The 141997-nt window shown below is 38.6% G+C and overlaps 12 protein-coding genes and 1 long non-coding RNA gene across 16 annotated transcripts in view; 5 read left to right on the top strand and 8 right to left on the bottom strand.

The window, feature by feature from the left end:
* Nucleotides 1-4688, top strand: part of cpxm2 (carboxypeptidase X (M14 family), member 2) — a 7994-nt gene extending 3306 nt beyond the window's left edge. Inside the window, exons 5-14 of the mRNA XM_065272813.2 lie at nt 29-113; nt 232-382; nt 492-580; nt 717-840; nt 915-1111; nt 1684-1863; nt 2859-3156; nt 3231-3370; nt 3459-3558; nt 3712-4688. Of these exons, the coding sequence (XP_065128885.2) occupies nt 29-113; nt 232-382; nt 492-580; nt 717-840; nt 915-1111; nt 1684-1863; nt 2859-3156; nt 3231-3370; nt 3459-3558; nt 3712-3944 (1597 nt within the window). The 3' untranslated portion in view covers nt 3945-4688. The remainder of the gene's footprint in view (nt 1-28; nt 114-231; nt 383-491; nt 581-716; nt 841-914; nt 1112-1683; nt 1864-2858; nt 3157-3230; nt 3371-3458; nt 3559-3711) is intronic.
* A 10101-nt stretch (nt 4689-14789) lies between these two features.
* On the top strand, nt 14790-20300 carry LOC135758013 (uncharacterized). Its single transcript, XM_065272807.2, has 7 exons — nt 14790-14924; nt 15121-15256; nt 15499-15599; nt 15692-15843; nt 15944-16172; nt 16364-16584; nt 19666-20300. The coding sequence occupies exons 2-7, from the start codon at nt 15129-15131 to the stop codon at nt 19831-19833; spliced, it is 999 nt and encodes a 332-aa protein (XP_065128879.2). The 5' UTR covers nt 14790-14924; nt 15121-15128; the 3' UTR covers nt 19834-20300.
* A 5425-nt stretch (nt 20301-25725) lies between these two features.
* Nucleotides 25726-33433, bottom strand: bub3 (BUB3 mitotic checkpoint protein). The gene is made up of 8 exons (XM_065272258.2): nt 33051-33433; nt 32451-32645; nt 32298-32367; nt 31037-31188; nt 27773-27931; nt 27295-27472; nt 26429-26645; nt 25726-25845 (listed from the first exon to the last, which is right to left on the bottom strand). The coding sequence occupies exons 2-8, from the start codon at nt 32643-32645 to the stop codon at nt 25836-25838; spliced, it is 981 nt and encodes a 326-aa protein (XP_065128330.1). The 5' UTR covers nt 33051-33433; the 3' UTR covers nt 25726-25835.
* A 2104-nt stretch (nt 33434-35537) lies between these two features.
* On the bottom strand, nt 35538-37042 carry hmx3b (H6 family homeobox 3b). Its single transcript, XM_065272860.2, has 2 exons — nt 36749-37042; nt 35538-36618 (listed from the first exon to the last, which is right to left on the bottom strand). The coding sequence occupies exons 1-2, from the start codon at nt 36933-36935 to the stop codon at nt 36143-36145; spliced, it is 663 nt and encodes a 220-aa protein (XP_065128932.2). The 5' UTR covers nt 36936-37042; the 3' UTR covers nt 35538-36142.
* Nucleotides 37043-38125: 1083 nt separating this feature from the next.
* acadsb (acyl-CoA dehydrogenase short/branched chain) lies at nt 38126-41900 on the bottom strand. Its single transcript, XM_065272857.2, has 11 exons — nt 41786-41900; nt 41352-41478; nt 41174-41274; nt 40879-41085; nt 40629-40799; nt 39792-39917; nt 39611-39703; nt 39225-39314; nt 39016-39153; nt 38711-38810; nt 38126-38641 (listed from the first exon to the last, which is right to left on the bottom strand). Exons 1-11 carry the CDS (start codon nt 41816-41818, stop codon nt 38565-38567), a joined length of 1263 nt encoding a protein of 420 aa, XP_065128929.2. The 5' UTR covers nt 41819-41900; the 3' UTR covers nt 38126-38564.
* A 1021-nt stretch (nt 41901-42921) lies between these two features.
* LOC135757721 (L-seryl-tRNA(Sec) kinase) lies at nt 42922-44952 on the bottom strand. The gene is made up of 6 exons (XM_065272390.2): nt 44783-44952; nt 44346-44583; nt 44050-44251; nt 43892-43967; nt 43242-43335; nt 42922-43149 (listed from the first exon to the last, which is right to left on the bottom strand). The coding sequence occupies exons 1-6, from the start codon at nt 44939-44941 to the stop codon at nt 42935-42937; spliced, it is 984 nt and encodes a 327-aa protein (XP_065128462.1). The 5' UTR covers nt 44942-44952; the 3' UTR covers nt 42922-42934.
* Nucleotides 44953-45325: 373 nt separating this feature from the next.
* Nucleotides 45326-62072, top strand: LOC135758039 (poly(ADP-ribose) glycohydrolase-like). Of its 2 annotated transcripts, XM_065272854.2 has the most exons (17): nt 45326-45460; nt 45547-45870; nt 46763-46910; nt 48045-48176; nt 48261-48335; nt 48645-48716; nt 52308-52400; nt 52809-52963; nt 54239-54318; nt 54941-55001; nt 55083-55158; nt 55323-55470; nt 59241-59319; nt 59415-59523; nt 60076-60181; nt 61372-61500; nt 61801-62072. In XM_065272854.2, the coding sequence occupies exons 2-17, from the start codon at nt 45557-45559 to the stop codon at nt 61905-61907; spliced, it is 1884 nt and encodes a 627-aa protein (XP_065128926.2). In that variant the 5' UTR covers nt 45326-45460; nt 45547-45556; the 3' UTR covers nt 61908-62072. The 2 variants fall into 2 exon arrangements, with proteins under 2 accessions (XP_065128926.2, XP_065128928.2); XM_065272856.2 differs by lacking the exon at nt 45326-45460 and having other exon boundaries at nt 45551-45870; nt 48264-48335.
* Nucleotides 62073-67737: 5665 nt separating this feature from the next.
* LOC141282252 (uncharacterized) lies at nt 67738-75236 on the bottom strand. The gene is made up of 2 exons (XM_073814864.1): nt 68211-75236; nt 67738-68067 (listed from the first exon to the last, which is right to left on the bottom strand). The coding sequence occupies exon 1, from the start codon at nt 73621-73623 to the stop codon at nt 68578-68580; it is 5046 nt and encodes a 1681-aa protein (XP_073670965.1). The 5' UTR covers nt 73624-75236; the 3' UTR covers nt 67738-68067; nt 68211-68577.
* Nucleotides 75237-83965: 8729 nt separating this feature from the next.
* Nucleotides 83966-91821, bottom strand: LOC135758031 (choline O-acetyltransferase-like). The gene is made up of 15 exons (XM_065272839.2): nt 91783-91821; nt 91164-91227; nt 90565-90756; nt 90297-90415; nt 89606-89659; nt 89349-89523; nt 88358-88535; nt 87921-88090; nt 87464-87564; nt 86720-86842; nt 86120-86242; nt 85908-86049; nt 85720-85782; nt 85510-85647; nt 83966-84889 (listed from the first exon to the last, which is right to left on the bottom strand). The coding sequence occupies exons 1-15, from the start codon at nt 91788-91790 to the stop codon at nt 84674-84676; spliced, it is 1866 nt and encodes a 621-aa protein (XP_065128911.2). The 5' UTR covers nt 91791-91821; the 3' UTR covers nt 83966-84673.
* Nucleotides 91822-92236: 415 nt separating this feature from the next.
* slc18a3b (solute carrier family 18 member 3b) lies at nt 92237-94339 on the bottom strand. Its single transcript, XM_065272859.2, has one exon. It carries the CDS (start codon nt 94022-94024, stop codon nt 92480-92482), a length of 1545 nt encoding a protein of 514 aa, XP_065128931.2. The 5' UTR covers nt 94025-94339; the 3' UTR covers nt 92237-92479.
* Nucleotides 94340-104638: 10299 nt separating this feature from the next.
* On the bottom strand, nt 104639-107514 carry chst3b (carbohydrate (chondroitin 6) sulfotransferase 3b). Of its 3 annotated transcripts, none has more exons than XM_073816177.1 (4): nt 107212-107514; nt 106379-106456; nt 106104-106237; nt 104639-105910 (listed from the first exon to the last, which is right to left on the bottom strand). In XM_073816177.1, the coding sequence occupies exons 3-4, from the start codon at nt 106181-106183 to the stop codon at nt 104671-104673; spliced, it is 1320 nt and encodes a 439-aa protein (XP_073672278.1). In that variant the 5' UTR covers nt 106184-106237; nt 106379-106456; nt 107212-107514; the 3' UTR covers nt 104639-104670. The 3 variants fall into 3 exon arrangements, with proteins under 3 accessions (XP_073672278.1, XP_065128916.2, XP_073672280.1); XM_065272844.2 differs by having other exon boundaries at nt 106379-106452; XM_073816179.1 differs by lacking the exon at nt 107212-107514 and having other exon boundaries at nt 106379-106901.
* A 1349-nt stretch (nt 107515-108863) lies between these two features.
* ghitm (growth hormone inducible transmembrane protein) lies at nt 108864-134644 on the top strand. The gene is made up of 9 exons (XM_065272778.2): nt 108864-108987; nt 109260-109385; nt 109577-109679; nt 109975-110086; nt 118703-118844; nt 118948-119056; nt 133589-133777; nt 133861-134032; nt 134194-134644. Exons 2-9 carry the CDS (start codon nt 109287-109289, stop codon nt 134279-134281), a joined length of 1014 nt encoding a protein of 337 aa, XP_065128850.1. The 5' UTR covers nt 108864-108987; nt 109260-109286; the 3' UTR covers nt 134282-134644.
* LOC135757579 (uncharacterized) lies at nt 110093-113319 on the top strand. Its single transcript, XR_010536299.1, has 2 exons — nt 110093-111414; nt 113143-113319. It is a non-coding gene; the product is annotated as an uncharacterized lncRNA (long non-coding RNA).
* Nucleotides 134645-141997: the final 7353 nt, after the last annotated feature.

Here is a 141997-nt window from a genome sequence, read left to right as displayed (position 1 = left end):
GTGTGTTTTATAACCGTGTGTGCTGCAGGAGCGATTGGGTCAGCTCTTATAAAGTTTTGCTCAGTAATGATTCTCACAGCTGGGTGACGCTGAAGAACGGCTCACGAGATCTGGTGAGACACAAAACACTCAAACTGAAAGAATAAATAAACACAGAGATGCTTTTATTTCCCGGCTCTATACCGTCAGTGAAATGATCCGATGATGGGACGTTTCTGCTCATCTCAGTAGATTTTCATGGGTAATCGGGAGAAGGAGATTCCCATCCTCAACAACTTCCCCAAACCCGTGGTCGCTCGATACATCCGTGTGAACCCGCGCTCCTGGTACCCCGGCGGAAGCATCTGTATGCGTCTGGAGATCCTTGGTTGCCCGTTGCCAGGTGATGCCATTCACACGATGCCTGCCACTTTAACATCATCGCTCCTAAAGTCCTGTTCTGAGATCAGTGGTTTATAAACTGATTGCAAATGTTTTCCTTTTTCCAAAAGATCCTAACAATTATTACAGAAGACGAAATGAAATCACCACCACGGACAACCTGGACTTCAAACATCACAACTATAAAGAGATGAGACAGGTGGAGTAGAGATGTTTGTGTCCAGCAGGGATTAAATCGCTCGGTCTCTCTGGTCATTGACTCTAATGGCTGATATATATAAAACATTGGAGTTGTGTTTTTCAGCCCCGCTGTGACTTGCGTTTCACCTCTGCAGCTCATGAAGGTGGTCAATGAAATGTGTCCGAACATCACTCGCATCTACAACATCGGTAAAAGCTTCAACGGGCAGAAACTTTACGCAGTCGAGATCTCGGACAACCCGGGAGAACACGAGATTGGTAGGGGTCAGGCCTGAGTGCTAGTTGGTGGCCGTCTAAGAGGAAGATGACGGTTTGTGCGTCTGTTTTCGCAGGTGAACCCGAGTTTCGTTACACGGCCGGTTCCCACGGTAACGAGGTGCTGGGCCGAGAGCTGCTGTTACTGCTCATGCAGTTCATGTGTCAGGAGTATCTGTCCGGTAACCCGCGGATACGGCACCTGGTGGACGAGACTCGCATCCACCTGCTGCCATCTGTGAACCCCGACGGGTACGAGAAAGCCTTTGAGGCGGTACGTCTGCAGCTTTAATGTTTGTGGCCCATTTTAGATCTTTAACTCATCTCTCTGTATTAGTGAAGTCATTCGATTGTTTAAGACAGAAAGGTTCATGGATGAGTGCTGTCACGACCCGCTTAAAGCAAATAATGATTAATAGCAACTAATTGTTTTCAGAATAAAAGTTTTTGTTTACATCATAAATATTTGTGTACTGTGTTTAATAATTCTATATATATATATAAATTGACACACATACATGTATATATTTAAGAAATATTTACTTGTCTATGTACATTTTTATATGTATTATTTATATTATATATAAACATAAATACTTGGTATATAATATTTTTTTTTTAATATACATGCATGCGTGTGTATTTATATATAAATAATTAGTATACACAGTACACACACATATATCATGCAAACAAAAACTTTTATTCTAAACGATTATTTAGATTAATCGTTATGCAGCCCTAGATGAGTGATCATCTGACTCAGCGCTGGTGGTTCAACATAAACTGATCAAATCAGATGCATTATTGAAATATCATTTATTTATTTATCTCATTGTGTGTTAGGGATCGGAGCTCAGCGGCTGGTCTCTGGGTCGCTGGAGTCGAGACGGCTTAGACATCCATCACAACTTCCCCGATCTTAACTCGATTCTCTGGGAAGCTGAGGCTCGTAAATGGGTACCTCGCAAATTCCACAACCACCACGTGCCCATTCCAGACTGGTACCAGTCAAAAAATGCTACAGTGAGTCCCTAAAGACTGATGTGATGATACGATACAGTCGCACACACGTGATTATTAATAATCCAGTCCCTTCAGAAAAACATGATTATGCGATCGCATGATTTAACGCATAATCAGCCAAAGTCCGCATATTTATCCGGGGGACGCATTTTTTCAAATACGCCGCACTTTCACAGCATAAATTTCAGATTTCCATGCTCAAAATATGAGGGGCTTGCATGTTTCATAATCCCCAGATTTTCGTTGCAAAAATCATATTTGTCTTCGCAGAAAGTTGAAAAATGTTGCATTTACCTTACACAAGCCCAGCCATGCCACCTGTTGCCATGGGAACATTATTAAGTGACGTGATTATGTAACGTGTACATCACTGAAAAGCTGCAAAAGATGCAAACAGTTTTTGCAAGTTCCCGCAATTTCATCGCATAAAATTAGGCAAGGCAAGTTTATTTGTATAGCACTTTTCATACACAGAGGTCATTCAAAGTGCTTTACACAGAAATGAGAAAACAATATATAAAAAAGAAAAAGAAAATGTAAAAATAAGATTTACACGATAAGATCACAATAAAGACAAAGATACATGAGAATTTAAAATAACAATTAAAGAAAATAAATGTGATTTTAATAAAACAGTTTAAAATGTTAAAAAGAATAAAACAGGAGTAAAAGTGACTTGAGTTAAAGGTGCAGTCAGTGTGAAGCAGCACAGTGCTCATTCAGTAAATGCAGAGTTAAACAGATGTGTTTTTAATCTAGATTTAAAAGTAACATAATTACATAAATATCCCACATATTCCATCGCATTTTTAAGAAAACGTGCCGCAAGATCAAGGATTTTTGATTGATAATCTGAACAATTGTTTTAGAAAAGGCTTTGTGTTTGTTGCACACACTCGGTAGAATCTCGAGGATGTTTTTTTTAGTTTTCATGTGATTGGGCATTCTGATGGTCTACTGCCCTGACCTTTGACCCCTGACCCTCTGACCTGTAGGTGGCTGTAGAGACTCGTGCTCTGGTGTCGTGGATGGAAAAGATTCCGTTCGTCTTGGGGGGAAACCTGCAGGGCGGCGAGCTCGTGGTGACGTTCCCGTACGACCGCACGCGCTCCGTTTCGGCCGTGCGCGAGCAGACGGCCACACCTGACGACCAGGTGTTCCGCTGGCTGGCGTTCTCGTACGCGTCCACGCACCGACTCATGACCGACGTCAGCCACAGGGTCTGCCACACGGACGACTTTGCCAAGGAGGACGGGACCATCAACGGGGCGTCTTGGCACACGGCCGCAGGAAGTGAGCATCACACGTGTCAGTGTGTTGTGTGCTGCTGTGAGTTAAAGTTAAAGCAGCTTGTTTTCTGTTCACAGGTATGAATGATTTCAGTTACCTGCACACAAACTGTTTTGAGCTGTCCATGTATGTGGGATGTGACAAATACCCGCATGAATCTGAATTACCAGAGGAATGGGAGAATAACCGTGAATCTCTGCTCGTCTTTATGGAACAGGTGAACACACAAACACCAACAGACAAAACACACAAACAAACACACACAGAGTTCATAAGAGACAACATGTGTTGATTTGCATGCACAGGTCCATCGTGGGATTAAAGGTGTGGTCAGAGACGTTCAGGGTAAAGGAATCGCTAATGCTATTATCTCTGTGGATGGAATCAATCACGACATTCGCACAGGTATAACAGACACAGACAAACCAACAGACCGGCACACGCGCACACACACACACACACACACACACACACACACACACACACACACACACACACACACACACACACACACACACACACACACACACACGCTTATGTTTGTTTGCTTGTATGTAGGGGCTGATGGAGATTTCTGGCGCTTGCTGAACCCTGGAGAATATAACGTGAGGGCGAGAGCTGAGGGTCACAGCGTCAGCAGTAAAGTGTGTGAGGTGGGATATAAGATGGGGGCCAGCAGGTGCGATTTTGTGCTCAGCCGCTCCAATCTGTCACGAATTAAAGAAATCATGAAGAAATTCAACAAGCAGCCAATCAGCATGCGGCTACCACGTCAGAGACAGAACACATAGAGTGTGTGAGTCTGTGTTTCTGAGTTTGTGTGTGTGTGTCTGTATGTGTTTGTGTATCTGTGTTTCTGTGTGTCTCTCTTTCTCTCTCTCTGTGTGTGTGTCTGTGTGTGTGTGTGTGTGTGTGTGTGTATATCTGTGTTTCTGTGTCTGTCTCTCTCTCTGTGTGTGTCTGTGTGTGCGTGTGTTTGTCTGTGTGTGTGTATTAAATGAAGATGAATATTGTATGGATTTGTGGATCGTGTGTAACTCTAAGATCAGAATCACAGCTGTTGTGTCTTTGTGTCATATAAACTGACTTGTGTTCCAGAAGCTGTTTTATTGTGATATTGCATCTTTTTGGTTGATGTGTATTTGCTTTGGTAATATTTCTGGCAGATTTGTTAATCTGCTCTGTGTTTGTTAATTATGAATAAAAGGTTTTATTATCATACTTTCATTTTTATGGAAAGCTCATAGGATAAACAAACCATAACGCAGCATGTGGAGTAACATAAATGTATAAAATCTTAGATTTACTAAATGTAGCTGTTGTGATTTCCTCATTTGTAAGTCTTAAATTAAAAACAAATTCCTGCATGCAATACACCGTTACTGTAATCATTTCTGCTCATTGTCTATATCGTAATTCATCTTTTGACTTTTTGTAACACAATCTTCATCCCAAATCCATTTACTGGCCGCTATTATAATGTTTATTCTGAATATTATTACATAAAGTGGAAATAAAAGTCATTTCACCTGTGATATATATTCTGTGTGTGTGTGTATCTTGTAATTATCAAATTGTGGGGACCAATTTTCCTGGTGTTACCTGGTTAGTAGTACAACATAAACACACTTTCAGCGTCCTCATGAGTTGTGTATACGTGATACGCAGCTACCCTGCTGAAAGAAAACAGCATACCAGCAAGTGAACACCAGCTAAACCAGCACTAGCACCAACATCCCATACTGGTCATACTAGCAAATGTTGTGTTTTGGTGCTGGTATGCTGGTATAATTCCCATGCTGGTTTGATGCTGTGTTTTTCAGCAGGGTATACAGGACAGGTGGAGGATTTCTGTATACTTACTTAAGAAGCGTGAGGATGCATAACAGCATTTTGGGTCACAGTTCTCACTTTCATTCATAAATTTAGATGTGAAGCACAGACCATTATATCTGACCGGGTTGAACCTCATATACAGTAGGCTTTATATTTGGTGTGTTTGACTTCATGCAGAACTGTGCGATCCGATCGCCGTATGAAATCAAAGTGACTGGAGAGCAGACTGGTGTGGCAGCACAAGAACTGACAGGCGAATGACATCAAAGTACCGCGAGAGCGATTCTAGAAATCACATGGAGAAGTCTGCTTCTCGCGGTACTTTGACATCACCAAGCGATCTGCGTAGCACAACGTTGTACCACTACACTGTAAACCAGGGGTGGGGAACCCTGGTCCTGGAGGGCCACTGTCCTGCAGAGTTTTGTTCCAACCCTAATTAAACACATCTGAAAAATCTAATGAAAGTCTTCAGGATTACTTGGAAATTAAGTTCAGGTGTGTTTGGTTAGGGTTGGAACTAAACTCTACAGGACAGTGGCCCTCCAGAAACCCAGGGTTCCACAACCCTGCTGTAAACAAACACAAACAGTTCATGTGGAGAAGTGAACGAGTGGAGCCGTGCTCGTAAATCAAATCCGGAGAGTTAACAACGCACATGTGACTAAATAACATTTAACTCATCAGTCCAGTTTATAACTTTATCTAGAGGTAAGGATCTTCATGCACTAAAATAAGGCCATTGATGTCCTGATGTTTTTTCATATAATCCACTAGCTGCCGTCAGTTCAGCAAGTTTGGTTGTGCTTCTAGGTGTAAAACTTCCCTTCTGTGTTCATTTTTATATCTACGTTCAAGATTTTAATGTATAGGATTTTAAACTTCTGTGAGATAATTCATGTCTGCTTTGATGTTCATATTAAATGAATCATCTTCTCCACTTTTTGGGTTTATTCTTTTTTTGTGTGTCTAATATTAGGCTACATGGTAGTAAAACCCTATTTTCATTCTTAGACACTATTTATATTATATTTTACGAGTTCTCATTAACATGTAATCGATAGGGAATGAGATAAAGCATATTTGGCGTGCTGTCTGAGGAGAGGGCTCCGAGCTTGGAATTTTATACCGAACCCAGAGTCCTCCTCCCTCTTTGACTGGGATAAATGATGAGAGTGAGGTGATGGGGTGGAGATGAGATGCTGCAAAAAATCTGTCACAGGACAGAAGTGAGGGACTGATATTTAAAGGCACCTCTTAGTTTGCACTGATTGGTTGGATCACATGACCATGCTCCTCCCGAATTTCATACAAAAAAGGTTTTTATATTTTTAATAGTTTAATAGGTTAAAAGTTAATTCATGGTCATCTCAAATGCGTATTAGTTATATTTTAGAGTGGATTATTTTTCCAATGATCAAATGTTGGCCCTTAGTTAAATGTTAAACCAGTCGAAAAATCTGTCCAGTTTCCTCAGCTGTAAATGCCATTGGCTGTTAAAGTCATTTCTTGCTTATAATAAACTGACACGATGATAACACATAACAGTCTTTCCGAATGCTCTCAATTACATGAAGATGCTCTAGTCTAGTCTATACTGTATGCATCTGTGAGTGTGGTGGTCATTATGGGATGTCACACTGGAGCATAAAGTTGAGAGGAAAAAATCAAAGTATACTCACTACGAAAAGACTAGACTACACTACACTACTGAATATCAGAGCCAAGAATCAGTCCTTGATCATTTTTCTCACACATTTTTAAGTATTTACATCACACAGATGATTGTAAACACCTGTTTTTATTCTCAGCACCCTAAACCGCATCAGAAAAACATCATTCATCTCATCTGTGGTTTGCCTCAGTTCTCAGAAATGAATTTTTCTGCAGCAGATGTTCGACAGACAAAGACACACAAACACACAGCTTCTTTCTTATAGTAAACATGTGAAAAAACATCAAATAAAAGAATACACAACAGACAGTAATAATTGTAAAAACATACTTAACTTCTGTGTGTCATCATCTGTATATCTGCGTCATTTCTTTGTGATGTTTATGTCCTCGGGTTTGATCGAAGATGAAGCTGTGCGTCTGATATATCTGATCAGTCTACAGAGCTATCAGCTTAAACTGATGATGGCTGATGTTGAGTTTGAGTCTGGTCAGGTTAAACTGGTGTTTAGTTTTAGTCCTGTCAGGTTAAATTGATGATGACCGATGTTAAGTTTGAGTTCTGTCAGGTTAAACTGCAGCGCCACTCAGTGACCAAATACAGCAGACGAGATTAACTGAAGACTGCAATCATCTGATAGACCAGCAGGTGGAGCCGTCATCAACCAGTTCACATGCACAAAATAAGCGGATAATCGATCAAAATTCAGTTCAAAATGAGTTTATATGCAAATCAACAATCCGTCTACTACACAGAAAACTGCGTTTACAGGAGATTAGGAGATTTGTCACCACCGCCTGCATTTCCCGGTGAGAAATCCTTTAAAATGTCTCTTTTCATGTCTGCACAACATGTAAAAACAACCAGAGTTTGTAATTTTGAGGTTTCTCCATTAACAGCTTGACTTGCGAGCAGACTTTACGCGTTAGTTTACTCTTACTTTCCTTTGTGACGTTTATCTTTATATGCTTACATCATGACAATAAGCAGAAGTTGTTTACGGGTAATGATGATGATGATGATGATGATGATGATGAAGACTCACGTCTGTTGCAGTACAATTGCTTTAACCTTTTGTCTGTTGCTGTAAATCTGACAGTATGAAGAGACGCATGAATGAGCTCAGATCTCAAGGCCATCACCAGTCTGGAGAGAACTTAACTTGCGGTTTGTTTAATGGTCTGGCTAGTGAATGAACTGAACTCTGGAAAAAATACCTCATGTAAAAATTACAAATGTTTTGGTTTCCTAAAGACGAAGGAAGACGACGATCATGGATCAGTGATGTGTAAAGGGAGGTTTGGCAGCTGATTTGTGTTGTAGTTCGAGAGGAGCCTAAACATTCAGGCCTGTCAATCATCATTATGGGCGTATATAAGGCAGCCTTCAGGCCTCCTGGTCCAGCTGCAATTTTCCGGCATCCTTCCTCCTCCTCTCCATCTCCTCCTTCACTGCTTTCTTTCTTCCTCCGTGCAGTTCTGTTGCAGGGGGGTTAAACTTGAGTCTTGAGTCCCGGCCTCAGGTTCGCTCTCTTTGAAGATTCAGAGCTCCTTTCGAGGACAGCAAGCCAATATCGTTTAGATTTGAATGCGCAGGTGAACTACTGAAGTTCAGATTGTATAGATTATAAAGTAGACATTTAACACAGCAATATTAGCTCATTGTAGTTTTTGATAGGCTTTGGCTATTTGAACTAAGGGAGGTAATCTACTTGTTGTTTATTTTGCTTTTTCTCAGAAATAAACTAAGGACCCTGTTGTTATTGATGCTTTGCAGAGTTTACTGGAAGTTACGTTTGATTCAGATACACAAAAGCTCAGTAAACGCCTCTCAGTTTTCACTCATCATCATCATCATCATGATCATCATCATCATCATCATCATCATCATCATCATGGATTTAGTCCTGATTATAGACAATCAAGTTTTTTTTTCCATTTACAAAGATAAAGATCACAGAACTGTAAGAAGCAGCTCTGCCAAACTGGATTTTTGTCAGATCAAACAGTTTTAAGATCTAATGTGGTTAACATAGATGTGGTTTAATGTAGATGATCAGTAAAGTTGACAATAAAGTGAATTAAACAGATGTATAATAATAAACCTGCAGTTATTGAATTGTTGAGTAGGTTTGGCTTTAGAATAACTGTGAGACATGTTGAAATCAATAAATCACCATTTAATTACAACACACAGGAAATGGGTCGGTGAGCGATCAAACCAACCGGCCACAACAAAGATCCACTTCCAACTGGACGCTTGACCATCCGATTGTAATGCCAACACGTAATGTTCATTAATATATTTATCAAATAAATTACTGAAAAACTCTTCCTGTCCCCCTGCCTGAAACAGTGGCCAGATTCATGGTGAGCCGGCTCAACTTTCTGTTAATGACATCACTGTCAGAATAATGGCAGGAGCCTCAGGGCCCTTGACAGACAAATTGCTCGCCTGTGCAAAAATGATATTGAGGAATTTCGAGAGAAAAGAAATATGTCATTGTTTGGTCATAATCACAATTGCAGCTTTGTTTGTGTAATCGTTGTATCTCGTGAGATGAAAGAAGAATTTTCCTCTTCTAGACAAGAGACCAGAAGCAGAGAGACACCTGAGATTCATTCACCTGCTGGTAAAAACGCTTTGATTGAATTTATGTTCCCTCAGAGGTTTGGTCAGCGCCCCTCACCTTCACTTTACCAGTTTGTGTATTAAATAAAAGGCAGGATACAGTACAGTCACAATTCATTCAAAAAGTGCACACATTTAAGTGTTCCCGTCTTAGATGTAACTTAAAGCAGACGTGTGGAGTGTAAGTAAAGGGTTAAATGTGACACAGAGGGGCGCTGAGCAAACACCAATATGTATGGAGTTGGGAGTGAGAATTTGTGGTTTTCTTCAAAAGTTACTAGAGTTCACATCCATAGTGTGCCATTGTTTCTCTAGTGAATTATTTATTTACAATCATTTGGATGTGAATTTCTTTTGGAGTAAGAATTTAATTTAATTTAAACTACTGCTTCTCTCTCATGACTCGTGCCTGATTCTTCAACAGGTCCCTTCACACCAACAGCTCAAATAATTTTATTCAACTAAGATTCAGTACAACGCACGCTCTCTCTCTCTCAATTTCAATTCAATTTTTTTTTTCAATTTAAATAACTTTATTGGCATGATTGTGTCACTTACAATATTGCCAAAGCATTATACATAAAACGAGAAACATACAATAACACAATATTAACAAACATTAAGGTGCAATTAAGCTAAGGTGCTGGGTGATGGATGAAGTACTACTGCAAAATAAAATAAAATAGAATCAGAGGATATTTACAATATAAAGTAGACTTTGAAATATAAACATATGAAGTATACAAATGTACATTTATGGAGGCACATGAGAGGTAAAATAAAAGTACTGTACAAGATCAGGGCTGTGGATTATTTCTGATGGTGTGTAACTGATAAATGAATTTAGCAGCAGCTGATGGGTGTCTGTCTTCCCCCAGTAACATCTTCATTTGATCTGAATCTGAAGAGCTATGAAACTCTGGTATGAGCTTTGAGATTTTGTCAAAGTGTTTTTCTCTAAGCTCTTTATATTTACCACAGTAAAGGAGAAAGTGTGTCTCTGTTTCGATCTCACCACTGTCACAATGGACACAGATTCGCTCTTCTTTTGGGAGCCATGTTTGTCTATGTCGGCCTTTCTCTATTGCCAGACTGTGATCACTGAGTCTGTATTTAGTGAGGATTCGTCTCTGCTTTACATCTCTAACAGTGGAGAGATATTCTGACAGACTGTATTTTCTGTTTAGTGCCCGATAACATTCTAGTTTACTTTGGTTTTTACTTTCATTATCCCAATGATCCAAATATAAAGTTTGACTTTCTTTAATGATTTGGTTTATTGTGGTTTGTTTGCGTTCATTAGTGCTGGTCTGGAGTTTTAGAGCTAGTTGACAGATGGGACTGGTTTTAGGTCTCTTCTCTTGAGTTTTAAGGGCTTCATATTGAAGTGTGTTCGGGGGACTTGAGTTTAAGTGTGACCAGAATTTAAGGGAGCGTTTTTGGATGTGTATTATTAGGGGATATCTGCCTAATTCAGCCCTGCATGCATTAGTAGGTGTTCTTCTCTGAACTCTTAAAATATTTCTACAGAATTCAGCATGCAGGGATTCCATTGGATGTTTGTCCCATTTGGAGTAATCTGTTAGGCATTGTGGACCCCAAACCTCACAACCGTACAGAGCTATGGGCATTATTACACTATCAAATATTTTACACCAAACTGTAGCAGGAATGTCTGTTTGTTTAAATTTGCCTTTGATGACATAGAATGCTCGTCTAGCTTTCTCTTTAAGTGCATTTACCGCGAGACTAAAACCACCTGATGCGCTGATTTTTAACCCGAGATAGTCGTAGTGTAAGGTGTGTTCTAGTGCAGTGTTTCCCAGAGTAAATGTGTCTGTTATCCTGTAATCTTGCTTTTTTCTGGAAAATCATAATATTAGTTTTTTTTTCAGATTGACCGTCAGGGCCCAGTTTTGACAGTATTTCTCCAGCAGGTCCAGGTGTTGCTGTAAACCTTGTGCAGTGTCTGACAATAGCACCAGATCATCTGCATACAGAAGAGCTTTAATCTCTGAGTTGTTTAGGATGAGACCGGGTGTGCTGGATTGTTCAATTAACACTGCTAACTCATTAATATATAAGTTAAATAGAGTTGGACTCAAGTTACAGCCCTGTCTCACCCCACGCCCTTGACTGAAAAATTCTGTTCTTTTGTCACCGATTTTAACTCCGCACTTGTTTTCTGAGTACATGGATTTAATGATGTCATATACTTTTCCTCCTATGCCTGATTGTAGAATTTTATAATATAAGCCGTCGTGCCATATCGAGTCGAATGCTTTTTTAAAGTCAACGAAACATGCATAAACTTTGCCTTTGTTTTTATGATGAACGTGTTGATTGACTAGCGTCTGTAGTGTATAAATGTGGTCAGTGGTGCGGTGGTTTGGTAAAAATCCAATCTGACTTTTACTTAAGACATTGTGTTTGGTAAGGAAGGCCTGAATCCGAGCATTTAAGATACCACAGAAAGTCTTCCCTAGATTACTATTTACACAAATGCCTCTGTAGTTATTGGGGTCAAATTTGTCTCCGCTTTTATATAGCGGGTGTATTAAACCTGTACTCCAGGTTTCAGGAAAGTGTCCAGTTTGTAGGATTAAATTAAACATTTTTAGAAGTGCCTCTTGCATTGCTGCAGGACTGTGTTTCAACATTTCTGTTCTGATGTTGTCTAAACCGCATGCCTTTCTGGGTTTTAATTTCTTTAGTGCATCTTTTAGTTCTTCTAAGCTAATCGGGTAATCTAAGGGGTTTTGGTTGTTTTTAATGATGGATTCCAATTGTTTTAGTTTAGTTTGTACATTTTTTTGATCAGGTGTAAGACTATCTGAGGAGATTTCCCTGAATAGGTTTTTAAAATAGTCTTTCCATAATTCTCCATTTTGTATGGGTATGTCCTGGTTTTGTTTTTTGTTTAGGCTATTCCATTTTTCCCAGAATTGATTATTATGAATTGAGTCTTGGATTTCTTTGAGAGTATAATTGAGGTGTTGTTGTTTTTTTGTAGTGAATTGTATTTTTGTAATCCCTAAGTGCTTCGCAATAGTTTTGTCTTATTTCTTGTTTGTGTGGATCTCTGTGTTTTTGGTTGGAGAGTTGTCGAAGACGTTGTCTTTTACTTTTACATTCATTATCGAACCAGATTTCATCTCCAGATTTTACTTTAGTTTTTTTGTTTGTACGGAGTAGGTTTGCTTTGATTGCGCATCTTTCATAAATATGATTTATTTGTTGTACTGCAGCATTTACCTCGGTTTTACTAGTCATAAACTTTGTTGTTTTAAATCTATTAATTAAGTTGGAAATGTCTTTGGAGCTAACTGCACTAATAAATTCGGTTTCAGAGTTTGGGGACCATTTAAATGTTGGGTTCAATTTGGTCAAATTGCAGGGCTTTTGTTCGCTTCTATGAGTTTGTTGTGTTCTCTTTATAAACACGTTTATTTGACAGTGGTCTGATAAGGTAGACTGTGGTCTGACTGTAAATGCTCGTAATAGGGAGGGGTCTAGGTCTGTAATGGCATAGTCAACAACACTAGCACCAAGAGATGAGCAGTATGTGAATCGACCTAAAGAGTCACCTCGGATCCTACCATTAAGCATATATAAGCCCAAACCTCGACAGAGACACACCAACTCCCTACCATTTTTGTTAACTGTACTGTCAGGGTTGTTTCGTGTTGTAGTGGTGGGAATGAGATGCATGTTTGTTTTCAGTATATGATTATTCCCATGAGTGTCTATAATGTCCGGTTCTGAGCCTGTTCGGGCGTTAAAGTCTCCACATAACAGTACGTTTCCTTCAGCCTGAAAATGGCTGGTTTCCATCTGAAGCTGATCAAAGAGATTGTCCTTGTAGTATGGTGATTCTGATGGAGGTATGTAGGCTGCACAGATATAAAGGTCCTTATCGCAGTCTATGATGCCTCTTTTGAGTTTAAGCCAGATGTGTGTTGAATCCTTTTTCTGTACAAATAAGTCATTTTTGAAAGTCTCTTTGTACCAAATGATAATGCCGCCAGAGTCTCTTCCACGTTTCACGTTGCAGTTCTTAAGTGATGACAATATAATTTCTATGTATCCGGAAGGGCAGCGGGGTCAGTGTCCGATCTGCACCATGTTTCTTGTAGAATAATGATGTCCTGATTATTAATATTTTTTAGGAACTCTGTTTTTAGAGTTTTGGCCCCTAAGGTTGAGGAGTAGAGGCCTTGAATATTCCAAGAGCTTATAGTAAAAGATACCATTGTGAGGTAGAGATAGGTGTTTTGGTAGTCCAGTTGCCTTATGCTAGCATTTTACAGATGAGGTGTAGGAGATTTCTCACTTCTGTAATGTCTGAGGAGCCAGTATGTTGTTTGCCCTTTGTAATCTCAGCATATGTGGACTGCTGTGATGGTGAGATGGGCTGTGTTGCTCTGTTGGTAGCTTCTGACTGATGGGTAGAAGTGTCCATATTTGTAGATTGACTGAGGCTGAGCGGAGAAGTACTTGGTTGGCCTTCAGTCTGTTTTGATGTTGTTTGCTCTTCTCTGATGGGAGAGGTTTTTGTTTGTAGATGCCTCGTTGGGGTCGTATGCTGGTTACTGTCATGGCTGTTGGGTCTTGGGCGATGATGTTGCCCAAGACCCAACAAGACCCCCCCCTCTCTCTCTCTCTCTCTCTCTCTCTCTCTCTCTCTCTCTCTCTCTCTCTCTCTCGCGCACACACACACGCACACACACGCACACGCGCACACACACACCCCAGTGCTCACACATAAAGAGAAGGATATTGAAGGATATTGAAGGATATTAGTTTGAGATGAAGAATGTTTAATTTCAGTGTAAATACACACAAAGCGTTTCAGTGAAGCGATAAGGATCAGAAGCGACACAAACGGGCTCAAACAGACTCATATGAAACGCGTCTGAACTCAATAACGCGTCGCGTCTCTCTCCGCTGACCTGCACTTCAGCGGCAGATCGCGCCGATAAACGCATCGCGCAATAAAGAGCTGAAAGAAATACAAATGAAAGTGCAGCCAAAGCGATATCAGACACAAAAGATCCGAAAAGGATTTAATATGACTGCAATCAAGAACCGAGTCAATTATTATGAGTCTTTATTGCCGCGATGCTTCTGATGATAAAAACAAAATGACAAATTTTATAGAAATAAACATTTAATCCCGCCACAGCAACACAACAGAGGATCATTTAGATCATCTCACTTTATAATTATTAGTATTGTGTTTAAATTAACAACAATCAAGACAATTATTACTATAAAAAGATGACACTCATTAAAGACAAAACAATGATCATTCACATTGTTCTTGTGTGCGTGCGTGCGTGCGTGCGCGCGCGCGTGTGTTATATTATTATTATTATTATAATTTTTTAAAGCTGCTTTTAAAAGCATGTAGAGTTGGAGAAGTTTTACAGAAATATGATTGAATATACTGATGGTGAGGATGGTGGTGGTTTCTGAGTCCTCTTCAGATGACTTGTCTATGTGTCCGCTTGTTTACCAGTGAGAGAGTGAGCAGAGGTGATTGTGAAACTCTTTCTGGATTAAGTTTCAGTGTTTTCCCTCTTTAGTTTGTGCGAATCTTCAGGATCAGTGAAACTCTCCACGACCGGTGAGTAAACATCAACAGCTTCTAATCATGAGGACTAACTGCTTTGTTAAACATTCATCATTAATGAAGTCTGTGGTAACTGCTGAGATCATAAACAACTCATAACTCATCTGTGTATTAGCTGTTACTAGTATTTCTTTCCACTGTGGTTTTGTTTGGTATCTTCTATCGTCTTGTTGTTTGTGTTTACTCTCAGTTACAGATATGTTTCAGACAGTTCAGTTCCTCTTCTCATCTGGACTCGACGACAGACCCAGTAAAACCAGCAAACCTCCCACCACCAGTGTAACAGACTGGACTCACGGTTCACATGAGTTTCTCAGACGTGTTCGGTGAGATCTTCTAATAACTCGCTTGTTTGAATGATAGTTTTAAAGTTCGGGTTTGTCTGATGTGAGATCTGCGTTACTCTGTGCAGGGGTCACATCACAGTTTTCTGTGTCATTTATTCTCCAGCAGATTAAGCAACTTGGGCGAGTTACCAAGGCAAAATATTAGGCAACGCATCATGGGGTTATTTTTTTAGGTTCACGTTCGATGACATACAGTATGTTCTTCTTATACGTTCACACAGGCAACTGAGTGGTCTGAGAAAAGATGAGGTGTTTTATAACCTGCGAGTACCAAACCAGTCCCAGGCCGTCGGAGACGAGATCAACCTGGTGTTGATCACAGGTATCTTCTCAAACATCATAGAGGCCTTTTAATATCACAATTCAGACAGCAGATCTTCATCGTCACAGAAAATGGCGTGTCGTCTTCTTCAGGTCACGGCCTGTTTTGTATCGATCTGAAGACGTGGAGCGGTTCTGTTTCGGTTGAGAGTAAGATCCACTGGCATCTGCGGGTCAAAACAAAGGAGCAGAACTTTAACAACATCTCGATTGAGCAGGTTCCTGATGCTCTTCAGACCATCACAGTAAGATCGTCCTGTGCTCCTCTGATAGGTGACATTAGATTCAGTATGTATACAAACATCTGTCAGCTCGTGTTGGTCCAGAAAGTTCTCCTCTCTGCAGGTGAAGGCTCGTAATCTCCAAGCTCACATGAAGCGCTGTGGGCTGAACATTCATCCGGATCTGTTTTTTCCCAGAATCCTCTTCTTGTCTCCAGACTGTGTGCTCAGTGAAGAGTTGAGAAATCGAAGTGAGCTTGTGTCCTGCCGTGATGTTGAAGCGCTCTTCTGCTCTCTTAGAGAAGGATTTACATCCTGGCTGTCAGATGTCTTCACCCCATCCTGGATTACAGGTGGATGTCATTATCATCTCACATTTGTGTCATATGAACCCTTTTTACTGTTATTTCATATATACTGTATAGATATAATCTCTCTTCAGGCACAGACATCATGAATACTTTTACAACATCCACAGATGTGTCTTATGATTTTATTTCACGAATGGGCAGAATGAAATCTAATGAGAGATTGTTTTGCTCAGGACATTTGTCCTTCAGACAGATAAAAGGTGCACGAGAGCGACTGCGTGTGATGAGGACGTGGGATCTTCTGCAGCTGTCCAGCGGTGAGGAGCTGAAGGGAGATTATCAGGGCTGCCAACACCTCGCCGTCGACCGTCAGGAGACCGACACACTGGAGTTCAGCAAAGATCAAGCTCTTCTTACTGAGACACTGTGGAGTCTGCTGGGGATCACATCACAGGTTACACATGCACACACACGCACGCACGCACGCACACACACACACCTAACTCTAACATGCGCGTGTGTGTGTGTTGCATTTCTAAAGACTGTTCCATATTCAATCATTTAATCTAAGCGTTCTGTGTTTAAGTGTCTTAATATTCTGAATAAGCTCTCAAACTGAAATTACCTGCGTTTATCAGAGTTGTGTCATCATGAGCTCTTACTGAGTTAATTTAAACATCAGGGGTCTGTGGCAAATACAACAATAGATCCCCACCACCAGCCGCAGGTGTGAGATGAGGCCTCTCTGAATACATTCAGTCTTTCAACAGCTCTTCATACACACTTCATAAAAATCAGGATGAAGATTTACATAAATTCTTGTTTTTATGACACTAAGGTGAATTTGAAGATCATTATTATCAATTCTTGTATAATGTGGGTCAGATTATGTTCTGAATATTTTGAATATATTGTATGAAGGAAACTTCTTATATCTTCCATACTTTTTAATGTTTATTATTGTATGAAGCAGTATATTCTGTGCCCAAGTACAAGTTTGTCAAATGTTTTGTTGGGTCACTTGTGAAGGAAAGTTATCCTGGCTGACTGTGTCCACGTCTCCTTTCTGACTCCAGCAATGCCATTGTTTGTGAGGATCAGTGTTGGATGTTTTAAAACATTGGCAGTAATGAAACACTTCACTTTTTATTAATGTGTCAATGAAGGGATTCCTGTTAGTGTCCTTTAATTCAATGACTTGTTAAACTTTGCTGTAAAATGCGATCGGTGAGCTTTTATCTCCTGAACTTGTTTTTGTAATTGTCTGAAATATGATTGACTCTTATCTGCTGCTTCTGCGGTTCAGCTCGGCCATCTGCTCTGTGAATTGACACATAAACCAGTTAGTGGACACTTTGGTCCATTGTCTGTTGTTTTGATAATCACCCTTAATAACTCACAGCATCTTTACGCTCTTTAAAACTCAATTAGCTGCTAAATAGAGTTAGACGTCCGCAGTCGTGTGTGTACAGTCTTAATGTCATTACAAATGTTTTTGAAGGCCAAATGAAATCAGAAATTGTGGCCTAAGAACTTTGAGTTGTCTATTACAGTTAACCAGAGCTTGAATTAAATCAAGGTCCCCAGCACGACAAAGCAGCCAACACAAAATGACAACACAATACTACCTTTAAACACAACTGGATTTGTGTAATTCTTCCTAAAATATTTGGGTTTGAAGACTGAAAATAGGTTATTAATCATTTCAAAATATAAAGTTTATAGTCTGCATTGTGGTGTTGTTAAGTGCAGGTTATATAATCTTAGGTTGCTTAGTAGTCCGTTTATCTAATTGTAACCATTTCACTCCAAACATCTACTGCATTCATCAAAAAAAAAACAAAAAAAAAAACAATAAGGCTTAACTTCATACATAGAGATCATTATTTGTAACGTTTTTGCTCACAATATAATAACTTTCGTTGTCACGACTCAATGTGTCAATGACTTTGCAATAATCTATTCTAGATGTTTAATATTAAGGGTCCCGCTGTCACTTCTTACTATTCGCTTTGTAGTTTTTAATGTAAAATCAAACTTTAACAGTTGTCCTCCATATGAACAAACATGCAATGCGGATTCTCTTTTACCCAGCACCAAACCCTGTCAGAATTCACTTTCTTTTTATATGCAAGAATAAAGAAAGAGAAAAATACGTAATTGAAATATTGTGAAAAGCTACAGTAAAAGAAAATGATGCTGTGAAAAGACAACAAGACATTTTAATCCAGCGACATGACTTTGGAGGAGATAGACGTCTATTATCTGTCAATATGAATCTCATTTAAAAACCTTTGTGTGTTTGTGTGCTGGATGAGATGAATCTTCAGAGAAATCCCACTGTAATCCCATACATCTGCTTTGAAGTCAGCATGTTTCTTTGATGCAAGAGTGCTTTATTACCTGATGCTCAATAAGATTTAAAAGAAAAATCGAGTTTTCGGTGGAATTCATTTAAACGAACATCTTTCCAATTGAACCACATTGAGTGTGAAGCATTCGCCAGAGAAGCTTATAAATCGGGGGTCTTCAACGACCAGATTAAAAAAAATGTAAATATGATACGGGCCAAACTTTTTAACCCTATTTTTACCTTTTATATATTTTTTACATTTACCTATTATATATTATTATTATTATATATGTTATAACTTATGTTGTTTTTTACTTTTTGTTAAAGGTCGTATATAAAAAAACATGCACTTTCAAAAAAGATGCACACATAATCTTGTATCCAGTTACAAGAGCCAAATGTAAGATGTTTAACTATGAACACTGCACAAAAAAGTGCAAGTTTAAATAATCAACAAATGTATTTTGTATAGCACTAACTGTAATGAAGAGCTCTTAAACTTCTTTTGTTTGTAACTGTTTAACTTTCATAAATTTAGTCTTTTCCTAATGATTAAAGTTACACTTTATGTTTTCTATTTTTAATACTGTATAGGCTAAACCGCCTTTCCATCGTACGCTTAATTCTGACACGACTGTCTGAGTTCGCCCCCTAGTGGCAGTCGTAATGAAATTTTAGTTTAATTGTAAATCCATGTCAACATGGAAGAGCAGCTCATTCCAGCGCTAGAGCCTTTCATTTATAAATATATTTTTAGTTAATAATTAAGTTAGAGTAATCAATGGTTGCTTAAAGGATTCAAGTGTTACTGATAAAGTTAAACAGGAAATTATTAAAAATTTTCACCTTGCACACAGTGTTTTGATTGAAACACACTGAAATACATCACTTCCGGTCGGCGTGTCACATGCTGTGTTGTCGCACAAAGTTTATTTTTTTAAAAGCTTGATCGTCAGCTAGTCTGTTTTACTGCACAGCATGAACTGTTAATCTCAGTTTACATGTCACGCTTGATACTTTTTAATTTCAACATTAAAGAATGGTTAATGATAGCGTTTGATGCAAATATTTTGATCATTTTTAAAAAGACATTTATATTGTAAGCTCTCAACCTCTCTTGTATATTATTGTGTAAATATGTGGTTGGATGTTTGAAAGAATGTTCATGTTTTCCTGCTGTAGGTGACCGTCCGGATGTATAAGCGCGGAGCTGAAGGATGGCTGGGTAAACCGCTCATCGCCACGGCAACCATCCCTTCCACCACACACGTGATGTTCAGAATCAGTGGAGAAGAAACAGACGCTCAGTTTCCAGCTAAAACCATCAGCTGTATCACACTGAGTATTTGAAGAGTTTGGTTCCAAACCCAGATAACTCGGTTCACTTTTTTAATTGGTCAAAAATCTTGTTGTTTTTAATGTGCATTCCAGTTAATATCAATCAAACTGCAGTTGGTTTGTTTTGATTTAAGCCTTCATAACTAAAAAATACAGGCATAAAGTAGCACAATAAAAACATAATAACATAATAATAAACTTAATATAAAAACAAACTTTTCATTCGATCAGGACATTCTACTTTAGCCTGAAGAAATAGACATCCAGACTTCAGACTAACATTTGTTAGCTCTTATAACATCATAAACACTCTCCTTAATGTGTGAAAATCTCTACAAAACTCGGATTGTGTTTGTTTATTATTCATTATTTGTTTATTATTCACTCTTGCTTTATTGTTTTCTAATCTTTGTAAGTCGCTTTGGATTAAAGCATCTACTAAATGCCTAAATGTAAATAAAATATTTATATAAACATTATTTTCTGCTTTCAGTAAAAGTGTTTTCATTGCCCGACTTTTCTGCAGTCAGATCTGTGTGTCTGTATAGATGTCTGGGTGAGGTTGGATGTTTTGACGACAGATAAATGAACTCATGGACAAAGGCAACACTGGGAATGAGACACAAATTTAACCTGAATGCAGCGCTACAAATACTTCAGGTAAAATGATCCGGACAGGAACTCCTTGGATGAATCTGATCCGAGCCAAATGTCAACACACTGCCGCACCTTTAAAGAGTCTTCTAACTGAATATGCAAAATACATTTAGTATCAGATTTATTGAATATGATGCATGCTTTTAATCATTTCATTGTATTTGCTACCAAAAGTAAACACTGTGGTTTATGTTGAGTCCTGTATTATGAGCACAGTATTATAATCCATATTTCCCTCAATATCTCATTATTGTATATCATTTGCTGTTTCACATTTTCTGGAATTACACGCAGCAGTAAACAATATACCTGCTAAACAGTCACGTGCATTGCTTCATCGATACGAACATTTTAATCTTTATCGAACATTTTAATCGTTTTTCTTGTGTACCGGTGTTGTGTCGAAGTCTGTTCCCCCTATGTTCCCCCTATTTTTCCCTTCAGTGTAGTGTTTTTATGGCGTTTTTATCACGTTATAGGTTTTATTATTTATATATTTAAAGTTTTAATGGCTACTGAGATGTATATGTGTGCATTTCTGTAATGTATCTGCATTGTTCTTAATGGTAAGTCAATTATTTTTACAGTATGAATCATATTATATGTATAATATTTATTTAATTATGTATGCAAACATTACATTTTTAAAACAACCAGTAAAGGGAAAAAAAAGAAAAAGACAGGCTATATTTTAAAAGAAATACCCTAATAGAAAACTGTCAAATGTATGAAATATTTAATAAATTGTATTATAAAATACATGATATTATGCCTTTTTAGTATAACCAATGAAAATCTTTAATCTTTCTAAATGTAACGTGATGAAAACGCTATAAAAGCACTACACGTAAGGGAAACATAGGGGGAACTGAGTTCGACACAACACCGGTCCTTTGCCTCTTGCCTCTCCACGTCACGCGTGAATGTGTGATAATGACATCACACTACAGGGAGGGGGCACTAAGTGAATGATCTGATTTATCTATCATCTCGATAAATCGCGTGAATAAAATCCGTACGATCGGAAGATTTCTTTTCTAATTTGAATACCCAGTGATGATAACTTCAAAGCTTCACTCAGATAAAGTAAACGCTATCCGTGAGTAAACCAGCACCTGTGGTTCAGTCACAGCAGCTCACACGATCGAGAACCTGCGGCGGCACTGCAGCTGTAGCGATCATTCCCGCCGCTTTACTTCAGATCGGGATGTTAATGTGAGTAACCAAGTACAGCTGACCCAATACCTGTTTCATGAGGTAAACAACTTCTGATCTTAGAAAGTTTAGAGTTTAGATTTTTTCGTTTGACCATTTAATGTGATATTCTGGCAAAATGTTTTCCCAAACTGCTAAGTATCCTCTACCTCTTGACCGCACGCGCACACGCGTTGTTTAACGGAACTTTTCCACACTTCAAGCACGTGTAATATAATTTATAGGAATCTTTGTCTTACATGAATGGAAACAGACACAATTTTCTACAATACACGAAAGTCAAACTAAGACACGTAGGGTTAAATATGCATCGGAAACCACACAACTCATTTGATACAAAACCAAACCAATCAAGATCAAGAGTGGACACGTGTACGTGTTTTATGGTGTAACTTAAGAAGCATGAGATCTAAATGTCACATCATCCTCGAGGCGTCTGTCAAATCTTTAAAGTCATTAATGAACTGAACTGGTGTGTAATGATGTTTGTCAGTAAATAAATACCTAGATGATCGTCATGTGAACTAAAATACTTGAGGATTAAATATTTGACTCTCAGGACTTTGGCACGTGTTCGTTTATATGTGATATTCAAGACTCATCTCGTGCCCTGCAGTCATGATGAACTACTGAATGAGACTAAACCCTAACCCAGCGGCTTGTATTTAAATCTGATCACATTTGAAAGGACAAGCGATCAGTTTAATGAGTAATTGAGTTTCCTTTTTTGTTTTTAAACAGTTGTGAGTCAGGTTTTATGTGCCAAGAGCAACTCGTGAACATCCCGCTTCAGTCTGCTCTTTAGACCTCAAAAAATGTAAAAGTCCATCAGAGATCTCGGTGCTGTTACTACAGGAACCTCACATAACAATAAAACACTGCTGTGGGGTTAAGTGTTTGAGTTTTCAGCTTGGATCAGAAAATAATTATTGTTTAACGTTAACTGAGCACGACATTAACACAATCTGGTGCTTTACTACTTATAATTAGAATATCATTAAAAAGTTGATTTATTTCACTAATTCCTTTCAAAAAGTGAAACTTGTATATTATATTCATTCATTACAGACAGAGGGATAAATTTCAAAGGTTTATTTCTTTTCATTTTGATGATTATAACTAAGGAAAATCCCAAATTCAGTATCTTAGAAAATTAGAATATTGTGAAAAGGTTCAATTTTGAAAAAACTTGGTGCCACACTATAATTAGCTAAATAACTAAAAAACATGCAAAGGCCTTTAAATGGTCTCTCAATCTAGTTCTGTAGGCTACACAATCATGGGGAAGACTGCTGACTTGACAGTTGTCCAAAAGACGACCATTGACACCTTGCACAAGGAGGGCAAGACACAAAAGGTCATTGCAAAAGAGTCTGGCTGTTCACAGAGCTCTATGTCCAAGCACATTAGGACAGAGAGGCGAAGGGAAGGAAAAGATATGGTAGCAAAAAGTGTACAAGCAATAGGGATAACCGCACCCTGGAGAGGATTGTGAAACAAAAGCCATTCACAAAGAGTGGACTACAACTGGAATCAGTGCTTCAAGAACCGCTATGCACAGACGTACACAAGACCTAGGTTTCAGCTGTCGCATTCCTTGTGTCAAGCCACTCTTGAACAAAAGACAGCATCAGAAGCATCTCAAAGACAAAAAGGACTGGACTGCTGCTGAGTGGTCGAAAGTTATGTTCTCTGATGAAAGTAAATTTTGCATTTCCTTTGGAAATCAGGTTCCAAGAGTCTGGAGGAAGAGAGGAGTGGCACACAATCCACCTTACTTGAGGTCCAGTGTAAAGTTTCCACAGTCAGTGATGGTTTGGGGTCATCTGCTGGTGTTGGTCCACTGTGTTTTCTGAGGTCCAAGGTCAATGCGGCTCTATACCAGGAAGTTTTATAGCACTTCATGCTTCCTGCTGCTGACCAACTTTATGGAGATGCAGATTTCATTTTCTAACAGGACTTGGCACCTGCACACAGTGCCAATTTACCAGAACCTGGTTTAAGGACCATGGTATCCAAGTTCTTAACTGGCCAGCAAACTCGCCAGACCCAACAATGCAGAAGAGCTAAAGGCCACCATCAGAGCAACCTTAGCTCTCATAACACCTGAGCAGTGCCACAGACTGATCCACTCCATGCCACGCCGCATTGCTGCAGTAATTCAGGCAAAAGGAGCCCCAACTAAGTAGTGAGTGCTGTACATGCTCATACTTTTCAGTTGGCCAAGATTTCTAAAAATCCTTTCTTTGTATTGGTGTTAAGTAATATTCAAATTTTCTGAAATACTGAATTTGGGATTTTCCTTACTTACAATCATCACAATTAAAGAAATAAACATTTAAAAAATATAACAATCTGTGTGTAATGAATGAATATAATATACAAGTTTCACTTTTTAAAATGGAATTAGTGAAATAAAAAAACTTTTTTCTGATATTCTAATTATATGACCAGCACATGTATATCTTTGGTTTATTTGATGTATATACACATCTTTTGTGCCCTTACTGAAAAATCCATCTAAGACCAGCAAATGCTGATAGTTTAAGGTGGCAGTAGCTGGTTTAAACTGGTCCTCCCAGCCTGGCAAAGCTGGTGGGTCTGCTGGTCTTCCAGCCTGACCAGCTAAGTCCCACTAGTCCAGCTTAAAAAGTGACCAAAACACAGCTAGACCAGCTAAAACCAAGCTGGGAGACCAGCTAAAACCAGCTCACCAGCTTATGCAGTTCTTAGCTGGATTTTTCAGTAGTGACATTACATTCATAAAAATGGCCCAATTAATACTTTACTTTAGTATTATTATTATATTATTACTTTATACCACGGGTCTGTTGATTTTGATTGGTTGAGAAATGTTTTTCAATAAACGCACACCTGATCTGTCAGATGTATTAAAATAACCACCAGCGCAATGTTTGTGGTAATCGTGGTATAAGAAGAATAATTGACTCTGGTCCTTTGAAATAATGCACACCTGCAGTGTAACTCAAGCTTCACATCGTACCGCATTACCACCTTGGGTGTGCATTATTTTTGAATAATTCAATGGCCCGGCATCAATTATTCCTTACGTATACATCATTCTATTAGTAACAAAATTGAATACCTCAATGAACTTCATCATCCTTAACTATGTTCATAATATAGTTTGCATATGAGGACTTATTACATTATTCATATAAGGAAATTAAGTTAAACATTCGATCATTAACATTCTTAAATATATTGAAAAACTGCCATGCTTTTGTTGTTCTTTGCTTTTCTATGTTTTTATTTCGAGTGAAGTTGTTTTAAAACAATGAACAATTGTGAAAATTTAATATTAGGCTTGAAACTAGGGAAATACAAATTTTAGAAATCATCGTATTTACCAGACCCTCTTTACGCAAAATATTTGTGTTGCGTAAGTTCTCTCTAAAATCATCGAAACATCAAATTACAGAAATTAATATCAGACATCACTGACCTGAATCTACATCTGAAAAACCTGCATTAACTTAACTACTAAATATTACAGCGTGTCAAGATTAAAAGATAACAAAGCACTTTTCTGCAGTTACTCCTGACTCCAACTAAAGCTCATATGTGTACACATATTAATATTTATGATCTTTTTGTAAACAATGTGCCAAAATGCAAACAAAAGAAATCTAACACTGTAAAATAACACCCGTCTCTTATTTCATCATTGTTGTGTGTCGTCAGATGTCAAAGCAGGACTGAGATTCATCTAACCGCTACAAAAGCATGACAATAAACTCAATTTTCCAATTTAACAAACGTGAAGATTACAGGAAATGTCACCGTTTATTGCAGATGAAGGATAATTACCCTCCCTGTAAAACTGCACGTTCATAATGAGCAATTATAGTTCATTTATTCATTAACAAACACACAAATAATGTTTAGGATATTGAAGCAGCAGCCCAACCCATTAGCTAACAGCAAAGGTTTATAAATTTAATAACGGACAACACAGCGGCTCTAAACCACTGCATCTACTATGAACATGACAGAAATACAATACAAAGATGAAAATATATACATTTATTGAATTTCTTTTGTTGACAGAAAAGAATTAAAAGAATGAAGACAAAAAAAAGCATAGAGAGCAGAAAGTGACGTTAAGATCATGGCAGGATTCACGTGGATCTGTGAACACAAGAATACAAACATGATCACATGATCTGACGGCACTTCATATAAGATACAGACGAGCCATCACGAGTCAATGCGTCACGGTGGATCTAACAGTTAAACAGATTTCCATCACAGCTGCAGTGTTAATGTGAAAAACCTCCAGTATATCTGTCAATGCACTGAAACAAGAGCTTTAAATTGCCCAATCTATGCACACATTCAAAGAAAATCACAATATTTAATATTCACAGGGCCAGACGGTAGGGATCTGCTTTCAGACACACACGGTAAACTTGTTCTGTAAATTTAACCAAAACTTTTCTGACACCAAACGGATCAGCCGGGATCACAATGGATTATTGATCACTGCAGGACATTCAATCAGAGCTCTTCTGCTCAGTTTCTGATCATATTATCCTGACAGCTTGGCACAATAACAGCTGAATGTTGCTGACTTTATCAGATGATTATTATGAATGATCTCATCATTATTTGGCTTTAGCGGTTCTTATACATTTTTGCATACAAGTCCCTCACACAGTGAGCTAACAGAAGTGCAAGCATCAGCAGCACGCATAGAGCCAGATGCACTCACTTGGGTTTGGTCTCTGCGTCTGTGACCTGACGGATATAAACGGCATCAGCGGGATGTGAAATATCACCCTGTTCCTGCATGTAGGACGAAGCGATGGCCAGCAGAGATCCGTCCACACTGAATGCCAGAGACGCAATGCTGGTCGGGTATCGGTGGAACTGACACAAACGCTTCTTGTTGAACGGATCCCAGATGTTCACAAAGCCATCCGATCCCCCTGAAAACAAACACACAGTCACGTCTGATGAGTTTGTTTCTCAATGGCTTTAAATGTGGACATGTTTGCTTGCTGTCAGCCACTTTAATCTGGCAGAAGGATTTTCATAAGTGTCTGATTTAAAATTGATATGAATGAAAGGAATGATCCAACCTAAAATGAAAACTCTCATCATTTACTCACTCAGCTGAAGAAAGTCATAAACATGTAGGGTTAGGGTTAATGAGGAGTGAATTTTTTTGGTGCTATAAACTGAAGTTTAAATTTCTTCATTTTTACACATAATCAGAAGTAATTAATCCGATTCTCTTTTCACATTCAATTAAAAGTGCAGTGCACTAACACTGTGTCCCACAAACCCTTCAACCAGCCCATCATTGGTCAGACAAACAGCTGTGAGTTGAAGCAAAAATATTCTTTGTGTTTAAAATACGAATCGTGTTCCGCCGGACCAATGTGTTTAAAGGCACTTCTGAAGGTGCTACTGCGTGTAGCCTTCTGCAACAACACTAAACAAATGCATTGAGTTGTGTGTGTCCACGTGTTTACAGTCATTAAGTAATTGTGTTAAATAATTGGGATTAAGATTTTTCCCATAATTGAGCAGCCCTACGCATGCGCACACAGACACTCGTGGCAGCAGAAGTACCTGTGGCGAATGTGTTGTGGATGCTGTGGAAGGAGATGGCGTTGACAGGATAAACCTGCTCAATGCCGTTCTCCTTCAGTCGGTGACATTTGAAAGCATATTTCTTCTTCTGCACCTCCAGACTCGGGTCCAGATACTCAACTGCAACTCTGCCCTCAATGGAGCTCAACACATAACCCTGAGAAAATACAAGATCAGCTTTATAATACATCCAACTTTACACAAGAGCTCAAGTTCAACACACAACTGAAGTGTATAACTACACACACCTCATTCTATTAATACTCTATAAAGCAACAGGTTTGTGCTGCATCATAGACTAAATATAATAACAAACTAACAAAGATGAAACGATTCAGTTCCTAACATTACTGTGTGTATTTGACAACACTTTGTGTTACTGCATATATTTTACTTGACTTTAAGAAACGGAGTTAGAGTTTAAAAAAAATTTTGACATGAGGATACAGCTTTTTACCTGTTTGTTGGGAAACGCTCGTATACAGCGTGTCTGGTATTTGAGACTGGACTCTCGTCTCTGCTGCACGTATCCCATGTTCCTTAAATCCCACACCAACACGCGGCGCCCCGCCGTCCCCACAATCAAGCGGTCTCCAGCCACAGACAGCGTGTACACCTGAAACACATTCGCTGCCATCAAACGCCGCTCGTCCGTCAGAACAAAACCAGGGCTCGCAAAATTTTTTAATCCCTGATAGCCCTTCGGGCAGGAACTCTTTCATTTTTGGTAGCCCGAAATGAATTCAAGTAGCCCGAATAAAAAATACACTGTTTAATGTAGAATATTGATAAATCCTGGATTTCCATGTAAGCCAACTATTTCTGCCCATCCCCAGCTAACAATTTGGTACCCAAAACGGTCCCCTAACATTAGTTTTTGGTTTCTAGAATGTTATTTTCCAAGGATTTTGTTAAATAGCAAGGAATGTTTTCTTAAAGAAAATAAACATTCCCCTAATGTTATTTTTAGGTTATTTTAACGTTCCCCTAACGTTAGAATAATTGAATGTTATATTACTGAATGTTATATTATATGAATGTATTATAACACAGGTTATTTTTAATTTAATTTAATATAATAAAATACCTCAACACATATTTAGATAACATGGTATTTTATAAAATATATAAACAACCAGTGACTTTAACACAATATAGAAGACTTAAAACAGATATTTATTAAAAAGGAATAAACATTGAATTCCCTTTAGGTTAACAGATCTTACCATAGCCGTTTATTTTCGCTAGAATAATGTTAGACTCTGAGGTAAAACGAAATGACACACATTCTATTCGCTTTAGGTAAACGTAATATCTTACCACTGCTGTTTAGTCACCTATCAAAAGCTTCTAACATCATATTCTCTTAAAGGAATAGTCTACTCATTTTCAATATTAAAATATGTTATTACCTTAACTAAGAAGAGTTGATACATCCCTCTATCATCTTAGTGCGTGCACGTAAGCGCTGGAGCGCGCTGCGACTAGGGGTGTGCCGGTTTCAGAATTGGTGATGACGGTTATGACGTGAGTCAAATGTGACGGTTCATCACATAACCGTCTGTGGGGGGCGTTTTGCTCGTTTAAATGCTCGTGGATTGACGGGAAAGTGTCATTTTACCATAAAATCATGAATGTGATGCCAAGTGTGTTTTAAACAGTAATAACTTTGAACATTTTAACAGAAAGCAATGAAATATTAAAAAAACACACTGTTGCCAGAAGACTGCGCTGTCACTCTCTGCCCAGCATAAATTAATCCTCTATCTATCATCTATTTTAATAATCTTCAGAGAAACAGATTTGTGCATTGGGCTTTTTATGTCTGTAATTGTGTCTATATCTGTCATTACATGGACCAGAACAGCACGAAAACAATGTGGATTAAAAGCGTATTGAAGAGGTTTTGCTCATAAATGCAGGTAAAAGAAAGTATGAACTTGAGATTGTTATTAAACGCAGCCGGTGTAAAAGCACAATGGCCACGCGCAGCAAACACTCTCCGCAGACGCGCTGCACAGTGCTCACCCGGCGTTTGAATAAACTAGACACTGATTAGCTACTTGCTCTACGTTTCTTTAAAATTAACAGCAAGACAACTAGCAGTGAATGTGCGTTCAAGAGAGTTAGTAGATTAGCATGGGAGGATTTGAACTTGAAAAGCGGAGTGTACTGACGCCTTTCCGCGGTTAAAACAACATTCCTTCTCATGGTCATTCATGTTTATTTGATGCTATAAATTAACTAGAAGGAAGAGATGATTGGAAAGGTGAGACTTTGTTTAATATGTTAAATCTCAAAAGTAACCGAAAAGTAACCTGGTCTGTCCTGTATGTCAGCGCGTTGTCAGTGTCTGCTCCGCTCTGTATTTTTCACTGCGTGAGAACGTGAGGGGGCGTGTAACACAGACTGTTAACAATTGTTTTAAATAGTATTTAAAAAATCTTTATGATAAAAAATGTTTTAATAAATATTTTAATAACACGGTTTTGGCGGTTATAGAGTTCTAATGACGGTGTTCAACTATAACCGTCGGTCTCACGGTTATATAATGACCGTCACACCACTAGCTGCGACACTTCGATAGCATTTAGCTTAGCCCCATTCATTCAATGGTACCACTCAGAGATCAAGTTAGAAGTGACCAAACACATCAACGTTTTTCCTATTTAAGACGAGTAGTTATACGAGCAAGTTTGGTGGTACAAAATAAAACGTAGCGCTTTTCTAAGCGGATTTAAAAGAGGAACTATATTGTATGGCGTAATAGCACTTTTGGGAGTACTTCGACTCGCCTGAAAAATCCGCTCCCCTTCTCCCTCTCATAATGGGAGAGAGAGAGTGTTACTGCGCCGAGTCGAAGTACTCCCAAAAGTGCTGTTCCGCCATACAATATAGTTCCTCTTTTAAATCCGCTTAGAAAAGCCCTACGTTTTATTTTGTACCACCAAACTTGCTCGTATAACTACTCGTCTTAAATAGGAAAAATGTTGATGTGTTAGGTCACTTCTAACTTGATCTCTGAGTGGTACCATTGAATGAATGGGGCTAAGCTAAATGCTATCGAAGTGTCGCAGCGCGCTCCAGCGCTTACGTGCACGCACTAAGATGATAGAGGGATGTATCAACTCTTCTTAGTTAAGGTAATAACATATTTTAATATTGAAAATGAGTAGACTATTCCTTTAATAGCGTAGACGTGTCAAATCGATCGGAAATCACTCAAATCTATTTTCCTTCTCATATATTTAAGTTACTACCTGAAGAAAGAAAAAAGAAACGCTAAAACAATGTTAGTCTATGAAGTATTTTTTTTTTTAAATGACTTGAGTTCACACTGAGCACAAGAGCAGGCAGGTGCTTGTGAAGAGCGAAGCCGGCAGAAGTGCGTCCAGAGGGTCGCGTGCAGAGGGTCGTGCGCATTTCAGAAGTGCACATTAAAGGATGGGTTTATTTATGCTTTCACTTCATTTCCTGACAGTTTCACTTGTTACGTGAGGATAATGACTGACAAGAGGACACCGAAATACGTACAATACAATTACCTAACTAAATCTGAGACAAAGCAAAAACATTAAAATATTATTTCCTTCCCAAGATAGCACAACGGGCAGGGCAAAGATACATTTTGGTAGCCCGACAGGAATTAACAATAGCCCCGGGACGTCGGGCTAGCGATTTTGCGAGCCCTGAAGACAGAACGGCGTCAGGGTGCATTTACCTTCTCCGGTTGGGTGAACGTTCCGGCGTTACAGGGGGTTCTGGGGTCCCACAGTCGCACAGACATATCCCAGCTGCCCGTGACCATAACGTTGACCTCCGGACAGTATTCCACGCAGCGAATGGGAGCGTCGTGCGTCCCGACGATTGTATCTGAGAGAGACAGCAGAAGAACATAAAGTAGCTGATGGGTAAACAACTGACTGATCCGTTGAATTAGCCACTGTTAGTATAGCAGCTGATGAAATACATACAGTAACTTACAATCCACCATAAGTCGCTTCGGATAAAAGTGTCTGCCAACACTTACAGACATTTACATTTCTGTGTTTAACAGACACTTTCATCTAAAGTGACCTAAGGTGCACATTAGACACAGTTGCTTTGAACCGTGCCACGAGCACGATTGCCGTTGGCCCTTCCCCACAGGGAATAATCAAGGGCTTTGCTGCTGTAACATGGCTGCAGCAGGCGTAGTGATATTATGCACTGCCGAAAATAGTCCCCTTGGTTACATTTAATAGCAGGGGACTATTTTCGGGCAGTGCGTAAATATCACTACGCCTGCTGCAGCCATGTTACAGCAGCAAAGTCCTTGATTATTACGCCAGAACGGGAGTATAGTATATAGCCATATCTGCCTAGAAAATCACAACTTTTAATTTTCTGTCGGTCTTCATACACGATGTAACTACAAAAGAGTCAAGTTTTAATTAGGAAAAATATCGAAACACTTTGGTTATTTTTTAGCGCAATGCTAATGGTCTAATAAGATTCAATCGATTATGCTAAGCTATGCTAAAAGTGGTACCGCCAGACCCGGAGATCAGCTGAATGGATTTCAAAACGGTAAGAATCAAATGTTTAACTCTAGGGGAGCTGGAAAATGAGCCTTTTTTTCCAAAAAAAAGTGGAGTATCCCTTTAAAATAAAGTTTACAAAATGATGACATTTGTATAAATTTATAATGAGAACGTATAGAGCAGGGGTGCCCAGCGGTGGATAGTGCAAGTACGCTCTTACACTGTGTTCAAATTAATGATCATTTAACCAGTTAATGTGCATTCCCTGGGACTCGAACCTATAACCATCTCTGTGTAAACTGGATAAACACTGATCCATCTCTACCTAACAAACACACAACTCGATGTGCTGTTTATTAGTTTCTGTGAAACTCCACACCACCTGAAATCCACTTCTGATACTGTGACGTATTGTGTTTTATATAAAACAATGATAAGCGTGTCGTATTTAAACTGCACCTTGATCTGTGTTCAAATCATGCGTCTTCAACTGATTGTCCAGACCTCCGCTCCAAGCGTGAGTCGGATCCTAAAAGAGCAAAGCAAAGATTAAAACATGATAAAAAATTAATGATGATTCTACAGCGTTTGTTTAGTGAAGTGAATCCTCACATAGAAAGCGCAGTCCAACACAGGAGCGAGGTGCTGATATTTCATCCTCATGCTGTTGGCGCTGACATCATACAGACGAACCGTAGAGTCCCATGAAGACACCAGCAGGAACTGAGCTGAAGTGGGACTGAACTTAACAGCTGAGATGCTGTCCTCCGGACCCTGGGTCAGCTTAAACTCATTGGCTCCGGTCATCTGAAGACACAAAAACACATCATTATAAACAACACGTCCTCCCTTCCCCTCATTCAATCCTCTATGTTTGTCATTATCAGACTTATTTCATTGTCCGTCGAGTTGATTTCAGATTATTAGTATTTCTACAGACATCAATCACGTGTCTTGTTTACTTTTCTAAACGATGAAATGAGCGACTGATGGAGAAACACATTCACTGAAGATCTTTAGGAACCACACAAAACATCCTAACAACCCTTTCAGCTTTCCAGTCAAACGCGTCAGATTTCTGTCTAATTCAAACACACGAGCTCGCACGATTTACAGCACTGCTTCGTTCACTATCTTTAATCTGTAATATTTAAAGTGAAATCTGATTTATGATCAGTTTAGTAAAAACATCAGAATATCAGAAACTCTCACCGTGTCGCTTTGCTGCTGCTCTGCCGCTCAACAACGATCGATGTACTCTGATTGGCTCGTTCACACCAGCACTCCACTCTGATTGGTCAGTTTCAAAATTCTTTTTCTCGCAGTCCATGTAGACAATTGGTTAAAATGATCAACTACCGGGTAACAATCTCAATGTTTCCGCTTCCGCTATCACGACGACACTGAAACGTGAACAGCAGCTCTGATCAAATAAAATAAAAAAACAGCACATTTATTCGTATTTCATCGGTATTTTGTATGCCTTTATTATCCTTCAGTCCGGCGTATGACTTCTTTTAATCCGTGTATTCCGGAAACAGATGAACACAATGCGGGGCGAGACAGGAACTCGAGTGAATGGAACAATCCACGACACAGAAATCAAATCTCTTCTGTATGAAGATGAGCTGGTGTTGATGTCAGATACTGCACGAGAGCTCCATCTGCACGTGCTGGAGTATTGCGGAGTGACAACATTTAAAAATAAATCTAAATCCAGATAAAAGTCAGAATACAGAATAACAGAAACACATTTATAACACTGCTCTACATTATATATAACCCGAAGAATCAGTGCATCAGGAGCATTCAAAAATTCAGACGAACTTGCAATGCTCAATGTTCCCCCAAAACAATGTTTTCCCCTAAAATCTGTACACATATTCATTTAATTTCACTCACCACCGACAACTGCTGCCTGAAACTCAAGGAAAATCTAATTCATGCAAGCCCTACTCAACAGAACCAAATCACAAATTATTAAGTCAAAATTCTTATGTTTTTCCAGTTTAGATGATTATTTATTTTATTAGAGTCTTAAATGAATCCCACTTTTATTTTTGTTATTATTATTATTATATTGTATAATTTCTGCCATCACTTGTTTTAAGAAATAGAAAAATAAATTATATATTAATTATTTTGCTGAAAGTTGCTTTTATTCCATACATACTCACGTATAATGTATAACTGTAATAGTATATTTCAGTGCCATACAAAGTAAAAAGTACATTTGTCAAAGGAAGACAAAATAATGATACTGGATGACATGAAATTAAAGAGAAATTAAATAAAATAGAATAATAATAAAAAAAACAGGGCTGAGCAATACCAAGACTGTGGTAGTGTAGACACATAACTATATAACTACTGTAGCAGTCAGTACACTCTTTTATTTGAGCAGGGACGGACTGCCTCACGGATCTCTGAATAAGTTCACCATTGCGTCTTTAAGAAACACAATAAAATCCTCAAGAAATGACCTGAGATTAATCTAACGGTTACATAAGCAGACTTCTTTATGATGAAAATATAAAGAGCGATCCGTAAGCAATGATGCATATCCTATAATGCGATTTTAGAGAAGTCCCTTTACATAAATCTTAGAAATTACTCTATTGCCACCCAAAGAACGCAGAACCCAAAACCAACCACGATCTAAAGAACAGCAAAGTAGGTCCTTAATACACAACACCGATTAATTAAACACATAGATACAAAATCCAGGACGTAATTTGTGCCAATGAATTCATTTAAAATAATGACATTAAATTTCCTACTGGATTGTGTTAGCACCACCAAATTTATTGTTTTGTCCGAGTGTACACACTGAAGACGATAGGCTTTATGCCTTAAATGCACTTTGGATAAAAGCGTCTGCTAAATGCAAAGATATATTGAAGATGTTTTAGTTTGCAGATTTCTGTGCTGTTATGTCTGCTAGGTACCACACACCTTTACATCAGAAAAGAGATGTCCAAATACAATTGAAATGTCTAAGATGATTGTGTCCGCAGGTAAGGATTGACATTGTAAAAGCGCACGAGCACAAAGGCTCATAGTTCTACAGTTATTTAAAATGAAGACCATTTAATATTTTCAGTAGGCTAAAGTGTTTTCTATGTCATGAAATCAGTTGATTGTGTTGCCAGAAGTTAATATAAAAATAAAATTCCGTGGTTAAATTTGCAACTGTACCAGCATTAAAGGTATTTTAAATAAATTAGCGCTTCAAAATTACTCAACAGTTCTAATGATAGAAAAACATTTATTGATAAAATAATAATTTAGTTTATATGATTTAAATTTTACGGTTAATCACAACAAAATTTTAGAATTAAATCTAATCAGCATAATAAATCTGATTCGTCCTACCGAAATGTATAATATATCAACATTTATTTAACCTCATCATGTGAAATTAGCATAGTCCTTAAAAACATACTAGCGCTTTTATTATCAATAATCGTTTTACTACAATTACTATCATTGTTTCAGATGACGATAAATAGAAAATAACGGATAACATAATAAGGCTGCTTCAGGAAGCAGTGATGGTTTTTATATTTACTGTAAACCTGATCTGATTCAAATCCTCAGACCGGAAGCCACATTCACATACGACAGATGTTTAATCCGATAATAAATAAATGTCTATGGAATGTAAAACACAAAATTACCAGAAGTGCTCAGTCGGTACTTTATTAGAAATTTCATCCATAATTCATCATTTCAGACAACAGAACCTTTATTATGTAAACATTTAAACTGAGAAATGATTTCAGTAGTACAATATTAAATTCTCTACATAAACCTTACAATTGCCCACATTGTTTTAAAAACATTTTTACAAGCATATGAAAGAAAACAGACGAAACCACAGACCAACAAACAATATCAATAATTTACATTTACACAATAAACTGTTTATAAAATATACATAGAAATTGGGTGATTTTGGGGAAACTTACTTAAATTATAAGAATTAATAAAAATAATATAAATAGTTGACAATTTAACAAAAAACATATATATATTTTTTTTCATGAAAAACACATGGGGTCTGTGCTGCTCGTGGAGGTCAACTGAAACGGGAAGTAAATGTCTGTGGGTTCAGGTTTGACTGAAGCTAGTTAAAAGTTATCCAAAGTGATTTATAACTAATAGTTGCTTTTGGAGCATTCAAAAGAATTAAACTTCACAACAGCGACTGTCAAAATCTGAACCCAGAAGCTTTGATCGGCCAGCCCAGCCCAGATCTTCAAGTACCCAGAACTCCATAAGCAGGATCGAGTCCTCACTCATCAGACCGGTCTGATCAACGGATGCTGCGGGTAATAAAGTGCGTGCGTGAGCCCGAGACCCGCAGCTCGCGAGGTCTCCACGTGCTCGTGATATAAGATGGGCACGCGCACGATCCTCTGCGTGTGAGTGAGGTTCGCGGCCTCGAGCTCCGCGGCGATCTGTCTCTTCCATTTATTCCGCCGGTTCTGGAACCAGATTTTCACCTGAGTCTCGGTAAGATGGAGCGACGAGGCGAGCCCGGCCCGTTCCGAACTGCTCAGGTACCGTTTCATGTCAAACGTGGACTCGAGCTGAAACACCTGAGAGCGCGAGAACACGGTTCTGGTCTTTTTCTTTCGACAAAGTTTCTTCTCTGAGATGATTTCTTCTCTCTTCTGCTCGTCTGTATCGCTCTCCTCCTCCTCATCTTCATCCTCTTTAGGGTCCGGATCTTCCGGTTCTGATTTCAGGGCTTCTGTCTGGTATCTGATCCGATCTGCATATGACAAAGCAAAGACGTGTTATTAAAACGAAATGAAATGTGCTAGGAACACATAGATTGCAGGTATTAAATGATTATTAAAAACATAAAACTACACCGATAATCTTCAGGGTTTATTCCGCACCTGAGGGTGTGTTCGGGTGTCCCGGCGGGCGACACCAGGAGCCGAACCTCAGGAAACTGAGATCGGGAACTCTGGAGAGAGACAGATTCATGTGAACGCTCCGGACGGGTTTGGGTTTGTCCGGCGTGTTCAGTAAATTCTTGATGGAAAACGGAGAATCTTTAAGTTCTTGCTTTTTCCCCTCCATCGGTAAGAAACAACGAAAAGTCCGAATAAATGAATCCAGTGTGAACACAAAACAAATCAATACAGCAATGAATCATAAATGATCTCTGTGAGAGTAAAGGACGGACTACAAGTAAATGATGAGAGAGAGAGAGAGAGAGAGAGAGAGAGAGAGAGAGAGAGAGAGAGAGAGAGAGAGACAGTGAGAGAGAAAGAGAGAGAGAAAGAGAGAGAGTGTGTGTGCGTCAGGGTGTATGTGCTTCTTTTATCAGTTGATTTTGTCACAACTACATCATTTTATATATATATATATATATGTTTATCTGTAACTATATAAATATATATTTTAAGGTGCAGCTTAACGCAGATAAAGTTTCAGATAAAGTCAACAAGAATCTGGATATTTCCAAATATGGTAAACCTACATATTAAAAACCTAAAAGATTTATTTTGCATATCGTTTACTGCCATCAGTTCTTCCTTTATTTGTTTTTGGTCATAAAATAATACGTTCAATAATTTTTGGTAAAAATGCACAACAGACTGTATGCTATATCTAAAAACCTTCAGATGTCACAGTTTAACACCCTAAGACGTGAATCTTTGCGTTAACACGAAATATCAGGTTTATCTTTAAATAATGGGATTATTTTCTCATTATGTCTCTTAGCTCTTCTGTAAAACACTGATCTTCATTCAGCAGCACAAAAACTCAATTCTGATGATTATTACTTGGATGTCTTCTGAAAGACTTTCTTGACACAACAGTAAATTTGTTCTTTTATTTCTTTATTTACAAACAAACAGCACAATGAAAATAACAAACTTAAATCTTTTATATTATACAGTGCATTTAGAGAGTATTTTGTAGCCTGATACTACACTGGTTTAAATTCATTTTTTTGCAGTAATCTACACTAGACTTAAGCTGTAGAAACATCGATCAAGACCTGAGTCTGTTTCAAAGGGTCTGAATACTAATGTAACATTTATTTTTATTTTTTTTATAAAAAAAACTCTGTTTTCACTTTGTCATTATAGGTTACTGAGTGCAAGTGCAAGATCAATGAGAGAAAACTACCCAGATTTAAACGGCTGTACCATTAGATCACAAATTTTTTTAAAGCTTTCTGAATGAACACTGAGAGAAAGAATGATACATTAAAGAATGGTACATTAACAATATTAGGTGAACACTGTAAGCTCTGCATAATGATGTAGTCTGTCTTTAACATTATTTTACTATATAATTTTATATTAGTTAATTTCTCATTGATATCACATTCACTGACTTTATTCAGACATTTCAATTATACACTACACATTTGGTCTTCTACATTTATCTTGACTGATGTGCAGTTTCAGTGGAGTTAAATGAATTTACTGGAGCTCTACTGACACCTGCTGCTCAAAACATCACAGCACATTTATTTTGCTATTGTACACAACATCTCATCAGTTTCTCACACCTATTCTTAGCAATAAGGCACAAACTGGATCAAGAATCAAGACGTTAATATCAGTTTAATTATTATTTTATTTTAAAATGGAAACCTAAGGGTGAGTGCATCATCTGAGGTGTGTTTAGTTTTGAGTAACGTGTATATCTACTAGCCAACGGTCTTTCACAAACCGTCGATTCATGGTGAATTTATGTGTCGTACTCCCGATCAATCATCTTAGCCATTGTGCTCAGCTGTATGTTTGTCGTTCCCTCATAAATGGTTCCTAAAGAATAAACATCATGTCAGTGTGTGTGTACATTACACAGCAACCCAACTCATTTCATTCACTCACCTATTTTACAGTCTCTGTAATACTTCTCGATGGGATAATCCTTAGTGAAACCCACTCCGCCCATCCACTCGATGCATTTTGACGTGGTGAGCGTGGCCACCTGAAATAATCAAGGTTTGAGAATCACATTTTTGTTCTCAAATGACAGGCGATAGGGGTCATGCGCCAAGCGTTGCCAGGGTCGTGGTTTGCCCGCACAATCTTGGCAGTACGGGTTAAATTTGTTGGGCTTTATCCATAATGTATTGCAGCTGCCAAAATGTGTAGGACATAAGGAAAATAAACTTGGATTTCTCGTCACTGACCTCAGAGGCAAAGTATTTGGCCATGCAGGCCTCTTTGATGAACGGGCGTCCCGCCTCCTTCAGCCGAGCCGCGTTATAGGTTAAGAGTCGAGCGGCTTCCAGCTGAGTGGCCACGTGAGCGATCTGATGCTGCATTCCCTGCGATCAGACAGCAGAAATCAGACCAAGTAACTTAGACACGACAACAAGAACAACAACAACAACAATACCTGAAAGTCAAAGATCCGTTTGCCAAACTGAACCCGCTGTCTGGTGTATGAAACCGCGTGATCGAAACAGCCTTCAGCCAGACCGAGCATCTACAACAAACCAACACATTTTTTATACACAATTTTTATTTGCACACTCTTAAAACGAATGTGTTTAAAATAACACATCTAGTGTCTAGTTAAGGACAACACATCTAATGAGTTGTCCTTAACTTAACACATCTTGTGTTGTCCCTTTTATTTATTTGAACACAGAATCAACAGGAAATGACACATAACATGTTAAAATAACACAAAAGGGATAACACAAAACAATGTGTTAAAATGAACACATCCTTTCTTAGAGTCCAGTAAATGAGAAATTAAAATCAATGCAGGACACACACCTGTGCTGCGATACCGATCCTGCCTCCATTTAGCATTCCAATAGCGTATTTATAACCGTGACCAATCTTTCCCAAAACGTTCTTCTCGTGAACCTGCATCACATCAAATCAGATCAGATGTGCTTAATATTTAACTTAAAATAAATATCACTCAATCATAACAGCTGCTGCAGGTTTGCACCTTCATATTGTCGAAATTCAGAGGACACGTAGATGAAGCTCGCAGACCCAACTTATTTTCCTTCTTCCCGATGTGAAGACCATCAGTATCTCTGTCCACTATGAAACAGCTGATGCCCCTGTAACCCTGTTTAATAAAGACATGCCGCATCAGAGCCGCTTGCCATGACATTGAGCGCATGTCTTCATTTCTCTGGGATGTGCGTGAGGATCAGCATGTTTTTGTTGTGTATTCACTGTGAGGTCTTTGCTTCTGGGTAGATTTTAAATGCATAACAGCCAGCGGGACATTTCCTCAAGACTATATAAAGTATAAACACCATATGCAAGTCACATAAGTCTGGCATCATCTACAAGATATTTGAATGAAGCTTAAACATTAAGGAGTTTGAGAGCTGTGAAACTATTGGCAGAGGATTAAAATCTATACTTGTAAGAATATTCTGATTCTCTAATTAAAACAGATAACATGCAGTTGGTGCACATACTTTACTAGTATCTTATTCTCACAGGTTAGGGTGCAAAGAGGTTTGATTGGTTGTGGTGAACTGGTTGATTGTTTAGGTGTTTTTAAACGAAGAGAAACCATTCACAAGTAGATTTTCCATCATTATCTGAAGTGAGTGCTCACTACCCTACAGGTTACATCATTACTACAACAAAGGAACTGGAGTTCCCAACATAATGTGCCGTACTATCAGCGGTTAACCCAAAAACCCAAATATAATAAGGAGAGAGTGGCACGCCACCAGCAAGAAGAGCACTGACACAACATGGCATCAGTACTGGCAGATGATATCGTCCAGTCAATAACATGAGTTAACTCTTGTCTACTAACAGCTGCAGGGTCCGCGTTGGCCATGACCAGAAACACTCCGGCATGTTCTGCGTTACTGATCCACATCTTAGAGCCGTTAATGACGTAATAGTCTTTGTGTTTATCCGCTTTAGTCTTCAGAGAGAAGGCGTCACTGCCTGACTCGGCCTCTGACAAGCAAAAGCTGCCCACCTGTAAAAGGAAACAAAGAAATAAAGATCAAGATCATTCTACAGCGACGATGCAACATCAGATGTAACGGCTCGAGCACCGTGTCGCTGGCGAGTCGAGTGAGATATCGCTCCTTCTGCTCCTCGGTGCCCAGGTTTGTCAGCAGCGTGTTTATGAGGGTGTTCTGAATGTCACACAGCACAGCCACAGACGGATCCACCTTCGCCAGCTCCTCAATCACCAGGATGGACGTGAAGAAGGAGGAACCCGTGCCGCCGTATTCTGTACCGATCTCAATTCCCATTAACTGCAAAACACCAAGAACAACCACCTCATGAAGTGTCTATGAAAGACTACAAAGTAAGAGAGGTTGTGTCACGACAGCCGATACTCACGCCCTGCTCAAACAGAGACCCGATCAGTTCTGCGTCCATGGCGGAGTTTTCATCCATCTTGGACACGAGCGGTGCGATGCGTTCCTGAGAGAATTTCTTCACTGATAAAAAGAAGAGCACATGAATGCAATGCTTCAGTGTTTGTGTGTTGGTTGGCCACTGACGGGTTGAACTTCACCTGCATCTCTCATCATGGCCTCCTCTTCTGAGAAGCTTTGCAGTGGAGCAAATGCGCCTGCGCAGCTGTTTGCATGTGAACACAAGAGTCTCATAGCTGCACGCGAGCGAGACAGCTGACTGCTCACCTGCACACACAAACAACATCTGATCTGAATCAGAAATCAAACCACGAGTATGATACTACACTTAAAAAGATGAGTATTAGCAGAAAGAAATGCTCTTTCTGAAACATTTATCAGTCTGTTTCATGACTGTAAGTAATATATAAACAATCATCTCTCCACTTCATATAAGAGATTGTTATTAAGAAGGCAAACTTCTGTTTGTGCTGTACATTTGTTCACGTCGCCCATCCTGCGCTAAATATCACATTCATGTTGTTACGGCTGTAAAGATGTGTCCGTCTCGTTATTTTGTTCATTTATTTCTTACCTGTCGCAGCATTCTAAAAGCGGACGCCGCCATTACGCCTTTGCGTCACCTTGATAAGCGTGATGACGCCATTACGCCCTTACGTCACCGTCATAACGCGTCCTGGTTTTTACTGTTTTCTAAACGAACGTGTTCACACATATCCATAAAAATATACTAGTCATTAACAATTTTATGAACATGTAATGTAATATAAAATGTTTTTTAGTTAATTTATACTAGCAACAACAACAACGTCAAACAGTTTTAGCGCTTCATGCAGTCAAATACACAATGGTTAAAACCTGGCCTAGAATTTATAATAATGTTACCGACTAACTGGTGATTTGTTTTATATGCTCGAGTTTTATACGCATTTGGCGCGTGTTTAATTTTGACCCAGCTGATACTACATCATTTTAAATCTTTCCCATGTGTGCATGAATGCCATGTTTCAAATATTATTATAAATCCACTTCATTAGAGAGGGTTAGAAAGACTGCTGTAGTCAACAGATATACATCAAATGTTCATAATCAATGTAATGAACTTTGTTTGTGGTATTAATATAGATTATAGTGTGCATATTTGTATATAATCATGTTGCTGTAGATGACATCTGATGAAAAACTTTTTATTTAATTCACATCAAAGACTATGAGTTGCATTACAAAGCAGTTTCTGTTTTTAAAGAAAATCTTACGCACAATAGAATAGACCCCTTCACAGTTCACATCACAGGCGCTTCCCACTGCGCATGTCGGGGTCAGAAAAGTCATTAGAGCAGATTGAGTTGCGTATTTTTCAGTATCGTCAAAAATGCCTACTTGTGTCGTGGGCTGTGAAAATCGCACCATGTCTGCCATTAAGTTTTTCGGGATTCCTGTGTAGAATCTCAAAAACAAAAAAATACAACATCTGTGGCTGCAAGCAATTAAACGTGCAGACTGTCTGGGACAATGCAAAGATCAAAGAGGCTTGTGTTTGTAGTGCTCACTTCATTTCAGGTAAGTCATCATTTTTCAGCCCTGTAAGATTAAACTAGAAAGCCTGGATGGTATGAACAGTTTGACCCCTTGCTGCGCGCGCACCCGATAGTCATTCAATGTTTACAAACCTTGAAGGGGTCTATAACAAATGAAGACCACAAGTCAACAATCTGTACAAACTCTAGTGTTCATTTATTTGTGTTTGTATGCAGTTTTGTGTGTCCCGCTTAAATGCTCTCTCCGCTGTCATCAGAAGTTTCTCTATATCTATTGGCTCTTCTGGGCTGAGAGAAACTTGATGATGGAGCTCCGTCTTCAGCTCTTGAAGGAAACGAGTCTTCAACACATTCAGCTCCTTAGCAAGAACCTTAAGAACATCGGAAGATGCCTGATTCTCTGCAAACATACAACAGAAGAGAATTAATATCTGGAGGAACTTCAGGACCTCGAGACTTATGTATGACATTTGATTTCTGTGAACCCTGTACCCCGAGCTGACGTCATCGCTTGAGAAATGAGCCGCCTGCACATCTGATCAGCTTGGTGGAGAACGTTAGCTGCACAAATCTGTCTGTCTGCCTCCTGAAACAAAGAGACAGACAGAGTCAGAGCTGAAGACAGTTTCACATAGTCATGTTCACAAACACACACACACACACGTTTCCATGTTTTGTGGGCACATTCCAAAGAGGTAATTGTTTTTATCATGTACAAAGTTGTTGTTATAGACCCTTTTACAGCCCACATGATCAAATAGCCTGCACGCGCATCTTGGCAACAGAAGTGGTGTTGTTCCCCATTGGTTCTAATGTGTTAGCAACTCAAAAAGTTTATCAAAACGGTTTCCAAGCATCAAAATGTCTGGTTGTTGCGTTTGGTTGCACTAAAATAATATACGTATATATGTATCTGGCAACTTTATTTTTGGCCATCTGCTAATGTCTTCTATCCACTCCACTATAGTACACAGATCTGGAGCTGTGTTGAAAAAGTTGATAAAGTCAAGGTATTAAAATAACTTTCTCTGTCTGTGTTGCTTCACTGCTGACTCTTGCCACAGGCCTACTTCCATTGCCAGTATGCCGCGCTTAAGTTGCGTACAAACATTCAAAGGGTCTATAGTCAAGATGTGAGAGACCTTGAGCTGAGAGTCATCCTGGAAGGGACTTAACGGGTTTTCCATTGTAGATTCCAACAAGTTCATCAGCTTCTGACTTCAGGAGATTAAGAGACATAAATTGAGTAACAGCAAGATTCAAACATCTTTCTAGAGGAGCGTTTGTGTGTTTGACCTACACATCTTCATCTGTGACTTCATCTGTGCTGTCCACCGTCAGGCTCTGTTGCTCCCAAGAGTTTCGGCTCTCGTCTGGAGGCTCCATCCGTTCAGACATCTGTACCAGCACTTCATCAGGAACACGCAGGGATCTCCGCTGGTTTCTCTGGAGACAAACGTCCAGCGAACACCGCAGGAACACCTGACAGAAGCCTGTTGAATCTGTCCTCAGGAACACATGATGTTAAAAACATGCAGTCAAATTTAATGTGGTTTCTTTGCGATGATTTGTCTCGGAAACAGAAACTGCACGTACACTTTCTGGCGAGCTGGTAGATTTGATATCTCATGCTCTGATAATAGAAGTTATCATCCAGCAGTACGAGGAGAGGCTGAGTTTGTGTCTGGGATTCGCTCTGCTTGTGTATCTGCTGAAAGTGCATCCAGACGTCATCGTCTGTGTGTTTGTGTGTCTGATCAGATAGGGTGTGTGTCTGATGCAGGAATCTCTCCAGACACGTCAGAACTGTCTTCCTTTGCTGCTTCCATTCAGCCTGATGGAGAAACATAAGAATGACACAAAATATAATAAATCCACACAGTTGTATAGATCATAATGATGATCAGTTCAAAAAGAACATCTCCACTTTCTCGTCAGGACGCCATTCAGCAGTTAGGTTCGTGCTTTTACATTAAGCATAAATTAATGATTTACTCCACATTCACAGATTTCATTAATGATGATGAAGTCACCTCGCGCCAGTTCCGTGCAGGGATCAATTCGTCATACGTCACCAGGAGCGTGTCCCAGCCACGGCTCCGCGCGCGACCCCGCAGCACCTCAGCAAGGCTGGATTTTCCCGCTGCCGGTAAACCGCACAGGACACAGAAACAGGTGCCGGTGCGAGACATCCCGAGAAGAAAACACACGCGGACACGAAACTGAACACAAACAGAGTTGACGCACGTCACGTGCTGCTGTTACGCATATGTTTATGTCATTTGAGCATGCGCCGCTCATCATAAACACAGGAAGTCAATATTGCATCTCGTAAATCCCAAAAACTGCGAGTTTGGTTCGATATAGAACAGAGAATAAAAGCGTGTCTTTTTCTCTGAACTGTATAGACATGTAAAGAAAGAAACGGAGCTGAACACGCAGCGCTGGTTACGGCAGGAGTGTTTCAATAGATGGCAGTAATGCAGCGTTCAGCGCGAACAGACAATGAAAGAAGAAGAAACATCGAGCAGACCTTTTCAAATAACAAACGCAAGTGTCATTGAACAGATAATAATGGTCGTACGTGATTCATCAGTATAATGTGTAGATCAGACAGAGATGTCAGACTGTGAGCCGCTGAGTAAACGCCAGAGAGTGAAGTAGTCTGATCCCTCACAGTCCGATCAGTGCCACTCATTACATACAGGAAGGTAAAATTAGTCACATTAATGTCCTCGAATCATACTAAAGTGTGCCAAATGAGATAACATCGACTCGCATCAAACATCTGATTCAGACAGATTCAAATGAGAAACTCCAAAGGTAAACGAGCGCAGAAGTCTCTGGATCACTGGCTGGTAAAGAAACCCAACGTGACCCAGACAGACCCTCAACCTGAGCCTGAAGAGCCAGAGGAAAGTCGAGAAAGGTCCGATGATCTTCACAGAACTGAAAGCAGAGCAACAGAAAGACCGCGCACATCCCAGCTGGAACCAGCGAGTAATCCCGGACGAGCTGCTGCTGCTGCTACTGATCTGTTGTCAGCTGAAGATGCTCAAATAAAGACGAACACAATCACAGACTTCTTCACAAGAACATCAATGAAGTACAGCTGTAGAACGTGAGTAACGCATGCTATTATACATATTATTTTGTTTTATTAGAAACATGATATTTAATCGAAGTTTAATTTTCTTGCAAGAATAGTAGCGTTAAACTGGTGCTTTGATGAACTTTCAGGGACCCCGTTGCTCAGCCAATCAGATCAGCCAAACAAATCTAATGAATATTCATAAGTCAAGCCGTTACGTCAAACATTAAATTAAATACTCTGCTGCTGTATGTGATGTACCGTAAAATCAGTACAGTTATAGATGGACAGTGTTTGGGTGACGATGTTAGGGTTTGTTAAAGTGGATTGTGGGGTCGTGTAGCTCATTTCACTTCTACAGTAACTACTGTGATAAAATATGCATGCTTATATTGATAGTTGATATGGGAGCACTTTATTATTTTATTTCTTACAGATTTCGTCTTTGTCGAACGTGATTATAAGTATCCGTAATTTGCAAATCACTCTCTATTGAAGAATCCAGCTAAGGCCAGCAAATAATGGGCAGGTGGTTTAAGCTGGTCTCCCAGCTTGATTTTAGTTGGTATTGATGGTGTAGCAAGCTGTTTTAGGAATAATTAGGAAATAAAAATTTTAGGAAAATTTTAGAGGTGTTGTGAGAAATCACGTCAATGTAAACAGCAAACATGTCGGGAGAAACGGGGACGGTCTAATTCGGTGGTCTCTTGGAAGTTCTGACCCATCAGCTTTGCCAGGCTGGGAGGACCAGCTTATACCAGCTACTGCCACCTAAAACCAGCTACCAGCTTATGCTGATCTTAACTGGATTTTTAGTAGGGAGTGATAAAATAAAAGGACCTTTAAAGCCTCTCTGATGATGTATATTATTTTTATCTGATAATATTTAAAGTCTTCCTCACTGCTAACAATGTCATCACAGGGCACGAGCTCCGGTACTGGCTGGGCAGCCTGTCAGCAGTGACGTCACCTGGCTGGGCGTTCCTCTCGGTGAGCTGCAGAGGGCGCCGGCGTGCAGCAATCCGTTACGCCGCCTGAAAGCCACAGACACACACACGGTGATGATCAGGGTGAGAAGATTTCTTATAACACCACCAATCAGAAAACCAATCATGTTATATAATTAACAGACACGATGTTTAAAGAGTGACGCATGCGACTTTCTGTTAAAGACATTAAAATCTTCCTTTTAGAGGAGTGCACTTCTAGCTTTGTTTTTATGCTCATTCAGCAACATTACACACTGACCGAAGCTGAGAAGTGAAAAAGCATAACAGGATTCTTTTAATAAACTCACACACCAAATAACACAACATTTAGATCATTTTAACCCTGCAGAACCCACGAGAATCCAAGAAGGCATTTCTTCTATTGAACAAATTTGACCCTGTGGGTTCTCCAGGGTTAAACTGAGCCTGCCAGTCATTGATATATTTACAGTTTAAAACGGTGTTGTGTATCACTGGACATTGCTGTGATAAAACAGTTGTGAAATGTACAATGTTCAGGTACTTACATTTTTCACCCTTAAAGTCGAAATGATAAACTGTTATTTGTTTTGTAATATTGTGGTATTTTTTTTACATATGTGTTATCTGTGAGCTTCATTATTTTTTTTTAAAATTATTGTGCCCTCATAATCTTTAATTATGAAAGCAAATCTCATCCGCTCCTCAAAACGTTCACTCTTTACTTCCGGTCATATTGTACGGAAGGTGGGCGGGGTCCAGAAAAAGATTGCAGCGATTAGCAAATAGCAACATGATCCAATCAATTCTCTATGGACGAATTCAAGTCCAGCCTAACCTTTTTTTCTTATCAGAAGCCGCTTCACTCGAATATACGTCACCATGGGGAAAATAAGACAATCGCTACTTCCATTTCATGGCGACTTTAAAACTGAAGCGAAGAGCTGCACTGAATTTGCCTTCGTCAATTAGATGTAAAATCAGTCCTTTAATTTGATTGATCAGCAAATATGCATTCTTTCATTGGATTGGCCACTTAAATGATTTTGATACTGTTAGACTGGTGCTGAGGCAAAGCCCATCTGAGATCAGTTATCTACTAGGTGTAATATAATGTTGACAGCACTGAAATACCACAGCTTTAATTTCGCACAACGATAGAAATACAGAGGTCCAGACAGCCCTTTGTGCACTGTATGTTTAATGGTATTTATCAGAAATGTCTTTCTTTATCAGACTGACCTGTTGCATCCTGGGAAAATTCCAGTACCGTATCCCTCTCCAGACAAAACCTCAGACTGCTGGGATGCAGCACATGTGAAGATGCCCTGCTCCAAACACAACCTGTTCCCGGCCGGACACAGTACGGTCAGAGAAACACACGCTCGCTCGTGCTCCTCAAATCATGATTAATCTGATGTTTAATTGACAGTTTCTTCCTTATTTCTCCAGCAGACCCTTGAGAGCCGTTGGGTTTTAATCAATGAAGCCTTGAGGAGGCCGTTCAGCTCATCTGAAGATGTGAAGGTGAACTTACCGATGAAATCTCTCACGTGTTGTTTGGTTCAGAATCAGTCAATGTGTTGTTTATTAGCTATGGGTTTGGTTATGAAAATGATTTATTAATAATACATAGTCTACAGTAGGATGAGATTTTTTGCTCTTGCTGTTTTTAAAAGCATTCATATAAAAACAATAAAGCTTCACACATTTTTAGGAAACACACATGTTGTACTGGCTGTTTTTCTCCATCTGATGGCAGCAAAACTTCAGGACTGATAACAGCTGACAACACCTGCACTTTAATCCGATCTGTTTCTGTTTGTTACTGTGTAGGACGCTATATTGAAATATAACGCAGCTCAGGCAAAGGGCTGGGACTTCACAGCGCTGAATATTTACTGTCAGGTAAAGCACACAGACACAACAATACTGTACACTCTTTTATTATTAAACCGGTTCAAATGGTTATTGGCTTCAGTCAGACCGCCTCTTAACCTCACCAATCATGAATCACTAAACATGAGCACTTCCTTATTGATCTGATGTTATTTATGGCACCAGGTGTCATAAAACATTTTGTTTTCTTTTGAATTGTTACAACCCATTAATCAATACTTGTAATGAATGAACTCAAAAAAGCCAAAGCCCTGAGAGATCAATACTGTAAGGAGCAAGAATCAGATATTTGTGATTAAGACTATAATTTCATCTGCATTCATCTGTAATAAATTTAATCAAGGATTTTGACCTTAACACAGAAATGTAGTTGAGATGATAGAAAGTGTGAATGCGTTTAGACACTGTTGGTTACTTCAGTTGTTTTTTAGATCAGGGCTGGACAAACCAGGTTGACTTGAGGGCCAGATGAAGGGCTGTTCGCGACACGTGTGACAAATCAAGCCATTTAATTTATTCTGTAGGGGAACCCATAGATCGGTCATGATGAGTGAAAACCAGTCAGATATGCAGTTAATAGAGGAAGAAATCTTTGCAGTTTAATCAGCAGACGTCATCACTCAGCTTTAACGCACAGCAAAGACTTCATAAAGACTCATTTAATACAACAAGAATGAAACCCTAACAGAGATCAGCACACTAACCCATAACTCTAAACCTCCTGATTCTGACTGGTTAAGCTATAGATAAACCTCATGGACATCCAGCTCATAACATGCCAGTTGTTCACCTCTCCATAACAAAGACACTGATGCTGCGTCCTTTACTATGGGAAATATGAAAAAAGGATGTGAAGATTTTAGATTATGGGAAATACAGGGCATAACCAAAATAAATGGTGCTCTCTGGAAACAACACTGTGATTTTTATTTATAGCAACTTTTTCTTGCATTTCATTCATTATTTCTTATGTTATGTTTACTATATCACTTAATTTATTAAAGCAGAGAAATCTTATTGATTTGATTTATTAATTCAGTGCAGCATCTCTAAACTCCTCCCTGCGCATTAGTAACAGTAGACCATCTGTGTGCTTTAAAGATACTCATTTTAACGTACTAAGATTTGGGATGCACTAATTCTTATTTACAATATTAAGTTGAATTTTGAAAGGAATAAACATAGTGTCTTGCATTTCTACACTTGAGCATATCACTATATATATATACACACACACACACACACACACACACACACACACACACACACACACACACACACACACGCACGCACACACAAACAAACACTGTATATAAACTAATATGAAAACTGATGCATCTCTCTATGCATTCTTACTTAAATGTGCAACAATTGGAGTCATTAAACATCTATTGGAATATGGATTTTGATTGTAGTCTTTAAAAGATTGACAGCTGTGTGTAGGGTTTGACAGAGGGTCCTTGCTGTTTATTGACACTGTCGGTTTGTTGCTTTATCTGCTTTTGTTTTCTTATCAATTTGAACAAATGGGTTTTCATTCTGAGATGAAGTTAGACACATTCAGCAGGATAATGTGACATGAAGAGATGTGTCAGTTGAATCAGAGGTGTGTTTTATCTCCGTCAGTGTAACTAGTTGCTAAGTAGTTCCTTGGAAAAGTAAAGTAAGGGATTCCTCAGTAATTTAATGACAGTAACTTCTGATGTAATTGAAGTAAATCCTGTGTATGGATGTAGATCAATGATATAAAATACAATAGTGAATTTAACATCAACATTTAAAGTCTAAAGTTAAAATGCATGTTTTTTATTATCTTTCTTACTTTAAATACTTTACTGAGTTAATAAGATTAATGGTAACACTTGTGTGTAGTTTACAATTATCACTATTAACTAGTTGGTTAGTAGCATTAATATTAGCAAAGATATTGGCTGTTTATTAATACTTAAAAAGCACATATTAATGCAAAACCTTATTCTACATCTTTAAAGTTGCCATGAAACTGAAGTATCGTTTGGCTTATTTTCCCTGTGGTGACGTATATCCGAGTGAAACCGGCTTCTGAAATGAAATAAGGCAGGGCTAGATTTGAATTTGTCCATCGAGATCTGATTGGATAATTTGAAGTTGGGTCGTGTTGCTAATTGCTGCGATCTTGTCCTGGACTCTGCCCACCTGCCGTATCATATGACTGAAGTAAAGAGAGATCGCTTTGAGGAGGGGAGGAGATTTGCGGTTTTGATTAAAGATTATGAGGCAACATGAATTTTTAAAAAACAATGAAGTTCACAGATAAGTCATTTGTAAAAAATACCACAATATTACAAAACAAATGACAGTTTTTTCATGATGACTTTAATCCTAATTCCTACCAATACTTAAATTTAACATCTACTTTACTAAGTAGTAATAAGCAGTAATTAGGACTTTATGCAAAAGTAGTTAATAGTGAGAATGTGACTTTTTGGAGATATGTAATAAGTAACTAGTAATTAATTAATTTGTTTTGAGTAACTTACCCAACACTGGTCTCAGCTGGCTGCTGTCTTGCTCAATCATTTCTTTAAAAAATAAGTAAGGAATAATTAATGATGGGTTGTTGAATTATTTGAAAATAATGCACACCCAAGGTGGTAATGTGGCACAACGTGAAGCGGGTGTGCTTTATATTCAAATAATTGACAATCACTCCACTTTCACTTTACACCTCAACAATTACATTTCTGTTTAAAATACAATAGGTAAATTATTCCTCTTATGCCAGGGTTATCACAAACATTGCTCTTGTGCAAAAATGCAAGACCTTTAAAAGGTTAAGTGTGTGGTTTAGAGAAAATAATCAACAGCCATGGACCATTTCTCAGCCAATCAGAATAAAGCATTCAACAGACCCGTGGTATAAATAATAATAATAGATGTTAGTAACTTATTATTAAAAGGTAATACCACTACTACTATTTCTACTACTAATAACTATAACTATATAACTAATATATATATATATATATATATATAACATGGTGATGGCGCAGTGGATAAGACACACGCCTTTGGTGTGAGAGACCTGTGTTCGAATCCACTGTGACACACAATTGAGTCCCTGAGCAAGACAATTAACCCCTAGTTGCTCCAGAGGCGTGCGACCTCTTACATACATAGCAATCGTAAGTTGCTTTGGATAAAAGTCAACTAAATGAAATAAATAAATAAAAAATATATAAATAATACACTAAGGATTAATGAGCTGCTGGGTTAATAAATATTCATCACCCTCCACTAATATGAGAAACAAAAGTGATGGGGCATTTATTGAGAGAGAAACTCTCAAGCGCTCAGTCAGAGTGCTAAACTTACACCGCTGCTAAACGTATACTTAGTCTCAGTCTAACACACACAATGGCCAGTAATATCCAATCATGTATTAGAGAGTTTTAGTCACCCAGAGTGAACATTTAGTGGCTTTTTAGACTGGAGCAGAGAGTAAAGAGTAAGAAAGATGTTGAGATGTTTCTCTGTAACTTCGATATCCTTAACCAAAGTTTGTCTGTTGAAGATGAATAGTTGCAAATTGACTCTCTCTCTCTCTCTGTCTGTTTGTAGGGTCTAGAGAAGGCTGAATGTGAGCAGATGTTTAGAGATCTGATTCCAGCTATGGTGGAGTTGGCGTTAAGGGTTGACAGTCTTTGCACGCAGGTAACAGAAGCACCGAGTAAATCCACAGTGACAAACACAGGCTGACTCGTGAATATATTAATGCAGTGAAGGTTTTTTTTTCATTTTTATCTTCGTTGAACTTCATACATTTTATGTTGTTTGGCAAATTTGTTAAAGTGACTGTCAAACTGAACACACGGAGAGTCAGAGGAGAGCTGATGCTACTGGTTGACTCGGGTTTCTCTTTACTTTTCTTTTGGATTAAATGATTCAATTAAATTGGATGTCATATCAAAGGAGACCTGCAGCATGCTCTCGTTTAACTGGTGATGATGTGTATTCTCTACTTAAACATTTAAAGTAAATTGTACATTTGTAAATCATTAGTTGTAAGCTCACCTTATAGTTGCATTTGTATAAAATTCATATTCTCTCTTTCTGTCGTAGCCCATTCCTCTTCTGCAGTCACAGCAGTGCCGTTCGGTCACGATGTCTCAGGAGCAGGTGTCATGTCTGCTGGCGAATGCCTTCTTCTGTACATTTCCCAGACGGAGCTCTCGCAGGACAGAGTTCAGTAACTATCCTGACATCAACTTCAACAGGTGACACAAACATCAGAGACAGTCAGCACATGACTTCAATACAGTGATGTGCAACACATTTGTGTTAAAGCTTCAGAAAGCACAATACAAACACACTGACTGAAAAGAGTGTAAACAGTGAATCAATTTAATGTAAGTTATTATTCAAATATCAAATAATATATTGTTTGGAAGGGATATCAGCTTATTAATATATCCACAATTATTTTGCAGCTCATTTGACTTTGACAGTATGTGATTTTAGTGTAAGTTTGGGTTAATATTTAGTATAACATATTTAATTCTGGCAATTTGGTATTTAGTTTTGTGTTGCATTAACTTAATAGTAGTATTTTAAACAGTAAAATTGATTTATATAGCACATTTAAAACACAGCTCGCGCTGACCAAAGTGCTGTGCATAGTGCACAAAATAAAATAAAATAATTAAAAGAAGTACTCAGAAATTTAAGACAGAATCAAGAAAAGAGAATCTACAATAGACAAATGAGATGGGACATTTAAAACACAGGAAAGGCCACTTTAAATAGGTGGGATTTTAGCCTGGCTTTGAAAATGGTAATTGAAGAAACATTTCTGATGTCAGGTGGCAGTTAATTCCACCGTTGGGAGTTAGCAATAGAAAAGACCCCATCACCTTTTTGTTTAAGCTGGGACATGGATGAGACCTTAACTTGAGGATCTGAGTGAACTGGGAGCTATAGCTAGGGGCCAGGCCATGAAGAGATTTATAAACCATCAAATGCACTTTAAATTGTAAATGTAATTGTTGAGATGTGAATGTGAGGTGGTGTAGCGGTGTGTTACCTTTGTGTGGTTGTACTTGTGGTTAAGGTTGGGCTAAGATTGGTGAAGTGAAAGTGGAGTGATTGTCAAACTTCAGGCCACAACTGACTAAGTTTGTGAACATGTCAAACTAGAGATCAAAGAAGGCAGATTTTTGGATTTCATGAATCTTTAAGAATTTCAAAATTTGGTCTCAAACAATCATAAATCATGTCTAAAATCTCACCGTGTGCACCGGGCTTAAGATGGCAGCAGAAATGATCAGAACATCGACTCTTTTCTTTAGTTGCATGAAGTCATGAGAGAGTATAAAAACATTCGTTCAGTTCAACCCGTGTTTTATTATCGGTCATAATCATAAGTGTCATTGATTGTCAAGAATAGACTAAGCACATATGTTTCATAATATGTTGATCTTTGATTATACTTGAGAAATATTTAAAGCGGCGTGAATGAAACTGTTTGTATTTTCTGTTTTGTGCTTCTGTAGGTTATTTGAAGGCTCTTCACAAAAGAAACTGGAGAAACTCAAAACTGTTCTGTGGTACTTTAGACGAATCACACAAAACAGTGAGTTACATTGTGTCTGCATGTCTCTCTCTCTGTCTCTCACTTCGATTAGTTTTGATAGGGTCGCACCTATTGTGGTAACGAAGTCAAATCACTAGCCAGTTTGGTGGGTTATGTTTTACAATTTATAGTCACCTTATTTGCTGCCAACGTTTAAGCAGTTTGTGCGCACACACTTAACTCGTAGTAACATCATTCTCATATTTAAACACCGCAGTTCTGATTTTAAGTTATTTTAAGCCGTTGAAACACAAACAAAAGTGCTATATGCTCGCTGTTTCTGTGTGAGAGGAGCGTTCAAGCCGCGCATCCGCTTCTCATTGAGCTTGTGAGTGTTTTTGGCGCTGTATTTGCCTTAACCTTCACGAAATCATAGGGTATTGCATAATTTCCTCTGGGCGTACAAGAAGGACATTCTCAAATATCGAATCTGTACAAACCACATTATATATGTGTACATACTCCACCAACGTGTACAAAATCATACTAAAGATTGCATGGACGTACACCTACAGACAACAACAACACTTAAATGATCTTTCTTTATTGAGCATCATTATAGCTGGTTGATTTCTGCCTAACTCTGTCCCTTCTCTCTCACTCACTGTATTTTGTTTTTGAGGGCCCACTGGTGTTGTAACGTACATGAGACGATGTCTGCAGAGTTTCCCGTCGTGGTGGAGGTGAGGATGATGATCATCAAACACTAAAGACACTTTGAGTTCCTTCAGTTCCTCTCAAACTCTCTTCATTCATCTCTATAGTTCAGAACAGACGTTCAGCAAACTACACATCACCTGTGATGGAACCATAGAAGAGCACGGATACGGCCTGTTGCAGGTCTGTGTGTGTGTGTTTGTGTGTGTATATGCATGCGTGTGTGTGTGTGCCCCTGTGTGTGAATGCTCTCTATTATTGTGTGTGTGTGTGTGTGTGTGTGTGTGCGTGCGCGACCCTGTGTGTGTGAATGCACTGTATTATTGTGTGTGTGTGTGTGTCTGCAGGTAGACTTTGCTAACAGGTTTGTTGGAGGAGGAGTGACTGGTTCTGGTCTGGTTCAGGAAGAAATTCGTTTTCTGATTAACCCAGAACTCATTGTGGCCCGACTCTTTACTGAGGCCCTCGATGACAACGAGTGTCTGATCATTACAGGTGAAGCAAACAAAACACATCAAACACATGCTGACACTCAGACAGTAATCAGCACTCCAAACTCTCTCTTTTTTCTCCCTCATCTCTCTCTCTCTCTCTCTCTCTCTTTTTCTCTCTCTCTCTCTCTCTCTCTCTCTCTCTCTCTCTCTCTCTCTGATTGCTGTATGTCACTTCTGTTTACGATCACTGCTGTATTTGGTCTAAAGTGAACATTTTGGGGGGTACAGTATGGGCTCCTGCTGTGGAATTTGGCCTCTTCATCAACCCCCCACAATTCTCTCTCTCTCTCTCTCTCTTTCTTTGTTTCTCTCTCTCTCTCTCTCTCTCTCTCTCTCTCTCGCTCTCTCTCTCTCATTGCTATTGAGAGTGAGGAGTTGTCGTCATGGTACAGAGCTCCTCCCCCTTTACGCCATGTTGGCAGGATTCCGGCGGCAGAACATGATTGTTTACGTGTGTTTTTAACTCGGTAATAGATGAGGTTTTTCGCAATTCTACACTGTTTTACCATGCCTGGCAGTAACTGCTGCGTTAAAAACTACTCCAGCACATCACACGATACATATGGAAAACATTGGAACAGTGGAATACAGTTTTTGGGTTACCGAAATTGAGACACCATTATGCATAACAAAGACATCTCAAACAATGGCATATTTGCATTAAAAATGTCAAAATTGAACGAATGACACTTAATAACAGTTGTCATAAACATGCATAAAACCTCCTTTGTATTCATCATGACATGTGTCATGTAATAAATAATTATGAAGGTTTTACACACTCTTTCAAGTAAAGTGTTGGAAACGTTTGTATATATTGAACATCTCGTTACAACCTAGTGTTTAAAAACCGTCGCAGTTAATTACTTTGTCATTTTGGTCAAGAAGTGTCTGCTTAATGCAATGTAACTTAATTAAAATACACTAAACGCAAGTGAAGAAACGTAAGTTACCTTTGCCAGTACAATGCTGTTTGTGAGCTTGTTCCTGTAAGGTCTGTTTTCTTTCGCCTTTTTTTGCATTGCTTTATTCATTTTCTTTATCGTATTTGTAGATCGTCTGTCTCTGTCCTGCCGGAATAATAAATTAAAAGAGCTCTGGAAGTCGCGTCTCTGTGAAGTTGCCCCTGGCAACAGATAGCGTCACCTACCATCATGGCGGACCGGCGCAGACCCCGCCCAAATCGGCACGTGACTCCTCACTCTTAATAATGGGTCTTGTTGAAGTGGCTTTGGTTAATTGAATTGTGCTTGATCGCTGACCGCTGTCAGTGTGGCATTAGTGTAGATTTAGAAATGTTATATCACAATAACTCACTGATATGAATCTGTAGCCAGGAAACCCAACATGCGTTCTGTCCTCTACTCAGCAGTGCATTAAACATTAATGCTGCCATTTTATATGCAACGCTGTCAGGTGCAGATAACTCAACTAAGAACGCTTGTGGATGATGAATAAATGAAAGTAGCTGAATAAAGTTTTAAATCAAAGTTCAATAACAAGTTATGTAAATTATCTGTTTAAAAGGATAGTTCACACAAAAATGAAAGTAATGTCATCATTTCATTTAATTCAATTCAATTTTATTTATATAGCGCTTTTCACAATTGTTAAGTTGTTTTAAAGCAGCTTTACATGAATAAAAGCAGGAGAAAATACAGAAAAATCGGTGGACAAAATGAGTAACAGAGTACAGCGGCTAAGATTAAACTCCCGACTATGAAGAAAAAAAAAACCCTTAAGAAAGAGCCAGACATAGCTGATTCTATAGAGGATATATATTTACATTTGAGTGTGGACTTCACAGCAAACAAAATGGGAAAATGCACGTTTTCTGAGGGCTGGCTTGCCAATCCTAAATATAAAGCCTGGTTAGCCAAAGACTTAACATTTTTGAGGATAAAAATAAGGCAATAGTTGAGTTCTTAAAGGAATAATACACCCAAAATGAAAATGTGTCATTTATTCACCCCCATAGCTTTTAAAACCATAAGACTTTATTATATTAACATAAATTACTATATTTTTCAAATGAAGGATAGATTTCATTCCCTTTATTAAAGTACTAGTTCATCCAAAAATGAAAATGTCCTAATCATTTATGCTATCCAAGATATCCATGTCTTTCTTTCTTCAATGAAAAATACATTAAAGTTTTTGAGCAACCAGTTGCCATCTTGGATTGCATTGGGGTAAATAAATGATTAGGACATCTTCATTTTGAGGTGAACTAATCCTTTAAATATCTTCAAGATTTACAAAAGTCTTATTAGTTTAGAATGACATGAGGGTAAGTAAATGATGATAGAAATTTCATTTTTGGGTAAATGAATAACCCTTTAAAAAACGTGACTGATTTAGCATTTTGTTTGTTAAGGTCACAAAAGGCAATATTTTAATGTAGAATTTCTAAATATTTTATCTATAATTACGTATTATTTAAACAGTCTTTTCAAGTTTGCTGAACCTAACAGCCAATTAAGCTTTGACTTTAGCTCTATTTTCAAAATGTTCATGGTAAATTGTACATGAACATCCCTTCTGTTTCTGTAGGGGTTTACAGTTATTTAAATGAACAAAATTACAAATATAAGGTAACATTGCACTGTTTTAGCATTGTAGTTTTAATAAAATGCTTTGAACTTGACTGGATTTGGTGTTAATAGACGCACCCTAAACCTAAGTATTTTTAAATAACGTATACAAAAATGTGTGTAAAAAAAATGCAGCATTTTTGTCAAATCAACATACATTTTAATGTTACTTATTCAACTTGTTTTTGTAAGTTATGACAACTTATTGCAGGAAAAAACTTCAAATAGTATGTTGAATTGACTTGCAAACTCAAGTTGTTTTTACTTTATGCTGCATAAGAACAAACAGTCCTTATGGTAAACAGTAGTTCAGTCTACTTAAGTATTAAAAAACATAAAATCTAAACTTTTAAATGAGTAAATATTTTTTACTTTATTATTTTGAGTAGGTTTACTTAACTTTAAATGTTTGAGTACTCATTTTTGTAAACTGCAGGTTTATCTTTGTTGCTTTTGGTTTGTGTTTTTGAAACTTTACAAAGTCATTTTCATAATTTCTGTCAAAGCTTTAGTTTATAAAAGCAGTTTTTGTTTGAGACAATGGCTTGACATTAAGCCTGTGATAATATAATTCTCCAGGAGGGACCGAAGCTCATTTAGCAGAACAGAGATGAGATGCAGTCGGTGACCTTTAAACTGTATTTTTAAACCCGTCAGGTTGTCCAGACGTCTACTGTAGCTTCATTCTTGGTTTCTTCTGAAGGTCAGATGATGAGGAATTCTTCCCAGTAGGAACGTTTTTATCTTATTTTGTTATTGTGTTAATCTATAGAGGAGATTTGGGTCGATGGCGGTCGATTTGGTTGCCTTGCAGATGATGGGACTCGTGGTAGCGTCGCAATTGATTCCTCTCTACAGAAACGAACTAACAAACATATTTACTTTCAGTCTGTTAATATTTCTGCCTGAAAAGTCTCTGTCTGTTACAATATCTTGTTATATGATATGAAAATGAGATAAAAATCAGATTCATGTTTTTCATGTCTCTTCAAAGTCTCTCTTTATTTCCTTTCATGTTGTTTCTGTGTTTCCTGGACATTCAGCTTACAGCTACAGACCAGAAAGGATTTAGATTGAAGCAATAACACACAGCAGCTTTAACATTAACTTCATTGTTTTCTGTCATGTGGAGATGATCTACTGCATTAAAATACTTAAAATGATGTTTTTATCACAGGTACGGAGCAGTTCAGCAGATACTCTGGATACTCGGACACATTTAAATGGGATGGTAACCATGATGACCAGACACCAAGGTGACGTCAGTGCCTCAAAGTCAAAGACAAAGACACAGTAAAGTTGTTGTTGCTACTGTTTGTCAACTTGTGTGTGTGTGTGTGTGTGTGTGTAGGGATGAGTGGCATCGCAGATACACTGAGATCGTTGCCATTGATGCCCTACATTACAGAAACTTCCTGCAACAGTTTCACCCAGACAACATGAGGAGAGAGCTTAACAAGGTCATTTACATGCTTCAAGTGAAACTTACTTTTCATTTAAGGGTTAATTTATAAACTATTAACTGTTGTAATCTTCAGGTTTACTGCTCAGGTTGATCTGGTTCAGTTAAGAGGTTGGTAAATACGGTCAGCAGTGGTTAAACTAGTCTGGCTGAGGGTTTGATGAAGACATTTAGCTTGATAGTGCAGCACGTATAATAAAATAATTAAACAGAGATGAATAGCAGACGAATGGAACGCTTCATATTTTTCAGCAGTCTAATGGTTTAATGGTTAGAGAGTTGAATAGGTGTTAAATACGATGAAATGTTTGTGTGAGATGTTTGATAAGTTTATTAAATGAAATAAATTAGATGTTTAGTATCAGATTAATTGATAATCAGTAAATCTGAGATTGTGACTGAGTCTGTGCACTTATTTTTGATCACTTACTTTCTATTAAAGTTTTGAACTCAGTCTTTTGTAAACACAACAGTGTCATTTATCAACAAACCTCATTAAATCGCTCTCTGTCTGTCTCTTTGTCTGTCTGTCTGTCTGTTTCTCTCTCAGGCCTACTGTGGTTTTGCTCGTCCTGAAGTCAAAACTAAGCACCTTTCAGCTGTCGCTACGGGTAACTGGGGCTGTGGAGCATTTGGCGGAGACACACGTTTAAAAGGTTAACTGCAAACCTTTAAATTGTGACAAATCAACCAATAACTTTTACATAAACCCAGAAAATAAGAGCAAGTAAATCTAAATCGTAGCCTTAATTTAATTCTATATTTCATGTGATCTTATATTTAAAGAAATAAATATTTCTGAATAAATCAGGCTTTCACTTGAATCTGTTGTACTACCAGTTCTCTGCTGTAAAGGAGTTGAGTCTTTTACAATCACAGAGAAAGTTCAGGGGTCTCATTTATCAACCGAGCTTATGAACAGATGTGTGCGTAATGAGTTCAGAAGAAGAGTTTTACACAAAGTGTGGAATTGATCAACTTTGCACTTATAAGTAGAAATGTGTGTAAATATATATACACCTGTCTGAGAGCATGCTTACACAGAGTATAGTTATACTACACTGGACCATCCCCAGTATTAAAGAGCACATATTTATTATCCACACCCAGGTGTTAAAACCAATTAGGGTTAATAAATTAACAGCAAATCAGTGTTGAAGTGAATGATTTGTGGCCAAATTAATGTCTAAAAGAAAGCTGCGACAAATTGGAAGACTTGGCTTTCCGCAGGGAGCGCGTTTTGAAAGATTGCGCTGATGATGCTGCTGCTGCCTTTATGCAGCTATCTAAGGTGGAAAGTTCTGTCGTTGTCTCTCCTTCTTCAGTTGCACTGATTTCACGTCGGTGTGCTGTCACACGTTTTTTGATATTTTAATGTCAAAGCACTTTTTTAATTACTGGACGTGTTCTCTCCTCAGACCCAATGGACTTATCATCATTAAAATGGTTCATTTGGAGGAATTTTGGAATGCAAATGACCATGAATGTGCACGAGCATGGTGCTAAAGAACACGTTGGATTTATTTACACAAGGATTACTTACTGATGTGTGTGAGAACCACGCTTGATAAATACTGATTTATTTTTATATGCGCGCATACTACATTTAATTTGTAGATTAATATAAAGAAACATAACTGATAAATGAGCCTCCTGGTGTTTGTGTTTGACTGATTGGTTGATCTGATGGAGATTACTGATGTGACAGGAGGTTTACTGGCCAGTTGCAGGAGAGATCGAGTAGATCTTCACATGTATTTTCTTGATGAAAAGCACATTTGAGGGTGTCACAAGCTTGTTTTAAGTGTGTGATGTTTAGCTTGTGTATGTTTGTGTGTTTATATAGCTGTGTTGCAGATGATGGCCGCAGCCGAGGCTCGACGTGATTTGATTTACTTCACGTTTGGAGACGTAGAGCTGCTCCGAGACATCCACAACATCCACACTCTCATTACACACAAACAAATTACTGTAGGTAAGACACACACTCTTTATTTTGTGTGTGTATGTGTGTGTGTGTGTGTATCATCACATCATTAAAATATACTTTTTGTCAAAGTTGACACGAAACAGCCTTAGCAACTTTTTGACTTCTATAATGTGGCACATTTTTGTAAATCAGTGAGGAAATGTTGTGATTTTTTTTATACATTAGAGAATTAATGGTAATTTTTTTAAATCTGTTTTTTTAAGTATGACCTTAGCTTAAAACTTTAATATATACAGAATGTAGTGCAGTAATTTCTGAGTGTGTGTTTTTTGTGTCCATGTGTAGGATCCGTGTTTGGTGCGTTACAGAAGTACTACGAGCGGGTTTGTTCAACAGCATCCAGCACGAAACCGCAGGAATCGCTTTACTGCTTCCTCTCTGAACATCTTTGACGTCTGCTTGCATCTCATTCAGATTTCGCTCTGTCATCTCTCGGCTGAGGTTTGTGTAATCGAATCAGCGGTAACGTGAAGGAATCATCAGAGCAGATGTTTTAGATTCAGTCGAGTTTATTCTGAACCTGTAATCGCCCCAATAAAGGTGAAAGAAATGTTTGTTGTTTAATTTTCAAGTGTCCTGATTAGATAAATGTGTGTGTGTGTTTGGAGATGCCCGATCCAATGATTGGTTAAGAGCAGATAAAAGCAGCTGAACCTGCTGGGCTTCATATCGACGGGCCGCTCGCTGGCAGTGCCGTGATCTGAACAGAGTCTTTGTAGCGTACGGATTTCAAACGAGCGTCGGCAGTCGGGTGTGTCGTGATAATCTCAAAGATCATTGAGTTTTCCTCTCTTGTTCTGCCCCTGAATGAGAGTTTGACCTTTAAAGTGGCATCTGCCACCCATCGCATGTCAGACCCACCATCACCTCAGTTAGCAAACAAACATATTCAGTAATGTTAATAAAAATGTCTTTGTTGCTATTTGTTACTTAAACAAAATAAAAAATAAACAGCTTATAGAAAAACGTCAAAATAGAAAGCAAACACAGCAGGAGAATGCGAGTAATGGTCACCCATTAACAAAACTTTATTTGAAATAAGAGTGTAAGTCATGTTTTTATTGTTGGTCTTTGTGATTGGATAACATTTGTTGATATGAATCAGGATCGTGTGCTACAGCTGCTTTGTAGATCTGAAGCCTTTCACACAAGACCATCAGCAGCGTCTCAGGAAAAGGAGAAGAAAGCGAGACTTCCCAGTGACACGCCAGCTGTTTGTGGTCTTTCAGTCCTGTAAAAGTTTATTTAGATTAGATCTGCACACATGTGTGAGGACCATGACCTGCAAAATTGAAGCTCTCTTAGTAGAAAGACGGCAGTAAAGGCATCTGATCGTCACTGACACGTCCCACTGCTCCTAAACAAGCTGTCAGTCTGCGAAAGCGAAACAACCTCACGTTCACAACCAAGCAGGGTGGCAGTGGGACACATTTTCAGCCATGGAGTTTCATGCCTTAGATCGGCCCACTTTAGTTCATGACTGACTATATTAAAATAATATCATTAAATCCTCAGGAGCCTAGTTTTGATTTCTTTTGCATTTTTAAAATGTATCATTTCCAATTCAGTACAAATACAGCCTAAACATTTATGCTTTTTGCCATGATCGTGCAGCCCTAGCGTAAGATATTTTAATATTATGCAATTAAACTGATTTAAAAACTACTGAAAGGGAACAAGTGGGTTTGTGTTTGCCCCTGTATTTCTATTTTAAAACACGGTGGGTGTTAAGATTACCTGTTGGGTTGAAAAAGTTTGGAAACCCCTGATATACAATATAGCTAAATTGATCAGGTATGCAGGGGTAACAGATGGAAAGATAAAAAAAAACGTATCTTAATTTTTTTTGTACTAGATCCTGTATATTGCCAAATAACGTAAGGTAGGTCTACCTTGTGTCAAAAAAGAACAAATATATAATGGACTTCAAACATTTTGTTTTACTTGAGAAAACATCATATTCATATGAAACTTACTTTTTCCCAATAAATTGATTTTTTTTACTCTTGTAATTGACCTATGGCTAAGCCACGCCCCCAAACGCGATGATCCAATCGCAGTGCGCATCGCTAACCCAATACACTCAGACACTCTCTGCTTAGACTTCCATTAAAATGAATTGCAGTTAGTCCGTTTTTATATGTTTTTTCTTGTCATTTTAAGTTTAAAATGGTGTGCATGGGGTACATGCAACTCCGATAATAGGTATCCCGAGAGGCTGGGGGACAGTGTGTATTTTTTACCCTTTCCCAAGCCACATCTCAACCGAGATAACGTTAAGTGTCTGCTCTGAATTAAGTTATGCAGTAGACCACAACACCAACTAAAAGTGGATAGATTAAACAATAATGTCTACATCTGTTCTTAGCTAAGTCAACAATGTTATCTTTAACATCTCTAACGTTAGCCTAACATTAGAAAATGTTAATGTTATCTTCGAGCTGCGTTGTACATGTCACTTAGTTTCAACATATCTGTAAATAACCGAGATAACAAATGTCATTTGTAAAAGCATGTTGTGCTGAATGATTCATGTAAATACTGTAGCACCAAACTAACGGAGAGATACTCTTGGTAAAGATGGTAAAAAGGCTTGTCCTGGAAACGTTGTCAACTTAGACCTGTACATATTTACACTCACCTAAAGCGTTATTAGGAACACCATACTAATACTGTGTTTGACCCCCTTTCACCTTCAGAACTGCCTTAATTCTACGTGGCATTGATTCAACAAGGTGCTGAAAGCATTCTTTAGAAATGTTGGCCATATTGATAGGATAGCATCTTGCAGTTGATGGAGATTTGTGGGATGCACATCCAGGGCACGAAGCTCCCGTTCCACCACATCCCAAAGATGCTCTATTGGGTTGAGATCTGGTGACTGTGGGGGCCATTTTAGTACAGTGAACTCATTGTCATGTTCAAGAAACCAATTTGAAATGATTCAAGCTTTTGGTACATTATCCTGCTGGAAGTAGCCATCAGAGGATGTTGGTCATGAAGGGATGGACATAGTCAGAAACAATGCTCAGGTAGGCCGTGGCATTTAAACGATGCCCAATTGGTACTAAGGGGCCTAAAGTGTGCCAAGAAAACATGCCCCACACCATTACACCACCACCACCAGCCTGGACAGTGGTAACAAGGCATGATGGATCCATGTTCTCAGTCTGTTTACGCCAAATTCTGACTCTACCATCTGAATGTCTCAACAGAAATCGAGACTCATCAGACCAGGCAACATTTTTCCAGTCTTCAACTGTCCAATTTTTGTGAGCTCGTGCAAATTGTAGCCTCTTTTTCCTATTTGTAGTGGAGATGAGTTGTATCCAGTGGGGTCTTCTGCTGTTGTAGCCCATCCGCCTCAAGGTTGTGCGTGTTGTGGCTTCACAAATGCTTTGCTGCATACCTCGGTTGAAATGAGTAGTTATTTCAGTCAAAACGGCAAGCCCCACAACCACCAAAGCCAGTGGGCCCAGCTCCCCCTCCTCGTCCTGTGAGAGGTCTTCGGTCTCTGACACAACGCCAAGGCACACACCCTCCTCCATCTGCTGTAGGTGAACCAAAAACAACTGATAAAGGCTCTCAGTGATGTGTGTCGGGTCCCTGCTATGATAATAATAATTTTATTAAATATTTTAAGAAAACGCAGGAACCCGGTCTGCCTATATCTTTCTCTATTTCTGTTTTAGTACATGATAGAAAGTCCAAGGCTTTATCAAACCGTATGGCAAATCAATCTAATCTTCTGCCTGTTACATGTCAAACTAAGATTTCTGTTAGGGAAAAAATTAGTACTGTTAAGTTAGCACTTTTAAACATCTGTTCACTTAAAAATAAATCATTTCTATTCAGCGACTTAATAACCACAAACAACCTGGATTTGATTTCTAAATGAAACAATGCGAGAAGAAAGCTACAGTGCAACAGTCCTTAATGAAACAGCCCCTCCTAACTTTACTTTTATGAGTGTCTGCAGAACTGCTAGGAGAGGTGGAGGAGAGCTGCTCTTTTTAAAGATGTCTATCAATGTAAGCAAGTGTCATTTGGGAATTACCCTTCTTTGGAATATCTAGGTATTGTGTTGAAAGGTACCCGCGCATTTTATTTATCATTATTTACAGGCCCCCAAAATACTCTCCGCCATTTGTTGAGGACTTTACAGAACTGTTATCAACGATTTCCTCAGAGTTTGACTGTTTTGTTATTGCTGGAGATTTTAACATTCACATTGATAAGTCAAGAAGCATTATGGCGAAAGATATCACAGCTGTTTTAAATACTTTTGATCTGACTCAACATGTACATGGACCCACACACAATCATGGACACACTCTTGATTTAATTATCAGTAAGGGTGTAAACATTTCATCAATTGTTATTAAGGATGTAGCACCGTCTGATCATTTCTGTATTTGATATATTGATCTCTCCTACTATTGAAACTAGGTCTCTGTCTGTCAATAAGAGATGCTTAAATGAGAACACCAGTGTGCTATTTATGAAGGCTATATCGTTAACACCAAGCATATCTGCAGACTCTGTTGATTTTCTCCTTGATTCCTTTAATTCAAAAGTTAAGAGTGCAATCGATGATATTGCTCCTGTAAAAGTTAGGAAGAAAAATGACAGGCAAAAATCCTCTTGGAGAAACTCAACAGCAGTGCAGAATATGAAGAGACAATGCAGAAAAGCTGAGCGCGTGTGGCGGAAGACAAAACTTGTAGTCCATTATAATATCTATAAAGACAGCCTTCGTGCTTTCAGTGTGTAACTAGGCAAATCTAGACTTTCTTTTCAAATATTATAAACAACAACATAAATAACACACGCACTCTTTTTGCTACTATCGAGAGACTAACAACCCCCCAGGTCACATTCTAAGTGAAATGGTCTCAGACAGCAAATGTAGTGAGTTTGCTTACTACTTCTCTGAGAAAATCAATAATATCAGAAAGGTGATCAGCACATCCTTGATCTGCACCGGGGTCAGACAAATCAGACCACAACATCAGAACGTAGTTACGATGTCTGATTTCGAAGCAGTTGATGGTTAAATTTTGGAAGAAACAGTACAGCATCTTAAAACATCAACCTGCGCCCTTGACGGAGTCCCAACATCTTTTTTCAAAAGTGTCTTTAACTGTTTAGAAGCAGATTTCTTAGAAGTGGTAAATTCATCACTTATCTCTGGGACTTTTCCAAAGTCCCTTAAAACTGCAGTTGTTAAGCCCCTCCTGAAAAAGAGCAACTTGTGGCGCTTTTCCATTGCATACTACCCCACGGTTTAGTTTAGTTTGGGTCGGGTCAGCTTACCTCACTTTGGCGTGGTTAGCTTTTCCATCGAGTTTGGTATCACTTCGCAGTGGGAGGGATTATAGGCGTGTCGTTATATTTGCGCTGCATATTGCTGTGACATCACACAAGTGAGAGCGTCCTTGTACATTCCCATTCATTTATTTATTTATCAGTCCGCCACAAAATTAAAATTAACCACCACAAATAGATGTTTGCACATAGCGTTTATCACTACTTCTGTCACACATGGCAGTATCTGTTCAAACACCGCGGTGTCAGTCGACGGTGCTCCGCTGAGCCTCATTGAAGTTGCGTTTAAGCATATATAATGCCTACGTGCACATCGCGAATGTTCCGCCACAAACTGCAAGTTTGGAAAAAACTGTTGTTCCTGGTTCTCAACCTGTGGATGTTTTTCACAGCTAAAAAGGAGTTTGGGAACTTATAGCAGAGCACAGATGACAACATGTTTGCTCGAGACAGCGCAAGCTAGCTAGCACAGGTAAAGCTAATCTACATTATAGCGATGACGCTGTAGTGACGATTTTCTCAGACCAATCAGTGATCTACAGTGTTTTCACATCACGTTTGGTATCAGCTCGGGTCGCTTGGAACCCCAACCAAGGTGGTACGAAAAAAAAGTATCGGGGACTACGTACTGCACCCAATGGAAAAGCTCCCAAAAGTAAGCTGACCCGACCCAAACTAAACCCAACCGTGGGGTACTATGCAATGGAAAAGCGCCATTGGATAACACTGTGTTGAGCAACTACAGACCAATCTCAAATCTTCCTTTGTAACGGTGGCAGTTCAAAAAACACAAAATTAACAAAAATTAAATTTAAGTGCCTGAGGCAAGAATCGAACCCGGGTCTCGCTGGGCAAGAGGCGGAGCTACTGTCCACTACACCAGGGAATTACGATTGAGATCTACAACTTTAATACATTTGTTCGGGCGCCAGACAGTTTTAAATCTGTCAAATTTCATAAATTGAACCCAGGATAACTCAAATATACCACTTGTTACATACATAAACCAAAAACACAGATCGTTTAAATTTTTCCTTTTCACAATTTTAATTAATAGATGACTTCAAAACAACATAACAGTCAAGTAAACTTAACACACAATTCACACTTTGAAGCTTTTCCCGTTTACATCGGCAATAAACGCCAAATTCAGAGAAATAACAAAACAACAAACAACAAACAAGCCCAGTTTGTTGATCACACAGGTAATCCTAAAAGAAAAACCTAAGGACAAAAATCAAAATACAAAGGCTCAGTAACTGTGTTAAATAAATAAATAATAAATAAATATATGTATGCGTTTGTGAGGATGTGTGCACAATGTGATGTAAGAGAATGTTTTGGGCCAAAATGTTTAACTCACTGACCCGAAGAGAGCAGGTAGGAAGGACTGCGTGAGAACAGCGATGGATTTTCCCAACTTTAGACACTGAGGGTATACTTTGTAAACTCCACAAAGACAGCATGCACGGGTGCATCAGGGAAACATGGTAAACTCGCACATGGAACTCACAGACGCCTTCATTTCCAACATGCTTTCGGGTTCTCTCACGTGACCACACGAACTATGACCCCCTCCGCATGACACAAGCTTTGGCTTTATAGTTGCAGGGTTAATTACTAACACACACCTCCAATTACTTGAGGTAAGTAACATACAAATATACACAGAGCTTTTCCACTCCGTCACACTCTCCCTCCCTTGCTGAAACAACCCATGGTTGTTTAAAGAGCTCAGAAACCTAGAAAATCTTCTTCATCTGAAGTCTCATGGAAAAGATCCTGAAGTCGGATTCTCTCTTGGCTTTCGAGTTCTTCAGCAGTGGGATAGCACATTTTAAGATTGCACACATGAGCCGTGCGCAAATCTTCTCCTGTTGCTTCTAGTGTTATGCGGTAATTTAAAGGTCCAAGTTGTTTTAACACACGATATGGTCCTCTCCATTTTGGAGCTAACTTGGCACTGAATTTATTCTGTGCACTGGAAAGAGGAAAGTTGCGGAGCCATACCCGATCTTTATTCTTGAATGTCACATCTTGTCTTTTTTTGTTGTAGTTGCGGAGCTGTCGGTGTTGGGATCTCCTAATACTCTCTCTTGCCTGAGCTTGCAGGTGCTTAAGGTGAGTAACTACATCGTAGCAGGAATCATCAGGAGTGAGGTTTGTACCATGCAGAATTTTGTCCATTGGCCCTTTCAGTTTTCTCCCAAGTTGCAATTCGGCTGGGCTTACACCAATGGTTTCCTGAATGGCAGAGTTCATGGCAAAACGTAATTCTGGTAGGAATTGATCCCACTTACTGTGATTGTCATCTACATAAACTGAAATCATGTTCTTGAGGGTCCTGTTCACTCTTTCGGTCATATTAGTTTGTGGATGATATGCAGTTGTTAACTTAGGAGTGACCTTCCATTTTAAACAGATTTCCTTGAACACAGAAGACATGAATTGGGATCCTCTGTCAGACAAAATGAAATCAGGAACTCCCCACCGGGTTAGGATTTCTTGTCTAACAATTTTTGCAATATTTTGTGCAGTGGCTTTCCGCATTGGAAAAAACTCAGACCATCGTGTGAAATAGTCCACAAAAACTAAAAGGTACTCGTTTTGCTGTGTGCTTTTAGGTAGCGGACCCATGATATCAACTCCCAACATTTCATTTGGACGAGTGACAGTAATGGACTGGAGTTTTCCTGCAGGTTTCTGGTTATCATGTTTAAGTGTTTGGCACTTCACACATCTTTTGACGTATTGCCTGACATCTGACCACAGTCTAGGCCAAAACGCCACTTCCTGGAGCCGTTTGTAGGTTTTATAGATTCCTAGATGACCACTCAAAGGATGAGAATGATAATGCTCAAGGAGAGTTGGTCTAAGACTGGCAGGAACATACACTCTGTGCTGTGTCTGATCATTTGCCCGTTGCATTTTGCGGTATAACTTGTCTTCGATTACTTCGTATTGTTCCATTTGAGGGATTTGTTTGTTGACTATTTCTTGGAATAGTTTGACAATCTCATCATCCTTATGTTGTTCCTCCCACAGGACAACATCGGTGATTGGTAGTTCAGAGTGTGGGGTTGTCTGTTGTTTTGTGTACAAGGTGCATTTGGCTGGGATTGGTGATCTAGACAAAGCATCAGGGGCTGCATTGAGTTTTCCCTTACGATATTCAATGATGAAGTTGAATTTTTGGAGTCTCAAAACCCATCGAATAAGACGACTGTTGGCCTTTGTGGATCCCATGACCCACTGCAGGGCTGCATGGTCTGTGACTACTGTGAAAAGTTTGTGTTCAATGTAATGTTGCCACTTCTCTAAGGCCCAAACAACTGCCAAACACTCTTTTTCTGTGGCACTGTAGTTCACCTCAGCTCTGTTTAATGTTCGGCTAGCATATGAAATGACAACTTCATTGTTAGGATCCTTTCGTTGCGTGAGGATGGCACCCAGTCCAGCATCACTGGCATCAGTATATATGATGAAAGGAACCTGAAGATCAGGATGACCAAGAACAGGAGGTGTGATGAGGTTTGCTTTCAGCTGATCAAATGCTTGTTGGCACTGTGGTGACCAGTTAAACATCTGACCTTTTTTCTTCAAGGTGTTGAGAGGCTCAGCAATTTTTGAAAAATCTTGCACAAATCTGTGATACCAGCCGGCTAGTCCCAAGAAACGTTGAACTTCCTTGAGGTTACGGGGAACAGGAAAATTGCGTATAGCCTCTACTTTGCTCAGGTCAGCAGTGATTCCTTTAGCGCTGACTACATGGCCCAGAAATGTGATTTCGGAGAGACAGAACTTGCATTTTTTCAGGTTAATGGTTAACCCAGCGTTTTCAAGCCTCTGAAGTACTGACTGAAGATCCTGGAGATGTTGCGACTCGGTGGATGAATAGATAATAATATCATCGATATATACGAAGCATATCTTACTTCTTAGGTCTTCCAGAACTTTCTCCATCAGCCTTTGGAATGTAGCTGGTGCATTTTTTAGACCAAAAGGCATTGTGTTAAAATGGTATAATCCAGCAGACACGATGAAAGCTGTCTGTGCTTTGCTATTGGGATCCATGTTCACTTGCCAATAGCCACTATTGAGATCAATGCTTGAGAAAATTGAGGCTCCCGAGAGGGATTCCAGAATTTCAGAAATGTTTGGAATTGGGTAGGCATCACTTTCGGTTATTGCATTGATTTTACGGTAATCTACACAAAATCTTAGCTTTCCATCTTTCTTTGGTACCATGACTACGGGTGAAGCCCAACTGGAGTGTGATGGCTCCACTATTCCATCTCTCAACATGACTTCTAATTGTTCTTCCATTGCTTGTTGTTTTACAGGGTTTAATCTGTATGGTCGTTGCTTGATTGGGACTTGGCAAGTGGTGTAGATACAATGTTGTAAGACATCCGTTCTTCCAATTCGGTGAGTGCATACTTTAGGGTGGCTTCCTAAGATTTGAGTTAAGTGGTGTTTGGCATCTGGAGGTAAATGTGCTTTTCCCACCGCATCTTTGATTAATGTAACATCATCTGTGGTGTCATTGTGAAGCATGGTGCACAAGGGTTGAGGGGGTGGAATTGCACTTAACAATGTCATGTTTGATGGAACTTTCTTGGGTAGTTTTCCCTCTTCCTTAAGGGGTAGACTCATAAGAGGTTCACTAGCATTTCCTGGCTGAAATGGATACTCTTTAGTAAGATCATACTTAAAGTAGTATTTCAGTTCACTGACATCAATTTGCAGTCCACTAAAAAAAATGAAGTCCAAACCCAGGACTATGGCATAAGCTAAAGCTTGGGAAGAAAGGATAACAACAGGTAATGTAACAGCTTTATCCTGCAGTTGAATAGTGGCATTTAACCATCCTATAGGTCTCTCAGCTTGTCCATTGGCTAGATAAAGTGGTCCACATGTCCATTGTTGTACTTGTTCCAGGGTTGCAAATTGTTTAAGAAGGCTTTCGTGAATGAGTGTGTAACTGGCACCAGTGTCCACGATCGCTTTTCCCATCCATGTAGCAAGGCGAACAGGTACTACCAACTGTTGTGGTATGGTCATGGGTGCAGGGTTTCTCTGAAGTTCTCTTTGAGGTTGAGTGTTTTCTGAAGAAGCAGCTACAGTGTTGTTAGTTGATCGTCCACCTGACTTTGCAGAGTGGTGAGAAGGTTTTGAACGGTTATATTGCTGACCAGATGATTGTTGGGATGCTGGGGGTGCATACATTGGGCAGTTTCCTGGGGAATGTTGTCCATTGCATCTCCAACATAGAACTGGAGGTTTCTCAGTCTGACGGTTAGGTAGTGATTTGACTTGTTTGTGTTCCAAACGACCTTCGTAACGAAGCTGTTGCTCATGGTCTCTCTCTAGTTGGTGACCCAGCCTGACCAAATCCTCAACTGTATTCACTCGTCCTCGTAACTGGCTTGCAAGGTAAGGTTTAATATTCTTCAAGATCATTTTAACAATCTCATTTTCTGTAAAATCTGCTTTCCATCTTCTACATAGTGCTCGGTACGTGAATGCAAAGTCTCTAATTGTTTCTTTCTCACCCTGTATTTTAGTGCGGACTCGTTCAGCCAACTCGTCCTCGTAGTCTTCGGCTAGAAAAGCAGAACGAAATGCGGTCTCAAACTCCTTCCAAGTTGCTATGCTAGAACGACTGACCTCCCACCAGTCTCTTGCAGTGCCATGCAACACTGTGCGGAAGGTAGCCATGAGATCTGCATCAGACAAAGGATGAAGAGCTAGAAAATCATGACACTTGGTTAAGTACAATAAAGGATCAACATCATCCATTGGTCGTCCAAAAGTGGGGAAGGTTAACCTGATGTGGTCACTCTTAATTATGGGGTTAAGTAATAAATTTGGAACAATTTCTGTTGATGGAGGTAATGAATGGCTAGTATCAGGAACTTGAGTGGTTTGAGTTGAAACAGTTTCCACAGTTTCTTCAGGTGAAGCTTGAAATTTCTCATTCAGATCTGCCACACCAGTGAGACACTTGTCTGCTTGAATTGCACATTGTTCCATTTTTGAAGTTAGTTGATCAAAGCTTTTCAGAAATGTATCCTTCATTCCTTTTAAATCCTGCTGGACCTCCACCTGAAGCTGTTCTACCATGAATCGAATTTCATTGATAATAAGCGATTCTCGGTCATGCAATTCTTCTGAAATCATTAATTTCACAGCCTTAAGTAGTTGATCAATTTGAGACGTCTCTTGCTGTTTATCAGCTGTCAGAAGTGTAATGACTTGGTGCTTATTTGACTCCACTTGAGCAGCAAGTTCTGTGATCTGAATCTTGTGGTGTGAAGAGGAAGTCTTCATGGCTTGGGTAAGTTCTTTCAAAGTTTCCTCTTGTCTGTCCATTGATTGCATCAATTGGTCCCAGTTACTCTGAAACTGAGCTGTGAAACGTTGGGGTATTTCTCTCCCAGGGGTGGGAAGGACTCCAGGCAGATCCTGTTGGACCACTGAAGATAATGAGGGTGAAGTGATCTCAGTTGATGTACAAAGTTGCATATGATCATTTCCTGTGGCCCAAGTTAGAGGTTGTTCTGGAGGTGGTAAAGTAGGGGATTTCACATACATGTGTGTTTCAGGATAAACACTGCTTTGTGTGGTTGTATGGCCATATAAGACAGAACCATGAGATTGATCTCCGGGGATAGGGGGTTGTCGTAAAGAATAAGGCCAGTTTGGAGTGGAAATGCTAGGAGCATCAAAGTCTTCCATATCCACAAATGTGGATTGTGGGGGAGGGGTAGTGGCCATCTCTACAAATTGAGTGTGTGTGTGTATGTGTGTGTGTGTGTAAAATAAAAAAAAATTCTAAATGAAAGGGTTATTTTTTTTGGGAAAACAAATATTGGGGTTAAAAAAAAATAGCAGGGTTATCAAAAACTGCTGTAGATTAACCATTCATGGTCAATACACTTTTCCAACCAGCAATAGAAAATACATATATATGCAAATATATTCAGTCAACAACTCAACCTCTTCAATGAATATAATTGGTCAAAAGATTGTCAAAATTCCATTTCAATTTAACAGCATTCAACACCAATGTTCATTTTGTGACCAAATAAATAATCCAAAATTCACACATTTGAAATTTTTTTTTTTTTTGAAGATTAAACAGTTCACATTCATTGGTTAATCAATTCATTGTCTAAACAAAAGGTTCAAAATGTTCATAAACCAGATTCAAATTATGCAAATCACTTCAAGTCAACACAGTCACTGATTGTTCAACTTATTCATATTCATTTACAGTTTCAACATTTCATAAACAATTAATTCACTGATTCAGAGTCAAACAGTTCATTCACAAAAGTGAATCAATCTCACATCAGTTCATCACAATTACTTAATTCAGTTCCAGTGTTCATATACAAATTTCAATGCATTCAAACGTTTAAAGTCTTTCAAGGCTCCTTCAAGTTAAATGCAACAAATGTCCCTGTTTGGGCGCCACTTCTGTAACGGTGGCAGTTCAAAAAACACAAAATTAACAAAAATTAAATTTAAGTGCCTGAGGCAAGAATCGAACCCGGGTTTCGCTGGGGGAGAGGCGGAGCTACTGTCCACTACACCAGGGAATTACGATTGAGATCTACAACTTTAATACATTTGTTCGGGCGCCAGACAGTTTTAAATCTGTCAAATTTCATAAATTGAACCCAGGATAACTCAAATATACCACTTGTTACATACATAAACCAAAAACACAGATCGTTTAAATTTTTCCTTTTCACAATTTTAATTAATAGATGACTTCAAAACAACATAACAGTCAAGTAAACTTAACACACAATTCACACTTTGAAGCTTTTCCCGTTTACATCGGCAATAAACGCCAAATTCAGAGAAATAACAAAACAACAAACAAGCCCAGTTTGTTGATCACACAGGTAATCCTAAAAGAAAAACCTAAGGACAAAAATCAAAATACAAAGGCTCAGTAACTGTGTTAAATAAATAAATAATAAATAAATATATGTATGCGTTTGTGAGGATGTGTGCACAATGTGATGTAAGAGAATGTTTTGGGCCAAAATGTTTAACTCACTGACCCGAAGAGAGCAGGTAGGAAGGACTGCGTGAGAACAGCGATGGATTTTCCCAACTTTAGACACTGAGGGTATACTTTGTAAACTCCACAAAGACAGCATGCACGGGTGCATCAGGGAAACATGGTAAACTCGCACATGGAACTCACAGACGCCTTCATTTCCAACATGCTTTCGGGTTCTCTCACGTGACCACACGAACTATGACCCCCTCCGCATGACACAAGCTTTGGCTTTATAGTTGCAGGGTTAATTACTAACACACACCTCCAATTACTTGAGGTAAGTAACATACAAATATACACAGAGCTTTTCCACTCCGTCACACCTTTCATAGGCAAGATCATTGAAAAGTTGTTTTCAATCAGCTGAACAAATTCTTAATTTCTAATGGTTACTTTGACATTTTTCAATCTGGCTTCCGACCGCACCACAGTACAGAGACAGCGCTCATAAAGATAATAAATGATATTCGCCTCAATACAGACACAGGCAAACTATCAGTGTTGGTGCTACTCGACCTCAGTGCTGCTTTTGACACTGTCGATCACAACATACTTCTTGACAGGCTGGAAAACTGGGTCAGGCTTTCTGGGATGGTCCTGAAATGGTTCAGGTCATATTAAGAAGGGAGAGGTTATTATGTAAGTATAGGTGGCCATAAATCTGAGTGGACATCCATGACATGCGGAGTCCCGCAAGGCTCAATTCTTGCGCCACTCCTGTTCAACCTGTATATGCTCCCACTAAGCCAAATAATGAGAGAGAACCAAATTGCCTACCACAGTTATGCAGACGACACTCAGATCTACTTAACTCTATCCCCTAACGACTACAGCCCCATTGACTCCCTGGGCAAATGCATTAATGAGGTTAACAGTTGAATGTGCCAAAACTATCTTCAGTTAAACAAAGAGAAAACTGAAGTCATTGCGTTTGGAAATAAAGATGAAGTTCTCAAGGTGAATGCATACCTTGACGCTAGGGGTCAAACAACTAAAAATCAAGTCAGGAATCTTGGTGTGATTCTGTAGTCTGACCTTAGTTTCAGTAGTCATGTCAAAGCAATAACTAAATCAGCATATTATCACCTCAAAAAGGTCGCAAGAATTAGACACTTTGTTTCCAGACAAGACTTAGAGAAACTTGTGCATGCTTTCATCACCAGCAGGGTGAATTATTGTAATGGCCTCCTCACTGGCCTTCCCAAAAAGACCATTAGACAGCTCCAGCTCATTCAGAACGCTGCTGCCAGGATTCTGAGCAAAACCAGAAAATATGAACATATCACACCAGTCCTCAGGTTTCTACACTGGCTACCAGTTACATTTAGGATTGATTTTAAAGTATTATTAATGGTATATAAATCACTCAATGGACTAGGACCTTAATACATTGCAGATATGCTCATTGAATATAAACCCAACAGATCATTAGGATCACATCAGCTAGAAATACCAAGGGTTCACTCAAAGCAAGGAGAGTCAGCTTTTAGCTATTATGCCAGTCACAGCTGGAACCAGCTTCCAGAAGAGATCAGATGTGCTCCAACAGTAGTCACATTTAAATCCAGACTCAAAACACATCTGTTTAGTTATGCATTTACTGAATGAGCACTATGCTGGGTCTGAACTGATTGCACTAAAACAAAGCGGGGCGTCCTTGTGTTTTACATGGATTTACATTTTAATGGACCCTAATGCAAGAATTCTTCCAATAAGTGGTCCGGAGTCAGGACACAATCAACTTGGACATAAAGTGGTGGTGCCTGCAAATTACACGAGTGAGGCTGGATAAGTGCTGGCAGCATAAGGAAAGCAACCTTCAATCCGGCCCTCGTGGCCAATCTGGGCCTGCGACCAAGTGTCAACCTCGTTTCTTCAGGGAAGAGAAACATAACCCTAAAGGCCTCACAGTGCAGCCCAGCGATCAGCCCTTTCCCAACTCTATTGAGAGGACCTTTGGGGTCTTAAAGCCCCTTGAGCGCCTCATTACAAAGTTGTCAAATGGGTAAAGTGGTAGAATATGAACCCGTCAGTGCGTTGAGAGGAACAGAAATGTAAATATTTTTAAAATCCTGAGGTGACTGACTTAGATGGCTTAGTATTTCTTAAGTTTTAGTGGATGACTGTTGATTGTCTGTTGATTCCTAACCGCAAGAAGATGTAGATTATGAAGAAATCGGTGTAATGTTAATTTCAGATGAAGTAAATCAGATTACAAAAGTTTCTGCAGACACAGTCAAGGTTGTAAAACTCACTGCAGAAGTCACATTGGCTCTTGTTTAATGTCAGATGTTTGTACTGTATGTCATGAATTGTATTACTTAGTAATTTGTCTCATATTTGTACTGATTCATGTTTTTCTTTGCTTGATAGCCTTGAGACAACATGCATGGTTTCTTTTATTAGACCAGGGATGGGCAACTTCGGTTCTGGAGGGCCGGTGTCCTGCAGAGTTTAGCTCCAACCATTATTTAACACCTGATGCAGCCAATAAAGGTCTTACTAGGTATACTAGAAACTTTTAGGCAGGTATGCTGAGGCAAGTTGGAGCTAAACTCTGCAGGACACCGGCTTTCCAGGACCGAAGTTGACCATCCCTGCATTAGACAGATAGACATAGTTTAACCCGAGAGACGGCGAAGGCCTCAAAGATGAATCTGAGATTCTAATGGCTGTTAACTTTTTCATGAATTCAGATTGTGTGAGTGTAAATGTGAGTCCCTTCAGCTAAAAACATAAACTGCTTTCATTAGATCTATTTAAAAGAAAAACATTAAAAATGTGTTTATATTATACAGTGTTAAGAAAAATTATGTGAACCTTTTGGAATTTCATGGTTTTCTGAATTAATTTATTAATGTATTTTTCATAATATCAAAATGTATTTTTCTTTCGGGGTATAGTTTTGATTCAGAAGTAATAATGGAATGATGGAACCAGATGTAAATAAAGATGTGACGCGATGTCTCTCTAGTCCAAAAAACTTTTAGGACAACATCAGGCACTTAAACCTTGAGCCTGGAGCTTCTGTTTGAGCTGGACTTTGTCGTCATAAATCAAACCTGTGGGGCTGAAACGTCACTAAATCAACTTTAATTGCTTATTGATCCAAAAATCATCAGATTTTCTGGTCGTACCTCCGGTCTGCATGTGGTTTGTCATCTAAAGCAAATGCTTTCATGAATTTGTGGATGATGCGTGTAAAACCTGGAACAAATATTGTGTCCTCAGATCTTACTGGTAAAAATAAAGACTGAAAATACACTCATTATTACATTTTAGAAGCAGTTGAAGCTGCTCGCTCGCTTTAGCTATAAAGCAACAGACAAGCAGGCCGGATGAAAACTGACCTTTAGCTCTAACAGCCTTGAACTAAAGTAGCTCAGCATTGATTTAATGCATTTCTATGATAAACGGTGCATGTACTTAATGTGCATGTCAATAATGTCATTTCATCTTAAAAAAAACACTTGATTTATTTATTAATTGTTTATCATTCTTGAGTTAAAGGTCAAAGGATATTGTTGGTGACATTTCTTGGCTTATGCAGTTGTTGCAATGATGTCATAGCCAGCACGTGGGACCTCGCGTTGTTTCCTTGTCACTTCTCGCGTGCGTATGGTTGTGAGACTTAGTTTGGGGACCGGGACAAAGTTGTCGGCTATTCTTCCTATGGTAAAGTCATGCCGTGTGAAACCCTCCTGTTGACATTTCCTTCGTGCAGTGTGAAACAAGCAGCGGCTGAACGCTACCCCCAAAGGTGAATGCAAAGGTGGATGCTGCACATTGGTGATGGTTGAAAAGAATCTCCCTTTCATATGTAAGCCGCTTTGAGTGCTATATAAATGTAACGAATTATGATTATTATAGCAGAATGATGTCATCATTGAAGGTTACGGGTGGGAATAGCTCTGTCCCACATCCACACTCGGACCTTTCCAGTTGATCTAAAGTCACAGTCAAATCTGAACATTAAGAAGGAAAATGAATGAAATGCAAAAGCACAATCACTTTATCTAAATGTCGATGTCATTCTATCATGATATTGCATTTTTATGTATTTCTGTATAAACAAATAAAATGCTTAAAAGTTATTCAATAGTGGGTGATCTTAGAAATGCACCTGAATTGGGTTGATCGATTGTCTGGCATTTCAGTAGAGTTCTGAGTTGTCTGGAAGGCACTGAAGAAAACTAAACTCTTATCCTTTAGATCTTTAATATAGGAATGGAGATGATTCAAGAAACTCACTGAGCGTTTTTAAACGAAAAAAATCAACAGCTTTGCTTTTCGGCTTTTGTTAGAGGAGGACACTGTATGGCCACACACTCGCTGACTCGGATGACTCTGTCCTTCTTCAGACTGTCATGTTATCACAATCATTAGACGAAGCGACTCTGTTCCTCAGCCAATTAGATCTGTACCGCGAGTCTTTGAGGAAGACAGGGACTGACATTTCCCTTAGAAATGCCTGTGTGGTCATTATGAGAAGCACTTTATAATAAACCATTCTTCTTCTCGTCTCTTCAATTGAAAGATCTTAACAATGAGAAATTAGAGAAGGAAGAAAATGCAGTTATCTTTGCAAACATTTTCTCTTTCAAAATGTCAGAAACTGAATACTAATATTCCATGTGACTCAAAGGAATGGGTTCATTTTTAAATCTAACCCTGATAAGAGTGCTTCCCATGTTTGTTATTGATACATTTATGAATAATTGTTAAGGGTTCATATAAAGAAATTGTCATCTTTGGTTAACACATCCACAGACCATTTACAGGCAACCTATATTGTGCACAGAAACAACAATGGCAGGTCTACAGCCTTCCTGTAGCTCAGGTCTGGTACACAGTATTGTGTTAACAGTGCAATGGCCGTGGGTTTGATTCCCAGGAAACATTCATACAGTACTGATCTAAGGTACTCTATACCTCGAATGGTATGTCAAAGTACCGCAGGAGCGATTTCAAGAAACCGTACGGAGAAGTCTAATTTCGACTCGCTCTGGTGGTACTTTGACGTCATCCGCCTGTCAATTCTTGCGGAAGCGCATGAAGTCGAACACACGTCTTAAACTTCATGGCATGTGACCTTGCAAGAGTGATTTTTGATAGGCTGTCTGTAAAAACAAAAAATTTCCACAGGCTGCAATTAACAACCTGATTAACTCTATGTGAAGGAGATTAGACATAAGGCAAATTGTGGTCATACCAGATACTGACTGGTTTTCGGACCTAGCCCAATACAGTAAAACCTGGCCTTTTATTGTGGTCAGCCTAAGGCACGCCTGTGCAATAAGAATACTGTCTAATCAGCATCTTGATAGGCCACACCTGTCAGGTGGAAACAGATTTAGAAAGAAATCGGCCTTTTGTGTACAAAGAAAAATTCTTAGATCTTTGATTTCAGCTCATGAAAAATGGGGGCAAGTGTTTATTAATATATTTTCATTCAGTGGAATATAAATAAAATATCTATGTATTTATATATAGATTATATATCATATTACATCTAACAATGGCAAATGCATCACTGCTGTAGGCCTAAAAGTCAACGTGAGCCGCCTAAGTCAATCATATAATCACTTTGACATTGTTGACTAACTATAATATATTCATTTATTATAGAAAAGTGTGGATTGACGTAAGATTAATTTTACCCAGGGCCCTCATGCTGTACAGCCAGCAAAGGAATGAGTTCCTCTTATCAAAGGACCCTGATAACAGAATGATCAGGCCTGATACAAAACCTGACTTTCCTCATAGAAACATCAAATTTTAGTAGTAACCTCAACACTCGCTTCACCCGAAGAAAACTATTTAGTGCTAAGCATGTTGAATATAACCAGACAGAATCTAATTTCATTTCAAGACTGTCTTCTTGTATTGTGATGCGTTGCTTTAAACGTTTCCATATAATGATTGATCTTTCTTTTTTCTTCTTTACTCCTCCAGTCTGTGTTTGGAGAAAGATTGTGCTCCGCCACCTTAAAGGGACTCTTCACCCATTTGCATTAATCTTTGTATAGTTAGAACCCCAGTCATGTTTTGAAATGGTTATGCATCATTTCCTCAGTTTCGCCTGAGACAGGAGAAATACAGATTTCAGTGTTGCACTTCCTTCTTTCAGTGATGTAAAAATCACCATTTTGCATCACTGAAAGCTTGAAGTCCAATATCTTTGTTGAGGGGGTGAGACTACAAACACCCCTTTTCTTGGTCAAATAGGCACCAAATTCTATATGTATGTTACCTTTCGACTACAAATAAAACACACTTTTAATAAAGATTAATGTTTCTACAGTTGAAATGCTCCTTTAAAGTGCCCATATTATGAAAAACTCACTTTTTCTGGGTTTTGGGGTGTTATTTTGTGTCTCTGGTGCTTCCACACGCATACAAACTTGGAAAAAATCCATCCATGCTGTTTTGAGTGAGATACAGGTTTCTGAATGTCCTTTGCCTTGAGTCTCAGATTGCACCATGTGAAAATCAGCTCTGTTGTGACGTAACTAGCCTTTTCGTCACATTCCGTTTGAATTATGTTTTACAATTCTACATGAACATACTAAGTAATAGTGTTTTGCCAAACTAACCAGGACCGGGCCTTACCGACCCGGCTTTTCCGACAAGGCTAACGTACCCCCAAGTCTCTTATCACTTTCCCAAGATAGGGTCCGGACCTCCTGCTAGCTTCTAGCAATTAGCATTCTGTCCACAAGCAGTATACATCCCCCGCTGGGTCTTAATTTCTGTAATTTGCGAAAATAATGTGTTTGAAAATGTTTTATAATGGGAATATGTTAGCATTGTCCAGGGAAAACGAAAAATCTTTTCTGCTTGATTTGTCTGTTGGCAATACATAAACCGTTAATAATAATATAAAATCTATAAAATAATAATACAGTCTGCACTGCTCCCGATAACATTGAGCATGCGCACATGACGTTAGTAGTGGGGCGTGATCAAAGGAGCAGTAGCTCATAAATATGTAATGATCACCTCAAAATGCCACAATCTGAAATCCACTGAAATAGAGGCTACTAGAGATGGGTAACAATCTTTTCCTACAAGCTATTTCGAGCAAACAACTTTTGAAACATATTTTATGGAACTCATACACCTATTTAACTTGTAAAAAGCAGTCATAAGATGGGCACTTTAAAGGACCCCTCTGCTGTCTAACTGGATCACGAGGAGGCGAGGAACAAGATGTGTATTGCATGGGCGTAGATTTAGGGTGGGACGCTAGGGACATGTCCCTACCAATATTTAGGGAAGACTGAATTGTCCCTATAATTTTGACCAAACATTAATCTGTATTTATATATGAACACTGATGTCCGTCTTATTCTTGTGTTTTCTATTTTATACTTATTATATAGTTTTTCAGGAATCATTTAAAGCTGTAGTCTACGATGTTGAAAATCGGTTGAGAAAGCCTGAGACGGTTAGTAAGTTTTAAAAAACTCATCCCGCCCCTCTGTGCTACCTGATCCCTCCCACCGGGAAACGAACTGAACAACGTCACTCATTCAAGCTTTGAACACTGGTAGTAAACATCAGAACAGAGATTTACCGAGCAGTAAACACATAAAGCCTTGAAGGAATGAACAATTACAATTATGATTGCAATTGACGTTATTTACATTCACAACAACGTTTGGCATACGTTTCCCCTCCTGAGCTTCAAGATTTTTTTCCATTAGTGAGATGTTGCTGCTTCGCTAGCTAACATACACTGACACAAATTTCATGTCGCAGGCACGAGAGGGGCGGGGTGGTGTGCGATGGGGTGGAGATGCGATCGCGAGGTGGATTTTCAAGTGTATCGGGATTTGATGAGAGCAGTTAACCAATGTAAGCTGTCCGGCCGGAAAGTTTACATTGGTCAATTTATCTGCCGCCGTACACCCAATAGACTGAATGGATTTTTTAAATTCTTTTTTCTCTTCATATTGTTAGGATTTTACTGTAGAACCATAACCAGCATCTAAACGAGTTTATTAATAATGAACAATCTTTGAAATCGTAGACCATAGCTTTAAATGAGATTAGAAATCTTTTCCAATCCCGTTCTGTAAAAATAACTCTCTATGTGGTACACAAACGGTTAACAGCTTTCGTACTCTGCAAAGTATTATTATATCCACTTTAACTGTTTCATGCACAAAAAGTTGTGTCACATAACAATTCAAGGACAGTGTTTTCACCAATACACGACAATCCCATGTTAACCTGAGGAGTTGCAAACTTGTGTCAACCTTTTATAAATGGGGTGGCAAGGTTATTTAGGGGGTCCCTAATCCATGAAAGAAAATAACCCCAACATGGTAAAAACATGAATTCATGTCATGATTGCTGAATACTTTACATTACTGCACTGTGATCATTACTTGCACAGATGTAGACATAATGTAAGGTTGCATTTTAAACTTAAACAATTTTTTTTAATAACTGTCTGTTAATGAAAAGAAGATTTAATGTGAACTACAGAAACGTTAATAAATGTTGTTCAGGAAACAGCATGATATACATACCTACTTCAACACTGGGATTTTTTGGCAAAATTAAATTAAGAATTAAATATTAATTGCATATTCTTCAATGATATAAAGTTAATATGAATTCATATATGTTACAATGTGATTTTCTTTTTTTTTTTTGACAAAGACTTAAACAGTTACTGTTTATTAGGCTCTAGGACATAAATTAGGAATTGTTTATTATAGTAAATTAAATTTGGGATGGCACCGGGGGTGGCGAGTCAGATGTCACTGAGTAAAGTGCATACTGAGTTATATGTCAAGTAAACGGTGATAAACAGTTTTTGCAGTCCGACCATTTTATTTATGTCCCCACCAATGCCAGAATCAAACCTACGCCCTTGGTGTATTGTATAGTTATTGTGAAGGTAGATTCATTTCAGACAGTAAGTTTAATGTTGGTGGTTAATATAACACTGATTTAACACATGCTATGTACATTTTATTGCACTTAGGATTAGGCATGTTTTCTGATTTTCAAATGCAGCACAACTCCCAGCCACACAACCATCACAGTTTTAATAAATACTTCATAGAATAAAGTTCATTGTGTTTCAAATCACATTAACAAAACATGTAACACAGTGACTGTGTTTACTGTAGAAAATGGGTCATGTCTGCTCAAATATATGAATGTTTTGGCATATCAAATACAGTCAGGCTTACAATAAACAGTGAATCGAGTAGACATAAATAAATTACATTAACATTTTAAATATCAAGCAAGATGACTTTAAATACAGTATATGACAACATTAAGAGAGTTACTCTTGTGTAGATTATTTCACAGTCTACAACCTCAAAACATTTCACACTTATTGAACTCTCAGTTCGTTTTTGTTTGGAAACGGCATACAATCTTTCTGAATGGTCTACACTTATAACTGGATTCACATACATGTCCACATACAGTTATTGATTACAATAGTTTAAAACAAGGTCAAATGTATATATTACATCTGTATTTTTGGATTACCTGACTTTTTTGTTGTCATGGTGTAGATTTATTCAACTTCTACAGAACTCATCGGCTTTAATTCTTGTCTAATGATTGTAGCATTAGCATAATATAGTTAATATATTCAACAATGTTGTCTAGCATGACATCCACATACAATCCAAATGTTCAGAATATGCACAGTATACTGTGTGTGATGTGTCTTTAAGGTTAAATTTGAATTGTTTTATAAGCTGATGAACTTTAATGTAAACCAGAACTTTTAGGAAGCATTATATCTCTCATGTCCAGAAGGCCCTGATCCAGCGCCCTCACAAACGCATCTGAACAGGTACGTTTACTCTCTCTAAAGCTTGACACGCAGAACAGAATGCGATCAGACTGTGGGTTATAACAAACACCGTAACCATCAGGAACCACTGGACCATAGCAACAAAACATCTCAGCTGCGGTGGGAACCTGGAGGGACAAATACATACAGTACTGTATCTGAACATAACACTTCATCTATTAAATTCATTTACAATGAGATCTTGATAGGCATTACTATACAGCACTGTTATATACATTCATCATAGTCTGAGCTGCATAATGTACAATTTCCTACATTGTTTTCTTCATGTATTCAAACGAGCAATTCAAAAGCTCTTAAAGCAACACTATGTAGTTTTTTTTTACCTTTAAATAATGTCTCTAAAATTATTTCAGTGATAGAACAACTTTTAACTGGACAAATTGTACTGTTGCTGCAACCTGAGCAACCTCCTAGCTGCTACAAGCACACTCTGAAAGTGGCGGTGGAGGGTAGAGCACACCGCCCCGCCCCTCCCCCTGCCTGCAGAAGAGTGTCTGATACCAGGCACTGTTGCGCTTTTCAACCACATGGGGGAGCTGTAAGTCATTTTTACATGGAAACTACATAGTGTTGCTTTAATATCAATGTACGTACTTTTTTAATAGTTAGGCTTAAGGTTAGGTTAGCCGTAAAATAGATGTATCCACTTCCTCAACTTCAAATCTTAACATGTGAGGGTTTATACTTTGTGATAGGTATTGTGTATATAACAGGCTGGTGTTACCTGACTGGTTGACAGGATGAAGTTGTTACTGATTTGATATGTTTCATCAGTGAAAATCTCTGGTGTCTGTATTTTTATAGTGTTGGCCATTTCACGCAGTCCCAATAAGTGATTGTCTGTGCCCATTCCTGCAATGACCTGCAGACAGATCGGACAAATGGTCATTAAATTGACACAAGCGTAAAGGGAGCGAGGTTTGTCGTCTCTCACCAGAGCTGTGATTCGTGTCTGAGCGTCCACAGCAGTTTGCAGTATCTTCATCTTTTCTGTGTCCTGAATGTGGGACACGAGACGCGGTTAAAGCGAATGGGAACGTGTGAGTTTAAGAGCAGATGTTGTGTGCTTGCTCATTTCACGCAGTCGTGCATGAAGGGCGGAGAGGAAAAAAATGTTGAAACCTGAGTGGATGTCGTGTCATCAGTCATGGCCTTTGCAAAGTCAAGAGCCTCGGGAGTCGCGGAGCGGATGTTGTCCACACGGCCCTCGCGGAAACGTCGCAGTGATGCGCTCTCATAGGTGGCCACAAGCTTTCTGTAACATCTGAACAAAAACACAACGTGGCCAAATCTTGAAGATTTTTGTAGCTCCAGAGAAGAGCAATTCTGCTCACCTGTAAATGGCCAGCTGAAGAGACACTTGTATGTAAGCATCAGGACTCATCTTCTGCTGTTTGATAAACTCCTTCCCATAAAGTTTAAATGTAAAAACTTTCAGGTCTAGATTCCTTACAAGTCTGGGGAGGATCAAAGCAAAGGCGAAGAACTGATGTTAAGATTTTTTTTAAATGTTACGTTTTTATTTTCACCGCTTAATTTTTTAAATATTAGGAGAAAGAAGGTCTTCGTAAACTGAACAGCTTATAAAACTGTGTGTATGTGTGTGTGTACCTGGTAATTACCACGTTGTGGGGACAAAATAGGAATACCAGTATTTTTATGACCTTGTGGAGACATTTTGATGTCCCCATGAGGAAACAAGCTTATAAATCAAACAAAATGATGTTTCTTAAAAATGTGAAGTAGGAGAAGGGTTTCTGTGATGGTTGGGGTTAGGGAATGGGGGAATAGAATATAACGTTTGTATGGTATAAAATGCATTACGACTATGGAATGTCCCCACAAAACATGGAAACCAGAATGTGTGTGTGTGTGTGTGTGTGTGTGTGCGTGTGTGTGTGAGTCTGTGTGTCTCTGTGTGTGATGAGTCTCACTGCTGGAGATGATCTCCTGCTGAAGTCAACATGTCCTGAATCTGAGGTGAGCATCTCCACAATAATCTACGTGGATTGGGACATTCAGAGCACCCTGAGCTCAGTTTACACGAGCTACTGTGCCTGCAAGTGAGAGATGCCAGATCAAATTTTTTTATAGTCAAACAAGTGCTTGAATATTTTTATTTATTAAAGCCACAATTTGTAACGGTGCTCAACTTATGGCAGAACAGATTCAACAGCTGGATACAATGTAAGAAATGTGCGCTCTGTATATTGATCATAACGTTATAGCAATAATACAGAACATAATTATAATATTGTATTATATAGTATTAATGTCTAAAGGTAGTGATATAAAATACAGATTGTGTTTATGTGTAATGACACGGATGCGATAAATAGAAAGGTAAAGAATCTTTCTAGAATATTTTTGTTTATTTAATCACCCTAATTCAAGTCATAAGAGGAAACTGTGGTAATGCATCCATCTACAAACAAGCTGTATGTAGTGTAGACTGAACCTCTGGGAAAATTATTGAGCTTTGTCACGTCGTAGAGCGCTTTTGTTTGTGTAACCTGGGGCTCATTTCATTAAGGAGGTTCAACCGAACTTGATCTGAGAGTTTCTCTTATGTCAGGGTTAACACACTCAAGAGTTTTTCACTGAAGCTTCTTTCTGAAACGGCCCCTGGTCTCTTGTCACCCGATCACATGCACTGTTGTGATGTTTGGTTTACGTACATGTGTTTCAGGAGATATTCGGCACATTGCACCAGGACGATGCCTTCAAATGGTGAGTGCTCACAAACAATGCCACAAACACCATCCGCACCGATCACAAACTGAGAAAATAAAAAAACCCTTCTGACTCGTTAACCGTGATTTTATCAGTTGGATGTTCATTTATCTTTAAAGATGTAAAGACAAACAGCATTGCCAAGAATATCATATAGACCGGAAGCTAGCTATAATTCAGATATTTACATTCATGCATTTCATCCAAAGCAAATCATTATGTGTGTGTTTTATCTTGGAAAAAACCTGTGGCCTTTTCACTGCCAATGCAGTGCTATAATATCTGAGTCACAGAAACACATCCTGTAGACTTGGCTTAGCTTAAGTTGACTCTAAACGTTGAACTAGGGTAAAATAAAGTCAAAGATCACCAGTGCTGTGACTTTGCTTTGTTGGGCTTTACCTGCAGAGGTTTGTCGTACCAGCGGTTTGCCCCATTTTTGTCATGACCCCCTCCGTGCAGTATCACGGACGCCATGTTAGCGTCGCTGGGTTCAAATCCCACAGGGTCATCTAGACAGACGATGCACATGCAGCTCTCGATCAGCTCCAAAGACTCTCTGTTCACAGGATCTGTTTGACACGACACGCGTTACAGAAATCAATCCATGACGGTGTCAGAACTCAAACACACCTGATGATGGAAAGATCTGCGGCATTATGGGTAATGTGATTCTTCATCCATTACTTTAAGTCTAAATAACATAAACATCAATGAATGATTGCAATTTTTCATTTTAAGAACTGTAAAAACATTTAAAACCACACCCAGAACATTTGTTCCTTCTTTGCATGAGTTTATCAAATAATCTTTCATTTTACTGTTGTGTTGATTTGGACCTCGTAGCAGCTGCTCTCGGGCTCTGCTCCACTCCGTCCTGCCATCTGAGGTCAGCAGTCCCACGGCCGGCTGCTTCTGCTCAGAGTTCTGTGTCTGTTCATAGATCCACAGGAGCTGAGCCTGAACCTCGGCCTCATTCAGATGACTGGACTCGCTCATCAGATTCAGCACAAAGAACTGTCACATGAAGATGGGACATTTACAGAAAGGAACTAAACTGATGGGAAAAGTGAGTATTTTGCCGTTACCAGCAGTAAATTCATCTTTATTTTCCAAAGAGATCAACACTCCTCACAACATAAGAAACGAGAAAGCAGTTACTGTAGTGTGGATTTAATGTTGTATGGTACAGTAGGTTACTGCACTACTGTTGGTTAAGTGCACAATCGTTCATATTATCAGCGGGACAAACACAAACAGTTCTGGTGTCAGCGGCGCCCCGCGGCTTCTGATCTCTGATTGGATTTTATCGAGTTATCAGACCGGACCTCATTAGAGATGCTTCCTGAATCGTTTCCAGGTAAAGAAACCTCAATATCAGCACGCTGTTTGCCCAGTGTGACGTCTGTAGGCAAGAGAGACCGGCCTCCTGTCAATGGCCCCCAATGGACCTGCTTTTATTTTAAAAGGCTCTCGAGCTACAGTTGTGATGATGATGATTATTTGGATCAGACGAAGGTGACCGCAGACACTCTTATCTTTTATTTAGGGATTCTTGTTGAACTACACTTTTAGAATGGGTGTGTTAAAAACAACACACCATTGTTAGTTTATGGACAACACACTGCATGCGTTTTACAAATCTGTGTTACTCCTGAAACTCACATTTTGTGTTACTTTTAACACAACTTGTGTCTTACTTTAACACAAAATTAAGAAAAAAGCATCAAAACAAAACATTTGTAACAATTAACCCATCCGTTCTTAGAGTGAACAATCAGATCCTCCTTGCCAGATTATTATGACGGAGAAGTTCAGCATCTCACCTACCTGATTTTTGCAGGCCACAATAACATGCTGAGTGTCAGACGTGCTGTCGGTCACGATCAGCGTGTCTTTGTCGAGTCCAGCGCGTCTGTACGAGGTGAAGAGACGCTGATACTGCTTCATACAAAGCCGAGTGTAAGACTGACGGTCGTGAGCAATGTCCGCCGACAGACGGTTTCTACAACATACACAATGCTTTCAGACGGACAGTGTCTATGGTGTTGAATTGATGCAAGTAATCTGATGATTTAAGTACAGACCTGTCTACCATCGTCTTGTATTCAAAAACACTGAGAATGAGACGTGCTGCAAACCTGCGAACACAACACAACGTTCATCAGCTTAGGAATGCTTTATCATAAATGTGTGTTTGTTTAAAACAGAGGTAGATTAAATACTGCCGTCATCTTTCCATTGAAATCTCTGTTAATATCTTGTATCTTTGCTCGTCTCTGCTTATTTCCATTCCTCATTACAATTTAATTCTGGTATAATGCTTTTCACAAAGTTTTTCTTAGACAAAAACTTCTGCGGCTTCTTATTGGTGATTTGAAATAAGCTTTTTGCATTTTTTGAAAACATATCCCCTTGTGATGTCAGAAGGGGATTTTATTATAATAATACAGCCCCTTAATCTGCACACCATCTAACCATGGCACTGACTTTTAGTGCAGAGAGATTGAGTTGAGAGCACAATTGCGTTTCCATTATGGTGATCAGTGTTTGTCTTTCATCAGCTTATTTGCATTTTAGAGGACACACCCAGAAATGACAAATTTTTGCTCACAAAGTGTCAATTTTTAGATGTTATAATAAATCATGTGTGCGTTATTTTGAGCTAAAACTTCCTTCACATATGTACTCTGTGGACACCAAAGATTTATTTGACATCTTAAAAAAGTCTTGTAAAATGTCCCCCTTAAGGTGGAATTGAGCTCTGTCTTTACTCACATGAGAAATTCTTCATGGTTTGTGAAGGATTGTCTGGGGAAAACCAGCGCAGGACTGGAATTCACAGGCAGAGAAAGTCTGTTCCTTAAATACATATCGTCCAGCCAGTAGTCGTAAACCTGAGACAAACGGAGGAAAATGCCTCATTTCCTGATCATTAATGAAACTCATCTGAGGTGTGAAGTTAAATCGTCTTTTGCCTACATTATGATTTTTGTGGTATTGATTTGTGTAGTTTGAAGCTGTTCTAACTGGTTTGTGCTCGTACCCAGTTCTCTGTGGCATCTCTTCTTTCGAGCAGCAGTTTTTGAAGTCGTTCTCCAAGTCCTCCACGTTTGCCAAACGTCTCCACTGTTGCTCGGGTTTTCCAGAACTGCTTTTCTGAAATGAGATGTTTCACAGACCTCAGGTACATGTTCAATGTGTACTGCAGGTCTGGAACAGGGACTTTTGGTAAGATCTAATGAAGAGAATAAAACACAGAAAAAAATGCATGTCATAAAGACTACCATATTTACCTTAACAAAATGCAAATCCTGCATCTCATGAAATATTTCTTGAGATTAAGATGGAATTGAAATGTATAGTTAGGAAGCTACCACAAACAATGCAGTACACACTACGATACTATTTTTCATTAGGTCAATAGTGAATAAAATCAGTCCTACAGTAGCCGAATTTTTCTTTTTTTCAGGACCTTGGAGAGCAAACAAACTCATCACTTCATCACGCGCGCGGATCTGTAGAGCAATGTAGCCAGATGCGCCTTGTGTATTAAAGGTTCAAGTTATCTGATGTTTACTGGTCTGATGGTTATCAGTCACAATAACAATAGTAATAAAATATGTAGCATGTTTATGCGCTTACGTCCATGTCGAGTTTCTCGTTTGTTTCTTCTAGCACAAAAAAACGAGCAACAGGCACACTTGACCTGTGTATTAGAACAAGAAAACAACACATTTACATGACAAATATCACAACAATATTAGTAATTGAGTTTGACACTTGGATAAAGTTGGGAGTAAGAATGAAAAGTTTTAATCAAAATTTAAATGTAATTTATTTCAATCGGTTTGTCAAGCAAAAATTACAAACTTTTTCATAGAATTGCTCACGATCTTTTGTTCTTTCAGAAAATCTTTTAAAATCTTCTTCATTAATGCTATAGTTGATCGATATAAAAGTGAATATAGTTAAAGCTTAAATATATTCATCTAGCACGCATACATGAAGATTTAAGAATATTATTGAATATACTCAGTGGAGCGGTTTACAGTTTGTTAAAAATAAAGTTAGCGAAAAATCTCCAATAAAAATATGAAATTGAATAAGCAATGCCAAAATACAGCAGTAGGAGTTTTACAAATCTAAATGACCGAAATGCAAATCTCTTGTATGAAAATAATGGCACGAGTATTAACCACTGCAGCTTTTAAAACTTGAATAATTTTTTTTTTCTAGTTATAATGAATCAAAGACTACTCACCTGTTCATCAGTGATCGCTGGATGAGAGAGAGAGAGAGAGAGAGAGAGACAGACAAGTAATGTCTCTCGTGTCGGGCGTCTCTTTCTAATGTGTTCGCGTGACTCCTCCCATCATTTTAAGGTCCTGCGGCTCTTTTTTTTACTTTGACCATGTTTACAATTTTTTACAATACACTCGAGTAATTGCTTGTTAATAAACCGCTATATCCATCACTCAGTATGAAGAACTGTACATTTTGTCTGTGAAGTGAAGACTTATACTTTTTAACAACAAACCTTTTTAGGCAAAATGCTGTGCTTTTTATTTAAGATTTGGTACTATAGAAATGCATTTTAATGATCTTGGATTTGCAAAAATTTGGTCGCAATTGAATAAAGAGAATAAAAATGCAACATCCAGTATAATCCATATTGGTTTTATTTCATTTATATCACCCATTTTAGCCTACTCAATCTCTTCATATTTTCTACACACTATATACGAAAGTGTCGCTCACATCCAAACGAGATATTTTATATGTCAATTACAGAATATAATGTTTAGCAGTTACATTTCATGAAGTTATGGGGGGGGGGGTTAATATTTCACAACAGAAGCTGAATGTTTGCCATATGTAGTCTGTGAATGTCCAACGAGTCACTAAATGAAAAAAAAAAAAATGTGTGTACTTTCAGATGATTCTCTGTATCCCGGTAGTTAAATGTACTCGGGTCCGGACGAGTCTTCCTCTGACTTGGAGCGCTCAGAGATTCCGTTCTTGTCCACGAGACGCGCGTTACTCGTAGTGCACAAACCTTTCCGCTTGAGTTTGCGCTCTTCCATTTGAATAGTGTCATAAAGTCCGATGGGTCCTTCCTCCAGCAGCACATTTCTCTCCGAGTGAGACGGCTTTATCTGGCACACGTGCCGAAGCAAAAGCAAGGCCGGCGCGTAAAGCAGGTTAACTAAGCCCATACCAAGGTTTAACTGAACAAAGCCCAGGTTGTGAACAATCTGACCTGCAACGACCGGTCCCATAGCGTAAGCGACAGAGTATGAGATGTCTGCGATTGCATAAACGCTTCCATACACTGACACATGACGCACATCCACCAAGAAGGCCAGAGTCGGCAAAAGCGCCGTGTCAACGAGAGCGATGCCGAAGCAAATTCCGCACAGGGGGAAGATTAACTGGGAGAAGTTCCTGCAGGCTGGCACCGTGCATGAACTCGCTCCTATGATGAGCATACCGAGAGCGCCATAGAACCACTGCAAATTCGGATACTTTGCCGCCAATCGGACGGTGATGTAAACCCCCAACACATGGGGGAGAAAAGCGGGCAACCAGATAAGCCCCATCTCCCACTTACTGGCGTTCATGGTCCTCTCCATCCAGTTAGCTATGGTGGGCTCGAGGAAAGCTAGAGGGATGTTACAGACGGTCAGGGCACCCGCGACCACAGCGATATACGGGTCAATCATGAGCCGGCATATTGGGGTCCCGACAGGCATATTTTCTCGCGTCCTGTTCGAAAAAGGTTTGATCACAGTCAAAAGCAAAATTCCGTCTGCCAAGCAAACAGAAGCAAGAACTATGAACGGGACCCGTTTACCCGCGAATTCGTACAGGACGGCGCCGAACGGAGGTGCCACGAGACTGCCAAAGGAGATGAAGGCGAGCGCGATGCCGAGCGCGCGACTCCTCTCCGCTTCCTCCGTGTATTTGTCCGCTATCATCGCGATTCCCGACGTGTCGGCAAACGCCGAGCCGAGACCCTGCAGGCTGCGAGCCACAAAGAGAGTCCCGTAGTTCTCGGCAAACGCAAATATACACGTAGACACGAACATCACCAAAAGGCCGATCAGCAAAGGAATATCGTATCCAACTCGGTCAATGAAAGTTCCAGATATGGGGTTCACCATGAGTTGCAAGATGGCTTTGGATGCGAATAAAACTCCTATCTGCACATCTAGATCTCCCCTGTTGCTTGTCCCGTGGTTTGCCCTGTCCGATGTAGAGTTGGCATGGAAGTGCGCCGCACGCGCGTCTTCTAAATCTGTGAGATAATCAGGAATGATGGGAACGATCACCATGTAAAGCATGTTATCCAGCAAAAGTGCGATGCACACGATCACTAGAATAACGCGTCTCTGTCGCTCAGGCTCGCGCATTGCACTGCCAAGCTGTTTACTTTTTTCGCCCATTTCAGACAATTTAAATGCAGCCGATTTAGTCAAGCCAGCGGACCCGTCAGACTCCATGACGCTTAAACTCCCCTTTAGCCCAAGACACCTGCTGTCTACAGCTCATCTACAGCAGTTCATTACTGTTGCGCGCGGCAGGTTTTACTCAAAAACTTTCCTCTCAGATGGTTTGGTGCCGCGCGCGGTCTGTGTAAAAGGTAATAATGTAGTAGTCTTTCTCTTTATAAGCAAAACCATACGTTTTACATTCTGAATTTCAATGTCTAATGAATGTCCAACATACGTTTGCGTAATGCGCGCGGGAGACTGCGCTTTTGTCAGTCACCAATTGTCCAACAGGTGTAGATTGGCCATCTGCACAAACGAACAAATATGTCAATATCGTTTCCTTCTTATTTATTCCTTCAGCTCGTTTTCTCTTCCAGCGTCGGTGACGCGTGGCGTCTAGTCTTCAGTTTGGAGTCAGTGTGAAGAAAACTGGACGTTTATTGACCAATCAAAGACGCGAAAGTCTCTCAGCAATGAAAGAGTCCGTGCCTCTGTTCAACCCAAACAAAAATCATTCCGAATGATTACAAACTAAAATTGCACAGGTAACCCAGAAGGGCGTAGGCTATCAAATATGTTCTAAAACGATCTTCACCTGATTTTCTCAACATAAAAGGATATTTTTTATATTATATTCTTTATATATGTGTATATCATTTTATACGGCACTCTTATGGGTTAAGTTTAAAAAGAAGTTTATAAGCTTCAGATTGCTTATGATTGTATAAGGGTCTTGCTAAAAACCAAGGTGAAGCAGTGCTAATGATCTATTCTGTAAGGCAGGGGTTCCCAAACTTTTTTTCCTGCGCACCCCCTTCTATGTCCCAACTGGGTTGGCGTACCCCCAATCCCCATTTAAAAAAAAATCCAAAAAAGCTTTATTTTCTCACCATAAATACTCATGTTTAATCATGCGCAAATAACCAAGGGCCGGTTGCACTAGCCGGACGTTGAGAAGTTGGGTGTAATAGTCCTACGTCGGGCTTAGCTACGTCCAACATTGTGAAAAATATTTACGCCTATTGCACCATCTGAAACTACGCTCAGCGTAGATGGTGCGCGCCCCCGTGTATGCGTTTAACCACTGTGATATTTAGACGCCATTCGAGTTTACTATGGTAAAAAACGTACACTTACTGCCGTCAGCTAATAGATGAGATATGAGAAGTTTCCTCATGTTTACCAGTGCGTCACGTGCAGACCCATCAAACACATTAACGAAAGCCTTTACTGTTCGCACAAAAGGTGTATAATAGTTTGCAGATTCATTATAACAGCTCAAGTTTCAAACAAAATTAAATGAAAGCTTTTAATAAGTTCTCTACAGTAAGTATTTATGTATTTTATTATATAATTCATTGGCGGTCTCTTTACCATGCATGAAAACACATTGCTCGCGTATCCTGTGCCCATGTCTCGTCACATTTCATTATTTCTATTTTTGCCATTAAAAAGTCTCTCTCTCTTGGTCCCTCTCCTCCTTCGTGACTAACAACTTTATCATAAGACGTCCCACATGACAGTTTCCCTGATTTCAGTCAGTTAAGCATATTTATAATATATATGGAATGAATGAAACGAGTTGGCACGCATTATAGCGGCTGCAGTGCATAACAGAAGAGCAGTGCGTAGAAAAAGACAGCAGCTGTCTTCTACGTTTCTATCAAAAACTAATAAATTATAGTTTTTTATTTAAAATAAAAGCGATTACAAAGGAAATGTTTACTGTTCATTTTTTTTTTATTTATTGTATGGAAAAATCCCACTTAAAGAAACAGACCGCCATTACATTTTTCCTCTCGCGCACCCCCTGGTGGCAGCTCGCGTACCCCTGGGGGTGCGCGTACCACACTTTGGGAATCCCTGCTGTAAGGCAAGAGTTCAGTCCTAAGAAATATGTTTTAATTGTATCCTGGGCTTAATGTGATGCGATGTCAGTCACATAAGAGAAAGAACTGGGTTAACTGTCTTTTTAAGGTGTAATGTGTTCTTCGTGTGTTTTTGCCATTGGACCCTAATCTAGAAAAATAAACTTTGAATTATTAGCGCTTAAGTTTTTATCTCACAGCGACATCTAGTGGTGGTTTCGTAGAGACACGGTTCGGTTCTGATTTCACTCGTTTGGTGATACGAACACTTACGACGTACAAATTCAGGTTTCTTGATTTCCTTTTTCCTCAATTCATTTACGTTTTTGTAGACTGTCAACCCATAAGGTCCAGACGTCTGTGGAAACATGCATGTAACGTGTTTCGTTAAAAGAGCGCGGGTGTCAGAAAATAAGATTGACTGACTTTTACTACTATAATGATACAAGTTTGTTAAAAAGTTGCACATCATAAATGCATAAACGGGGCACTCGCTCCTGTATAGTACGTCAACGGCCCACCACACTGGTCCGGGCAAGATTACCCTATAAACTCATGCCCGTTCACTTGTAGCCTATGGCCATTTCTCCTAAACGGAAGGATGCAACCTCCAGGGCTCTCATTTGTAGGCTTCATACTTCATAAAGACCATGCACGTAGCCGGCCATGAGGCCACCGAGGTCCGGACCTAGGTCATATTTTTAAAATAAAAGTACTTTTTTTTTTTAAAGTACTTTTAAACGACTCATATTGGCATACGCATATTTAATTAAGTTTATACAGCACTGAATTAATTAACTGGAAAAATCAAAGCTTAAACTAAATAAAAAACTTAAAGGTGCAGTGTGTTAATTTTAGCGGCATCTGGTGGTGAGGTCACAAAATGCAATTAATGGCTTAGTCCACTGCTCACCCCTCGCTTTTGAAATACATAGAGAAGCTACGATAGCCACCACCAGACCAACATGTCATCGTCGGAGACAACTTAGTAAAAAAAATTTGTCCGTTAATGGCTTCTGTAGAAAAATAGCGGCACAAAATGGTGACTTCCATGTAAGGGGACCCTCTGTGTATGTAGATAAAAAGGTCTCGTTCTAAGGTAATAAACACATACTGGTTCATTATGAAAGGTCTTTATACACCCTGAAAATATAGTTTTGTATATCATTTTGCATTTCTGTCAAGAGATCCTTCTAAAATTTTCACGCTGCACCTTTAAACCTAACTAATATAAATAATATTAAATAAACGCAAGTAGGCCCAGCCCAGTAAAAAGTAAATGACAAAACTATGACAAAAACAGACAAAATTGACAAAAACAAAACTTTATTGCTACAAAAATAAATACATTGAATAAGAAGCACAGCATCTAGAAGTTTAAAACTCTTATAATGGTAAGTTGTGGCCCTGCTTTTTTATAATGGGAGGTATTGTGTATCATTCGGATTATTATAATTCTACGCAGCAGTCTCACATAAAAGGAGAGAAAAAGCATATTGAACTCCTTTAGGGATTGATGGTTTGTGATTCTCTACACTGTCTGTGGTCCTGGATGACTTTTTAATGTCCTGCTGCTCATCTGACACCTCACCTGCTCTTATCTTTGGATTGTTCCCTGTCCTGACTGGACTCCCCATATAGCGAACTATCCTCGTCTCTCTGCCCTCCTGGAGTTCTTAGCCCATTGTTCAGCTTTATTTAATTCATATTAATAATGTCTGAAAAATGTCTAGATGCTGTCTGAACTTATTCTGGAGGAAAGAGCCCTCCGTTGGAGAAACGACCTATGTGTTTATACAGTGGGATCATCTCACCCAGACCAGTGTGGCGATACCATTGACGTACTGTGGTTTTTATTAAAAGCACACTAACGTTTAGATTTCAGCGTTTTATAATCTATGATTGCTCTCATGAGTAATTTTGAAAACTCACACTTGATTATGTTTATCTTTTTTGTTAATAATTGTGGAGATGTCCCAATATCTGCTGATTGTTATTTAAAAGCCACTAGATGGCAATATCTTAATACTGTTGCATTATTTTGAGAATTTATATTATGCTCATTTTATTGAACTTCATTTTCCTATCTGTTCAACAACTCAAGTTTGTACGGTCAGTTTACTTTTGAAACATTTGATGAAACTTAAATTTAAAATAAAAATGTAATTACGTTTTTGCAAAGATAAAGGACAAAATATGTTTGCAGTTACATATAACCAAGGTCATAGTCAGGTATATTTAATAAAAAAATGACATAAAAATCTATGTTGTACATTCGTGTTACTTTTGACAATTTGCAACTTAAGTTTAAAGTGAAATTATACTGAATTTGTTTTACATTTGTACAAAATACCATCTGGTATTGATAGACCACACTTATGAGTTATTGACCAAAGCAAAAATATTTCTCTGTCTGAAACATTAACTTTTACAATTATGCTTTTCTAAAAAATGGCACCATCACCCCTGCTCTCCCCAACTTTTTTCAAGTGTACTAAGGTACTACTGAAGTAGAATTATGTGTTTAATGATTTGATTTGCAGTGTATAACGTTTACACTATTAATTAGCACAAAAACTTATTTGAAAACTTGTGCCCATTCGTTATGTAAAACATTTATGTGCACATTAATCCCAGAGGTGTTTGATGGGGTAGAGGTCAGGGCTCTGTACAGTCCAATCAAGTTGTTTCACACCAAACTTGTCTTAATGGATCCTGCTTTGTGCACTATAGGGAACAGTCATGCCGAAATAGAAAAGGGCCTTCACCAAACCTTTCAATAAGTTGAAAACATAGCAGTGTCAATAATTGCTTGATTTGTTTAGGAATGAAGATTGCCCTTCACTGGAAGCATAAGTGGCCTAAACCTTGAAAAACAGCCCCATACCGTTATCCCTCCTCCACCAAACTTCACAGCTGCCACAATACAGTCAGGCAGGTCGCCCATCGAACTGCCGAACAGAGAAGTGATTTCTCCCTCCACAGAACATGTTTATACTGCTCCATAGTCCAGTGGTGGTGAGCCACTCCATCTGACGCTTGGCTTTAGACTCGGTGATGTGAGGCTTGCATGCAGCTGCTCCACCACCACCACAGAAACACATTCCATGAATCTCCTGCTTACATTAATGCCAGTGGAGGTTTAGAAGCCTTCGGCTGAAGAATCAGCAGAGCCCTGGTGATTTTTACCCATCTTGCCCCTTAACACTGAAGTATAGTCATTTTTTTACGTATACACATACAGTGGCGAGACGCAATTTTCATAATCAGATTTAAAAACCTTGCATACATTTTCTCCTTACTGTCTCCTGGGCTTTAGCAGTGGGGAGTTGTCTCTAAAAGCTTTACATTTCCAATAATACCACTTAAATATGTGACATTATTCACAAACCGCCTTATTGCAGTACCACGCTTTAAGTCATAAGCTCCTCAGAATGACCCAATTTGTTTCACAATTGTTTGTAAATGACACTGCATAACTAGGGCTGTTTCCAAAAGTTGCCTTCGGAGGCAGCGTTCTAAGGTAGGAAGGCATCAAGGAACATCCTAATCCAATGTATTGGTCTTACTGTCTCCTGAGATACCTTCATCAGGTCTTTTTTGAAGGAAGCATAATTGTATCCTTCACTGCATTCAATATCCAACAAGTTCATTTCTAGAAAGAAATTAGTATTGTAGTACTCAGATATTGGAAAAGTTATCACAAAGGTGCTCTCTGCTAAAGGTGCTAAACATGGTAAAAAGTTGGATCAAGTATTTCATACTTAAACATATAAGTTGAAAATACTTTTTTTTTAGGCGTTATCAATTAAAGTATTTTCTTTAAGTTGATCCCACTTTTTACAGTGTAAGCTTTTGAATGCCGCCTAGGTGTGGGACCCCGAGAGTAGCTGGTTTAAAGCTCACGGCTGGCAGATTGCGACTGTGTTGCCCTTGAGCAAGACACCTTACCCTGATTGGCTGGGATAGCTGCCCACTGGTGTGTGTGTGTGTGTGTGTGTGTGTGTGTTCACTCACTGGGATGGATTAAATCCAGAGGCAACATTTGCATATTTGACAAGCTTGTCACTTTCAACAATCAGTAAATTATATTAGTTAACATAAGCTAAAAATAAACAATACTTTAATAGCATTTATGGATCTTTCTTAATTTATCGAAATTAATACATTTCTTAAAATCCAAAATGTTGATATTATAACACAAACAAACAAAAGATCAAAAATTTAGCTTACTTTTGTGCCATAAATCTTTTATAACATGCAGTTCAGACGGAGAAGAGTTGACCAAGTTTTTTATAAGATGAAAGATCCCCAGACAAGACCGAACCTTGATGGAACAAATATATGACAGATTAAATCCTCTAATGGTTTGTTTGTCCGGCTGTGTCAGAAATTTATTTCTGTGTAAACTGAATTGAGTGCAGAGTAATGTGACGTGAATTAAAATCACAGTCATTATGTGATAAACAACGGGCACAGAGATCTCAAGTGTGCGGCCGTTTCTGGCAATGGAAGTAAAAGTGTTTTATTCAGCTTTTGTTCAACTTAGAAGATGAATGTCGGACAACCTTTCCCAGCCTGCAGAGAATAATGAAACAGTGAGAAACTCGTCTGCCCACATAGGCGAGCAATCAAGACAGCAAAGTCATTGAGGGATTTTGTTTGTAAGGATGATGAGGTTAGGTCTATTACTACAAGTAAACATGAGGCCTCGTTTATAAAGCGTGCATACGCACGGATTTGATGGTAAAGTGTGCATATGCAAAAATCCATGAAAAAGTCCATATTTATAAAAACTGTCTTTAATGTGGAAAAGTGCTTAGTGCCACATCAGGGTCTAAACAGACATTCGCACTTTGCATGTCCGATTGCTGCATGATTTTGTAAAATAAGTCCTTCTTGCTGCTTGAAAATGTTTTAACCTCCTAAGACCTGGATGTCCACATATGTGCACATTCATTTTTTTTTTATGTTTGAAACATAATAATTCATTCCGTGTAACTTGAACCTGTTGTACACAAACATGGACAAATACACTGCTTCATGTTCTTAGAAAACAATTTGGTTATTATATTTATTGGTTCTTTCTAACCCCAGAATAGCTGGTAGAAATCTGAAAAAAGACAAACCAAAACCTGGGTCTAGGAGGTTAAACATTGACAAGCGCTCTTTTATATGTCTATGACAGCATCGTTTAAAGGTGGTGATCTGAAACTGCTAAGCTGCACATAAGTTTAAGATCATTTGCAATTTATAGATTTTACATCTGAAAGAAAGGAGCACGCGCGTTTTCTGTGGGTACGTTCGTCTTAAGTACACACTTTTGATAAATGATCATAAAATCAAATGTAGGATGGTTTCTATGCAACATTTTATTAATGATGCCCCTGGACTATAAAGTGGCAACGTTTGGTAAACTTTGTTGGACAGCACAGTGATGGACAGTAAGGTATTTTTAAGTAATTAAATAAATGAAATGTTCTTTTATGTGACATTATGCTTTTCCAGTGCTTTATTGATTGAAAATCGGACTTTGATAAACCTGTCATAGATCCACGAGAGAGAAACCCTCCAATAGCCTTTAGGTACCAGCTCAGGAGCAGATGGTTACACCCACTCTTGTGTTATTATTATATGTGTGTGGAGAGATATTTATTATATGTTTGCTGTTGTTTGTAGATGTTGTAGGGTTTCAATGACAATTTATAAAAGTTAATGTGCTCTGCAATCGTGCATTAGTGACCTGTCTCGACAGATTCTCTTTCCGTAGCATATTGTTTTAATTTTACAGTTCCTGTATTGTAAATCCTTAACCTTACTTAGATGGAGTATACAAATACGTAAAACACATTTAACAATTGTAAGGGAACCATCCGCTGGCCCAGTGGCGAAGGTTTCAGCACGTTCTGTCTTTTTTGTGGTGCAATTGTTATTGACAAATCTTTTGTAATCCAAATTGAATAGATATAATCTTTAATAATCCTGAAATTTGAACAGATGGTTAGTTACTCTGCTTTAACTCTAATCTTGCACTTGTTCATTCAGTTGCCATTGTCACACCGGCAGTTATGCCAGCCCCCGATCACAAACTCGACCGTACCAGAGGTTATGACTAAAGCAATTTATCAATGCCGCTCCAGCATGCTATTGTTTAGGGGTACCCATGTAGCCCCATGCAATTGCCTATATATTCAACTTAGTTCAGAGCTCAGACAATATTCAGAAGTTAAGGCCAGCACCTTCCGACCCCATGTAGTTAATAATATGACTAGATAACAGCTTATTTAAAGCCGAGACAATGACCAGGAGTTTTGACTACCACTCTGACCTCATCTGTATAGAGTGGGTGATCAGTTTAAATGCCTAAGGTTGGAGGTGTGTCCCAATATCAAGAGAGAGAGACGGGGGGAGGAACAGATGTGGAGGTGTGAGTTTTTGTTGGGTGATGCTATCTCAGATGGGTTGCAAACTCTGTGGGGAGTTCACTCCGCTCTCTGTTTCTCGCACCGATGTTCCCCTCCTCGATGTGACACTTCGGCTCCTCTGCCTTACACAACCAGTACTTTTCAATTACCAGTACATTAAGTACTTTTTTACCTACTTCTACTTGAGTAATATTTAATTAGGGTATCTGTACTTTTACCCCAAGTACTTGATTTGTGTACTTCATCCACCACTTTAAAAGCATTCAAAACTCCTTTAAGCATTAAAAGTACCTTAAGGAGCACAAACACAGTCCTGTAAGCCGCCATAGTTGTTATGGATGTCAAGTAAACAAACAAACAGCCAATAGCATAAAAGGTTTCATGTTATTGATTGAAAATGTTAATGTGTAAATGGCCCCTAACAGTCGAAGTTTAGCTCATCATTGTATTTGGCTGCTTTTCGTGATTAATTTTTTTTTAAAAGAGCTCATGTAAAGATATTTTTGTTGTTTATATAGTTCATCTCCCCGCTCATTTGACTTTCAGATAGAGCCGTCATGAGCGATTTGGTCTCATACAACTGATGACAAAATGTGATCCTTCAACTTGAATTCTCATCCTCAGGAAGTGGATGATGGGTAGCGGACGATAGGTCTTTCTAGCCTGGAAAAACGGGCAGTATTGTAAAGATAATTTAACGTTTGTAAGAAGAGTTTATTTTTTGCCTGGTTTCTTATCCTAATAGACTTTTTTATGGATTTCTGACAATAGCAATTGAAATGGATGACACCAGGAGCCCATCCACACGGAGACGCATTTAGCTGTATCTGTAAAAAAAAAAAATTGTATCGTGTCGATCCAGCGTTCTGAGAGCCTGAAACAACCTTTTTTTTATTAACCAGGTCCCAGAGTGGATAAATCTAAACAGGACACGCTTGCAGTTTCATGTGTACAGCTAATACGTATATTTAGAGAAACGATGATGTCATCACCCCACATCTTGACCCTAGTCACTCAACAAAAGTCAGTTTCAGTAGTTTCGGGTGTATGCAGATATTTCTTGAGACTACTTTCAAGCTCTGGCTTCCTGTGTATGTGGCCTAGTACAGCACAATAACGTCTTCATTAAAGGATTTATATTATGGTTCCCCTTATCTGATGTGGTAGGGTGGTCTGAATGCAGGGTGGAGCTTTAATAACCCCGCTTCACTAGCAAGGGCCTCCGAGACTTTCTGTGGAAAGTGGTTGGTAAATTCTATATTTGCTTTGACCATACACAGATGCTCCACCCTTTGCACACAGTCCATTTAAACCACACAGATTCTTCAGACCTCGTGAAGCCTAAAATGTCTTTGTAAAAAAACTCCTTATTTCTGTTTTCTACTGTAGAGTGAGCCACAAACTTTGTTTAAGATGAAATGTGTGTCAGGACTTCTGAAAGCTCTCTCGGTGTCTGTGTGTCTATGTGGGTAGAGGGTGAGGTTAGTTTGAGTAAACTCCTCTGAACCACATACAGGAAGGCTTCTGAGTAAATTATCATGTTAGGGTTTTACTGGTGCTCGAAATAGCAGATAATATAGACTTTAGTAAACGAGACAACTTCCCCAGCTAATATGTTCATACTAAAGATGACATGGATGTGACCCAAGACAGTAGGAGACCAATGCAAAGGACCCTAAATTTATGATTGTTTGGTTAGAGAAATGATGTACTACTAAAGTATTTCTTCTGAGCCCATAGTAGTGGTTTATAAGTTGACTACTCCTTGACCACACCCTAATTAGTACTTGCAGACATTTGTTTAAATTTAGATGTAACTTCAGAGCTTCATGCAGGAAAAAGTTCTCACACAAGGGAGGATTCATGGATCCTCAGCAGTACTAAAAAACTTCAAACTCTGCATTTTACAAACCCTCCTGCAGCACTGTCCTCTAACAATTTCATGAAAATCTAACGTAAAGATGATTTTAGCTCCCAGTGAGAGTGCAGTCATTTCATTCATTTTACAAACAGTTAAGTCTGATATTTCCTGATGGAGACTGATTCATACAGTAGAGTAGTAACAAATAAACAAGATGTACTCATTGGATTTAACAGCATGGGCTGCTGATAACTTAGAAGACTCTATGAGCTTATACATTTCTGCAAACCATCTGCTGCGAAAACTTTTTCAGAATCACGTCACCTCAACCCTAAACACGCACGCACGCAAGCACACACAAATATTGACTTACTGGCCATCTATTACAAAAGTAAATAGTATTTTATTTCTACATAAGCTGTGTCATGACACTTTACAACCACACACACACCACTTCATAAATCTCAGGATTCGCTTGCCGCTCACGATGTCTTTGTACAATCATAAAAATGTTTTCTCTTCAATCAAACTTATTGATTTATCAGTCAACATCTCTTGGTTTTCTGCAAACCTGTAGCCAAACAGAGTCATTGTAGGGCCGCAGACTTTCTCCACCAACTGGACCAGTTTGAAGGGAATGGTAAACCTCCATTTTTCCACCTGTTCAGAGGAGTTTTTCTGAGTAGAGTAAACTCCACTCGCCTCCCTAGATGCTCGAGTGTTTTTCAAGATCCACTCTTCCACCTGCGTAGTAAACTGAATCCCTGTGAAACTGTACATGTCTGCGGCTTTGCTCATGGGAAATCGTGCTATGTCCTCGTAGCGTACCAGCATGTAGCGGCCTCGGAGCCACGGTGGCTGTCTCAGTCCGATCTCAGCGGACATTCGAATGTTATCGCAATTTCCTTTCAGCTTTCTCACTTCATCATCGTCCACTGGAACGTCTCCGTCCGCGGCCCACCTCTTCCAGTTCTCGTACTTGCCGGAAAAGGCGACCATACGTGAGGCGAGCACGGCCCGAGGGTCTCGGACCAGCTGGATAAACTTCATGTTTAGTCGCGGGTCCTCGGCCAACGGGCGCAGAGTTTCCAACTGACGCACGCGGACAGACTTAATCGTGCGATGCTGCTTCTGCATGCACGAGCGAGAGGCGAGGGTCAAGTTGAGCGGTCCGCAGCGCCGCGTGCGACAGTGATAACGTTCAAATACTTTTTTCACAAACGGTGTGCAGACCGGATCTTCGCACAGCGATTGGCTTGATTCCCGGCGAAAGAGGGAGGTGGTGATGTGCTCTCGAGGGGGAGGCTCGATGAAGCTCTCCAGCAGAGAGAAGTCACACAGGAACAGTTGGCGCAGAACATCTCGATACGCCGGGCCCGCCACCGTGGCGTTTGTCCCGCCGGTCTCCACCGTTAACATGCGCTCCACGTGCCACAGTGGCTCAAACAGGTAAAACATATTCGACCCCTGCTGGTTAAAGAATTCACCCACAAACGAGGAGCCCGTACGAGTCGTAGCCAACAGAAGGATGTGTTTCCTTCCACCTGCAGTAGACGCAGGTGATGATCTCTCTGTGAAGGACTCTGTGAAGTTCTCCACGCACCGCTTCGTGTGTCCGTAGGGAGGGATGTCAGTATGGGTGATGATAGATACAGCAGATCCATCGTGTCCCTGAGAGGCCGAGACAGGTTCCCCGGGCAGCATTAGAGGGGTCAGCTTTGGGCTCAGCTTATTAGACACCCTAAAAAGACATGAAGGAGAGTTACAAAAGGTTAGACACACACAAGGTGGTAGGATTGCATCTGTGGCATTGAAATGAAAGTAAAAAAAACACGTCTCTAAACTTAGTGACATCTCTCTTCGTCTCAAATAAGATTTAAAAAAATATCTAAACGAAATAAAACCTAAGAAAAAGAGATAAGAATGATGCCTACTTGGAAATGATGTTGTTCTCTTTTTCTATAATGACCAGAGCCACAATAAAGATGACAGAAATGGTGTATTTAACACGCATTCTTGTGTCTCTTTCTGTCGCTCATTCACCATTCAGACTTTCTCTGATCTGACTCTAAAACGAAACACACATATAACACATGAGTCGTGACACACATACACAGCAATATTGACTTATTCTGCTATTTATTTCAACAGCTACATAATCAACTCTATTATTGTACTATAACATCTTAATTAATCATTTTAATCTTACCATAGAAGAAATGTATTTGTAGATTTGTAGACTTCACCAGCCATCTTATGTTAGTTAGGAGAACAGTTTGATTACTGCCTTGGAAAGAATTAAAAATATTGTGTCAATCAAAAATTAAATGATAGCAAAAAAAAGAAGATAAAAGTCTCTTTACAATGGGAAAACACTTTTGATATTTCAGACTCTTACATTTATTAATCTGAACCAGACAGCCATTTTTTGTGTTTTAGTTATTATTTCTCAATAAGCTCATACTTTCTGACACCCTTTATTAAATTTGTGTATACTGCAAATGTAAATCCTATAAGTTGATACCAATACTATAAGTACGCAAATTTTATTTGAAAGTATTATAAATAATAACATAAAACTTCGTTGACAAACTATTAATAAAATAATTTGTAAGTGTAGCTCCGTTAAAGTGACGCAGATGCAACTTCTTATTTGCATGAATGTAAATATTTATTGATGTGTTTGAGTATAAAACTATCGCATAACACATACGTGATACATTCCACACAGAGACGAGAGATTCCCACTGATGTTTAACAGAAAATAAGAATAAAATATAAATTAGTTGTCTTTGTCTTTATTTTATTTTATTTTTTTTACAAATATCCCGACCTTTACTATTAAGTTTAATGCTATCTTTACAGTTCACCCTACAATCATGTGATATATATTGACATATAATGTTCTCACCCACTGTGAAAAATATCTGAAATCACATTCAGACATTATAACAAATTTTACACATAAACATCATTAATTATTTTTTTTATATCATACTGGTAAACGTAATTCACATAAATAAACGTCATCTGATACTGTACCATTTTGTCCTCGTTCAATCGCAGCATCATAGAGAAAATCCCAAACACGTTGTATAAAATTAAATATTTAGTTCCTCATGATAATCGTGTCCATTATTCGACAAGACACCAGCATAGTACAATAAAAACATAAAAAATAAAATCAAAGAAAAAATCTATACAAAAGTGTGAAAATCAAAAATGTACAGAAAACTCACACAGGTATAATTCAAAGTGAAGCAAAACGCATTTGGTTGGTAAAGTTTAAAATTAAAACGCTTGCAGAGATGTGACTGTGATTCACATCCAGCGCGAGCGCTTCTGTTTCCAGCGGGAGGTAAAACCATGTCACGTGACTCCTCCCAACCCCCCCATAGATATGTATATAAAGGCTAGATGGCTCAAGGCGGAGTCCCTAACGGCATCACCTGGCGGCCATCTTACGACAGGGCGCTCGCTCACTCGTAGCATTGAGTTTAATGGTGCAGGTACTTTTAAATGACCATAACTTGCTCAATTTTCTACCGATTTTCAAACGGTTTGGGTTTTTACAAACGTTATTAACGTGGCTATAATTCTGGATGCTTTAACATGTTTCATGAATTTATTTTTTATTTTTAGTATAGGTATGCAGTGTCATAGGTACATATTTGACGTTTATAACAAACCAAACCGTTTGAAAATCGGTAAAAAATTAAGCAAGTTATGGCCATTTAAAAGTACCTGCATCATTAAAACTCAATGCTACGAGTGAGCGAGCGCCCTGTCCTAAGATGGCCGCCAAAATGCGGACGTTGCACTAAATTGGCCAGCAGCGCGGACGAGCCATCTAGCCTTTATATACATATCTATGAACCCCCCTGCCTCAAGTACAGAATAACGATGACGTGATCTCTTTGCGACTCTGGTGTGCATCAAAAATAAATCGCCACCTGGAGGTGGTGTTAGTTTTTAAATGTTTCATTGTTGAACTAAATTTATGAATAGTAATATTTCACAAAGGCGATTGTTATACAAAAAGGTTTGCATTGTGAAATAAACAAAAAAGTTGCACTCTAAACAGTCCCAGCCACATATTAATACAAACTTCGCAAATCTCAATATAGGTAAAAAACAAACATTTCTGACAGATTAGTACTCTTATGGGCTCTTAAACTTTATTTTATGTTCATCTTGACATGAGACGTTTTTATGGAAGCACCAAACTCACTATATCAAAAAACATCCGTTAAAAGTACATATGAGAAAGGTTAGTCTAAAGTTTATGAATTAAACTTTTTCAGATTATTCACTTAATGCAATTAGAACAATTTATGCTTTACTTTTTCAGATATGTTTTTTCATTATCAGTGTTATTATGAATTGTAACTAAAGTATTTCCCCCTGGGATTATTAAAAGTATTTCTGCTTCATATAGCGCATATATTTATATGAGAGCTGATGATGTTTGTGTGTTTCAGACCCTGGCTGTGTGCACTGAAATGTATATGACAATAAAGTAGTGAAACTCAATGTATTTATTTTTTAAATGTATTTTAAATAGGTCTAAACCTAAATAGGTTTTTTGTAAAAAAAAAAAAATAATAATAATTCACAGCACCCCCTGTTCAAAATGACTTCCAGCGGCTCTGTACTTGGCGGTGTTACGGCAGTAAACTTCAAGCCCCACAGTGCATTGCTTTGGCTGTCTTCGGTGTGACGTCACACTCAGGAACATTCCGGAAGGCATTGTGGCTTGCGTCCGGTTGCGTCAGTGAGCTCGCAACTCTGAGGTGAAACTGGTCAACAAATCGAAACGTGAGTTTGACTTTATTTATTATTTAGTTTAGCAATACAAATAGAGTAGCAAAGTCGTCCCCCTCAGTGTTTCTTCCGTACAAACTCATTATAAATGCACTTGCGCCTCAGGTTTATTATTCTTTATAATATTTAATCTCTGATATTTTAATTGCGTTTCTCCTTGTTTGATAACGTGTCAAGTGTTATTGTTTCAGTACAGGCTTGTGAGATAGCATTGTCTTTGCTTTTATAATTGTTTGTAAAAACGCTGCTGTTTGTCTCTCTGACAGGAAACAGTAAGATTAATTCACACCGTGATGTTGGTTTCTCGTCTGTCATGTCTGAGGTCTGTGCCTTTGGTGGGATTGAGGTCTGGCCTCCGTAAGGGTCCCAGCTGTCTGATGAGACCTCAGCAGGTACGAAACTTCATTTTTAGTGAAGACTGACAACCTTGTGGACTGAACTTTTGCCTCCAGTGGGGTTAGACTAATGCTATTGACTGATAAAAGAGACACATTAGGACCCGCTTGTTTCTTTTTGATGATCAAAATCAGTATCTGTACTGTAACACAATGTCTTTTGTGATTTTTATGTTATTTGTGATCAGGGTTATTCCACCAAAGCACGACTGGGGTTCCGCCGCAGCAGGACGTCTAAAGATCAGATTCAGGATGCGGCGTTTGAACCGGCGACACGCACTGCCATCAGAAGTCAGTCCTCTATGCACTTTAGGAGTCATTCATTCAATTTACCTTGACGTAGGGTCAATTTACGCTTACATAGGATTTTTCTTTGTTTTTCAAGGTATTTAGTTTCGCTCCATTGTATTTCTCTATTTAGAAAACAGAACAGTACATTTTCTATTTTATTTTGCTAAAGCATTGAAAATATGTATAATTCACCAAACATTTTGATTGATAAATCACCCAAAGGTACTCAATAAAAAGTGCAATGACAGATACAGACAAATGCAAATGTGCTGCTGAAATGTGCCTCATTTTGCAGTTGACAACATGGGCAGGATCATCCTGGCAGGAGGTGCTGCCGTCGGATTGGGAGCTTTGTGTTATTACGGCCTCGGAATGTCCAATGAGATGGGAGCCATTGAGAAAGCTGTGTAAGACTTGAACATTATACACGTCTTAAAGCTCACAGTTTGCCAAAAGAAAACAGTCATGTTGTGTGTCCAGATATAGGGCGATTCCACAGTTCAGTTCAGTTTTGAGCTTCGAAGCTCTAGTAGAAATCAAATCGAATATTCGAAGCTTCGGAAGGAGGGGCTGAACATATTTTTCTCTTTCATAAAGGCAGGAATCTGTGTGTCTGTCTGTCTACAGTTTTATTATGTGGCGGATGTGTTGCTGCGGACCCAAGGGAGTGTAGTGCCTTTATTTCGTGCAATATGGACATCTGACACGTTTGGAATTAATAAGCTTTTAATAAACTACAGAACAGCGCAAGCCGGAAGCGGCCTGCCAGTCACGTGTCCTGCGAGAACAGCATTAGTGAAACAAAACACAAGAGCAATACTTTTTAAGGTAGCCTAACATTTTTCTAACAAACAAACATTCCCTTATCAGAAATTAGCAGCACAGTAATTACTGACATCGTAAAGGGTAGGCTATTTAAATAAAACAACGAAAAAATATATGAACGAAGTTCAACAAACTGTAATAAAACGGTAGCATACTTTCAAAATCAAGTTTATTTACTAACACTTACATCATCCAATATTTTTTTTTATCAGTAGAACAATAAAGAAGATATTTTGCAGAAACCCCAGTGCTCCGTCATGCAAGTCAACCGATCTGCCACTTTATGAGCTAAAGCATATACATCCAATACAAAAGTAATCGCCCATAACTCCGTGTGACATATTGACGTCTTGTGAAGCAAATCAATCAGTTTTTACAAGAAACTGAACGTTATTTACAACACTATTAGCGTGAATGCCAAAGCAGGAAGCGCGCTTTACGTTCGAGGCCATCTCTTCTACTGGTGGCGTTTGGAGGCTGTTGGCTATGGATGTTGGTCTCTCTGCGCCACCTATAGAGAGGGAGCGAGAAGCGCACTTTCTTCTTGGCAAAAGCTCTGCATTAACGCTGTAAAAAATATTTATATATATATATATATTCGAATCTCAAAACTGAAAATTAAATGTCAACACACAGAACGAATATTCAAATATTCTGGTCCATCCCTAAAATTATCAGCATGCACTTCACAAACTCACCGGGGACAACAACTATACCAGCTATTTTATCCCATGCCTCGTTCTTTTGTAACTGGTCCCTATATGAAAATAAAGTCATGTCATATAAATGATAGGAAACCCAGCAACAGCGATTATCAATTTCTCCTCCTTTTTTTTGGAAATAATGTTTTGGTAGGAACGAAAGTTTACATCTCACGTTTCTCCGGAATCAGCCAGCGAAGAGCGTCTAGGCCAGGGGTCGGCAAGTAACTTTGGCCGCGGGCCAATATTTTTTTTTGCCAGTAGGTGGCGGGCCAGCTGAATTTTTTTTTTATTTAAGTTTTGTTTTTATTTCCTATTAAAAAGACGAAAGACGGCATTAAAAATAGCTTAAAACATGGTTGTTCTGCTGTTTCTTTGTCTGTTTGCACCCACAATAGGCCTATAATCATGGAATATGATGGGTCCGTGTATCATTCGTTCAATCGTTTTTTTTTTTCAAATTAAAAAAAAAAAAAAAAAAAAAAAACTTGTTTTCCCATTATTTATTCCTGAACTTGACACCTTTATTAGGCATATATCAATGAAATCATTTTAAGCAGATCAAGTACTATAGTGGTAACATTTTACAAGCATTTATGCTCCCATAAAGTCTCTTACAGTCCGGCTTTTGAACTTTATTCCATTTTTAATTATCATTTATTCAGGACACACACATACACACCTAAGGTTTAAGGAGGTCTGCGCGGGACTGTTTTTTTTTGTCCAGCTCCCACAAGTTTCTATTCAGCAACGCTTAAAATACACTCTGTGTTCACACGCTTTATTTCCCGACTTGACGGGTCCGCAAAACCTAAATCCCGTTTCCAGAATCTCAAATTCAAATGTCTCTAACTGAAAGAGAGAGATTAAGTAGCCTATAACAATTATAAATGCTATACAAAAATTGTGTTCGTGTCAACATAAATATTATTTTAACATTGTACTGTCAGCAGAGAAAAAATGTCACAGAAAAAATTATGAAATATAAATAACATAAATTAAATAGGACAAAGCCTATCACTCAAATATCTAACCAACATAAACGGAAACCATATTGCCCTACTTACAAATGAAGTAAGCTATTTTCTGCCAAACTATTTCAAACATACTTGCACAAAAATAATGTTGTTGGCTGACAATGGTTTCAGTACCAAACAGCTCCTACAGCTGTACAGGTGGTCAGAATGAAGTGCGGATACGCTGTCACAGGGGGGCTATTGTTAGTCAGACTACCCGCTCCGTCCAAAGTATTCTGCTACCGTCTTTATACTTTAAAATTTCATCATGCGCCGCATGAATCCTTTTGGGCGTTTCATACACTATGCAGCGGGGAAATCGCCGCGCGGCTACGGCTTTTCTCAAGTAGGCTAGTGGAAGATTTTTGTGCAGCATTTAGTGCAAATATGTTTTATCAGGTAATACATATTATTTATTACGAATAAATAATAATGAAAAAAGTTCAAAAGTCGGACTGTAAGGGAATAAAACTGGCACATGGTTGCTATTCAAACCATTATTAAAACGGCTGTAATCTGTTACCACAATAGTACCTGATCTGTTTAAAATTATTTTATTGGTATATGTCTGCTAAGGTGTTAAATAGAAATTAGTCTTAACCCGTTTCATTAATTTTTTCTATTTTTGATCTGAGCGCACAATCAGAAAATCGGAAAACGAGTCAGAGGCCTATTTGTTTTTTTCATTTTAATTCAGAAAATAAATAATAGAAAAACAAGTCGTTTTTCTTTATTTTCTTTTTGGTTTAAATAAAAAAAAAACGAATGAAGGAATTATAGGAGCCATATTTGTAAACTGTTATTGTAAAATAAAAATAGTCTGATAAAAAACGGACTTCCAAAATAATCCGGCGGGCCAGAAAATATTGCTGGCGGGCCACTCTTGGCCCGCGGGCCGCCTGTTGCCGACCCCTGGTCTAGGCTATATTCCGATTGGATGCTGGCGTTTTGCCGCTGAACCGCTCATTATAATTTTTTATGTGTTTTTTGTTGTATGAAATGTATGTCTATTTTGGAAGTTGTTAATTTTGATGTACTGTTAGGTAAAGCGACCTTGAGCTTTGGAAAGGCGCTATATAAATAAAACTTCTTCTTCTTCTTATCATTACCATAAAGTTGAGCTTCTTTCAACTTTCTGAATGTCGCTCAAGACGCCCAAAACGGGACGCCGATGGATTTGACGCTCCTTGCAGCTGAGAGAAGCCAGCTTTCATTGTAAATGAATGACTTCTGGTATCTTTGGAAGCTCAAGTCTGTGGTGGTCTGAACGTACAGTAATGACAGCAATGTGATAGCTGATGCGCTGGTAGAGAGAAAGAGAGACAGAGAAAAAGAGAGACCACAGCTCTGTAGAAATGATCAATGTTATTTGAAGTCGGCTCTTAAAGGACAAAATACCCGTGTAAGCTATAACGTGGCTATTATACACATTTTTTCAGGATGTTCTTGCAACCCGATGGAAACTTGTCCATGACCCGGTACTGGGTTGCAACCCGGTAATTGAGGACCTCTGCTCTAGCTGCCATCAAACGGAGCTTTGCTGTGCAGAATTTTTCAAATTGTGTACAACCACCATGAAGGCTCTCTCAAGATGAACACAATGTCGCTTTTAATCCGAAACCACTAACAAATGATCCGACTAGCACACTCTTTTATCCTTTCTCACCACAACAATCCTATTTAATGTACTTAACCAAAGTAAATCAAGTTCGTAACATTTTAACGTTCGTAAACTTTTGGACAGAAACAACATACTTACCCACATTTGTTGAAATCCTGTGAACTCTTCCTCCCACGCAGAGCATGCATGACCTAGACAATATTATATCTGACTTGAGAACCACTGAGAAATTAGGAGATGGACATTTAGCATCAGAATAAAATGTTTGAACTCTCTGCCCCTGTTTTATCCCAATTTATTAACAATTTATCATGTAGCAACGCATATGAGAATTTAACCCACACAAGATGTTTTTGTCGTTTTTGCTACTGATAGAATTACATGGAAAAATGACATCTCTGTTTCCTTTCGATTCATAGTTTAACATTCGTAACTATTTGGACAGTTTTGAATGAATGTTTCCATTGCATCGTGGTGGATTAAGGAAATTATAATTTCAGTGTTAGTAGTAGTATTTTGTAGAAAACACACCAATATAAATGTTCTGCATCAAAATGCAGGATTTATTAAAGGAAATAAAAGAAATGACTTAGGAAAAACCCAGATGCACTGAATGTCTCACACTGACATCCCCAATTTCTGGGGTCAGAAATAAAGTATTATTACATTATTTCATAAATTTATCTTAAACAAAACATTGAACTAAAAATAAAAGAATGACAACAACTGTGTATTATACAATCTATATTGTTCATTACACCCCTTAAAATCATTTTTCTTGTGTGTCATCAAGGAGTTAGCTGTTGGTAATTGCAGTCTTTTATGATAGTCTTATAAGTCTAATCAGTTTTAGGGTTAGGGGTAAATGTTTGTGTGTAAATGAAAGCTTGTCTGCTTTATCAGAGCTCAGTTTGTTTATCTTCTCAGTTACTATGGGTTAGATGTTGAACTGAACAGTCCTTTATTGTTCTTGCATGTTCAAGGAGGTGATGGATGTTTTTTTTTTGCTGTGTATGTAGCAAAGCATAAAGATGTTGATTAGTATTGTAAATGATTTTAAGGTTAGGCCCAACTGTTTTTGTTAAAAATGTTTACTGTTGTAGACTCTGGTATACAAGTGTCTAGTGTAGTTTAATATAGTATTGTACTAATTTACAGTATAGATGTAATAGAGTATAGACTTCAGCTATAGTATAGATGTAATAGATTATAGACTTCAACTATACTGCCCTACAAAGGCTAAGTGCAGTAACTACGCAAACACTGAAAGCGAGAGAAATGCCCTTAAAGTTTTTTACACCAGTAAACATGATGCTAACATGAATTAGCATGAACTCTTTTGTCCTAACCCTAACACACACACACACACACACACAGACACACACAACTACACAGACACACACAACTACACAGACACACACAACTACACAGACACACACAACTACACAGACACACAACTACACAGACACACAACTACACAGACACACAACTACACAGACACACAACTACACACACAAACACAATATTACACACACAAACATACTCACACAAACACGCACATAAATGCCCCAACTGCCCCATTCTGTACCAAATGCCCCGTCTGCCCAATTCTGCCCCAACTGCCCCGTTCTGCCCCAACTGCCCCGTTCTGCCCCAACTGCCCCGTTCTGCCCCAACTGCCTCATCTGCCCCAACTGCCTCATCTGCCCCAACTGCCTCATCTGCCCCAAATGCCCCGTCTGCCCCAACTGCCCAATTCTGCCCCATTCTGCCCTAAACACCAAATTCTGCCCCAACTGCCATGAATGCCCCATCTGCCCTAAAAATAAATAAAATAGTGTAGGTTTTCTGGATGTTGTTGTGGTTGTCCCTCAGGATTTGGCAAGAAGCTACAAATTTTGCAGATATTAATGTCAATTCTGCTTTTTCACCGAGAATAATGCAAAGTTTTTCAATTGGAGTACAGTTATTAAAGCAACACTATGTAGTTTCCTTGTAAAAATGACTTACAGCTCCCCTATGTGGTTGAAAAGCGCAACAGTGCCTGGTATCAGACACACTTCTGCAGGCAGGGGGAGGGGCGGGGCTGTGTGCTCTACCCTCCACCGCCACTTTCAGAGTGTGCTTGTAGCAGCTAGGAGGCTGCTCAGGTTGCAGCAACAGTACAATTTGTCCAGTTAAAAGTTGTTCTAGCACTAAAATAATTTTAGAGACATTATTTAAAGGTAAAAAAACTACATAGTGTTGCTTTAAATATGTGGTGAATTTTGGTAAAATATTTATTTCTGATTATTTCATATTGTGGGCATTCAGTGAGGAAGTGTAGTTCGGTTTCTACCACTTTCATTGTGCAGTGAGAACAGAGTCTGTCCTCACGAGTGATCCACATCTGTCTCCTCCGGCCTGTCTCAATAGCCAGACTGTGATCACTGAGTCTGTACCTTGTTAATGCTTTTCTTAGTTTCACATCAGTCACAATGCTTAGATATTTTGCCATGGTGTACTCTCGGTTTAGTGCTGAATAACATTCCAGTTTGTGTTGTTTTTCAATGGTGTTTTTCCAATAGGTGATGTATTTGTCTTTTTCAATGTTTATAATTTGGTTAGGCCGAATGTTTGCGAGTGTGTGTTTGTCATGATTCTGGATGATCTCTGTATGTGTGAGATCAGTCAGTCTCATGATCAGCTGACAGAGGGGACTCTTATGTAAGTTCTGTTCTTGCTCTTTTAGGGCTCTGAAATGATATGTGGTGGGGTCGCTTGTCTGTAGGTGTTTCCAGAATTTAATACATTTTTTCTGGATGTTTATAAGGAGAGGGTATTGGCCTAATTCAGCCCTGCATCCGTTGTTTGGTGTTTTTCTTTGCACTTTAAGTATTCTTTTACAAAATTCTAAATGTATTTATTTTTACAAAATCTAATTTAAAGGATGGACCCCACACCTCACTGCCGTATAGTGTAATTGGCTCAATTCTTGATTTAAAAATTTTGAGCCAAATTTGGATTGGAATGTCAATTTTAATTGATGTCTTTATGGCATAGAAGGCCCTTAGCGCTTTCTCTTTGAGTTCATTCATAGCTGATGTAAAGTTACCTGTTGAAGTGATCTTTAGTCCAAGATAAATGTATGTTTTTGTGTTCTGAATGGTTCTATGTGATAGTGTGAATGTGTGTGTTGGATCTTGAGATCTGGAACGTTTTTGGAAAATCATAACTTTAGTTTTTTGGGGGTTCACTGTCAGGGCCCAGGACTGACAATAATCCTCCAGCAGATCCAGGCTCTCCTGCAGCCCTTCTTTAGTGGGTGACAGAAGAACCAGATCATCAGCATAGAGGAGACACTTTATTTCTGTGTCGTACAGAGTGAGACCTTGAATTTGAGATTGTGGTCAGATGTTCTACATTTTGGAAGGAAACCAATTTGACATTTACTCAAGGCATTGTGCTTCGTAAGGAAGTCTAAAATTCTTGTGTTTAAAAAGCTGCAGAGAACCTTCCCCAGGTTACTGTTGACACAGATGCCTCGGTAGTTGTTGGGGTCCTGTTTGTCTCCGTTTTTGTAAATCGGGCTGTTGAGACCCTGGTTCCAAATCTCAGGGAAATACCCAACACACAAAACATCATTAAATAGTTTCAGGATTGATAGTTTGAAGTTTTGCTCTGTGTATTGTAACATCTCATTCAGGATGCCATCAACACCACAGGCTTTCTTGGGCTCTAGCTGTTTAAATTTGTCTTCCAATTCTTTCATTGTTATGGGGAAATCTAAAGGGTTTTGATTTGCTTTAATTCTTCTTTCCAGATTTTCGAATTTTTTTATTAGTTCACTTTGATTGTTGTTTTGAATTTCGATTGAGCTATATAATTTTTCGAAATGATTTTTCCATATCTTTCCATCTTGGATGGCCAGATCTTCTTTATTTGATTTGTATAATAGTTTCCATTTATTCCAAAATTTGTTTGAATTGAGAGATTTTTCAAAATCTTCTAGGTGGCCCTGTTGAAATTGAGCTTTTTTCTGATGGAGTGTGGCTTTGTATTGTCTTAATGCCTCACAGTATTGAAGACGGAGGTCTTGATTTTGTGGTTGACAGTGTTTTTGGTTTGATAAGTTTTTAAGGTTTTTTCTCAGAGACTTACAGTCTGCATCAAACCATTTGTCAGTGCTCAGTTTCTTTTTCTTTGTTTTGATGAGAGTCAAATCACTTTTTCGTGCTACTTTGTAGAAAATATAATTTAGATCTTTTACTTCCTGATTGATGCCTAATTTGTTCTTAGGGTATTGATGTGTTTGAAATGAATATAAGAGAGATTATATTTCTGTACGCTCAATGACATTGGTGTAATTTGTGACACTGTTTTCAGTCCATTTAAAAGTTATTATTTTGTTCATTTGGTATTCTGTCCTGTTAGTGTTTGTGGTTGTTTTTTTATATAGATTGTGATTTGACTCCCCTCTTAGTCGTCCATTGACAATGTACAGACCTAGACTACGGCAAATTTGTAGTAGCTGCTTTCCATGTGAGTTTACTATTTGATCATGTGATCATGTGACTGTATGTGAGCTGTAGGTAGATAAGAGTGTACTTTATGTTAATAAGAATTGTGATGAATTGTTTTGTATTTATCTAAATGATAAAACTAGAGAAAGGGGGTGGGATTAGAAAAGTTTATGAGCTTCCTCCTACTCCTTTTGAACATGGGAGTTTTCTTTTTTGAATGACTTATTTATAATAATTTATGGTTGAATGTGCTTGAGAAGTACATGTCCTTATTTATCTGTTATTTTTATTTTTTGTATTTGTATGCATGTATATGTGCAATGTTTGAAATAGATTTTTAAAATGTTTTCATTCACAGGATCTGGCCGCAGTATGTTAAGGACAGGATCCACTCCACATACATGTACTTTGCAGGCAGTGTGTGTATGACCGGTCTCTCTGCTGTAGCTGTCAGCCGATCTCCAGCGCTCATGGGACTGATGATGAAAGGCTCCTGGCTGGTATACGACATCGTCTGATCCTCTTTATTTATCTAAGTTAGATTCTTCCTACAGATAAATGTACAGTTTTTTTTCAAATATCGTTTTTTGTCATCATCCGCAGGCTATAGGTGCAACATTTGCAGCTATGATTGGTGCAGGAATGTTGGTGAGGTCGATCTCATATGAACACAGTTCTGTACCGAAACATCTGGCCTGGGCACTGCATGCAGGTAAAGTGCTTTCACAGTATCATACACTGGGTTTTCTTGGCTCAAAATGAGTTGGTGCTACCACACACTTTACAAGCAAAACATTTTTAAGGTTTAATAATTAAATGAAAAGACAATTTATATCACAAAACATTACATTAATTAAATACAATGTAGCATCTAATGTGTTCATGTACAGATTATAAACAGCAAATTGGTTTAAAATCAAATGAAATTTACACAAGCTTTTCATTTACGGTTCATTATGGTCTTTTGCAGTTTTTAGATGTCTTTAGTGATGTAAACACAGCCAGAGACCTCTGTCCCTTTTGCTATCATTCTCCACTCATTTTTTTGTGCCTTCATTGCTTAATCTTATAAACAAAAAAAGTTCTGTTGAAGTCGCCATGAAACTGAAGTATCGATTGGCTTATTTTCCCTGTGGTGACATATATCCGAGTGAAACCGGCTTCTGAAATGAAATAAGGCAGGGCTAGATTTGAATTTGTCCATCGAGATCTGATTGGATAATTTGAAGTTGGGTCATGTTGCTAATTGCTAATCACTGCGATCTTTTCCCGGACCCCGCCCACCTGCCGTATCATATGACTGAAGTAAAGAGAGATCGCTTTGAGGAGGGGAGGAGATTTGCGTTTTTGTTTAAAGAGTATGAGGGCACATGAATTTTTAAAAAACAATGAAGCTCACAGAAAAGTACCGCAATTTTTCCAACATAACCTATTCCAAAACAATCTACAGTTTTTTGTTTTATTTTCATGACAACTTTACTTCCTTTACCTGATCTAATAATTGTGGTTTATATATATTAGGGCTGTCAGAATGAACGTGTTAATATCGCATTAATGCAAATTGATTTTAAGGCCACATATTTTATTAATGCATGATTAACTCAACAAGCTATTTATATTTGACCCTCATCAATTGTGCATAATTACATGTGTAGCAACTGCATAGGGTTCAGGGCTCGCAAAATCGCTAGCCCGACGTCCCGGGGCTATTGCGAATTCCTGTCGGGCTACCAAAATGTTCTCTGCCCTGCCCGTCGGGCTATCTTGGAGAGTAAAAAATATTTTAATGTTTTTGCATTCTCTCAGATTTAGTTATGTAATATGTAATTCGGCGTCGTCTTGTCAGTCATTACTATCCTCACGTAACAAATGAAACTGTCAGGAAATGAAGTGAAAGCATAATTAAACCCATTATTCCTTTTGTGTTCACGTCTGATATGCGCGCTCTTCAGGACGCGCTTCTCCCCGCTCCGCTCTTCACGAGTGCGCGCTTGGTCTTGTGCTCAGCAAAAAGCGTGAACTTGTCATTTATAAAAAAAGTCATTTCATTTTATGAGACTAACATTGTTTTAGCGTTTATTTTTTCTCTTTCTTCATTTAGTAACTTAAAGGTGACATAGAATGATTGAACAGAGTATTTATCCTTGTTCTGTGATGTGACATGTAGACAAAAATGTTTTTATTTGGGTCTGTAATGCCTTAGAAGCTTCCTAAAAACCTCTCTCAGATAGCTCTATTAGGGTGGGGAATTTTAAACAAGTGGTTTTGCACCTATTTGGCTCCCCCTACTGGCTTAACTTGCAATCTCATTACTGATTGGCTGACTTTGCTGCCACTCAAAAAATGTAGCCAATTATTTTAAAGTGGAGGGGCAGTGAGATGCCTGTGATGTCATAAGCATCAGTTTTTCAGATTGGGCCGTTTTCTGGCTGACATTTCTAAAAGAGGAATTTCTATGAGACTGAGATGTTAAGCATGACTAGCACTTTTTGTATGTTTGTGAATGTGGGTAGACTTCCATTATTTAACAAAGACAAGGTAAAAATGGTTTTTCATTCTCTGTCCCCTTTAAATATGTGAGAAGGAATATATGTTTGATTGATTTGACACGTCTATATGAGGAGAATATGAGCTTTTGATTGTTGTGATAGGCGACTAAAATGCTGTGGTAAGATATGTTAACCTAAAGTGAAAGTAATGTTTATTTATTTGCCATTTCGTTTTACCTCAGAGTCTAACATCATTCTAGCAATTTCTTTTTTTTCTTCAGTAGGCTAAGTGAACTTAAATATGTGCAAAAAAATATAATTTTAGGGATTTCTATAAGGAGAATATGATGTCAGAAACTTTTGATTGTAAACACAAAGCTACGTGGCTAACGCTAAACTAATCCGCTAATCTAAAGTAGCCTAAATAAAATGTTTATTTATTTTACATTTCTTTTTTACCTCAGTATAACATCTAGGGATTTCTTATTTCTCTTTCTTCATTTAGTAACTTAAATGTGTGAGAACGAAAATATATCTTAGTGATGTCCTATATGAAGAGATGATATTAGAAGCTTTTAATTGTTGTAAATTTTAATAACGGAGAGGCAGCTACACTGCCGTGGTAAGATCTGTTTAAAGTCTTCTATATTGTGTTGAAGTCACTGATTATTAATAAATTTGATAAAATACAGTGTTATCTAAATACAATCTATGATGTGTTTAGGTATTTTTTATTAAAAATAACACGTTGTAATAGGGGTGGGCGATATGACCAAAATCTTCTATCACGATAGGATTAATTTTATATCATGATAGCGATATGTATCACGGTAGAGTTTTTTATGTTTTAATAAGGTTTAAATCTTTAATACCATAGAAATGTTCATAATTCTCACAAAAAACATATACAAGCATAGAAAGAAGATAAAAACAAACAAAACTCAAGCTCTCTGAAGATACACAGTCAATAAGAATGATAATAAATAATTATGCATGTATGTATAGGCCTATATATATTTTTATTTAAGGTAGAAAAGTGATTTAATCAGGAGCAGTGAGAGATTTTTTTCTCAATGCTGTTTGATTAACACGAGTGACAGACAGGAGCAAAATTAGGTAACTTCCCCTTTAAGACCAAAGTCCGGATCCAATACACTGTTACACATGCGCTTTCTCTTTTAGCTGTTTACTTTCTCTTAAGACCTTACTGGTCGTGTTTATGATGATGCTTGCAAAGACGGGAATTTTGACGCATATGTGTATTTAAGGCCAATAAAGCGGGAAAAATGCTCACGAGCTTAATAAGCAGAGGTCGCGCGACTTGCGCGCTCCTCACAGACAGAAAGAGCAGCGGTTGCGCGACTTGTCCGCTCCTGACACACAGAAAGAACGCACGCATACAGATCTGTTGTCTGTGTTTCAATGGCTTAAAATAACTTGTTTTAAAACTGCAGTGCTTAAATACGTGTACAAACGTTACGTTTTCCCGACCACACGCACAGGAGCGTGACGTGGGCACGTAACCTCAATAGAAACGATAGTCCAAAATCTCTACCGGTTGACAAATTTCTACCGGTTAATTTTGTCTACCGGTTTATCGCCCACCCCTACGTTGTAATATATTCATATAATACTTTAGTAATAGAAAAATTGAATTATAACGTTCTATTTTCTTAAAGAAAACTTTACTGGCTAACCAAAACAAGCCTTGGATAAAACGTTCTGGAAAACCAAAAACTAACGTTAGGGGAACGTTTTGGGAACCAAACATTTTTAGCTGGGGATGGGCAGGAACAGTGGCTTGCGTGGAAATCCAGGATTTATCAATATTCTACTTAAACATAATGCATTTTTATTCGGGCTACTTATATTAATTTCGGGCTATCAAAAATTGAAGAGTTCCTGCCCGAAGGGCTACCAGGAATTTTGAAATTTTGCGAGCCCTGGGGTTAAGTCTATTTAGTATTTTTCAGTAATGCAGTTATTTTAGGGAAAATGTGAATAATTGCATTGCAGGCTGATTTATGGTGTGCCCAAAATTTACTGCTTGTGCTCCTAACATTTTCAGTCAGGGGGTACAGTGCTCCTAATAAAAAAAGGTAGTCTGGATCCCTAAGGGGTTGTGTACTCCAAAACTTTTACGCCTGCGGCCGACGCATGTTTTCAATTGTTTCCAATGGAAGCTCGCCGTTTTTCAAATAAGCCAGCAGCTAGCGGGTTTTTTCTGCGCTGAAAACCAGCGCTCGGAGGGTTTTCCGCGCTCGGCGCTGAACGTCGAGACTTGAAAGAGATTCAACTTTGGGAGAAAATCTCCGCTCGTCAATGTCAGTTCTCACACGGCCGCCCAATCACAGTGGAGGAGGGGCGGGACATTCCCACAGCAACCAACCGGCTCGCAGCTGAAGTATCACAGCTACCAAAGTGCTCAGCTGAAGAAAGCTGGCACTCAGCTGAAAAACAGCTGGCATTCGGCGTCCTCAAGGTGTTTTCAGCCGCATTTACAAGTTTTGGTGTGTCCAGCCCCTAAAAGACTAGACTTTTAAAATAAAGAATGTGTTAAGTTATTTTTTTACTACTTTTTATTTTAGGAAACTTGCAGTTTACAGTTTTCATTTCAAGCAATATGTGCTTTGATTTCAGTTGAAGTCAAAATTTCAATAAATAACCTTAACAACTAATACTTTCTTCTTCTCTTAATTCTTTTAAAATCACAAAGAGAACAACAAATGCCCTTTCAATAGAAAAAATTATCCCACTTTTAATATCTGAGCATATTTACAATACAAACCTTGCCAGTGAACTATGGGGAAAATAATAATAATAATAATAATAATAATCGTTCATTAATTTTAATCGATGTCAAATGCTAAATTAACAGAGGTTTTGATTTTAGGTTAAATCATCCAGCCCTAGGATGTTATAATTTTTGTGGTCATTTTGGATTTTTCTTAAAATAATTTTACTGAGTCTTCCTCATTTTTGAAAATCATTACAACTCAATTTGCCAGCACATGTCACAAATAATAGAAATTGAGAAAGAAATTAGCCTGGTCCAACCAGACTCTCGTACATTCATTTCTACAGAGAGTCTGGCCACGCTCCATTGCAAAGCGTTACTTCCGTTAAGGAGGGTCCATTGTTGAAGTTTAAAACTATTGGATCTGCCCAGAGTCACTCAGGATCTGCCAAAGCCAATCGCTAACGTGTGGTCGTGACGTATATCATGCACCAAAACCGTCCGGAAACAACAAGTCAGAATAATCAGACAAACAAAACTTAGCAAACCTGGTTCTTGCTCCGGCTTTAACTTCTGTATATTCGGCAGTTTTGCAACAACGGACCGAATAGCTTTTCTCACATCTTTCTCCGCTGCCATTACTGAACTACAACTCAAACTGACACACGACCTCAACGTCATCATTCTTAGCCACCCCCATCTGTTCGCTGATTGGTCCTGCAGATTCTTGCAGGAGAAAACGAAACTCTATAGAGAAATCCCAGACGTACTGCTGAAGCGAAATAAAAATTAAGCGGAAGCACGTAAGAGGGCGGAGCCAGGCTAGAAAGAAATGTCCTTCTGAAAGTAAAATTCATATACAAAACAATGGCTAACATAAAAAAGCCAAGCTAATATAAAAAGTATGCAATAAATAAATATTACAAATGGGTATATGCGCAACTTACTTCCTTATTCCTGTTAAACATAGTAGATCACTTCCGGTTCTCTTTTTTTGTAGAGCATGCATAACCCTAACACTACAAATAACAAGCAACGATAGCACATACCGGCAACCGAAAGCGATCGACCCAGTTTTCCAGTTTGATCATGTGATGTTTGACATATACCGTATTGAGACTATAAATCGAATGTGCTTTGGTGGGCACCTCACAGACTCTGTGCAGGCAACCTGGTGCCCGTGGGCACTATGTTGGAGACCACTGGTCTATAGTAATCTACAGTCATCTGTGAAGATGATCTTTGTATCCAAGTATCATAAACTTTTGTTAAATATGTATCTTATTTTTTTGTGATAATCCCTCTTACTTCCGGCTTGGCCTACAAAAATGTGTTGTCCTTGCGGTGCTCTATTGGAGCTATTCAGTCAGTGCCTCATTGTGCTGACATCGAGACAAATGACAATCCACAGAGTGCAACGATTGTTTTTGTTTTCTGTAAAGACACCTAGGGTATTTACCAAATGTAAGTGAGCATCCCTATGCCCTACTCCCTTTGAACGGCAGAGCCCTTAAAGTGAGCTCTTTGAAGGGTGTAGGATCTCCCTTGGCGAAGTGACTGACAGATCGAGAACTCATTGCCTAAGATCATGTTATCATCACAAACAGAACTTACTTCCTTGAATAGACCATGTATAGCAGGGGTTTTCAAACCTATCCTGGAGGACCACTCGTACTGCACAATTTGCATGTCTCCCTCATTAGACACACGTGGTTCAAATCTACATCTCATTATTAGAGACTGCAAGACCTGAACTGGGTGTGTAAGGTTCAATTCAATTCAATTTTATTTATATAGCGCTTTTCACAATTGTTAATTGTTGCAAAGCAGCTTTACATGAGTAGATGTAGAGTAGAACACTGAGAATCAATACATAGTATAAGAAGTAGAATATAGCGGCTAAGGATAAACCGTGTAAGCGAGCGTATTGATAATGTAACGTATACAGTAAAGTGCTAAGTTAAGCCAAAGTTGGCTGACTCTCCCTGGGACTAAAAACCCCCTAGGAGAAAACCCAATGGGAAAAAATCCTAGAAGGACAAAAAACCCTAGGGAGAGATTAATATTTATATATATAGACATGGTAGGGATAAGAAGCGGGTAAGCGGATTAAACTGGTTCAGCCGGTGGTCGTTGGTCGCGCATGGGCTGGGCATCACTTTGAAGGACAGCCAGTAGATCAGTGGTGCGATGACCTTCACAGCAACAGGAACTGGGTCTGTTTGTCTCATTGTCCTCAGAGTCGAGGACGAGACAGGGAGACAAAAACAGAATTCTATTAGCGTAGGGGCCGTTCGCATGTAATGCAAGTGTCATACATTATATTGGTTTAATTCAGCTCGGTTCCAGACAGGCTAACTATTGCGGCAAGAGTAAATTACCCATATGAGGTATGTGAGTGCTTTGTTCTAGACAAACTACTGCGGGAAAAGTACATTTACTGGACATTCTATGTGAATGCTTTGTTAAAGAAGAATGTCTTAAGTTTAGCTTTAAATTGCTCGACTGTGTCAGATACTCGAACATTATTTGGTAAATCATTCCATAGCTTAGGGGCCAAGTAGGAAAAGGATCTACCACCTTTAGACACTTTTGATATTCTAGGGATAATTAAGTAACCAGAATTTTGTGATCGCAGTTTATGTGGTGGATTGTATTCTGATAGTAGTTCTTTTATATACGAGGGCGCTAGGCTATTTAAGGCTTTGTAGGTGATTAGTAATATTTTAAATTGTATGCGATATTTAACTGGTAGCCAGTGTAAAGATGCCAGAATTGGACTAATGTGATCATACTTTTTAGATCGAGTAAGCACTCTTGCGGCAGCGTTTTGAACCAGCTGTAGCTTGTTTACCTGATTTGCATTGCATCCCCCGAGTAACGAGTTACAATAGTCTATTCTAGAGGTCATAAAAGCATGGATAAGCTTTTCTGCATCTGATGCAGACAGCATATGGTGTATTTTTGAGATATTTCTAAGATGGAAGAATGCTGTGCGGCAGACGTTGGAGATATAACTATCGAAAGATAGATTGCTGTCAAACATTACGCCTAAATTCTTAACCGTGGAAGATGGCACCACCGTGCAGCCATCTATGGGCAACTTGTAATCTGACATATTATGTTTGTAATCTGACATATTATGTTTGGAGCGATTTGGTTCAATAATAAGTATCTCAGTCTTATTGGAGTTTAGCATAAGAAAGTTATGTGCCATCCAGTCCCAAATATCACTAATGCAGTCTGTTAGCTTAGCAAACTGGTGGGTTTCGCTAGGATGTGACGAGATGTAAAGCTGGGTATCATCCGCATAGCAGTGAAAACTTATGTTATGTTTCCTGATAATGTCTCCTAGAGGTAACATATATAACGAGAATAGGATAGGGCCTAGAACTGATCCCTGAGGTACGCCGTATTTAACGGGGGAGTGATAGGACTCTTCCTCATTTACATAAACAAAGTGAAATCGATTTGTTAGATACGATCTAAACCAGGCTAGCGCCTGACCACTGATACCAACATAGTTTTCTAGTCTATTGAGTAAGATTGTGTGATCTATTGTGTCAAAGGCTGCACTTAGGTCTAGTAATATAAGAATTGAGATTTCACCACGGTCGGATGTTAATAGGAGGTCATTTGTAACTCTAAGCAGCGCTGTTTCTGTGCTATGGTGGGGCCTGAATCCTGATTGGAACTTCATGTGTATTATTATTCGCTATGAATGTGCGTAGCTGGCTTGCCACTACTTTTTCTAATATTTTAGAAAGAAAAGGTAGATTTGAGATTGGTCTAAAGTTATTAAGATCTACCTGGTCAAGGTTTGGTTTTTTTAATGAGCGGTCTAATAACTGCTAGTTTGAAAGCTGTTGGAACGTATCCTAATTCTAGCGATGAGTGAAAGATATTTAGTACCGTGTCGGAAACTACATGAAATACCTCTTTTAGTAATTTTGTGGGAACGGGGTCTAATATACAGGACGATGATTTAGATGACGTTACTAATTTCGAGAGCTCTTCTATTGTAGTAGGTTTAAATGACTCAAGATGCTCGTATGATAATCTAGTGGTAAATGTACTATTGGGTAGAGTGGTTGCTGCTTGCGTAGTTTTTTATGTTTTCCCTAATAAACATAATTTTGTTAGTAAAGAAGTTCATGAAGTCGTTACTATTGTGTTGGAGTTTACTATTGGTTTCTGTTTGTTCTTTGTTTCTAGTCAGTTTCGCAACTGTGCTAAAGAGGAAACGAGGGTTGTTATGATTTTCCTTAATAAGCGTACTGAGATAGGTAGATCTGGCGGTTTTAATAGCCTGTCTGTAGTGTTGAACACTCTCTTTCCATGCTGAACGCCATACCTCTAACTTTGTGTTTCGGTAGTTTCTTTCCATTTTTCTAGATACTTTTTAAGGGCTGCAGTATGGTGGTCATACCATGGAGCTGGCGTTTTTTCTTTGATTCTCTTTTTTCGAATGGGAGCAACGGCATCCATCGTGCTAGAGCAAACGTTGTTCAGGTTTTCTATTATAATATCCAGATCTTCACGGTTATCTGCTACATGTTTCATTTGAGACAGGTCTGGAAGAGTGCTGATAAAGCTATCTTTAGTGGTGGAAATTATTGTTCTGGCTAATCTGTAGCATGTTGTAGACTGAGCGGTCCTATCTAGAAGTATTGTGTATGACACAAGGCAATGGTCTGAAACGGCATCGCTCTGGGGTGATATTTCGATGTCATTAATATTGAGTCCGAGTGACAGAATTAAGTCTAATGTGTGCTTACGAGTATGCGTGGGCCCTGACACTTTTGTTTAATACCGAGAGGTAACTGAAGGTAGCCTGGTTAGCCAGACCTACATCAAGATGTAAGGTCTGGCAACTCTTCACACAAACGGCTCAATGCAAGGGGCGGGATATAAGGTTGTCCCTCAAAATGCCTCTGCACGCAATAGGATAGCGCTATGACCAATCAGAGCAACGAAGAAGGTGACGTAGTTACCGTAACCAGTCGGCAAAACTCCAAACACATCTTTCTTGCTTAAAAAGGACTTCAGTAGGGTTATTTGCTCTTCTCTCGAAGAAAAACATAAGTCTAAGTCCTCCAGAGTCGCGGCCAAAGCCGCTTCAAAAGAAAGCTGTTCGCCAGCAGCAGCAGCCATTCTTTGTTTTCAAGTAGGAACCGTTGCAGCTCTGTCGTCATCATGTTAAGCCCGCCCCACAGACGCTACACACAATGTGATTGGCCTGACCAAATTTTGGTTTTTGGAGCTGTTAAGTGTATTGTGAGTGCCTAGACTAAACCCTGGCAGCAAATATATTTTGCGGCCGCTAGGGTGCGTCTAGATTTCTAGGCTAAACTGAAGGAGGTGTGTCACAAAAGGGAAACATGCAGTACTGGTGGTCCTTCAGGACAGGTTTGAAAACCCCTGATGTACAGTGTATTTTGCTAACAGACTTCTGGAAGGGCCCCATTGTGAATGGAATTAGGCAGTCACTTTTGTTAGGTGCATAAATGCCACTTGGAAAATACCCTTAGATAGCTGTCGAAAGCTGGAGGCGACACAAAATTTCGCCTGCCTCCAAATTCTTTATGAAGGAAAAACCGTGAATGTTGTCCGTTTTTCAATCGGAAGGCTGCAGCCTCCAGAGGTCGCATATGCAAGTTGCATACGTCATCAAGCCTGGTTTATATAAGTTAACTGAGACATAAGCATAGTACAACACTTTACGATTAACTAAGAATAAAAGTCAACTTTGTAATTGTTAATATTCTGAAAAATGATCTACGCAGCCTGCAAATGCGACTTCCGGAGGATGCAGCCTAAGGATTGAGAAAGTCTTAGTACATAAGCGTTGAAGTCAGAAATGTGTTCCTGTAAAGCTCAGTGGTAGAGCATTGCAGTTGCAATGAACCTCTGACCCACAAACAAACACACTCAGTGCTACAAGTCATGGGTTCAAAGTTCAAACCCAGGGAACACAAATACTGATAAGAATGCATAGCTTGTATTGCGCTATAAGTTGCTTTGGATAAAAGCATCTAAAAATGCATAAATGTAGATGGTAGAGATGATTTTGTACTGTAAACCCACCACTGGAGGGCAGTGTTGTCTGTTTTTGAGGGTTGACGTTGAATAGCAGGGGTGGATTTTTACTCTGTACTATGTGAATGACAAAGCCTTCTTTATTCCAATTCAACACATTTACTACCGTACTATTGGTATACATGGAAATTTACCCTGCTTTTGTAAACACACTATCATATTTTGGAAAATCTCTACTCTTGTGCATAACACAATATACCAGTAGTGTGCCAGAAAAGAGACTCTGGGTGTGCATCTGAAAATCTGGGTGTGCCACATTTACTGTCAAATTACTGTGCAAAATTATTAACCATAAGCATATAACCATGCTATAACCATAATGTTATGAGTGAGAAGGCAGACAAATACAAATACAACAATTTATTAGACAAATAAGCCAGGCAAAGGTCAGTATCGGAATCAGAAATATTCAAACTGCTTTTGCGCGTTGGTGGGCGCTTGTCATATATCACAACTAATATGCAGTGTTTTCAACCAACCACATAATGTTTATTTTATGTTTCAGACATTTAAATACACATAAGTACTAGTAAAATACACACTTATGTCTATGGAAGGAAAGCAGAAAAAACAATCTATTCAAAAGTAATTTGCCGACGTTTTTTATTCATATATAAAACACACATAGCGGAACTATAAAGTCTAACGATACTTTTCCCAGTTCAACAGCCACTTACTTTTATGTATTTGAGGAGAAACTAGGGAATTCAGATGCAGTAAATCCGGTTGACAGGACTCTCTGTACTGCAGTGTTCAGCTCATCTCGTTATAGATCAAGATAATTTATAAAGGTTTTTAAACAAAGAATCCTAATATCAGAAAGTTGACGTGATAAGCAAGTTAATGAATATTTTTAATAAAAAAGGAAAAATGAAATAAAACGAATAACATACATCTGTTAGTTATTGTGCCTGCTGTGTATCACGTGACAATCATGATGCGTCGCCATGGACACAAGGGGTCAATTAAAATATTTTTTTACTTATGCGTGAAAGGGTTGATTTTAAATACATTCTAAGGAAACAACAATAGCACAAGTTTAATAAACATTTTTATTGAGACTATAAAAATTATTCTGCATCCATTTTTAGGTGTGCCAGGTGCCACTGTGGTAACCCTTATGCTTACCAATAGTTCAGTAATGCTTGATTTTAAGGCCATATGATTTGAAGTGCATTCCTAGAAAATTATAACACATCCATCTGAAAACAATCACACATATCGCCTTCTGTCTGTTGCTGGTGAAGTATTTTGCTGTCTATTCTGTGTTAAACTGCTGGCGTGCTCATTTTTCACTCATTTTTATCTGTCCAGCAGCAGTCTTAGCGACATCTATTGGACTTTGATTGTATTGCATTAAATAAGTCAATCTGGACCAAAATCCTAACTCAAACTCAACATTTGATATACAGGAAATGGAATGTGCATGGAAATCCCTCAGCTTTCGGCGAAATTCGCCATTTTAAAGCAACACTATGTAGTTTCCATGTAAAAATGACTTACAGCTCCCCCATGTGGTTGAAAAGCGCAACAGTGCCTGGTATCAGACACTCTTCTGCAGGCAGGGGGAGGGGCGGGGCTGTGTTTCCTACCCTCCACCTCCACTTTCAGAGTGTGCTTGTAGCAGCTAGGAGGCTGCTCAGGTTGCAGCAACAGTACAATTTGTCCAGTTATAAGTTGTTCTATCACTGAAATAATTTTAGAGACATTATTTAAAGGTAAAAAAACTACATAGTGTTGCTTTAAAGCCAAAACAGGTGACCCAAGTGAATCGTGTAGAATTTTTGGGGGGTATGCGTGCATTGTTTGTTGACGCGCCCTTCGCTGTCATCCAACATGTATCCCAAACATTTGTTTAACTTCATGCCGCGCTGCAAAAACCAACAGGCAGGTGACATCAAAGTACCACAAGAGTGAATCGAGAAGTCATGAGGACTCTGCTTTCGAACCGTTCTTGCGCTCCTGTGATATCATTCGTCTTTCTGTGTTCTTCATCACTGCTTCACATGCTTGTTGAAGATTTGTAGAGCCACAGCCTTCGAGACGTAAAGTAAAACGCTGTAAAATAAAATGCTGTCTATAAACATAGACTGACATTGCAAAATGACCTGAAAGATTTTTTTATTGGAATGGATTGGAACGAATGATGGAAATACTCCTCGCTTGTACTGCAGTAAATACGTAAATGTTAATGGTAAAACTGCAAAATATTGCATGAAATGCTGTTAATAAGAACATACTGCTACTAACTAATACTGTTAATAAGAAAGTTTATCGTTTACAGTAACATTTTACAGTAGCGATTTTACAGTAGCGATTTTAGACTATGTGAGCGACAAAGATGCTAAAGTGATTTGTTTTTGGCGTGCATACGCGCACAAACTCAAAAGCCAAAGCATGAAAGCGAGCGTTTCAAAAATCAAGCAAACACATAATTTCTTTGAGCTTGACAGGAGATATATGCACAAAATATTTTGTAATACCACAGTCTCTGCAAGTATTCTCAGAAAAGCAGTCATTTATTTTATAAGTGAGCAGTTGATCATATGTGTATAGATCAGCGCTTCTCCACCGGTGTTAAAGGGACAGTTCCTCTTATAAGAAATGCTTATGTTTGAGTCATTATGGTAATCAATCTACAGAAGACAAAAGGAAAATCACCTTTATAGCTTTAAAAAGATCAATTATATTATATTTAAGTTATTCTTTTCTATTTTATATGCTTCTTATTTCTTGCTTTCTTCTTATTTTATTTTCCCACATTTCTTTTTGTTTGCTGATCTGAAAATGATTCAACCCATGACTCAAAAACCATAATGTAATTGATTTAACCAGTACTATATTGTAAAATTAAGTCATTTTTTCAGGTCCACCCTATTCCAAGGCCAACTTAAAATGTTATGGCCTTGCGACTGATGGTCAGATTATGGCTAAATAAAATTATTGCAGATGTAAAATAGTAATTGAATGCTACTTGTTACAGCTTTCCACATTTATCAACCCATTTAATTAAACATGGTTTATGTTACTAGTCAAATGTTTACATTTGAAATGTACAATCTAAATTGTCCGTCAGAAATAAATAATTGAAAAATGGTCATAATGTATTTCTTGCTCATGTTATGATGTGCATTTTTTTGTTTCTGCTGGGGTGTTGGGTTCCTTCCATCTTTTTTTGTCCTTGGCCAATCACGTGCCTGAAGAATAAGTTACATCAGTTAAGGTTAACTGATGTAAGTTAAGTTACATCATGAGCCCTAATGAGGCCGTAATATTTATTCTGGGAGAGTCCCCCACCTCGCGGCCCCATCAGAGGCCATGTCGTCCCTCGAGCACCCTTCTCATCTTTTTCACCCCTGACCCGTTTTCATGCTTGGATATATATGATATATATTTATAAACTTATGAATAGGGTGAACCGATAAATTGGTCGATTCTGCTTGCTATACTTCTCAATGAATTACAGTGAAATGCCACTACATTTAAAAGCCAGAGGGCGCTCTCGTGCAGAAATTCAATATGAGTCATAGAAGAAGAACCCTTACACATGCAGCTCCAGCAAAATATCTTAAGCATATAGTTATATTGCTGTTCTTATTGCTGTATTATCATGATAATAAAGAATAAGTATACTGATTATGTTTGACGAGTGTCCACATTAGGGTTACCACATTATAAACGACTCAAACTTACAGTGATTTCAGATCGATAAGGACTTAGTGATCAAAACCCGTAGTATGTGAAATAACTGTGCATAATATCTGCTGTGCGATTCAGAATAGTTATAGGCCACATATTATTAGTGTTTATCAGCATTTATCGTCACATCTCTACTTATAAACCACACCTGTTCTCTAGGATTAGTTTTTCTTTAGACATGCGCTCGCACTCACATCTGTGTGTTTTCTTTTGTGTCTAGGTGTGATGGGAGCAGTCATTGCTCCATTAACTCTGTTGGGCGGCCCACTAATGATTCGAGCAGCCTGGTACACGGCAGGTATTGTGGCCGGTTTGTCGACCGTGGCCATGTGTGCGCCCAGTGAGAAGTTCCTGAGCATGGGCGGCCCGCTCGCTGTGGGTTTCGGAGTGGTGTTTGCCTCTTCTCTAGGTGCGATGCGTTTACAGTTCAGTGCAGACATTTTGTGACTGTTTAGTGAATTTCATTTGATCAAACCTCATCTTTTCTCCAAGGTTCCATGTTCCTGCCGCCCACCTCAGTGTTCGGAGCGGGTCTGTACTCGGTGGCTGTTTATGGAGGTTTGGTGCTGTTCAGTATGTTCCTGCTGTATGACACACAGAAAGTCGTTAAGCGAGCAGAGACGCACCCTCTTTATGGTGTTCAGAAATATGACCCCATTAATGCGTAAGTGTTGTCTGTGGGCATGCAGAGCAAATGTCTGTTGTCCCTTTACCAGAATTTTGAGTTTTCACTTGTCATGTGTACTGAGATTTAACATTACCCATACAGACCACATAAATTTCTTGATTATGATGTATAGTTTTGTTTTGCCTGTGCTCTTACAGATGCATGGGCATTTACATGGACACACTCAATATCTTCATACGGCTGGTGATGATTCTAGCCAACGGTGGAGGAAACAGGAGAAAGTAGATATGACGAGACATGAAGAGACTGAGCTGTTCTGGTGGGAACCACTGAGATGCGTTACAATCCGATGAGTTGTTTCAATCCAGAAAAAGCTTCTGATTACTTTAGCTGAACTGCATCTCAAACACATGATGATAAAAGTACAACGACAATGAGTTCATGTGTCACATGTAATAAGAGGGAATGCACATCATCCTTATTCTATTCTGTTAAGAACATTTTTTGTCTATTTATTGTACTGATAAGCATTGAGCTCACAATTTGTATATATGTGAAGCTACTGGAGTTTGTTTAAAGGATCTATGTGTTATTATGTGTGATGCTTCTGTTTTTATGTTCAATAAACTTCAGTTGCATCTAATTAAATGTTTGGTTGTGTTCATATCGTTAAAATGCATTTACTGTAGACTTAATAATTAGTCAATAATTATAATGAGTTATAAAGAACATACAGATTTCTTTCTCCATCCCGATCCTACGATCAAGGGTTAGGAGTTGAGCTGTCGTGCTCATCTGTCATGATGTTGTGTTGCCCAGTGGATGTTCATGAAGTTATGAGAGTGTCTGGGGACAGATGGATGTTTCATGCTGTAATTTTGGCCTGACCAGCAGCAGATGACAGTGAGATTAGGAAATAATCCTTGAGTCCTCCATCTGTGATTAAATCCTGAAAACACATAGGCATCCACTCCGGTGCTTTTTATAAAAAAAAAACAGTTTGCTATAGTAAACATGAGCCACCACAGATACAGCAAGTAACACTCAGTGCTTAAACCCTCTTACAAAAGTTATCATTCAAAGCCCAGGTGTCTTTTGTGAATCATGGTGGAGAATCGGAAGAGGGGAGGTCAAATAATTTTTACCTTTCATTAAAGATTGAACACAATGAACCCCATATAAATGACTATAAACTGTGACAGTACATGCAACATTAATTCATGACCACTGTGAACAGCCTATAAACTATATTGAAATAATATAGTTAACTATATTGAAATAATACTTGATATTTGTGCAGTTTAACTGGTCAAAAGAGATTGAATTGGGTTAGGTTAGGGTTACATACTATAAATACTATGCACTTGCTGTGTAAATACTAGGTACCAGCCCTGAGTCTAACATGTAGTATTTTATAGAACGCATGCATGCACACCCACTGTAAAACAAAGTACAGCCAGGAACTGAATCTCTACACGTCTTTGTTGTCTTCTGGCATAACGACATGTACATTTCCAATATGTATTGTTGTGTAAGATGCAAATTATCCAATCTTTATAAGCCAAATATTACCTCTCATTTTATATGTAATCCTTGGGAGCAATAGAAACCTGTGGTTTGTTATTTTATACTCCTTTTGTTATGTTAAACTGTTATTTTATACGGCAAGTATTGGTTTAATGCAAAGTAATATAATCACTGAGTTAAGAATATATGCATGACATCTCTTAAATTTCATGTTTAACAAAAGAACACAAATGTATGGTTTTGTATTAAAGAGTAACTAAACCCTAATCCAACTTTTTTTAGTTACTGATCTGTAAGAATGATGGTTTATTAGTGCTGTTCATTGATTTTAGTAAGTTTTTTAACATTTGGATATAAAGTGTTTCAAAACTACAATATATGGTGTAAAAACGTCTGCGTGCTGCCCTCTTCAGGTTGAACGGTGGCTACTGCAGTTGAATTTTCCTATTGGATGTTGGGACCAAAAAATGACTCGTGACGTAAGCAGGTTCAAGATCACCACGCCCTTGTTACGATCTCACCACACACTTGGTACGAGCTTAGTTCGTCCCCTCTATCTCTGTTGGGATCTGCCCACTTTTCTTGCATTTTTCAAATATTGCCAGTGGGTGGAGTCAGGCTTTGACCAGGGGTTTAGTTACGCTTTAACTAGTTTATTAAGAGTAGAGTAGAGAGATTGATACATGTATTAGATAGAACAAAGCCTAAGAGATATATTACAGTGTAAAGCATGATTTAAAGACCTGTCTTCGTTGGGAGAAAGCGCAGAAGAGCTCGGAGAAGAAGAACCAAGAGACTTCGTTGTATATATAAAAAGATGATAGGGGAATTTCACAGTAAACGTAAGGATCGAAAGCGTGCCATAAGGCCTAGAACATGATCCTGGAATTTTAAGAGATGTCATGCATACAGACTCAAAACACATCTGTTTAGCTATGCATTTACTGAATGAGCACTATGCTGCGTCCGAACTGATTGCACTATATTATATATGCACTATTTTAATTATTTTCTATTTCTCTTGTTTTTATTCTTATTTTTAACTGTTTTATACTTTTCCTGTTTTATTCTTTTTCACACATTTAAACAGTTTTTATTAAAATCACATTTATTTTCTTTTAATTGATATTTTAAATTCATGTATCTTTGATTTTTGTTTTCTCATTTCTATGTAAAGCACTTTGAATGACCTTTGTGTATGAAATGTGCTATACAAATAAACTTGCCTTGCCTTGCCTTGGAATTTGGCCTTTGAGACACCTTGCCTATAAATTGATGCTCCTGCAGAACTTATTCAGATCTGGACAGCGCACCCAGCATCTCTGTTGTCTGACAGACTAAAATCTTGTGTGCTCTAGACTTAGTATATATTTTTTTTCTGTATTTTTGTTTCATTACTTTTTATCTAATTTGGGTATTTTTATTTCTTTTCTTTTTTCCTTTTATTCAGTTAACATCCAAATTGTATTATTACATTTGATAAAAGACAAGTCATTGTCTGCTTTTGGGAACTTAGCTCAGATAATCAACCACGAGGAAGTCTTCTGACAATTATATTCTTAACATTAGATCGCTTACCAATAAAGAACCTATTGTCAATGAAATAATTACAGACCAAAACTTAGATGCACTCTGTTTAACAGAAACCTGGCTTAAAGCAGACGACTACATTAGTTTAAATGAATCCACCCCACAAGACTATTATTATAAACACGAACCTCGATTAAAGGGGAGAGGGGGTGGTGTAGCTACAATATACAACACAATTTTTAAAGTAAACCAAAAATCTGAGCTAAAATTTAAATCATTTGAACTAATGTTGTTAAATATGGAAATAACTGATCGTAACCACAAACAGCTTTCTTTTGCCTTAGCGACAATCTATAGACCACCGGGCCACCATGCAGATTTCCTTAAAGAAATAGCAGATTTCCTATCTGAGCTTGTAGTCACTGTAGATAAAGCTCTTATTGTTGGTGATTTTAATATCCATGTGGATAACCCAAAAGATGCATTAGGACGTGCGTTTATGGATGTTCTAAATTCTCTCAATATTAGACAAAACATGACAGGGCCAACGCATACTCGTAAGCACACATTAGACTTAATTCTGTCACTCGGACTCAATATTAATGACGTCGAAATATCACCTCAGAGTGATGCAGTTTCTGACCATTACCTTGTGTCATACACTGTACTTCTAGATAGGATCACTCAATCCACAACATGCTACCGACTAGCCAGAACAATAATTTCCACCACTAAAGATAGCTTTATTAGCACTCTTCCAGACCTGTCCCAAATGAAACATGTAGCAGATAACTGTGACAATCTAGATATTGTAATAGAAAACCTAAACAATGTCTGTTCTAACACATTGGATGCCGTTGCTCCCATTCAAAAAAAGAGATTCAAAGAAAAACCGCCAGCTCCATGGTATGACCATCACACCGCAGCCCTTACAAAGGCAGCTAGAAAAATGGAAAGAAATTATAGAAGCACAAAGTTAGAAGTATGGCGTGCAGCATGGAAACAGAGTGTTAAACACTACAGACAGGCTATTAAAACTGCCAGATCTACATATCTTAGCAAGCTTATAAATGAGAATCATAATAACCCTCGTTTCCTCTTTAGCACAGTTGCGAAACTGACTAGAAACAAAGAACAAACAGAAACCAATAGTAAACTTCAACACAATAGTAACGACTTCATGAACTTCTTTTCTAACAAAATTTCGGCTATTAGGGAAAACATTGTAGCTACCCAGGCAGCCACCACTCTACCCATTAGTTCACTTAACACTAGACTACCATACGAACATCTTGATTCATTTAAACCTACTACAATAGATGAGCTCTCTAAACTAGTCACATCATCCAAATCATCGTCCTGTATATTAGACCCCGTTCCCACAAAACTACTTAAAGAGGTATTCCCTGTAGTGTCAACCCCGGTTCTAAATATCTTTAACTCATCGCTAGAAATAGGATACGTTCCAACAGCTTTCAAACTAGCAGTTATTAAACCGCTGATTAAAAAACCTCAGCTTGATCAAGGAGAGCTTAATAACTTTAGACCAGGGGTGGGCAACTCCTGGTCCTGAGGGCCACAGCCCTGCAGAGTTTAGCTCCAACCCTAATCAAACACAGCTGACAAATCTAATTGAAGTCTTCAGGACTGTTTGGAAATGACATTCAGGTGTGTTCGATTAAGGTTGAAGCTAAACTCTGCAGGACTGTGGCCCTCGATGCCCACCCCTGCTTTAGACTAATCTCAAATCTCCCTTTTCTTTCGAAAATATTAGAAAAGGTAGTGGCAAGCCAGTTACGCACATTCTTGACAAATAATAGTACATATGAAAAGTTCCAATCAGGATTCAGGCCCCACCATAGCACAGAGACAGCGTTGCTTAGAGTTACAAATGACCTCCTATTAACTTCCGATCGTGGTGAAATCTCAATTCTTGTATTACTAGACCTTAGTGCAGCCTTTGACACAATAGACCAATTTAGAGTAGACGTCACAGTTACGTCACTGCAAGCTGCGTGCACAATGCGGTTGCAGAAAAAGAGTGGAAATGAATTAGACACGAGTGAAAAGAGCAAGATAACTCACTAGAAAATGTCTTGTTGTGCTGTTAAGTGTCAGAATAAGAATGCCAAAAAAGATGGCTTTCATTTTTATAGAATACCATCGTCGAAGACATCATTTGAAGATAAACGTAGGTGTTTATGATTACAATAAGCCCTTAAACGGACAGAATGGAGCGAGGAAATCATCTGGAAATCTTTTAATAATTAGAATAGAAAATAAGTAGTGTCCGGTGTTCTGTCGAAGTCTGTTCCCTCCATGTGTTTCTTATAGCGTTTTTATCACGTTACAATTATAATTTATTCAGAATAAATGTTTTTTTTATACTGAAAAAGCAATAATATCAAAAAAAAATGTTATTATTTCATAATTTTTTCGTTTTCTATTATTTCTTTTTATTTCCTTATATCTTAGCTTATGTCTTCTTCCTGTTTGTTCTAAAATTATTATGTTTACATACTTAATAAATATATAAATATAACACACACACACACACACACACACACACACACACACACACACACACACACACACACATGATGTAAAGTGTTATTAATATATAAACAGGCCTTTTTAATGTATGTTTAAACATAATACTTTTATAATAGTTTTAGAACAAACACGTAAGATAAATATAAGGAAGAAATAATAGAAAACAGGAAAATTATGAAATATTTAATAAACGCTATTAAATATAATACATGATAGTATTGCTTTTATATGTACTTTAGCGATTCAGACTGTAAAAATAATTGATTTGGCAAAAAAGAACAATACATATACATTACATACATGCATATCAGTAGCCAAGCCATTTAAACTTTTTATCTATCTAAAAAATAAACGTAACGTGATTAAAACGCTATAAGAAACATTGCACTAAAGGGAAACATAGGGGAATCAGACTTCGACAGAACACCGGATCCATAAAAACCACGGTTTAATGCTAAAACACTTCACAACCCTATTGCGGAGCAGTCACTTTCTGCAACCAGTTTGGCTCCGCCCCAAAAAAAAGTCATCTATGTTTGCAAACACGAAATTGGTCTATAGATCACACAATCTTACTCAATAGACTAGAAAACTATGTTGGTATCAGTGGTCAGGCGCTAGCCTGGTTTAGGTCATATCTAACCAATCGCTATCACTTTGTTTATGTTAATGAGGAAGAGTCATATCACTCCCTGGTTAAATACGGTGTACCGCAGGGATCAGTTTTAGGTCCTATCCTGTTCTCGTTATACATGTTACCCCTAGGAGACATTATCAGGAAACATAACATAAGTTTTCACTGCTATGCGGATGATACCCAGCTTTACATCTCCTCGCATCCCAGCGAAACACACACGTTTTCTAAGCTAAAAGACTGCATTAGTGATGTTAGTGACTGGATGGCACATAACTTTCTTAAGCTCAACTCCAATAAGACAGTGATACTTATTATTGAACCAAATCGCTACAAATATTTGGGGCCCTATTTTAACGATCTAAGCGCATTGTCTAAAGCGCACAGCGCAACGTGTAAATGGGCGTGTCCGAATCCACTTTTGCTAATTTAACGACAGGAAAAATGGTTTTTGCGCCGAGCGCATGGTCGAAAAGGGTAGGTCCTATTGTAATGGGAGTATTTTGGGCGTAACGTGCAGTAAACCAATGAGAGTCTCAGCTCTCATCCCCTTTAAAAGCAAGTTGCGCTGGCGCTATGTCTAATCCCTATTTAGATGACGAACTTTGTAAACTGAAAAACTAAGCGAAGGAAGAAGATCCCCAGTTTAAGATTAATGTTAAATAATTGTGTTGTTTTTCACTTGTATTGAAATTGTTATTTTTTTATTAAAACCTTTAAAACCCGTTTTCTTTTAGTCATGGAAGTAAAAAAGCAGGCTTGTAATTGCTTTAAATGTATGGCTATCCAATATCATCAAAAAATAATTTACAAGCATGTAAGATAAGGTTTGTACTCTAAAAATACTTTATTTGTAACAAACAGGAGATAAAGAATTTACAAACGGCTCTATGCGCGTTTCAGCACTTTGGACAGAGTTTTTTTTAAGCATGACTTAAAAATGTTTCTCATCTCACCATATCCACAGGTACAGAGTCCTCATATAATAAATCCGTGAGGTTGCATTTAAAAAAACATTTAAAAACAGATGCATTTGTTTAAAGCAAAGCATTTATTTACTTACCAGGCCGCAGGTGAAGCAGCTCTTTGCGCCTTCTATCGTCTCATAATTAGTCCTCATTTATGTCCAAGAGACTCAATAATAATCTTTTACATTCAATCCTTTAATCTTTCATATTTAAAAGCATTTTTGTGCTGCTGCGCATTCATGTACTTTGTGATAAGCAAACCCGCGTTGTCCTCCCATGTATGGGCGCATTTTACTAATGCGCTCTTTAAATAACATAAAACACATTGCGCCATTGACTTTAGACTTTAAAGCAGGTTTTTGTTGGTCAATGGCGTAGTCTATTTTAGTTGCCTCAAAATAGCAACGTGCCAACAATGCGCCTGAACACACCTCATTTTCAGACCAGAACGCCCATGGGCGCAAAAGGGTGCGCAAATGCATTTGCTATTTAAACAACGCGGCGCTAAACGTGAAAATTAGGGTGGAAACTAGCGAAAGACACTTGCGTCGCGCATTGCGCTGCATTGCGCTGGGTGTAAGATAGAGCCCAATATGTCAGATTACAAATTGCACATAGATGGCTGTACTGTGGTGCCATCTTCCACGGTTAGGAACTTAGGTGTGATGTTCGACAGCAACTTATCCTTTGATAGTCATATCGCCAACGTCTGCCGCACAGCATTCTTCCATCTTAGAAATATCTCAAAAATACGCCATATACTGTCTACATCTGACGCAGAGAAGCTTA

This window comes from Paramisgurnus dabryanus, chromosome 1 (assembly GCF_030506205.2).
Source record: "Paramisgurnus dabryanus chromosome 1, PD_genome_1.1, whole genome shotgun sequence".
Lineage (NCBI taxonomy): Eukaryota > Metazoa > Chordata > Actinopteri > Cypriniformes > Cobitidae > Paramisgurnus > Paramisgurnus dabryanus.
Note: the sequence above shows the minus strand (reverse complement) of the source record. Positions and strands in the feature narration are given on the sequence as shown.

Excerpts from the sequence above, each read along its gene's own strand:
- slc18a3b (XM_065272859.2), bottom strand. The coding sequence starts at position 94,024 with ATGGAGTCTGACGGGTCCGCTGGCTTGACTAAATCGGCTGCATTTAAA.
- LOC135757721 (XM_065272390.2), bottom strand. The coding sequence starts at position 44,941 with ATGTCTCGCACCGGCACCTGTTTCTGTGTCCTGTGCGGTTTACCGGCA. Across the intron at positions 43,968-44,049 it reads GAAGTCACAGATGAAGATGT|TCAGAAGCTGATGAACTTGT; the intron begins GTAGGTCAAACA and ends AATCTCCTGAAG. Across the intron at positions 43,150-43,241 it reads AGCGATGACGTCAGCTCGGG|AGAATCAGGCATCTTCCGAT; the intron begins GTACAGGGTTCA and ends GTATGTTTGCAG.
- LOC135758031 (XM_065272839.2), bottom strand. Across the intron at positions 90,757-91,163 it reads ACGAGAAACTCGACATGGAC|ATCTTACCAAAAGTCCCTGT; the intron begins GTAAGCGCATAA and ends TCTCTTCATTAG. Across the intron at positions 87,565-87,920 it reads GGTACGACAAACCTCTGCAG|TTTGTGATCGGTGCGGATGG; the intron begins GTAAAGCCCAAC and ends TTATTTTCTCAG.
- acadsb (XM_065272857.2), bottom strand. The coding sequence starts at position 41,818 with ATGGCGGCGTCCGCTTTTAGAATGCTGCGACAG. Across the intron at positions 41,275-41,351 it reads GGCCATGATGAGAGATGCAG|TGAAGAAATTCTCTCAGGAA; the intron begins GTGAAGTTCAAC and ends TCTTTTTATCAG. Across the intron at positions 39,704-39,791 it reads TGAATTTCGACAATATGAAG|GTTCACGAGAAGAACGTTTT; the intron begins GTGCAAACCTGC and ends GATGTGATGCAG.
- LOC135758013 (XM_065272807.2), top strand. The coding sequence starts at position 15,129 with ATGTTTCAGACAGTTCAGTTCCTCTTCTCATCTGGACTCGACGACAGA. Across the intron at positions 15,257-15,498 it reads GAGTTTCTCAGACGTGTTCG|GCAACTGAGTGGTCTGAGAA; the intron begins GTGAGATCTTCT and ends ACGTTCACACAG. Across the intron at positions 15,600-15,691 it reads CAACCTGGTGTTGATCACAG|GTCACGGCCTGTTTTGTATC; the intron begins GTATCTTCTCAA and ends CGTCTTCTTCAG.
- LOC141282252 (XM_073814864.1), bottom strand. The coding sequence starts at position 73,623 with ATGGCCACTACCCCTCCCCCACAATCCACATTTGTGGATATGGAAGAC.
- LOC135758039 (XM_065272854.2), top strand. The coding sequence starts at position 45,557 with ATGAGAAACTCCAAAGGTAAACGAGCGCAGAAGTCTCTGGATCACTGG. Across the intron at positions 46,911-48,044 it reads CACACACGGTGATGATCAGG|ACTGACCTGTTGCATCCTGG; the intron begins GTGAGAAGATTT and ends TTTCTTTATCAG. Across the intron at positions 59,524-60,075 it reads TGAGGAGAGAGCTTAACAAG|GCCTACTGTGGTTTTGCTCG; the intron begins GTCATTTACATG and ends TTTCTCTCTCAG.
- bub3 (XM_065272258.2), bottom strand. The coding sequence starts at position 32,645 with ATGACCGGAGCCAATGAGTTTAAGCTGACCCAGGGTCCGGAGGACAGC. Across the intron at positions 27,932-31,036 it reads CGTTCACCCAACCGGAGAAG|GTGTACACGCTGTCTGTGGC; the intron begins GTAAATGCACCC and ends AATGTGTTTCAG. Across the intron at positions 26,646-27,294 it reads CCACAACACATTCGCCACAG|GGGGATCGGATGGCTTTGTG; the intron begins GTACTTCTGCTG and ends GTTTGTTTTCAG.
- ghitm (XM_065272778.2), top strand. The coding sequence starts at position 109,287 with ATGTTGGTTTCTCGTCTGTCATGTCTGAGGTCTGTGCCTTTGGTGGGA. Across the intron at positions 109,386-109,576 it reads GTCTGATGAGACCTCAGCAG|GGTTATTCCACCAAAGCACG; the intron begins GTACGAAACTTC and ends ATTTGTGATCAG. Across the intron at positions 133,778-133,860 it reads GGTGTTTGCCTCTTCTCTAG|GTTCCATGTTCCTGCCGCCC; the intron begins GTGCGATGCGTT and ends CTTTTCTCCAAG.
- hmx3b (XM_065272860.2), bottom strand. The coding sequence starts at position 36,935 with ATGGAGGGGAAAAAGCAAGAACTTAAAGATTCTCCGTTTTCCATCAAG. Across the intron at positions 36,619-36,748 it reads ACACCCGAACACACCCTCAG|ATCGGATCAGATACCAGACA; the intron begins GTGCGGAATAAA and ends TGTCATATGCAG.
- chst3b (XM_073816177.1), bottom strand. The coding sequence starts at position 106,183 with ATGCGTGTTAAATACACCATTTCTGTCATCTTTATTGTGGCTCTGGTC. Across the intron at positions 105,911-106,103 it reads GAGAACAACATCATTTCCAA|GGTGTCTAATAAGCTGAGCC; the intron begins GTAGGCATCATT and ends ATGTCTTTTTAG.